We start from the raw sequence: 144,179 nt of genomic DNA, 5'->3' as shown, positions 1-144,179 counted from the left end.
TGAGTATAGGACTTTTAAATTCAAGATCAAGAATGTTAACCTTATTTATATAAGTTTAAAGTATTTTCTATCAAAATTTGAAGAAAATTTAGATTTTTCTACACGTTAACTCCAAACTCGTCATAATAGCCATTGAAAATTGATAATTTTGAAATAGTTTTGATATAAAATAAACTATGTCGAAAAAATTATAAAATTTTATTTCTAGAAATTTAAATACCCAAGATCAGTTTTAACGGTGTGTGGATCGTTGATTTGAACGCCCTAAGATCGAAACCAAACTATAGTACGGAGTCCGCGTACTATAGATAGTATAGTAGCTCGCTCTATATATACAATATATATACATATATGTATATATACATTAATATACATATATATGTATACATATACATATACATATATACATTACATGTACATATACATATATACATATAATATACATATACATATTACATATACATATACATATACATAATATACATATACATATACATATACATATATACATATATAATATATTACATATATATGTATATACATATACATATATACATATATATATATATAATGTATATGTATATACAATATATTATATGTAATATATTATATGTTACATACTATACATATATATATGTATATACACTATACAATATTATATGTATATAATATACTAATATATATGTATATGTATATACATATATATCATGTATATGTATATAATATATATATGTATATATATATATACATAATATATTACTCATTGTTATACATATATATGTATAATATGTATATGTATATATGTACATATATACCATATACATATATACATATATATGTATATATACTATATATACATATATTATACATATGTATATTTATATATATGTTATATTATAATATACAGAGTAGGGCTAGAATACTTTTACAAGTATCACCCAAGTGATACTTGTGTGTTTTTAGCCAATTGATTTACTTTTTTATTACTAATAGTCCTTGGATCAAACACTATTCCACCTACCACCACTACCACCCCTACCACCATCATCTCAACCTACATCTCTCCATCCAATGGCTAAAAACACAAGTATCACATGGGTGATACTTTTACAGTATCACTTGTGTGTTCCAAATCACAACCTCAGCATCTCCATGCTTCCAATAGCCAGTAGCTCTCTCTATATCTCTCTCTCTCTCCTACATATATATATATATATGTATATGTATAATATATACATATATATAATATATACATATATATGTATAATCTATATATACATGTTATATATATATGTACTACATATATACATATATACTTATATGTATACATATATACATATATAACATGTATAATATGTAGTAATATATACATGTATATATGCTAGAGCAGGGCTGCTGTGCTCTCAGGAGCACGGAGGCCTCGCGCTGTCCTAAGCCGTTTTCGATGATGGAATTTCGAATCGACGATCGGCTTCGTTAGACTTGATCTAGCGCATTTGAAGTTTCTAGAAAATAATTTTTGCGATTTTTCGATATCATTTAACTAGTGATCGAAAGGATCAAAATCTATAATTTTTTAATGGTTGATATCTCGCGTGGTTTTCAAGTTTAACGGTGTAGAAGTATTCAAATCAGATGAAATTTTGATAGAAAATTCTTTATACTATCTATAACAAGATTTATATTTCTGATCGAAAATTTTAGTGCTATATCACCACTTTTTATAGGATTTTTATTTTCAGCCGTTAAAAATTATTGATTTTGAATCCTTTCGATTGCTAGGTAAATGATATCGAAAAATCGTAAAAATTATTTTCTAAAAACTTTAAATACGCTAGATCAAGTTTAACGGAGCCGATCGTCGATTCGAAAACTCCATCATCGAAAACGGCTTAGGAGCACGGAGGCCTCCGTGCTCCTGAGAGCACAGCAGCCCTGCTCTACATATATACATGTATATATGTATATATGTAGTACATATATACATGTATATATGTACATATATACATGTATATATGTATATATGTACATATATATGTATATATATACATATACATATATATATATATATGTAGAGAGAGAGAGAGATATAGAGAGAGCTACTGTGCTATTGGAAGCATAGAGGATCTGGTGCTTGGCCCTTACATCAATCCCTTTAATCATTTTTAACCTTTGGCTTAATACATTACCCTGTGGGGACCACTCAACCCTAGGGGTATTACTCAACCCTGGAGGACCGCAATCATCCCAACAGTACAATTCTTGATCCAAGGGTCAAAAAGTCGAAAGCATCAAATCCTCTGTGCTTCCGATAGCATAGTAGCTCTACACTATATATATATATATATATATATATAGAGTCCGGCTACTATACTTTTATGAGTATTAGCTTCCTAATACTCATAAGTTTTCGGCCGTTAGATCATACTATTCAACCAACTAGCCACTCAACCCTAGGGGACCACTATCATTTTAAGTGGGGGCCACCATCATCCTAACCACACATCTCATCAATCAACGGTTAAAAGTTTATGAGTACAAGGGTGTCTATACTCATAAAAGTATAGCATCCCCAACCTATATATATATATATATATATATATATATATATACTTTCGAAAGTATAAAGAAATTAGTGCTTCCGACCTTTTGGTCCTTGGATCTAGGGGTAGAGGATCAGAATAATAGTGGTCCTCCTTAGGATTGAGTGGTCCACCTAGGATTGAGTGGTCCCTCTAAGGTTATAATATTAATCCAAAGGTCAGAAATAGTCAAGAGGATTGATCCAAGGGCCAAAAAGTTGGAAGCACCAATTTTCTTATGCTTCCGAGAGAGCCAGCATCAGACCATTAAAAATTATAGATTTGTGAATCTTTGCGATCACTGGTAAATGATATCGAACAAAATCTGCAACAATTTATTTTCTAGAAACTTCAAAATGCGCTAGAATCAAGTCTACACGAAGCCGATCGTCGATTCGCAAAATCCATCACCGAAACGGCCTTAGGAGGCGACGAGGGCCTCCGTGTCCTGAGAGCACGCAGCCCTGCCTAAGCATATATACATGTATATTATGTACCGACAGTATATACATGTATATATGTCATATATGTAGATCATATATACATGGTTTTATTATGGTATATATGGTGGTGTGTATAGTGAGGTAAGTATCATGTATAGTGACGGTATAACATTATATAGTACATATTATGTATATATGTATATATGTACATATATAATGTATATTATATAGCATATAACATATATATTATATATGTAGAGAGAGAGAGAGATACTCAGAGAGGAGCTACTCGTGGCTATTGGAAGCAAGAGGATGCTGAGGTTGTGCTTTGAGACACCCAAGTGATACTTGTAAAAGTATCCCCCATTGATACTTGTTGTGTTTTAGCCATTGGATGGAGAGATGTGAGGTTGAGCATGATGGTGGTCAGGTGGTGGTAGCTGGTGTAGGTGGAATAGTGTGTTTGATCCAAGACTATTAGTATAAAAAAGTAAATCCAATGGCTAAAACACACAAGTATTCGACTTGGGTCGATTACTTGTAAAGTATTTAAGCCGCCTACTTCTGTATATATATACATATCGATGAGCATATATATATAACATATGTATCTATATATGTATATATATGTATAACATATATATGTATTATGTATATGTATATATGTACAATAGTACATATACATAATATACATATATATGTATACAATATATGACATATATTATATGTAATATTATATACATATAATATAGTATATACATCATACATAATAATATTGTATATACATATACATATATATATGTATATGTATACTACATATATATATCGGTAATGTAAATACATATATATATGTATATTTATATACATATATATATGTATATAACATATACATATATTATATGTTATATAGCTATAACATATATATATAATATATATGTTATAATGTATATGTATATATGTATATGTTATATTGATAATATGTATATTGTATATGTGTATATGTAATATATGTATATTGTATACGTATATGTAATATGTAGTTATGTATATGTATATATGTATAATGTATATGTAATATGTATATGTATATGTATATGTAATAGTATATGATATATGTATATGTATACTATACATATAGATGTATATAATCTACCTTGTATATATATGTAGTAAGCTGAGCTACTACTACTATCTATAGTACGAGCTCCGGTACATAGTATTTGGTTCGATCTTAGCGGCGTTCAAATCAACCGATCCACACCGTTAAAACTGATCTTGGGTATTAAATGTTTCTAGAAATCAAAATTTTATATTTCTTCGACATACGTTTATTAGATCAAAACTATTCAAAATTCAATATTTCAATGGCTATTTACTGACGATTTGGAGTTTAAACGTGTAGAAAAATCTAAATTTCTTCAATTTGATAGCAAAATACTTTAAACATATAAATTAAGAGTTATACATCTGATCTTGAATTATAAAAGTCTCATACCAATTTTAAAGATTATTCAATTTCCAGACCGCGCTCCATTTTGATATAATTTATTTACTAAGTAAACGATATCGAAAAAAACTAAAATTTATTCTTAAAAATTCATATAACCTAGATCATATTTAACCGGTGTGAGATCGTTGATCTTTGAACCCCTAAGATCGAAACAGACACATAGTACCGAGCTCGATACTAATAAATAAGTATTCGTAGCCTTAAATCATGTATATATATATGTTATACATAATATATACATATATATTACATATATTATATATATACATATATATATAAATATATATACACATATAACAATGCATACTATAACAATATATAGTAACATCTAATATACGTATATATATACCTATTCATATATAATGTATATTAATGGTACTTTACTATAAGTATGCGTTTGGTTGCTTATGGAAAGTATGGAGCGCCTCCGTGCTTCCACTTTGTTTTCTTCGTGCACTTTCGAATCGACCGATCGCCACTTGTAGACTTGATCTTAGACTATTTAAATATACTAGAAAATAATTTTGTGCTTTTTTATATCATTTGGCCTGATGATCGAAGTGGCTCAAAATCAACGCTGAAATTAAAATTAGCAAAATATGATGAAATAACATTAGAAATTTAGATCAAGTAATGATTCTTTTATATGGTAGAAAGAATTTTCTATACAAAATTCATGTGACTTTGGATATTCTCAACCACAATTAAACTGCAACTGGCTCAGCACCGCCATTAAAATTATTGATATTTGACCCCTTCGATCACGAGGCAAATGAACATCGAAAATCACACAAATTATTTTTTAGGTATTTCAAATACTCTAGATCAACTCAACCGAGCCGATATCGAAAGTCCGAAGCATCGAAAACAAAGCTGAAGCATCGGAGGGCTCCATGCTTCCCACTAAATACCAGCCTACCTATATATATATAAGAGAGAGAGAGTTGACTGGGCTAACTCATAGTAGCAAAATCTCATTGTTGCTACCAGGAAAAAACTTTGATCAACCTTTTCATTATTTCTAACTTGAATAAATATATAAACCAGTGGGACCACTCAACCCTAGGGGGACCACTCAACTCTAACCCGACTAATACATCTTGACGCCTACACAATTTTTAATCCAAGGTTAAAAACTTGATACAATAAAGAACGTTTTAACTATTAAAGTATCGCAGGCATAATTCTATATATTATACTAACGACTACTACTATGGCTATTAATAGCACCAGTCATTGGTGCTACCAATTTTGGCACATTGGATTAAGAGATGTGGTAGCGATGATGTGCGTCTCCCTACGGGTGAGTGGGTGGTTGGTTGAATATGTATGATCTAACGGTAAAATGATCAAAAGGTAAGCTAACGTCGGCGATAAAACTTGGTAGCACAAGTGCCGACTTATATATATATATATATATAATATATATATATAGTATATATATATATATATAAAGAAAAGCACGTATTTCAAATTTCGTCTGTCGATAGACCCATTTTTTGGTGGAAAAAAAATATTGATTCCTCTGTTCTTTCGTTAAATAAATAACATAATGAAACAACTTTAATTTCTGTTTACCTCTTAAAATAAAAGAAAGATACACTTATCCAATTTTTTTGCTAACCGAAAGATATTTAACGTCGTGAATTCTAATTGGTTCATCTAAAATTTTATTTAACTATTTTTATCTCTAAAATATGAAAAAAAAATTCTTGACTATTCACAAATTTTTGGCCAGAATCATTACTATAAATTATATTTCAATTCAAACTTAAATATAATTAAAATTATAACTTTGGCGGACTATCTATTATTATAATGGGAAATAATTAAAAGAATGGATTGGATTAATAAATTTGTTAAAATCATATTTTTGAATTTAATATAATATTACAAATTTATGATGCAATTTGTTAAAAAAAATTTATTCATACTTATTTATACTTCAATCTTATGAACCGGTTATAATCAACTGGTTAAAAAAGTATGAGAAATACAAATAACTCTTACTTTATCAATGCTGTTAAAAAGTAACACACTTCTCTATCGCTATTAATTTACTAAACATTAAGAGTTGAGTTATACTAAATTGATGAACTTAAAAGTTTAATTTTCTTGATTGTTTCGAATTATGCAAAATCGATAATCACTCCCAGTTTATATTTAAAATTTAAATTTAATATACCTAGCAATCCTTTATCTACTAAATATCAAAACATATGAACATTTAGAAAACACAATTGTAGTCTAAATACTTCTGATATAATATATTGATTTATTTCAATGTTAGTTGAAATTCTACCTCTAAAATAAATCATATAAACTAACATCTGTTAAACCGTGCCATTCTGCACGAAGGCCTCAATACTAGTAGTTATAGTACTATCATATAATATAGTATATATATACTATATAATTGTAACACTATAAAGTATATAGTAGTAATGCCTATAAGTAATATAATAATATATAACTGGTATGCTTATACTATAGTATCTACTAATATATCGTATGAATTATATATAATACAATTATATATATAGTATACCCTACAACTTATACGTATATATATCATACATAGTATACAGTACTAATATATAAGTTATATAATATATACAGGTCACTATATATAGTATACTTATAGTATAGTATATAATATTATACATAATAATACATGTCATATATATATAGCATATAGTTCGGCTACTATACTTTTTATCAGTATTGGCTCCGCTTATACTCATAGGTAGGTGGCCTTGCGTTCGGGAAACAAGGGGGGAATAAGCTCTGTTCCCCGCCTTATGTTCCCACACGCAATGTTGGCTTCCCGGGAACAGCTAGTTTCGCGGAATGCTGAACTGAGCAGGTATACCCGAGCTGAGACTGCTGTGGCCTCCCCCGCCAGGCCGACACCCCCCCCCCGCTTTTCGGAACCAGAGCCTTGTTCCTTGCATGAAACGAAGATTAATTCAAAATCAAATTTAATTGTTAATGGCAGTAAATTATTAAATTAATCTAATTAATATATTTAATCATTATTTTATTATTTAATAATTAAATAATTTAAATAATTTATTATTTATAATTAAATATTAAAATTACATAATTATTATGTATTAATTTATTATTTATAATTCATTAATAAATAATTAATAATATTTCTTTATTTTTTCTATTAATAATTATTAATAATATTATTCTTATGACAATCGATATATATTATTAACTTATTATTATAATTAATTTTATAATTAATAACTTATGTTTATTTATTATTAATTATTAATACTTTTTATTCTTAATAATTAATAATCGATATTTATTATAATTATTATTTATAATTAATAAGTAATAATTAATATAATTATCTATTTATTGATAATTAATAATAATCTTATTCTTAATAATTAGAAAAATGGATATATTATTCATTTATTATTTTTATCAATTAAATTATTATTCATATTATTATTAAATAAATATTAATATGAATTAAATATTAATAATAGATAATCCATATATTATTATTTATTATTTATAATAATTAATAAGAATAATCTAATAATAATATTATTTATTAATAATAATAATTATTAGATATATTAATTAGATAATGCCATATATTAATTTATTATTTATAATTAATTATTAATAATATATTATTATTGTATAATAATATTAATAATTATATTTCTAATTTATTTTTTAAGTAATATTTTTATTACGTATATTAGCATAATATAATTTTAATTTCAAATTATAACCTTCTTCCTCTTGTTTCAATCTAACGCATCCAAACACTATTTAGCTTATTCCTAAGGAAACCCAATTTTCATCCAAACGCAAAATTGGTGCTAGTTGCCTGCTTATCACCTGCACTTGTACCTATCCCTAAGAACAAAGCAGTTCTATACTTATACGCCGAACAACGCAGCCATAAGTTTCGATCCCTGTTAGATTATTCTATCATCCATTCTTCACGCCGTTCGATCATACTATCCAGCCAACTACCCCTCAACCCTAGGAAAACACTATCATTCTAAGTGGGACATCATCAATCGCCACCTTAGCAACCCCATCCATCAATCAACGGTTTAACAAATTTATGAGTACAAGTGGTTCTAACTCCATAAGATTATTTAGCGCCAGCCTATAACATATACTGTATATACATATATATATATATATATATAATATATATATCATATATATATATCTATAATATATATTATAATGTATGTTTATTATGCGTAATAGAGTCCGGCTACTATACTGATTATGAGTACGACCGCTCCTTCGGTATCATAAGTTATTTCGTGATAAGAGTTTCCCGACTCGAAGATCCCCACCGTTAAATGTTATCTAGAGCATTTGAAACATCTAGAAATCAAATTTCATAATTTTTCGATATCATTTACCTTACGATCACAAAATTGACAATTTTTAACGGCTGGTATGGAATACTTGCTAGTTTAACGGTGCAAAAGAATCCGAATAGGTTGAATTTTTGATAGAAAATTCTATTCACTACCTAGATAAAGATCAATAACTCCGATCTTAAATTAAAGGATCCGATCATCCACTTTTAAGACATTGTTCGATTTTGACCATTCATTTTATGCCCGCTTGATGGACTTTATTATGATTTCGAAAAGTTACGAAATTTATTTTTTAGAAGTTTCAAATACTCTAGATCATATTTAACGGAGTGGATCGTCGATTCGGAAGCTCCATCATCGAAAACAACTTATGAGTACGAATGACGCAATACTCATAATAGTATCATAGCCCTACTCTGTATGTATATATACATATATATATATCTTTCATAGGCTGTATATCTTTCTTAGAATAAAATAAAATTACGATAATACTTCTACTTCAAATTTTGATAGCTCGGATTTGACTGTTTTACCCTCGTAGTTAACTTTTAAATATTTAAAATTGTAGATTAATTTCTTACAAATAAATCCCTTAATATCGTGCACTTTTTATGTACTAATTATATAAAATTTATAAAATATAATTTATAGAACTATCATAAGAATTAGATAGTTACCAATATATGACATGCATAAAAAGTAAAGGTTTTATCTGTGAAGTAACTTTCATATGTGAAGTTCAAAATTACATAATTCTTTTATTAGAATATTATCTTCTAATAGTAAAGTGCGGATTATTCTCTTGTACTTTTTAGGAGAGGATATAATTTGGAATATGAAAAATATCTAATTTGTCTATAAAAATATGAACCAACAACTCTAAAAAGTGATTGTATAACATGTAGCATCAAAACTAAAATTTATATCATTCAAAAATTAATATGCATTAATATCTTGCAAGTAGCACTTGTATAAGCATCAAGAAACAAATACACAGTGCGTATATGTATGTACATAGGTACAATATACAAATTACTACATTTTTCCTCCTTTTTTTTTTTTTTTTTTTTTTTTTTTTTTTTTCTTTTGTATATGGTTTATGCGAGGGATTTCTCAGCTAATTTCTTAGCTTGGTATAGTAGTACAATTAAGTGGCATTATGTATCACATCAAAAGATAATTAATGCACTTGAATTTCACATGTTACTCGATTAATCAATTATTTATTTATTTTTATAGGTGACACGATTTCAAGGCGATGGATATGCTATTGGAATCAGCTGTAGCCTCCTCTTAGCTGACCCTTTGTTTTTAATCGAATTCCTCAAATCATGGGCTGAAATCCAAACCCAAATGCTAGCCCAAGGCCTCCTTACGAAAACCTCAATTTTCCACTTGGGCTATTTCCAGACGCCCACCCATCCCAAGCACGTCAAATCTATCCCCTTTGATTCCGCTGCTGAAAATACCGCCACTATTTTATTCAATATATCTTACAATAAAGGCCGAGACGAATTGCCCTACAAGGCGATCGCCTCTGCTTGCCTGAAGGAAGCTGCAGGGAGAGTCAACAGTAAAGTAGTGGACAAATTCTGTCTCATGATCAACTACGGCAATAGTATTCCCAAGGACTTGAGGATAGAATCATGCAGAAGGGCGGAGGTACCGTCACCACCTGTCGATCTTCGATTGGACAGCTCGATTAAGGTGGCGCAGTGGGACCAGTTGGGGATTGAGGAGTTGGTACTAACACAAGGAAATAAGCCGGTTCATGTGTCATACCATATGGTATCTCCTTCCTCCTTTTCTTCTAATAATGAAGGGTTGGTGGTGATCATGTCACCCTACAAGGAGATCAAAGGTGTGTTTGAGATGATGATAAGTGTGACAATCCCTAAGAAGTAGAAATTGCTAGTCCCCATGTTGCTATTATTGGTGTTTGTTAATTGGATTAAATGTGCTTAGAGAATTGATTTGTAATAAAGGATGTTTGTTGTTACTTGCAGACCATAATAAATGTTTGGTACTATTCTTTCTTTGGCTTTGTAAAGATGGCTGTGAAGGGCAGTGTCCTAATTTTTTGAGTCTTACTATGTTAGCAATTAATGAATATTTAGAAGTGTAGGCAAAGCTGCTATAAAACCTTATACTTGTCGTAGCTTCAGCAGAAGAACTTATCAGATTGTCGTACTCGTCTTATAGCATCCTCGATCTACGACGACCTTCTGGATCTTCGATCGAACGTCGTGTCTAAATCTCCCTTAAAATATCCTAATTCTCACAAAGAGATAAAGATAAGAATAGATATCCTGATTCTCATATAGAGATAAGGATAAAAATATCAATTAGGATATTAGAAGATCATTTCTTAATAAATAAGAAACATATAATTTATTCATATCTTTAACTTATTAGTATAAATAATAATCCATATCTCATTTGGATAGGGATGAAACATAACCGACCAATATGGACATATCACATGGCGACAATCCCCCACTTGGCTATATTGACCAATTTTCTCTTATACATTTTACTCATCATAAAGGTAATGAGGCATGCGACTTGACGAAAAAGCGTAATATAGGAGTGCTATATTATTTCAACATCCAACAAATGTAACACATCATTGACTAAATTCCTCTATGTCCTAGATATCTCAATACACACCGGATCAAGCATCACAAATCCGTCTCCAGTAACGATAGAGCTCGATCCCACAATCATTTCTCCTATTCATAATTATCTCAAGCAACACAACTGAGATAATTAACCACCCGAGCAATGAGTTACAAGACTTATATGTGTGCTATCCAAATATCTTCCGCAACTTGTCACATTAATTTATGTCGGTCTAAGCATTTTACTAGACTTGCTCCGTGAGATCGTATTCTCATGACCTTGAGATATATGTTATGTTAGTTACATCAGACCTCTACTTCATAATGCAGTTCTAAGTCGAGAGCAAAAAAGGTTTATTGCTCACACAATGACATAGAGGGGAGAACTTGTATCATTGTACTAACTAATCGACAAGTGTATACAGAATGATATATATGTTATGGCGGAGCTCCCACTCCATGGGCCGTACAAGCCTAGATCAAAGTACCACTTAGGCGCTTAATCTAACTGAAAGAAGGGCTAAAGTGCATGCCCTCTTGAGTTGTATTAACGAATATATAGTACAAGAGATTGTCTTACTATAGTAACAATGACTACTATAGTAAGAGTATAACTAGGATTACATACTATATAATCCTACTCTATAAAAGGCAATGATACTACTCTATATAAGGCAATAATGCACAATATCCTAATATAGCTAAAATATATCGTAACATCCTAATATAGATAAAATATATCGTAACATCCCCCCGCAAGCTAAGCATTCGGTGGTCGGATGTGAAGATTGAGCCGCAATATCGAAAACCGAGAGGATGACAGGGGCTTGGTGAAAATGTCGGCAAGTTGCTTGTCAGAAGGGATATAAATTAAGGCCAAATCACCAGACTGAACTTTTTCCTGCAAAAATTGATGATCAAGTTCAATGTGCTTCGTGCGAGCATGGAGAACAGGATTGGCCACAAGATAGGTGGTGCTGAGATTATCGCAATAAATACTGATAGAGCGCCATAAGAAAACACGAAGGTCACGAGGAGACGACGAATCCAGACTGTCTCAGCAAGTGTGTAGGCTACAGCACCATATTCTGCTTCAGAACTAGAACGACAAATGGTGGGTTATTTCTTAGCGGACCAGGAGATAAGATTTGGCCCAAGAAAAATGCAATATCCAGAAGTAGAGCGACATGTATCTGGGCAACCAGCCCAATCAGCATCAGCGAAGGCCACAAGAGAAGGACTGTCGCAGTGAGAGATAGGAAGGCCATAAGTCAGCGCCCCCCGAATATAACGCAGAATACATTTGACTGCTTGCATGTGTGGTTCATGAGGTGCATGAAGATACTGGGCAACAGAGTTGACGGCATATGAAACGTCCGGCCTGGTGAAAGTGAGATACTGGAGAGCACCAACGATCTGACGATAAGTGTATGGATCCTCAAGAAGATGCCCTTCATGGGAAGAAAGACGAGATGTTGGCGAAAGAGGAGTAGAAACGGGCTTACTATCAAGAAAACCATGTCGCTGAAGCAATTGATGCGCATATTTTTGTTGAGATAGATGAAGACCAGAGGGAGAAAGATGAACCTCAATACCCAAAAAATAATGCAGCGGTCCGAGATCCTTCATGGCAAATTCGCGTTGTAAAGTAATGATAAGAGCATCGAGAAGAGATGAGGAACTACCGGTGACAATAATATCATCAACATTCAAGAGGAGAACAAGAGTGCCAGAGGAAGAATGACAAACAAACATTGAGGGATCAGCAGTGCTGTGTAAGGACCGAGATTTTGGCAGTGTAGCTAAACTCTCAGTTGACGATGTTTTGTGTGTAATTTAATAACAAAAGAACTCGTCAAGTTTCAGGAGAAATCGAGTTAGAACGGAGATTTTACGCGATCTCCAAGTTTCACTTAAAGTGAATAGTAACTCAGTTTTCCGGAGAAGCCACGGTGCGAAGTTGGCTTCTGGCGCGTATCGGACTTCGTTCATAGCAGTCCAATAGCTCGTTTCGAACGGTTTGGTTATTCTAGAACCGATGGAGCTGACGGATTTTGAGTTTGACGCACGAATTTCGAGAAAATCCGAAAATACGTGTTTGTGCGTAGTTCTTCTGTTGGAGAGATGGATCGGATTTCGTCGCGAATCCGTGAAGGATCGAGGCGAAATGAAATTGTGAATTTGTTGTCTCCATCGTGCTGATCGCATTGGTGCGATCCGTTCGCAAATCTGACGGACGGATCTGCGGAGATCGTGCGTTGATGAGAAGAGGTCGGTGAGGGCAAAACGGTATTTTCGCGAAAGTCGCGACATTTTATGTACCGTTTTGCGTGAGATCGTACGTGGAGGGGTATTCGCGTGTTTTACACGCGCTGTGAGGGACTCAGTATTAAATACTGAAGTTTGATGGGCTTTTCCGCAATTTGCACCTTATATATATAGTGTACCTAGGGTTGTCTACCTTGGAACCTAACCCTAGCCATCCCTAGCTAACCCTAGTCGCCCCAGCCACCTTCACCTCGCTCCCCTGCCCTAGCCGCACGCCCCCGGCCGTGGGCGGCTGAGCCCCGGTCGCCGCCGAGCCATTGTCTTCCTCCCTCTCCATCTCTCTCTCCTTCAACCTTTCTTTATCTCAGGTTAGGGGCAAGCCCGAGGTTGCTCTCCTCTCTAGTGCTTCCCCTGGAGCCCCGGCGACTATCCCCGGCCGACCGCCGCCGCCCCTGCGGGCCGCCGCCGCCGCCGCGGCCATCCTACAGCCGCCCCAGGTCTGCTCGGGCCGAGCAGACCTGGTAGCTTCACCCCCGCGCCGCAGCCGCCCTTGTCCACCCCTGCGATCTCCATCACGGCCTCCGGCACCCCCTCCCCCGGCCGGAAGGGTCACCGCCGCCGCCACGCGCCTTGGGCGCTGCCGCCCAGGGCTGAAGACTGAGCCAAGCTCGGCGCGGTTGCGCCCGAGCCGCGGGCTGCCGCCGCCGTCGCCCACCGCCTCCTCCTCCCCCTCTGGCCTCTGGGGACCCGCCGCCGACGTCCCCGACCTGCCCGTGGCCGCAGCAGCCCCTGGACCCGTGTCCTAGCTCGTGTGGGCTTGCCTTTTTCCACCGCCGCCGCCGCTGCTTCCAGCCGCCACCCGAGGTGAGCTTGGTACTCCTCACCTCCCCCGCAACCTTCCCTGGCCCGCGCGCAACCCTCCGTGCCGCCGGTGGCCGGCCGGAGCAAGCTTGCTCCGGCCAAGCCCGAAATAGGGCTTAGTCGAGTAGGTTTGCTGGTCCGAGCTACCCGAGGCTCCCCGACCTCTGAGGAAGGGAGCACGGTGATCGTGGCAACTTTCTGATCATCGTGCTCACCTTATATTTTGTCGGGGAGACTCCGTTTCGCTGTTTCGGCGGTGTCGACCCTATTAAGCCTTTTCGGCTGCTATTCCGTGCTTGCGTGCATTTTTTCGGTGATTCGAGGCTATTCCGATGCCTCCGGAGGTGAGCACGGTGATCGTTGGTCAGTGCTGATCATAGTGCTCACCTTACTTTGGATCAGCGGATGTCATATCGGCCTGTTCGGTGCGATTTCCCCCGACTGCGCGCTATTCACTGAACATTCGGGTTGCTCCCGCGCTTCCCACAGTGAGCCGTTGCCCTCCGGATTGTGAGCACGGCCTCCGGCATGTCGATACCTGTCAGTACGTGCCTCGGCGGAACTTAGAAGTTCTTGGTTTGTGAGAACGAGCCATAGAAGTCGCCCGATTTACATAAAATGATGGATTTTATGTAAACATAGGGACTTTTATGCATTTGTACACCTTGTGGCTACTGTGGGCAGTGCATTGGTGTGTGTGGTGACCTTCGGACTGATTGTCCATGATCTGATAGCTTTTGCGAAAATTGAAAAGTCGATTCCGGCGCATTTTTCGGCGAAATTCGCCGAAAGAACGCGGTTTCGGTTCGGATTTCTTCCGACGTGGTTTGGTTATCCTGTAAATTATTGCTGAGCCTTGTTGGCTGGTCACCATCATCATTTTGTGGGTTCGGTGATGATGGGTGAGCGACGGTGGGTTTCGGTGTCGAAATAGACACTTTCGGGAGCCCGGATTCGTACAATTATCCGGCAATAATTGTGTAGCGGTGTTATCTTGTGTTTGCTGCCAAGACATCCAAACAGGAGTGTTTTGTGGCAGCGGGTGACTCGTGGTACGCTCGGCAAGTTTCGGGACACTTAGTGGGTCCCGACGGCGTCCCAGTGTAGTTTTCAGGACTTCCGGTGAGTTACGGTGATTGGTTTTGGGAAACCGATTACAGGGATCTTTTGTGGAGGTTGTGAGTCTCGTGCTTTGGGTTAGTGGGCTAGATACTGACCTGGTGGATCTTCGTAGGTCCGGTTGACTTGTGCATACCCAGTGTTCCGACGCGACAGTGACAGGTGGATACTTCGATCCGACGTCGGTACAGTGGTGCACGCTCGGTGATAGTTTCTTACCCTTACTCTGCTATTGTTACTATTGCATAGTACATATTGAGCGTTGCACCCATATTATTCCATTATACTCTGCTCATTGTTTGCATGCTTAGTATCCTGAGTAGGAGTAGAGTAATTCTATCTATATGCATATCTGTTGACCTGGTTGGTCGGTTGTTGCATTCTATATCTGTTGACCTGGTTGGTCGGTTCTTGTTCTTCGTATCAGTGACCTTGCTGGTCGGTTGGACTTTGTGGACTTTGGGTCCAAGTAACACATCGACTCTCTCGTCATGTGTTTCGATCTGGTTGATCGAGGTTCGGCGTTGTACGCCCTGGTTTCTGGCTTCAGCCTAGGCACCGGCTTTAGCCGGGTTTCGTTTGAGCATATCAGCATGATCTAGTCACAGCACTGTGTATTCTAGACACCAGGTTGGTTTGGCCTCCAACCAAGGGGTGTACGTATCCGGATAGGTTGTCGGTGACGCATGAATAAGCTCGCAGTGTCTGCTCTATGACAGGCAACGCTTGAGGTCTGCAGACCAATATAGCAGCATCAGATTGGGTATATTTGGACTTATCGTCTGGTTGACGCATATAACTATAGTAGCNTTATAATTTAAAATTTAAAAATTTTAAATTTTTACATTTAAATTTTAAAATCTAAAATGTCAGATTTTAAATTTTATCTGAAATTTGAAATTTGAAATTTGAAAATCTAAAATTTGAGATTTGAAATTTAAAATTTAAAATTTAAAATTTGAAATCTATTTTTCAAAATTTAAAATTTAAAATTTAAAATTTAAAAATTCAAAAATGAATATGAAATTTAAAAATTAAAATTAAATTTAAATTTAAATATTGAAATTAAAATAAAAATAAAAATTTAAAGTTTAAATCTAAAATCAGAATCAGATTTCAAGAAACAGCTTTTTACTGCTTCTGATTCTGGAGTCTTCAAAATGAGTTTTCTGATTCTAAAAAGTAGAATCAGATTTTAAAAGTGAGTTGCCAAATAATTTATTGAGCCGGAAATCACTTTTCAGCCCAAAAGCGCTTTTTAAAAGCTAGGCCATACACCCCCTAATCCGATCCCTCATTAGTCGAATCACTTGATTCGACAGTGGGCGTAAGTTTCGAAAGTCATCATTCATAGCCACTCCACCTCCTCGCGCACTTTCCGAAAGGAGGGTTTCGACCGAGTCAGCGGTCAAAAAAATCAGCTCGCAGCCGATGCCAAACAGCGCATTATGGGGGCTAGTGCAGTTTGGCCTGACTTTGCATCGTTGGCAGTGCAGTTTGGCCGCCCCAAACAGTGCCGGGCCAAACAGCTACTTTTTCTAACTGGAAAGCAATCACACTCCATCTTTACAAACTACAAAGGATGAGATATTGATGACGATTTCTAACCTAATCAAAATAAACCAAAGAAAAAAAAAAAAAGTTCAGACGTTGGATTCAACACTAATCAAAGTAAAATAATAGGAATCTATCTATTGCCGATCCCCAATCAATACGAAGATAGAAAAAAAGGAAAAGAAAAAGAAAAAGAAAATAATTTGATGTTAGTTCTCAATCCAGAGAAGAAAAAGTAAATTGAAACTCCAACATTCTCTATCAAATAGGGTCAATCCCTGTTTAATCAAAAAAATAAAAATAAAAAAAAACTCCAACATTAAGCCCAAATAAAAAAAAAAAGAAATAAAAGATATTCAAATTTCATATCAAGCACCAAATCTTCAACAACATCCAACTCTAGTCCAAACACAGAGAATAACTCTTAAATTCGATCATCACGAGAGTTCTAAAAGATCTTGAAGGAGATCCAAAAATCTTAACAGATATCAAAGAAAAGAGAGTCCTTAGAAGATATATGACCCAAAAATATATAGAAGATAATAGAGAAGGAATTGAAGAAAAAATCGATTAAACTGTTTTTTTTTTTTTTTTTTTTTTTTTTTTTTTTTTCTGCTGACTGAAAATTAGCCAACGGAGAAGTCTGAATGAAAACTCTGAACAGTCGCAATAATTACTAGATAGATTTTAATAGACATGGCGTGACTTAAACTGCATCTAATTAAGAGCGGGAATGACTCTCATATGATCATCAGTTGAATAGTAACAAGAGGAATCAACTAATAATAATTATAGAGGCTCAGAATTAGGGTTAATTGCTTGGTTCTAAAAATCATAGAAACAACCAGTACGTACAACTTTTATGAGTTGTAAAAATAAATTATGTATTATTAAAAACTTTAGAAGCCTCGTAATTTTTATTTTTTACTTTTTTGGTACAATTAAAGGTCCCCAATCCTTGACTTAATGCCTACATTGTCGATGGTGTGGTNCATCGGACCTAAGCCCACACATATTTAAGAAAATGACATGTCAAATAAAATTCATCAATACGATGTCAAAGCTTAAATGTAATAGCTATGAATCCATTTATTTATATATAATAAGTCTCATTCTCTTATTAATTATCTCATGCAGTCTAAGTTGTGCCATAAATTCAATATAAATAAATATACAACGGTAGCAGTGACCGCGACGGACGAGTGCGAAGCAGACGGTGCCGTGCACGTATATATTTTTAACCCAATAAATGAAACCAAATGAAAATAAATCAAGAAATTCTTTTTTTTTTTTTTTTTAAAAAGGCTCTAATTATTAATTGGACACCTGGTTCAAATTAATTAGCGAGGAAGATACCACGCAGGCTGGTGGGAGGTGGATCAGCTTATTAATTGCCCCAATTGTGACCACTGCACGACCAATCTCAGCCGCCCGATGAGCCTACCTCAGCCAGCCACCGTTGGATCTGTCCTCCTTGACATCGCCATCGCCCGTCAATCAATCCAACCAAAACGAGCCGCTTTCTTGCGGCATTCATTCACAGTCCACCGGGCACCACCAGCCCACCCCAACTTATTATTAATGCTGAGCAAAACGTAGGTGACTCCTGTTCTGTACCTCAGTTTGAAAATGCTTCACCTTCACTCAACTTTTCCAACAAGGTAAACTGTGTTTTTGATCCTCAAACTACCGTTAGCGCGACACTTCAGTTTTCGAAATTTAACTCGTCGCAATTTTTGGCTCGCACAACGAGACATATGACGCTTTAGTCCTTAAATTTTAATTAGTTGTAATTTCTGGTTCAAACTATAAGGTGTGTGTGATACTTTAATTCTCAAAGTTTTTTAGTTATTATAGTTAATTCTCACAATTCAAATTTTTTTTGAATAAGTATTGACGAATTATTGATATCGAAGTGATGTAATATCTTAATTATTATTGTATTATCAATTACGATATTACTTTAGTTTATAAAGTTTGGTGACTAAAATATTACGTACCTCATAATTTAAGCCAGACTTATTAAAATTTAAGAACTAAAATGTCACGTGACTCATATGTTGATAACCAAAAATGTACATAACTAGTTTTTAGAATATGTTTGATTCATGATTAGAATGTGTATAGAAAATTAAATTAAAATGCATTAGAATAGAAAGTAGAATACGAATGATCCATAAATATTTTATTTATTATTGGATTGGAATGAACATTTGGGTCATTTAGGATTTGAGAGAATGTTTTGATCAAATGAGAACAGAATGATGACGGAACATGAGAGGAAAATATTTGTGAGAGAGTTTTGAGTAGTTTAGTCTTGAATGCGTCAATTCAGAGTTCAAAGTCAAATTGAGCTACTAATAGAGCGGATCATTTTCATTTCAGAATGGAATGAGAATTAAAATTCGATTTCTGTAAAATAGACAATGTACAGCTATCCGAGTTTGCGAATTTTATTTAGATATCAGAGTTTAAAATAGATGAACCAAATAATCCCTTATTGTTTTGATTTATACCTTTTATCAACTTGTTTTAGGTATGCTCCTGCACCAATAAGATAATTAGAAAATATTTTTACGTACCGACCGTCTCTAGAGCAAGTGGCAAAGGGCTTGGTGATTGGTATCCGAGACCTAAGTTCGAATCCTAGTTGATTTACATTTCCAGCTAAGTTTATTTCTAAATGAAATAAATGAAGCGGGTAGCATGCTACCTATCTGTCAAAAAAAAAAAAAAAAGAGAAAAAAAATATATTTTTACGTCTTAATAATCGATGAATGTGTAAAACCTATGTAAAGCAGGAAAGTAATTGAGACAACACAATGTTGTCGTGAGAAGGAGCTGAACTTTCATTTATATCTGAAGTCTATTGCCATTATTGTTTTTTATTGTTGCCGCTGTTGTTTTAAATCTCAGCTGCTCCTGTGTCTCTCGTTACTCTATATAGTTATTGATAATTGAGATCGAACATAAAAAGTTTCTAACTTTTTTACTGGAAGAGAAGTCTAATTAAGACAATTAATTGGATAGTACGGTGTATAAATGAAATAAGTAGAAGTTGAAGGGGCAATTTTAAACTCGACCATAGTCCTCTTAAACTGCAGCACTTTTTGCAATTAAACCCCTCAACATTTAGTTTTTGGCAATAAAACCCTCTAAAGTTTATTGAATATATAGGTCAATTGGTACCTTCCCTCAAGTAAATTTACAAATCGAACGGCCATTTGAATCACGTGTTTTGCAGATGCATAATCTTCCATTTTCATTACTTTTATCACATGTTAGAAGAGAAGAAAATCTTATTTCAGATTTTCAAACGAGCGACCAAAATAACTTAGTTATTAGTAACTTCAATTTAGGAAAGAAATCTATTTTAAATTATTTAATAAACTTTAAACAGTATAATTGACAAAATTACAAGTTTATATATCTATTTGCACAAATGTTAAAGTTTAGAGGGTTCTTCTATATTTTAATCCATTGGTAAGGATGGCCCAACCTCTTATCAATAATCATCAATAATTAATTTTGATATCAATAATCAATAATCAACAAAGAGATATGAATTGGGAGTTTAGAATTGTGTATGTGTCCATTAGCCATGATCCGAGCGTTCCGCCTCCCACCAATATTGATATTACAATTTGGTTGTCTTTTAGTTTTTGAATAATGTTATATTTACAATAAATTTACAAACTAGTATAGTGACACTATTTAATTGGTAAAAAAGTGTAAATCACGAGAAGATTAGTATTATTTATAATTTCAAGATTAAAATTCAGCCATTGAATTGTATAGTTTTTGTAAAATATTATGAAAATTTTTTATAAAATTCACATAAATTTCATATATTTTAATATAATTATCTCTGAATCTGATTTCGGTTTGTTTTACGAATTCTTCAATGCGCCTAAATTCGTTTCCATCGTTTAGTACTTATTTTTTTAATTAGCCAAAGACTAAATTGTAATACATGACAACGATTAGAAAATAAATTTAGTATTGGCCATTTTAATATTGGCCATTTGAAATGGACCTCTTAATTTCGTGCTGTATTTTACTCATTCTGCATCAGCTTCTATCTTTTTATTTAAATTTCTATTCTCACTTAATTCAAAATTTCCTCAAATTTAATAGCTCTCTAGCTAGTGAAGTAGTAGTTGTTGAAGCAACGCTTTTCATACATCATTTTTGGGTGTATGATATACATCTCATCCATCTAATGATTGAGGTTATTTTATTAGTCACATCATGTGACAAGTAAATAAACCTCACCCATTAGATGGTTAAAGTGTACATCATACATCCCAAGGTAGTATTTTTTTCGTACTTGTTGACTTGTAAAGTTTTATTTACTAAAATGTGAAAGTATATAAACTTATTTGAAAAATGAGCAATCTTGATTTGGTTACTCAATATTTCGAAATTTTGATTTTACTATCTAACCTTTTAATTTGTTTAATTTGAATATGTGACGCATCGCTTCCCATGATGGTCACCGATCCTATAACCACTCTAATTCTAGCACGCTTAACCCTTGTTACTCTTTGGCCTAGCCACCACTCAAAATATTATAGCCGGGTTAAAAAGCTTATCCTTATTATATCTAATATATAAGATTATTCCTAATCCTAGGGGTATTATATTTCTTTCCCCCTTTAAATTCTAACGTCCTTATTAGGCTAAAACACGCTTACAAACACCAGACGATGTGAGATTTGTCTCAGTAGGCTTAGTTGACTTTATGGGGAGCGGTGCTCTACCCATAACACTAGGGAGAGCCATATTCTACACACTATACGACTCTAATTAAGCTGAGGCTTATATCATACTTTTGGCTAGTGATTGGCTTCAATACCAGCTGTGATGCCCCGTCTCCCAAAAAAGTAATGTAATATATCGAAACCTCGATAGAGTATATCGGATTTTAGTCAAATTGATTAAAGTGTGCGAAACGAATAGTTGGACAAGGTCCATTTAACATTCTAACGATATTGGAAAGGTTAAAGTTGAATTCTAAAAGAGTTAAAAAGGTTTTAGCATTGCTCGGCGCGAAACGGAGTCGAATTAATGCAATAATCAAGTCTGGAGCATTGTTGAACCGGTGACAGCCCAGGGGAGTCACCGGTACACTACAGAAACCGAAAGCAGAATTGCTCTCGGGTTAGCCTCTGTCAAGCTGTTAAACCGGTGACAAATTTAATTGATACCGGTACCGACTGCTGACCGAGAGAAGCAGCTCTCGGGTTGGCCTCTGCGTAATTGTGTAACCGGTGACACTTCTGAGTAGAACTGTACGCAATGCCCTAAACTGCAGCTGCAGTCTGCTGCAAATATGAAAAGAATGAGGGTCTATTTGCTATTATAGCAACTTATATAAGACCCGAACCCCTCTTTTCTCTTGTTCCCAGCTGAGAACACCCCTTCTCTCTCATTTCTCTCCATCTCCCTCTTTAGAAGCTCTCCCCTAAGGTGGCAAGGAGGAGATTAGAGAGGATTTTGGAGGAGATTTGGAGCTTTTGAAGGTTTAGGTCTCTCCTACAAGGTGGACATTGGAGAGCTAGTGGGTTAAGGTAAGGTTTCTTGTAAGATTGACCTTAGGGCTTGGTTTTATACCCAAGATCTTTGGTTTTGATCTACTTACAAGTGTAAAAATCTAGTAGAGGCCATGGAACACATGAAAATCATGTTTTTTTCATATGCTCTCATGATGGATTTCTAGAGTTCGGTTTATATGCCCTAGGGATGGTTTGAATGACCTAGAAATGGTTCTAGATGAGTTCCTAGAGGTTCAACAAGCTTGCATTTGCTAGTTTTAGATATCAAACCAAGGTATTGGAGAAATGACATTGTTAGGGTACGAAAATTAGGGCTTTTGTTCTGGGTTGGTTTTAAGGCAAATTGACCTTATAAAAATCAAATTGGGAGTATTTCTAATTCGTTTATGGACTCGGTTCGCCGATCCGAAGAGTCTATGCAAAGTTATGAGCAAAAAGCCTAAGTCGGCTTCGTTTTGCCGCAGGCGAGAAAATAGGAGCCCAAAAATTTCGAGATTTGAACCGTAGAACCTTTACAACCATACAAGGTGGGTGGTGCCTTCCGAAATCATTGAATTTTTTTTTATGTCTAAAGTGTCATTTTTAAGCTTATGTATGTATACTTTATTCATGCATTGTAGGGTGAGTAGAATGTATATAATTGCATGCTTTGAGTATAAGATGCCTTTGAGATATTATGAGCTATTGATAACATGTGAAACCCTATGTATGCATGAATGGTGATAAAGACCTAGATGAGGTAAAGAACAAAATGACATTGTGACATATGGATTGTGTGGCATTAGTAAACAATAAATGCTAGAGTTGAATACTTAGTGTGTGTGGCATTAATGAATGCACATAAATGAGTATAAAGAACAAGTAGTGTAAATGACACTAATGTAAGTTAAAGAGTGCAAGTAAAGAGAGATAGTTGACATTATGACATAGGAACCTTAAAATTAAGGGTCATATGAGCATAGCATGCTCATAGCGAAGGATGGGATTGAATTTGGTATCCTTAAAGTTAAGGATTGATCATACTCACCTATAAGTCTTGGCTCGGTGGGTGGTAGCTCTCCCATGAGCAATGAGTTCTGGAGTAGTCATCACTGGGTTGTAGCGAGTATCTCCCCAGAGGACGGTCCCGTCGGGTTGTAGCGAGTATCTCCCGGATACCAGGGATTTGGGTTGGCAAGTGGTTGGTTGAGGCAAAATCTACGGGTTGACCAAAAGTACCGAGAATTGAAATACTTGATGATTGAGGTGAAATCTACTAGTTAGCCAAAAGTACCGAAAATTAGAAAGTAATCCTTGCATTCATTATGAGCATTCTATTGAGCATAATCATTTATTATATTGTTCAGGCATATTAGCTGCATTTGTTAATTGGTTACTATCTATCTATCTTTCTATTATGCCTGATTTAAACCTAGTTGGAAAGTCGGCGAGGTCGGCGGTCGAATCCACTAGGAACTTTGTTGTAGTTCTCACCCCACTATTTCCACAGAGCCAGGGCCGAGTGAGCCGGCCGACGATCGCGGTAAAGGTATCGCGCCATAGACAGAGACCACCCGAGCGGGTTCTATTTTGAGTAGTTACATACCTTTTTTATATATATCATCTTTTGTATTTTGATGATTAGAGTTATATGAGTGATGCAAATGTATTAAAGATGTTAAATGTAAAGGCCTATTTTGGGGATACGTGATGTAAAAGAAATGATGAAAAGTAAATATAACTTGTGGTTGAATGTTTGTATGCGGTTAAAAGTTAATCATTGTACTTGTATATGATTTAGTTTAGTACTTTCACTTTTGGCTATTGCTTACCCTTGTGCAAGCAAAGTATAATTATGTTTCCGTTATGCAATTTATATACTTGCTCGGTATTTGTTGTTGAGCCTTGGGCGAACATGGGAGGTGCTGTCTGTTCGGCGTCTGTTCGACGTGACAGATATAATAGTATCAGAGCCTAAAAGTAAAAGTATAGGATGGACCTAGAGACCCTTAGGAATGAGAACCTTAAGGATCTAGGAAACGTGAGTGACGTGGGATCAAAATATAGTGAAAGCTTGTGATTGGGTTAATGTTAGTGTGTCTCTAATGTGGTTAGGGGCTAAATTCAAGTTGATATTTGTTTTCTATTCCTTGTGTTGTGATCGGCGGCCGACGATATAATGCTTTGGAAGGAAAATAAATACACTTGTTTGTTTTCGCGGTATTGGGTATATTTGAGTTTATCGGTTGAGTAACTAATGTGAGTTATAATGTTTCAGGAAGCAATGCCTCGTGGTCGACCCCGAACGAGATCTATGCCCGAGGAATCGAGTGCGGCTCCTGCGCAACCTGGAGCAAGTGGCGACGGGGAGCTTCGAGAGCAAATGGCCGCGCTTATTGGAGTAGTGCAACAGCAAGCGGAGTCTATGCAGCGCCAAGGGGAGCAAATCCAAAGGCTTCAAGAGGCCTTAAAGCGGCAACAGGCGACGGCGGCGCAAGTGGGCGCCGAGCATCCTGCGCCCCCTGCAGTGGTGCCGATGGTGGTCGAGGGAGTAGCGGCGATGGCGACGCCGGTCGCGGCCGTACCAGTGACGGCGATACCGGCCGGATCGGGAACCTCAAATTCCGATAGTGCGGCCGTAGAGGCGGAGCGGGATCGTGCACTTGCGGCTCTTAGCCTACCTACGTTTGACAGGAAAAAGGTAGAGCCGTCAATGGTGGAGTCATGGATCGACTCGATAGAGTCGCTCTTCGATGACATATATACTTCGGAAAAAGACAAGGTGCACCTTGCCACTCATTGTTTAGAGAAGGCGGCGAAAGTGTGGTGGAAATGAGTAAAGCGGGATCGGTCTTCCGATCTTCCGCCTATATTGTGGGAGGAGTTCAAGAGGGTGATGTTCGCGAACTACTTCCCGGACACGGTGAAGCGGGAGGTACAAGAAAAATTCTGCAAGCTAAGGCAAGGTGATCGATCGGTGGCGGCTTACGAGTAGGAGTTCTCCGACATCATTGATTGCGTCCCGGAGGTTGTTCGAGATGACCGGGACCGGGCCGACTGGTTCTTGCGAGGACTTAGGCTTGGGGTTTATAGGGCCGTGCAGCTGTTCAAGCTCACGACCTTTGTTGAAGTCTTTGATCGAGTATTGTGGGCGGAGCATGGCGATGCCCACGTGCGAGAGGAGCGCGAGTCCATGGCCGAGTAGAGGGACAAAGAAAAGAAGCGGTCTGCAGGTGGTAGCGAGGGTCGGGCGAATTCTAAGAAGCTCCCCCGTTATTCATGGCAGCAGTCGAGGAGTTGGGGGCCGACTCAGTGTGTTATTTGTGGCGGTGATCATAGACCACCGAGTTGCCCGCAACGCGAAGGAAAGTGCTATAAGTATGGCCAAGCAGGGCATGTTGCTCGGGATTGCCAGAGATGGGCACCGTCTGCACCGTCGGTGGCATCAGTTCCTTCTACCCTGAGACAGTTTGCAGGATTACCACCGGCTATATCTGCTGGACGCTTATCAGCACCGCGTTAGCCGGAGGGATCTAGAGCACCGAGTGGACGAATTTTTGCCACTTAGGTGGAGGAGCAGCCTGCGGTTCCTGAGATGTCGTGGCAGGTATTATCTTGATCAATGGCACTAGAGCTAGAGCTTTATTCGACACAGGTGCATCTCATTCATTCATTGGTGCATCATTTGCAAAAACTCATGGCAAAGAGATCATACATAACCCAGATTATTGGTGGGTCAATGCACCTGAGCATTCATTTAGGGTGCATGAGCAGTGCTTGGCTTGTCCAGTTCAGATAGGCGATTGGATTATGCCAATAGATTTGTTGGTGCTAAACCAAATATGGGGATTCGATGTAATCTTGGGGATCAAATATGGGGATTCGATGTAATCTTGGGGATCAATTGGCTCTCCAAGTATTATGCAGTTATCGATTGTGAAAGCAAGGTGATCACATTTCGTGTGCCTAATCAAGAGGAAATGGTATACCGTGCATGCAAAAACTCGCGCTTCGCGGCGACCGAATCGGCGGCGAGGGCGAGGGCGAGGAAAATGATCAAAGGTGGATATATGGCCTACTTGGCAACAATGGTAGATACTCAAAAGGAGCACCCGGAACTTGGGAATATCCGAGTAGCTTGTGAATTTTCGAATATGTTTCCGGCGGAGTTACCGGGATTGCCACCGGACCGGGAGATCGAGCTCGTCATTGATTTGATTCCCGGGGTAGCGCCAATTTTGAAGGCTCCGTATAAAATAGCACTGGTGGAGCTAGTGGAGTTAAAGGCCAAATTGCAAGACTTGCTCGATAAAGGCTTTGTGAGGCCAAGCATGTCACCGTGGGGAGCTCCGGCGCTATTTGTAAAGAAAAAGGATGGCACACTGCGACTCTGCGTAGATTATCGCGAGTTGAACAAAGTGACGATCAAGAACAAGTATCCATTGCCGAGGATTGATGATCTATTCGATTAGTTGTAAGGGTCGAAGGTATATTCAAAGATTGATCTTCAATCGAGGTATCATCAGTTAAAGATCCGGCCGAAAGATGTGCACAAAACGGCATACCGTACGCGGTATGGCCATTATAAGTTCACGGTAATGCCGTTTGGGCTTACTAATGCCCCGGCAGTATTTATGGACTTGGTAAATCGAGTCTTTCAACCGTTGTTGGATCAATGCATCGTGGTGTTCATTGACGACGCGTTGGTTTATTTACGGAGCGAGGAAAAACACGAGGAACATTTAAGGACCATGTTGGAAATACTCCGAAAAATTAGCTTTATGCTAAGCTAAAGGAATGTGACTTTTGGCTTTCGGAGGTCACTTTCTTAGGCCACGTGTTATCGGGTGATGGCATCTCGATGGATCCGAAGAAAGTGGAGGCAATTAAAGATTGGCCTCGCCCGACAAATGAAGCGGAGGTCCGCAGTTTTCTTGGACTAGCGGGCTACTACCGGCGGTTTGTAGAGGGGTTCGCCAAAATAACCACTCCACTAACGCGTCTCACGCACAAAGGAGTGAAGTATGTTTGGAGTGACGATTGCGATCGGAACTTTGAGGAATTGAAGGAAAGATTGACATCGACCCCGGTGCTTGCTTTGCCGACGCCGGGGGAGACCTTTGTAGTGTACAGTGATGTCTCATATATTGGCCTCGGATGTGTTTTGATGCAAAATGGGCGAGTCATTGTATATGCTTCGCGCCAATTGAAGAGTGATGAAAAGAACTACCCGATTCACGATCTTGAGCTAGCCGCGGTGATATTCGTGCTAAAGTTATGGAGACATTACTTGTACGGTGAGCATTGTGAGATTTATACGGATCACAAGAGTTTCAAATACTTGTTCACCCAAAAGGTATTTAATATGCGACAGCGGCGATGGTTAGAGTTGCTAAAGGACTACGATGTTACTATTCTATATCACCCCGGAAAAGCAAATGTCGTGGTCGATGCTCTAAGTAGAAAATCGGTGGAAACTTGGCTTCGCCAATTACACCCCAACCATCATTGCAAAAAGAGATGCAACGGTTTGATCTTGAAGTAGTAGCGTCGGAAGTGCCGACAACACTTGCCGCTTTGGTTGTGCAACCTTGTTGGAGAAGATTAGGGATCTACAAGCTTCCGATCCTTATCTCCAAAAGGTGTGGGGTGAAGTTGAGAGCCGTTGTGCCGATAATTTGGCATTGGGACCGATCGTGCACTTCGATTCAGAAATCGTTGGTGTGTGCCGAAAGATGAAGACATTCGGAGGGTAATCATGCAAGAAGCGCATCAATCTCCCTATAGCATACACTCGGGCAGCACCAAGATGTATCAAGATTTGAAAGTGTACTATTGGTTGCCGGGCATTAAGAAAGATATTGGGGAGTTCGTGGCGCAGTGTCTCACGTGCCAACAAGTAAAAGCGGAGCGCCAGTTTTCGGCGGAAAAGTTGCAAAGCTTATCTATACCCATTTGGAAATGAAAAAATATCGCGATAGATTTTGTCACCGGTTTGCCTAAATCTCAAGCCGGGCATGATGCGATTTGGGCGGTTATGGACCAGTTGACAAAATCGGCACACTTTTTGCCGATCCATACCACGTGGTCGGGAGACAAGTTAGCTCAAGTGTATATCGACGAGATTGTGAGACTTCATGGGGTTCCGGTGTCAATTGTATCGGATCGAGACCCTAGGTTCACATCTCATTTTTGGAAGAGCTTGCAAGACGCTTTGGACACACGGCTCGACTTTAGCACGACATTTCATCCTCAAAGTGATGGTCAATCGAAAAGAACAATACAAAGTCTTGAGAATATGTTTCGGTCGTGTGTACTTGATTATAAGGGCGGATGGCATGATCGTTTATCGATGGAGGAGTTCGCGTACAATAATAGTTACCAAGAGAGTATCGCGATGGCGCCATTCGAGGCCCTTTATGGAAAGAAGTATCGCTCTCCTATCCATTGGAGAGATGTGGGCGAGAGAGTTGCTCTTGGCCCCGATGTGGTGCGGGAGGCGAAGGAAAAAGTTCGCCTTGCCCGCCAACTACTTGCGACGGCGCAATCTCGGCAAAAGAAATATGTCGACAAGCGGAGAAAGGATATAGAGTTCGCGGTTGGAGACCGCATATTTTTGAAAGTATTGCCAATGCGAGGAGTAAAATGATTTGGAGTCCGTGGAAAGTTAAGTCCCCGGTATGTTGGACCATATGAGATATTGGAATGGGTCGGTGCGGTGGCTTACAAGCTTGCATTACCACCGAGGCTTGCGGGAGTTCACAATATGTTCCATGTGTCTAATCTCTGCAAGTATGTTCACGATCCTGAGCATATTCTCTCGTATAAACCGTTTGAGCTTCAAGAGAATATGACTTATGAGGAGTTCCTGGCATATATCGTCGCTCAAGAGGTGAGAAAATTACGGAACCGTGAAATTTCGTATGTTAAAGTCCATTAGTGCAACCACGACGATCGAGAAGACACTTGGGAGCTTGAGGACGTGATGAGAGAGCGTCATCCTCATCTCTTTGAAGAGTTGAATTGAGGTATGGAATTAGATTTTGATTAAGTTAGTTTCACGGACGAAACTAATCTTAAGGGGTGGAGAATGTAATATACCGAAACCTCGGTATAGTGTATCGAACTTTAGACAAATTGATTAAAGTGTGCGAAAGGAATAGTTGGACAAGGTCCATTTAACATTCCAACAATGTTGGAAGGATTAAAGTTGAATTCCAAAAGAGTTAAAAACGTTTTTAGCATTGCTCAGCGCGAAACGGAATCGAATCAATGCAATAATCAAGTCTGGAGCATTGTTAAACCGGTGACAGCCCAGGGGCGTCACCGGTACACTACAGAAACCGAGAGCAGAATTGCTGTCGGGTTAGCCTCTGTCAAGCTGTTAAACCGGTGACAAATCTAATTGGTATCGGTACTAGACTGCTGACCGAGAGAAGCAGCTCTCGAGTTGGCCTCTGTGTAATCGTGTAACCGGTGACACTTCCGGGTAGTACCAATACGCATGCCCCGAACTGCAACTGCAGTCTTCTGCAAATATGAAAAGAATGAGGGTCTATTTGCTATTGTAGCAACCTATATAAGACTCCAACCCCTCTTTTCTCTTGTTCCCAGCTGAGAACACCCCTCCTCTCTTATTTCTCTCTCTCTTTCTCTCTAGAAGCTCTTCCCCAAGGAGGCAATGAGGAGATTAAAGAGGATTTTGGAGGAGATTTGGAGCTTTTGAAGGTTTAGGTCTCTCCTACAAGGTGGACATTGGAGAGCTAGTGGGTTAAGGTAAGGTTTCTTATAAGATTGAGCTTAGGAATGTGTTTTATACCCTAAATCTTTTGTTTTTATCTTCTTACAAGTGTAAAAACCTAGTAGAGGCCATGGAACACATGAAAACCATGTTTTCTTCATGTGCACACATGGTGGATTTCTAGAGTTCGGTTTATATGCCCTAGGAATGGTTTGAATGACCTAGAAATGGTTCTAGATGAGTTCCTAGAGGTTCAACAAGCTTGCATTTACTTGTTTTAGAGATCAAACCAAGGTATTGGGGAAATGACATTGTTAGAGCACCAAAATTAGGGCTTTTGCCCTAGGTTGGTTTTAAGGCAAATTGATCTAGTAGAAATCAAATTGGGGGTATTTATAATTCGTTTATGGACTCGGTTTGCCGATCCCACGAGTCTACGCAAAGTTATTAGCAAAAAGCCTAAGTCGGCTTCGTTTTGCCGCAGGCGAGAGAATAGGAGCCCAAAATTTTCGAGATTTGAACCGTAGCACCTTTACAACCATACAAGGTGGGTGGTGCCTTCCGAAATCATTGAATTTTCTTTTATGTCTAAAGTGTCATTTTTGAGCATATATATGTATACTTTGTTCATGCATTGCAGGGTGAGTAGAATGTATATAATTGCATGCTTTGAGTATAAGATGCATTTGAAATATTATGAGCTATTGATAACATGTGAAACCCTATGTATGCATAAATGGTGACAAAGACCTAGATGAGATAAAGAACAAAATGACATTATGACATATGGATTATGTGGCATTAGTAAACAATAAATGCTAGAGTTGAACACTTAGTGTGTGTGGCATTAATAAATGCATATGAATGAGTATAAAAACAAGTAGTATAAATGACACTAATGTAAGTTAAAGAGTGCAAGTAAAGAGAGATAGTTGACATTCTGATATAGCAACCTTAAAGTTAAGGGTCATATGAGCATAGCATCTCCATAGCGAAGGATTGGATTGAACTTGATATCCTTAAAGTTAAGGATTGATCATACTCATCTATAAGTCTTGGCTTGGTGGGTGGTAGCTCCCCCACGAGCGATGAGCTCCGGAGTAATCATCACTGGGTTGTAGCAAGTATCTCCCCAGAGGACGGTCCCGTCGGGTTGTAGCGAGTATCTTCCCGATACCAAGGATTTGGGTTGGTGAATGGTTGGCTGAGGCGAAACCTACGGGTTAGCCAATAGTTCTGAGAATTGGAATATTTGATGGTTGAGGTGAAACCTACGGGTTAGCCAAAAGTACCGAAAATTAGAAAGTAATCCTTGCATTCATCATGAACATTCTATTGAGCATAATCATTGATTATATTGTTCAGACATATTAGCTGCATTTGTTAGTTGGTTACTATCTATCTATCTTTCTATTATGCCTGATTTAGACCTAGTTGGAAAGTCGGCGAGGTCAGCGGCCGAACCCACTGCAAACTTTGTTGTAGTTCTCACCCCACTATTCCACAGAGCCGGAGCTGAGTGAGCCGGCCGACTATCGCTGTAAAGGTATCGCGCCATAGACAGAGACCACCCGAGCTGGTTCTATTTTGAGTAGTTACATTCACTTTTTATATATATCATCTTTTATATTTTGATGATTAGAGTTATATGAGTGATGCAAATGTATTAAAGATGTTAAATGTAAAAGCCTATTTTGGGGAATATATGATGTAAAAGAAATGATGAAAAGTAAATGTAACTTGTGGTTGAATGCTTGTATGTGGTTAAAAGTTAATCATTGTACTTGTATATGGTTTAGTTTAGTACTTTCACTTTTGGTTATTGCTTACCCTCGTCCAAGCCAAGTATAATTATGTTTCCGCTATGCAACTTATATACTTGCTCTGAACTTGTTGTTGAGCCTTGGGCGGATAGGGGAGGTGCTGTCCGTTCAGCGTCTGTTCGACGTACTCGAACCGGCCAAATAGGACCGGACTCGGGGCGTGACAGGTAACTTATCCTAGAATTACTCTAGCTCTAGTACTCTTAACCTTCTTTACTTCTTAGGCCTCATTACCGCCCAAAATACTATAGTTGGGTTAAGAGGTTTAACCCTATTATATCTAATATATGAGACTACTCCAAATTCTTTAGTTGTTATATTTATCGCCACTTTAAGCCCTGACGTTCTCGTAAGACTCAAGTACACTCACAAGAACTAGTCGACGTGAGACATCTCGCTAAAATTAGCTGACTTTAGTCGTGCTCTACCCACAACGATCGTCAACTGGAGAGCCGTACTCTATCCGCTATATTACCCTAACTCAGCGGAGACTCATCTCATACTTTTGGTTGGCGATTGACTCTGATATCACTGTGATGCCCCACTTCCCAAGAGGTCGCCCATTATAAAACTATTCTAGCTCTACCTGTTAGTTGTATACCCAAAAGCCAATCTGACGACACTAGTTTAAGGGTATTTGTGCTTAATTATTTATAATTCATAATATAAAGAGCAGGCATTCTATTCATATCTATTGTCTAACAGTGCAATATTGACATGAATCGTCCATAGGGTCTTTATCTAAGAAGACATTCGTAAGAGTTAGAAATTTGAGACACATACCCTTTTATACATGACTCTTTAAATGCACCTAGCCAGAGGAATATTACAGAGGCGGTGGTATTCCGGATAGGCTGGTGGATGCTGTGTTTTTAATTAGAGTGACGAATCTCAAGTCATTAGTGTAGAGACACTAGGGCAAGCATTCAAGCACGGCCATTTAGTTGAACAGTCACATCTATACTCTCCTGTGACTAGTTCTTTACTATAGTTGTGTGAAATACTCCTCGGACCTGAGGCATCATAGTTGCTTCATGTATAGGTTGCTACCATTTGACAGTACTTATACTTTGGCTCTACTTACGGATTTATGTTCAAATACTGATTGGCTGTAGTATTATTGTTTATACGGGGAGGCATGTGAATGTGCAACAAAGAATCCAACACTCTCAATGATGAGGGAGAATATCCTATGCAGTCTATCAAACTCGACTAGAAAAACCCCTAGCTAGGGTACATGATTTGTGGTGAGTTTCCAACCGTGTTATCATATTGAGTTGATTTAACTATTATAGTCATACGGTCAAATAATAAAGTTTGGCGAGTAACGATGACCTTAATTCGATTGGGACATTGTATGTTGGAAGGAATTAATTAAACAGCAATTGTAACTGAAGAGTTTATTTTTCATCACCATTCTGGATTGCCGTGATATATTACTAGTATCACTCATGAACAATGAGAGAACATGAATGATTCGGATTGAATTATTCTTATTTATCAATTTGAAGAATTTTAATTCAATATTAAATAGTTTGATGTTAAGCACCACTGTCGAATGGTAATGAATCTATGCAGTCACACACATTAGAAATTATGTGCATCTAAATTGTATAGATGAGAGTAGTTCACTAAAAAGTTTAGTGTAAGCGATAAAAATTAGATGCTGATTAATTAATTTAAATTTAGTTATTCAAGTTAGTTATTATTGATAGTCCTAATTGGATTAGAATCTCATAATCAGTTTAAAAGGTATGCGCGAGATTTAAATTTATCCCTTATTAGATTAGTGAATAATATTTAAATAAAGGATATTTAAATGAGATTTAAATATTTTAGTAATCTTATTGGATAAGATTAAAATTAGATAAGATTTAAGTAAATATGGAGAGATTATTAGTTATTTTTAATTGGATTAGAGAATAATTAAATATTTATAATATTTTATGAGATAAGATTTTAACTTAATTTGATTTAGTTGGATAAGTATATGTAGTGTCCCTGGTGTTTAGCGGTCTGTGTGATTTCAGTATCTGTGGCTTGTCGTCACGTCTGGTGAGTGTCGGGACAAATCAGAGTCATTTTGGCGCGAAATAGACGCAAAAACGGACTCAGCGCAGTATGAGAGCGGAGTTCTGACACTGAAATCTGCAACATATAGGATTTCAGTTTTGAATACCAATACCAGAGAAGAGTACCGGTACCCCCGCATGATTTCAGAACTAGGTTGCTCTCTGGTTTGCGTATAACTGATACTGAGTACCAATACCTATTGTTGAGTACCGGTATCGAGCTCGGGTACCGGTACTGCATCGGGCTGGTAGCGGTACCCAGCGTGCGAGACTGCAGGTTGAGAGGCCAAGTACCGGTATTCAAGTTAGGTACCGGTACTCCAGCTGGAAAAGTGAGTTGGTAAGTGATATTTTTGTCCTTTTGAAGTGTCGTTCTGTCACGCCCCGAGACCCAGCGGAAGCCTGCTCGGCACGTGCCCAAACCCGCCATATGTCTGAAACATACAAGGCGTCTAATACAAAGCTATAAATAAGGCAATAGAAGAAGAACATCTAAGAGTATCAGAGCAAAGTATATCTAGAGGCTACAATAAGGGAAAAGAACATAAGCCAAATCCACTAAATGAAACCATAAAGTAATACAATAGGAGTCCCAAATACAAGAGCTAAACAAGATACATAGGTGGTCTCTATACATGGTACAAAATCTCTCTCACACAAAAACACAAAAAAAAGGGTAACCACCTAGGAGCAAAAGCGAGCTCCGCTATCTATAAAGCTAGGCAACACCCTTGCCGCGATCCCGTGCCTCCGCCGGTGCCAAAGGCTCTGAAATAAAACCTTAAAACAGAGGGCGTGAGAACTATTAAATAATAGTTCCCAGTGGGCAATTACTAACTTCAGTGAAATGCGCCACTACGCCCAAAAGCTACAAAAAGGGGTCAGTAAACAAGTATAAGTAAGAGCGATAAGTACAACGAGTAAATACATAAGAATACTTGCTACCACAAGATATCTCTACTTAGCATGATTTTGCTAAAGTAATAAAAGGCTACACTGGCATGAATGTACCAAAGTATCATTAGTATGATGTCCACAAGCTAAATAGTAAAGATGTCACTATTTACTATTCTAGTCAATGTCCACATAGTATGTTAACTACTTAAAGTTAAATCTCATGAGACCCGCCCGAAGGCTGTCTATCCTGAAGACCCACCCGTAGGCTGTCTGGCCGATGCCGAGCCTAATGGCCCCGTGGTAGTCAACATCCCCACTCTATGAATGAGCCTTTCCCACGGCAATCCACTTCGGCGCCCAATCCCGCATGGCGAATATGTATCGCGACGGCCATCTTCGGAGTGCCGGCTTGTAGGAGGCGACCCTCACAAGCATGTGCGAATGAGCACAATGGCAAGTAGCGTAAGATCCGTCTCAAGTACCAAGTCCTCATGTCTAACAACATGAAAGGTATCGAATGTCTCAAGGCCTATCTCTATGTCATCATGGCGATATTTCAATATAATAGCTTCATAGTCTACCAAATCAAGTGCCCCTTTATGACACTTTGTTCACCAAGTCCAATCATAGTGTATTGTTTACAATTACACAATTATGAGTTAACTTAACATAAGAGACATGATTCTTATTGCTATCTCGAACACTTCTCACATGCATGAAGATTACCCAGAATGTGCTACTATATAGAGTGAAATTTATCTTACACATAGCACATGCATTTTAAGTATTCTAAAATTTACATAAATCCTATCTAACATAGATTTACATTCAAAAAGACTTTACGATAAGTATAGAGAGCATAGGGGCCATTTTGCCCCATTTTCATGAGTCAAACCCACCGAAAAATGAAACTCTTCGTTTAGCCGAACGGAGGTGTCCACTAGTCTCCTAGCACCCTAAAGATGTAGGAACAAGAGTTACACAAATAAAACGAACATCGAAAAGTTCAATCTTAACCATCTCAAGCTAAGGTGGAGAAAAACTCACCTCCCGTAGAAATCTCTTCTCAAGCTTCAAAAAAGAGCAAAAACCCTTCCAATCCAACCTAAAAAAAGGTTCTAAACCAATCAATTGGGTCCCAAAGCCCTCCAATCAAAAATCCCCAAAATAAACCCCAAAATCCAAATCTAGAGTTTCATCTAGTTTAAAGCTACAAAACTAGGATCTAGAGGAAGGAAGCTAGTCACTTACCTCTAGGATGCTCCAAACCAAGCTAAAAATCCTCAAGGGTTGAAGATTGGTTCTCCACAAAGCTCCAAGTCCAAGCTCCAAGCCTCCAATGGTGAGAGGAGAGGTTAAGGAAGAAGTCCCAAGTAAACAAAGCAAGCTCTCCTTCTTCTCCTTCTCCTTCTCCTCTCATTTCTCCTTCTTCTTCTCTTTCTAGAGAGCGTGAGAGAGTGAGAAGTAAGGGAAAGAGAGAGAGGAAATGGCCTAAAAGCCTTCTCATGTAACAAAATCCACTTAGGTCCCTCAAAAAACCAATCTGTGCATCAGCCTGAACTGGGCAATTTTCGCCCAGAGGGATCGGTCTCTCCTAGCTGGGACCGGTCCCTCAGGACCCTCCCGCTGAACATGCTCTCGGGAACCGGTCTCTCACTGCTAGGGATCGGTTGCCTCAAGTCTATCGCAACACTATTCCGGGGGGATCGGTCTCTCCCACCATGGACCGGTCCTCGAGAGTGAAAATTCTCAGGACTTAGCCAAAATCCAGAAATTCGATCTTTTGAGTCGGAATACAGTCTACGACCTTCCACCAAGTGTGGAAAATCTCGGAATCCAAGTCAAGCACTCGAACATCGCAATTTGCACAGGTCCAGTGTGTTACACGTTCAACCCAACCGACCCTAGCCTATATATATTATGGTAGAAGCTTTGTGACCTAGTAGCTTCTTCTTTTCCCTTTCTCTCTCTAGTTGGTGAACGCCCTTCGTTGGGGAGTCGCGGATCGAGCTCATTCTTATTTATCGCTTCTCCGGAGGACCGTTCGTGCACGTGGGTGTCTCGGTTGAGCCGTGGGAGGTCAAGCGAACGCGTGGGATTCCTTCTGTCAATTCCTTGCCGACGTTGGACGAGCGCTCGAGGTGGGTTGATGTTTACCTAAATCGTCGGATTTCCTCCTAAGTTGGAGTTTTGTCAGCACGTATGGTTTTATGTATAGTATCATATTTAGTAGCTCAATTCATTGATTTGCATAGCTTTCATGAAATCTGAATTTGGAGCCTTAATTTTAGAATCTTTTTATATGTTGAACTGAAAATTGACTTAGAAGAAAACACGTTAAACCTACATTGTTATTTTTTGAAAAATTACCAGATTTAGCTTTAGGAGCTGTAATTCTTTTGTATCCTCGCTGTTAGTGCGTACTGGATACTCAGATTAGTGTAGAATGAGTCTACGCTCGTGTTCGAAGGTCGTGCTCGTTTTACAGTAGAGTATAGACTGTTCCATACTGTTGGTTGCCGTCGTGGTTGACGGTGGATCCAGATTTCTATATTTTGCATCAGATTGTGTCAAGAGCACGTAAGCTTTGGTTCTTAGACCAGTTAGACCCATTTGCATTGACTACAGCCTGTGAGAGCCTGATTGAGCTCGGCAGAGATACGTTTGCACACTCTGTTGGGTTGCGTCCACGAGTGCCGCTCCAGAGTGAGGATTTTACTTGCGTTGATGTCGCAGCCGTCCTGTTTTGGACTGTTTACTTAGACCGACCATCCCCGTGGGTGGTGTATGGTATAGTTTGGTTACAGGCAGGATGAGTTCGTTTGGGCAGCCCTAGTGAGATTGGGTTAGTATGATGCATATTTTTATCTACAATTAAATTGTGTTGGTTAGCGATAGTTTAGTGGCATGTAGCTGTAGAGTTCTTTCCAGCTTTCTTTACTATCCTTTGCACATATTTTTGTAGACTTAGTGGGTAGACCGTTTGTCACGCCCCGAATTACTCGTTTCCCCGGGCTCGCTAATAAACCAGCCGTATACATATGTATTTTCTCTGTATACGAAGCGAAAAGTAAAAGTACCTGTAATCATACAATACTACAGACAAAAGTATAAAGCAGCTAGGAGAAAAGAATAAAACATGCAAATATAAACTGTGGTTCTATACATACATAAGATCCAAGATACAAAAGCACTCGCACTTGCGAGAGTACAACATCTGTATGTATAAACCAAAACTACACTACCTGCAGCGGTCCTCCACTAGCTCAGCACCTCGAATGGAAGGGCTCTAACTCGCGACGCCCTTGCCACGATTAAGATCAGCGACAGCAGCAGCCGAAGACGATGGCTCTGCAAAACAGATGGGAACAAACTGGGCATGAGAACTACTACAAAAAGAAGTAGTCCTCAGTGGGTACCGCCCTCAACTCATCGGTCCACCTACTAAGTCTACAGGGGTAAGCAAGAAATAGTAAGGAAAGCTGGAACATATCTACAGCTATCTGCCTCTATACTATCATGCTCTAATCTAACGAACTGTAGAGCAGTGTCAACTCAGACCCAATCTCGAATAGGGACTGTAATCATACCCATCCTTGGGACTGTGAACACACCCATCCCGCAAGGTTGCAACTAACCAGCTACCTCCACACTAACAAGTCCGTGGAGAGCAAATCCAACCTGCACGAACGACACCAACGCAAAAGCACTAAGCCAAAGTCCGGAGTGGCACTCGTGGGCGCTACCCAACCGAGTATGCAAACGTATCTCTGTCGAGCTTAATCAGACTCTAACAAGCCAAAGACAAGTAGTTAGGGTCAAAACAGGTCTAGAAACCGAACCCACATGCCCTCGGCACAATCTGAGACCAAAAACAGGAATCTGGGTCCACCGTCCACCCCGACGGCACCCGACAATCCGAAACAGCCTAGACTCTGCTGTAAAAATCAGCTCGGCATCCCAGCACGAGCGTAAATGTATTCTAAACTATCCCAGGTATCCACCGCGCTGAAACAGCGGTGATATAATCAAACCACGGCTCCTAGAGCTAAATCAGGTAGTAGAATCATATGACGGGTCAAAACGCGGGTTTTCTCCTAAGTCTAATTCCAAGTCCAACATGCATATTTATCGAATTATTAATCATGCTCTCAATTTTGATTTCATACATGATCTAATCAAAGAAATTGAGCTAACACATGATCTACCAAAAGCTGAAATCACACATGTCGACTAATACGGGCTTAGGAGTAAAACCGATGTAAACCCACCTCAAGAGCTAATCCCTGGCAGAAAAGAACTCTCTCTTAGCTGCGAAAAACCTGATGGATCAACCGAAACACCCTCAAGTCCAGCAACAAAGCTACATCGAGGTTCAAGCACCAAAAATACCAAAATCCATCAATTCACCAAAATTTCAGCACTTAAGCTTAATTATCTCAACTCTAATGTCAAAACTCACCTAATAATCTCCAATTCAGGTGAGACAAGTTCCAAATCCAGTGAATAAGGATGGAGTACAAATCTCAGGTCCAAAACCCCTGTTCCATCCAAGAATTGCATTGAAAAACCACTAAAACTCAAATTCAGCTTCAAAGTAACAGCAGTCCAGAAAAACATGGAATCGACCAAGATAACCTCAACCAAAATCTGCAATTCAGGGCTTCTGGATTCCTCTGGAAGTCTAGAATCCAGCAAACCAAGTTTCACCGCGATCCGACTTTCTTACATCGCGTACGAGCCAAAACACTGGAGATCATCGCTGAAGAACTGCAGAATCAGCACCTATCAAGCTTGGAGTTGTGGATCTTGAAGCAATTTGAGTAGATTTGAGGGTTGGAAATGCAATTTAAGGGTTCAGTGTGAAAATTGGACGAAAAGGCTTCACTGAGGTCAAGCTCCCCCTATTTATAGAGTGCTGGAAGGATAAAATAAGCCCCAGGTTCCAAAGCTGCTAACCTAGTGTCCCTGCAGAAACGGGCATTTCTGGATGCCCGAAACCCAATCCTGGGCACCCGAAACCTCTAGGCTGCACAAATCTTCCTCCTCGGACTCTTCGCTCGTGGTGTGTTGCACCCGTAAACGTCTCCGGCGGATCTCATCTACCACCAGCTACGTGTCAACACAAACGATATTAACGATGTAAAATTTTCGGACCCACTTTTGGGCGCCCGAAATATAGGATCCGAATTGGCTTCCAGTTTCAGTTAAATTCAGCACTCAATTCTGGGCGACCTAAACCGTGTTCTGGGCGCCCGAATCTGGCAAAACTCCAGTTTTACTTAATTGAGTGCGCCGAGTCAATTTCTGCATCCAATTCGTACAGAAACGACTACGACTCAGTCCGACACTCTCCAGATGTGTCGACCAGTCACTAATATCAAAGCCAATCCTATCCAAAGCTCAGAAACACTACACTGTTGAGGTCGGTGGCGGTACCCACTAAGGACTACTCTGTTTTGCAGTAATTCTCACATCCAGTTGTTGACCCCTTTTTGCAGAGTTTTTGTTTGCGGCTGCTGCTGTTACTGATTCTGACAGTGGGAAGGGAGTCGCGAGCTAGATCTCTACCAGTCTGGTCGCCGTGCTAGAGGAGTAGCATACAGAGGTAGTTTCGAGGCTTTCTATGTACATATTGTTATGTTATCATTGTACTCGTTGGAGCGAGATGGGTCGTGGACTTTTGTATGTATAGTAACCCCCTTTATGTATATATATATATATATATATATATATATATATATATATATATATATATATATATAATATATATATATATATATTCATGTTTCAGTTTAGCAGCTCGATACACTTGGTTGTAGCTATAATTTGTTTATAGGTACAGCTATCGCTTCGTATATATGAAGATTTCTATGTATACGACAGGTCTGTTGGTGTGCCTGGGGATACGTGGTAATCCGGGGCGTGACAGTATAAATATTTAATTATAAAATTTTATTGAAGAGAGCAAATTTTAGTAGATAAGATTTTACTAAATAGATTTATATTTATGTAGGTATACATATGTAGAACTAGGCTGTAATACTATCAATAGCACCAAGCTATTGGTGCTATTAGTTTCCTAGCCATTAGATTGAGGAATGTGTGGTTAGGATGATGTGGGTCCCCTAGGGTTGAGTGAGTAGTTGGTTAAATAGCATGATCTAACGAATAAAAATAATCAAAGGATTAAATCTAACAGTGGAAAACTCGATAGCACCAATCCCTTGGTACTATCGATAGTATCCCAGCCGGACTCTACATATGTATACCTATGGATGTGAAATAAAAATTAATTAAAAAACAAATCATACGGCACTTAATTTCGTATTATTAGAAAATAAAGTTTCTATATTTGATGGAGAGAATGATGGAGATTTGTCTAACAATTTTGGACCAAAATTGTCTTGCCAATTCAGCTGGTTTTTTTTTTTTTTTTTTATTTGAGAGAGAGATAGATAGCACGCTACCCGCTTCGTTTATTTCTAAAACGTTTATTTCATTTAGAAATAAACTTAGCTCGAAATGCATGTGTGAACCAATTAGGATTCGAACTTGGGATCTCGGATACCAACCACCAAGTCCTTTGCCACTTGTTTTAGGAACCGTCGGTTTCAGCTGGTTTTTTTAAATAGATTTAATGATGGCAAATAGAAGGCAATAATGGATTTAATGACTGCTCATATAAGGCAATAATATTTTGTATTATTTTTTCCTTTCTCGATTAATTCATGATGTAAATCTTATACATACTATCAAATTTTAGTAAAGTGAGACGAATGTCTATCATTCCAATTTGAATTTTTTACTCTTTTCCACTTAATCATTTTTCACATGCATGGTATCAGAGAATTGGAAGTTCTGTACCTAGTAATTTTTTTTTTATGGCAAAAGAAGATGCTATGGCGAAAGAAGTTGCTAATAATTTTACATCCGAAATCGATGTTTATTCTCCATATTATATTCACCCATCTGACAATCCAGGAGCTATGCTTGTTACTTAACCTCTTTTGGGAGATAACTACTCCATATACATCAAACTTTCTCCGAAGTTTTCTCCTGAACTCGTATTACTCTCCGATCAACTTCTTTACTCTTCATTGATTGGTGAATCATGAAGAGAGTATTGACACCATCCGTATGGTATGCGACTCATTCGATTCGTGAGACAAAAATCGATCGGGTTGTAAGGACTGAGATTTTTACAGTGCAAATAAACTCTCTGTTGATGATGTTTATGTGTGTAATTTAGTTACATAAGCACTCGTCAAGTTTCAGGAGAATATGAACTAGAATGGAGAAGTTACGCGATTATTAGTTTTCACTTAAAGTGAATAGTAACCCGGTTTTTCAGTGAAGCCACGGAGTAGAGTTGGCTTTCGCCGCGTATCGAACTCCGTTCATAGCGATCCAATAGCTCGTTTCAATCGGGTCAGCTATTCTGGAACCAGTGGCACTGACGGATTTCAGATCCGATGCACGATTTTCGAGAAAAAGGAGTTTTAACAAAAGGAGGGTTTTCGCTCTTTGCTATTCGTGCATTTTAAAACTCCTCGTGCTTTGTACAAGTGATCTGGAGATGGGTGAGAGATGTTTCAAGTACCTACGGGTGGTAGGGAATTCAAATACGAGTTTGAATTAAAGGATTTCGGTTTTCCACCAAAGCCTATGTGTGATATATGGATTAGTTGGAGAAAGGTCAGATTTTGTCGCAAATCGGCAAGCAAATCAGATGAAACGAAATCGTAGTTTCGATGCCCCCGTCGTGCTGAACGCGATGGCGCTGTCGGATCGAAAATCCGACGGACGGATTTTCGGAAAACGCAAAATGTTCGCTGAGGAGTCGAATTGGCAAAACCGATAATTTTGCAAAAGTCTTAATATTTTATGTACCAAATTGCGAGAGATCGGTCGTGGAGGGGTGTACGTGCATATTACACGCGTGATGAGGGACTGGACCGATATTAGAAGGTTTCGGAGGATTAAAATGCATTTTTGCCATGCTATATAAAACTAACTTAGGGTTTCTCCATGGAAACCCTAACCCTAATGGTTGCTCTAGCCCTTGCTGCGCCCCAGTAGAGTCCATCACCCCTTCGGCACCCTGCTATTCCTACCCTGGCCGCCGTCGACCTCCTCCGTCCGCCGGAGAGGGCCTCTATTGCCTTCTCCCTCCAATTTGCCTCGACCAACTCTGCCACACCCTTGGAGAACCACCACAATCATCTAGTCCTGTTCCCTCTGGCTGAGGTCGACCACCGGCATCATCCCCGCCGCCCGCAAGCGCCGCCGGAACCAAACCTGCCCCGCTTGGTCAGCCCAGACCCGGTTGGGACCAAGCTCGGCCCAGTTTGATGGTCGCGCACTACCACCGCCCTCAATCGGGCGCGTCGACCTCCTAGGTCTCCTGAGACCCTCTGCGTGCCATCGCCGCCGTCCCCGTGGCCGCCGGCCGCCGCTCCCACTCCCTGTGGCCGCGCAGGGTCTGTGCAGGCCGAGCCACACCCAGCACCGCCGCCGCCGCCTTCCGCCGCCGGCCGGCGTGAGCATCGGCTCCGCCTGGACGGCCGCACCCGTGCGCCACCGGCTACCCCGCCGTCGGAGCACCCTGTCAACCGGGATGAGCCCGAGCTCTCCATAGGTTGTGCGGCTAGGGCATCATCGTTCGCCGCCTCCGCCGCCTCCCGTTGTCGGCCGACGCGCGCCCTAGCCTCCCCGCACTGGCCGCACCTTCCCGTGGCTGGCTAGCCCACCGTCCGGCCGCCGCCGGCCGTCCCGTGCCTTACCTTGCTCCGGTGAGTTACTTAATAGCTTTCTGCACCTTGTCTTAGGGTTCCGGTCACTGTTCCGGTGAACGGAGGCCACCCCAAGTCTTCTGAAGGTGAGCACGATGATCCTGGTTCAGTGCTGATCATTGTGGCCACCTTCATTGGAGTCTGAGAGCCTCTGATTTGCGAGGTAAGCATGTTCTTTATGCTGTGCGCGCAGTCCGCTGAAGTTCATCTCGCTCCCGCGCTCGCCTCAGTGGCCGAAATTGCTCCGAAAGGTGAGCACGGCCTCCGGTACGTCGAAACCTGCCAGTGGGCATCTTGGCTCGGCTGATTGACCTCTGGTTTGCGTGGACGGACCATAAAAGCGCCGAAATCGCATGAAATAATGCGATTTCGGGTATTCGGAAGGGCTTTTATGCAACTTTGTTCATCGCGGATGCTGTTGGCAGCATGTTTGGGCTGAGGATAACCTCTGGACTGATCATCCAAGGCCCCAAGCCCTTGCGGAAATCGAAAAGTGATTTTCGGAGCATTTTTCGGCAAAATCCGCCGATAGAACGCGTTTTCGATTCGGAATTCATCCGACGGTGCCTCGTGATTGACTGTAACGTCGCTGAGCCTTGTTGGCTGGTCACTCGCGTCGTTTCGAGAGTTCAGAAATTACGGGTGAGCGACGGTGGGTTCCGGTGTCGAAATAGACACTTCCGGGAACCCGGATCGGAACGATTATCCGACGATAATCGTTTTGGAGTAAGGTAAGGTCTATGCTGCCAAGTCACACGTAAATTTGTATTTAGGGGCAGCGGGTGACTCGTGGTACGAGTCGGTGCCTTCCGGGATAGTCCGTGGGTCCCTGCAGAGTCTCGGTGCGATTACGGGATTTCCGGCGTATTACGACGATCGGTTTGGGAAACCGATTCTTGTGGGTTTATTTATGGGGTTATACTCTTAGGGTTTCTTAGTTGTGGGTTAGACACTAACCCAGTGGACCCTCCTTAGGTCCCGTTGACGTTCTTTTGCAGTCAGGAGACAGGCGTGACAGTTGTACAGGTGGGTACTTCGATCCGACGTTGGTACAGTGGTGCACGCTCGGTGATGGTTTCTTACCCTTGCTCTTTTGTTATTATCCATGCTTATATTATATGTTGAGCTTTGCACCTCTATTGTTTACATTACACCCACGTTGTTTGATTATACTCTACTCAGATGTTTCCATGCTTAGTATCATGTGTAGGAGTATAGTCTATCTGTATGTGATACCATGTTTCCTTGTTGCTCTACTTAGCTATTCTGCATATCCTGTTTCATATTTATAGTAGAGCGATTCCGTGATTATCTGTGAGATTAGCGATCTAGTCGGTCGATTCTAATATTCAGTATTTGTGACCTATTCGGTGAGTTCCTCGACCTTTGTTGTCTGATGACCGTTGAGATCGGTATACCCTGAGGTGTGGGATTGTCGGTTAGTTGCCGACGAATGATTATACTTTACTCATATCCTATACTTGTGACATGATTGGTCGAGTCTCATATCCTATACTTGTGACATGATTGGTCGAGTCTCATATCCTATACTTGTGACATGATTGGTCGAGTTTCATATCCTATACTTGTGACATGATTGGTCGAGTTTCATATCCTATACTTGTGACGTGATTGGTCGAGTTTCATATCCTATACTTGTGACATGATTGGTCGAGTTTCATATCCTGTACTTGTGACGTGATTGGTCGAGTTTCATATCCTAGTTGATCTGAGTGGTCAGTCCTTGTGGTTCATTGAGCAGTATTTGCATATGTTTGAGAGGATGTCGATGTTGTCCCATCCTAGTTGACCTAAGTGGTCGGTTCTTGTGCTTCTTTACAGTTGACGACCTATGCGGTCGATGGGCCCTGGGGGGCAGGATTGTCGGCTGGTTGCCGACGGTTGATCATTGAGCATATTGCATTGATCGCCCGATACCCGTCACATTTCACGAACACTGGCGGTCTGATCTACCGCAAGGAGTGTTCTTTTCCGAAAAAGTGGTTGAATGGTGACAACCCGTGATCCCTAGAGGGGTTATATGCACTGGAGAATAGTAGTGGCATTGGCTTGAGGTTTGCGGTGCTGACCAAGAGAGCATTGGTTTCAGATTGGCTACTTTTGGACTTCTTAACCGGTTGACGCATATGTCTATCGTAGCAGTCGTTCCATGCATATTTGCAGTTCATACGTTATAGTTGTCTTGCTACTATAGTAGACATTCATGTATGCTTTCGGTTCCAGTTACAGTAGCGGTAGCCGTTATTCAGTCTAGTTCTTACTTTCTTTCAGTTTATTGCTACTGTATTCGTTATATCTGCTCATTACCTTACATATCTCTTTCGTTATTATTGTTGCTACTATATTTTCACTGACCCGTGTTGTTATATAGCTCCTCCTGATCCGGTGAGTACTCCACGCCCTCTTCGGCTTGCGGTACCCACTGGGAGGGAAGACATGTTTACATGTTCTCACCTCCCCCACCATTTTTCAGGTATCGCGGGCGATGAGTAGTGGGACGAGACGTGAGGTACGTGTGTAGCGGTCGATAGAGCTTCCGACCCAGGTTATTTCGGTATAGTTATTACCCTTATTATTTCAGTTGTTATAGCTTAGATAGTTATATGGTTCAGTACTTTTATTACATTTGAAAATATGGATTTTTGTGAATGTAATAAACGGATTTCTGGATTTTGTAAAATAAAAGGTTTTCTACCCCTCGTGGTAGCGTTTTTAAAGAATAAAGGTTTCCGTGTAGGAAACAGTTTTCAAAAGGTTTTCTGTGAATTTTGCATCTTAGTATTTCAAAACCTATTTCTGTGGTTGGAAATATTTTAACTGATAGATGTGGATTTATATTTAAATATCGAATATATAAATGTGAACCTGTGATGTGAGTGGTGTATGAATATATAATTGTTGGTTATTTGTATATTCATTTGGTTGTGGTTGTACCTGGGTTACTTCTTATACTTGTGTGACGCCGTGCAAATACAGGGGAGATTCTGTCCGTGTGAACAGTGGATTCCCTGTGTTTGTGGAGGATCTGTCATACTCTGGGGTCAGACTTTTCAAAAAAAAAAAAAAAAATTTCAGACGCTTTTCCGCTATGTTTTAAACTAAAAGGGACCCCGGGGCGTGACACGGGTATGCGCCGATTCCGTATGGATACACGTAGAGAACGGACACGCACGTGACTATACCAGAATCTCGGAGTAATAATTGAAGCATACAATACCAACCATTCCGTAAATTAAGAGACCTTAACTAGTACATGATAAGAGCTCTAAGCATAAAGAGTTTTTCTTAGATTAAATTTTTACATAGTAAAATGAGAATGATCCGCCGACAGTGGATTAATTTCTTAATTTTTAGTTTTTATATGTAATATATTTTTGGCTTCTGAAAATGTTTTAAAATGCAAAAAATCTTTTCGCTGCGTTTTGTTTTTCCGCTAATTTCTAATACTAGCATACTTAACCTTCTTAATCTCTTATTAGGCCTTTCCATTGACCAAAATGCTATAATATACCGACTGACTGTTGGAGAAAAAATCCAAAATTTCCTAATTATTATTATTTTATTTATTAACTCTTTTATTCTCATTTATTAGCTTTTATTATTATTATTTACTATTCCAATTAATAAGTTGGAACGTACGGAACAAAGGAGTGGAACGTTAGGCCTCTAACGTTTCCTTCACATGTCCCTTTATAATGCCTCTTGCACTGTTCATATGATATGAACATTGGAGAGAGAGAAGAAAAAAGAGAGAAGTATTTTTATTTTCTATTGTATTCAATTTCTTAATCATTTTAGTCATCGGGTGTTGAAAGAGTCTTCGTTAACCTCCTTCACGATCGTGCTCGCAGGAGGAGGAATTCCGATCGTACCTTAGGGTGTTATTTCCGATTAATCCCGCACGTAAGGACGGGAATTAGGGGTGGAAACGAGCCGAGCTCGAGCGAGCTTACCTCGGCTCAAATTCGGATTGAAATTAATTTCGAGCCTAAATTTAAGCTCAAGCTTTGATTGAAATTAATTCGAGCCGAGCTCGAGTGAGCCTAATTTCGAGCCAAGCGAGCTCGAGCCCTAAACGAGCTGCTTGAAATTCTCAAAATCATACAATCAATAGTTTAATTTGTATATAACATTATCTATAATTTGATACAAAAATATGTCTAATAGTTCAAAGTACAAAATAATTATATGAAATATAGTATTATAATATGAAGAAAAATAATTTATGAGTTGAATATCTAATTTTTTCATTCTCACATGTTTTCTCTTCCGCCTTCAATTTCCATATTATTCATTTTCATTTATACGGTAAAAAATAAATAAATTATATAAATAAATATTAGATTAAACTATCCAATCATATATAACTAAAATTAAAATTTTATATGACTAATAATTTTTTATTTTAAAAATATTCTGTATATTTTCTCAAGCATACAATTAATAGCAAGGTAGGCAATGGCGGGCATATACTGTTACTTGTTAACTTGGAGGGCTTGCGGCTTGGCTACTTAGGGTGAGAGACAGAAAAAGAAAAAGAGAAAAACATATTGAAAATTTAGAGATATGTGAAAGAAAGAAAGGAAGGAAAAATGTATAAATTTAGTTAAAAATTTTACTTTTTTTTTTTATTTGTCTATTGGATTTGTTTTTATCGACAACAACATTGGCCCAATTTTAACTAAACTGAGATTATTCACGCGGCCTATATATAATTAAATATATTATATTCATATATTTTATATTATATATATATATATATATATATATATATATATATATATATATATATATATATATAGTGTAGAACTACTATGCTATTGAAAATATAGAGGATTCGATGTTTTCTAATTTTTGACTTTTTGTTAAGAATTGTATGGTTGGTTGATTGAGGTTCTTCCTAGGATTAAATATACCCCTAGGATTGAGTGGTCCCTAAAAGGTAATAATAGTATTAATCCAAAGATAAGAAATGATTAAAGGGATTGATCTAAGAATCAAAAAATCGAAAGCACCAGATCTTCTATATTTTCGATAGTAGTTCTACTATATATATATATATATATATATATTAGAATTAGGCTGGAATACTATTAGTAGTAAAACACTCTTTTTACTATCAAGTTTTTAACCCTTGGAGAAAAATTGTAGTTAGGATGATATTAGTCAGTTAGAGTTGAGTGGTCCCCCTAGGGTTGAGTGGTCCCACATCGGTTATAGTATTTAATCCAATGTTAGAAATGATGAAAAGAGTTGATCCAATGGCTAAAAAACTGGTAGAACAATAGAAGTTTGCTACTAATAGTAGCCCAGTCCAACTCTATATATATATATATATATAGTAGGGCTACTGTGCTATTAGGAGCACAGCAGCTCTTGTGCTCCTAAATTTTAACTACCCATCAAGTTTGATGGGTGGTTAGAATAAGAGGAGGGAGAAATATTGAAGAGAATTTTAAGAAAAGATAATTGAGACATTCAATTTCTCTCCAATATCTCATCCCTCTTTCATTTAACACCCATCAAACTTGATGAGTGGTTAGAAAGTTAGGAGCACAAGGCGTGCTAGCTCCTAATAGCACAATAGCCTCTAATATATATAATATATATATATATTAATATATATATATATTATATATATATATATATATATATATATATATATATATATATATATATATTCGAGCTGTTTCGAGCTTTTCGAGCCTAATTCGAACGAGCCGAGTAATGCTCAAGCTCGGCTTGAAATGAATTTCGAGCCTTTTTTTTTTGTTCAAGCTCGGCTCATTTAATTTCGAGTCGAGCTCGAGCGAGCCAAATATCGAGTCGAACGCGAGTCGAACGCGAGCCGGCTCGCTCATTTGCCAGCCCTAACGGGAATATACCTTAGGGCAGTGCCTTGCACGCTTCCGGATCAATTAAGTATTTATTTGGATTTAGCGACCATCTGTAAGTTGATTTATTTATTTTCATCACAAAATTTAGTTAAATCACAATCAGATTTTTTGTGCGGTAATTGTTCTAACAATCTAAGGCATATTTTGATTTGATTGTGATTGAAATCTAACGAGTGCTAATCCGTATTAAATTAATTTTATATGTATATAATTTGTTTGTTAATTTGTTTATATAATTGACATTCAAACATAAATTTTTCGGAGATTAGCATTTTAACATGTAATTGTATATTATTTAATTTACTGTTGAAATTATAATTTATTTGGTGATTATTTGTTTAAAAAAATTCATTTTGCTTTTACTGTAGCTCTTTAAAAGAAAATTTGCTACAGCAAAATTAATTTTAAATAATTTTGCTACAGTAAAAATAATTTTATTAGTGTGCGATTTTAGAGTTTTGCTACAATAAAATTCTTTGGTAATATATATATATGTGCTACAATATTTTAAAGACTGGTTGTACGGATATTGGTTTTTTTAAAAAAAATATTTGCTACAGGCCTTGAAATAAAATAAAAAGATTTGACTGGGACTCAAAACTACAGTCTGGTTGCTCTATTTTTTTTTTTTTTTAAGATGCAAACCCTAACCAGTAAAGCTCAAATTTATTTTTTGTCTTTATTATTGTTTTAGCATTACTTATACTCTGTTTGCAGCATCAAATAATAATTTGATTGCATTTGTCATTTGCTCAAAAATATCTAATTGAGATAAAATTTTAAAATTATTTGGGTCATCTATTTACTGTTAAAGCGAATTTACACTTTTATCTGTTAATAAATTTTGATATTATAATTGCTCTTGTGATTTTATCCTAGCGTTCATCTTGGAAACGAATTTTGCAAATTCTAAGATTGGCAGGTAAATTATTTTGAGACATAAATTTATTAGATGGTTATTTTCATGATATTACTTATTTGATTTTTATCAGATCTGAACAGAATTTTACAGATTATTTGACGAACGGCCTGAATAGGACTAAAGTCCTAGAGTCATTGAGGGGGATGAGACTTTGCCCATAAAGGGTCTTCCTGCAGTGGGAACCCAACCTTTGTGATAGGAGATCCCTTGAAGAAGGTTCAATGTGGTAAAAACAAGCTGTCGGGTTGGCCAAAGAGCACTTTCTACAGTTTATATAGAGGAGCTTTAACTCCAATCCCTTCCCTATGGTGAGTAGTGTTCTGTGTAGTAGATTAGGTTGAGCTGATAGCTCTTAATGGGATCCGAGGCGGTAATTTCCGCGAGATGTGACTCTACACACATCCTTGGAGGAAACTACCTATATAAGAGTATCCTATGTGGCCGCGGCTATGTGATGTGGGCTACACATTTTATGAAAAATCAAGGTACTGTGCATTGCCATTAACACACAGACCCGCGACGGAGAATTCTATACTGTGTGTGTGGTAGTTGAAGTCAGGGTTAAAGAAACGTAGTTCAAGACCTAATTCACTCTGATTCCTTCTGATGAAAACTATTTGCACTAAGTGAGGTTAAGTCTCTTAAAGACACCTTACCTACTGCATAGTATAAACACCCGGTGATTTATTCATTTATTTATTTTGTTTTTTGAGTTTAATTCTTTTTTCGAAATTTTGAATTTTTTGTGGGGATTGTTGGAGAAAAAATCCAAAATTTTCTAATTATTATTATTTTATTTATTAACTCTTTTATTCTCATTTATTAGCTTTTATTATTATTATTTACTATTCCAATTAATAAGTTGGAACGTACGGAACAAATTGTGGAACGTTAGACCTCTAACGTTTCCTTCACAAGTCCCTTTATAATGCCTCTTGCACTATTCATATGATATGAACATTGGAGAGAGAGAGAAGGAAAAAGAGAAAGAAGTAATTTTAATTTCTATTTTATTCAATTTCTTAATTTTTTTAGTCATCGGGTGTTGAAAGAGTCTTCGTCAACCTCCTTCACGATCGTGCTCGCAGGAGAGGAATTCCGGTCGTACCTTGGAGTGTTATTTCCGATTAATCCCGTACGTAAGGACGGGAATACGCCTTAGGATAATGCCTCGCACGCTTCCGGATCAATTAAGTATTTATTTGGATTTAGCGACCATCTGTAAGTTGATTTATTTATTTTCATCACAAAATTTAGTTATTTAAATCACAATCAGATTTTTTGTGCAGTAATTGTTCTAACACTGACGCTCCGCTTCCTAGGAGGTCATCCATCCTAAAACTACTCTAGTTCTATCACGTTTAATCTTTTAACCTTTCAGGCATAGCAACAGCTAGACCTTGCAATCTCGACGGATACCCATATGTATCCGCGGGTTACCCATAAATTTGTAGGTATGAGTACTAACTTTTCTTACTCAAAAAATTATGGATAAAACAGGTGGTTACCGATTAAGTTGCAGGCATTTAAGATAACCTGCGGATACCCATAAATACCTGCATATATATTTTTAAATTAAAAAATATATATTTTTAATTATTTTTGTTTACGTATCCTAAAAACCTTAATCTTAATCTCTTATTGCGTGTGTTTTACATTATAAAATTTATTCGCTTTAAGACTTGTGATATGTTAAATTATTTTAATATATTTTTTTAATTTAAAAATATTTTTTTTGTTTACCTATCCTAAAAACCTTAACACTAATCTTTTATTGTGTGTTTTTTATATTATGAAATTTATTCGCTTTAGGACTTTAAACATTTTATTGTATGTTGTGATATTTTAAGCAATGAGTTATGTTACGCTTTTAAAAATTATATATATGTGTTTTGCATTTAGAAAGCATAGGAGCAAAAAAGAAAAAAAAAATGGGATAGCCGGCAACACCCGCCCACCCGTGGGCAGGTATGAGTAAAAATGTTGGCTACCTAAAAGTTTGTGGATAAATGTTACCTATGCCCATATAACCCGCAGGTATAATGACCCGCCCACGGGTTACCCAATCCGTCCGTTTGCCAAGTCTACTCTTTTTATTGTTTATCATATCTTCAATTTGCTACTTTGCGATTTGAAATATTTCACTATTTTCTTTTTTAAGGACTTGCTATGAAGTAGGATCCTATGCTAGCTGTTATAAAATTTATAAACTGTAAGATAAAAAAGTAATACACTTTACAGAGTCCGGCTACTATACTATCTATAGCACCAAACGCTTGGTGCTATCAAGTTTTTCACCGTTAGGTCTACCCCTTTGACCATTTCCACCGATTAGATCATATTATTCAACTAACCATCTACTCAATCCTAGAGGACCACTATCATTCTAACCGCACATCTCTTTTCATCCAAAGATTGAAAATCTAATAGCACCAATGACTTGGTGCTATTAATAATATAGTAGCCTAGTTCCACTTTACAAACCATAGAGTGGCTATGTCAAAATATAGGTTGAGAAAAATACTAAAATTTACCACATTGTAATTTGTGAAATATATCATGTCATTATTGTTGATTGCAATTTCAGTCATTTGATAAACATAACTAATGAGAGGCTTTAGTCGTCTAATGAGTGAATTTTTTTGGAAAGAGATATACAATTTAGTATTTTCGAGATTTGACCGTGATTATCAATTTTAGTTATCATGCAGGATTCAACCGAAATTATCGAGATTTAGTTTTCAAATAAGTTTCGATCTTTTTAGGAAAGTTGACTTCTGATTCGAATTGTGGAGGCTATCAATACTACGCAGACGACGAAGGACCCCTCTCTTCAACATAAAAACATTTGCCAAATTACTAAAATGATTTTAAAGCAAAAGTAACTTCGGTAGCTTTTAATAGTAGTTTTGGCAATTGCTAATAGTAATAGTTATTGTAAGTTCAGTAACTCTTAGTAGTAGTTTTAGTGGTGTAGATGACATGCCTTGAACTTTAGCATTTTTTTTTTTTTTGAGCGAGATAGGTAGCACAGTACCCGCTTCTTTTATTTAATTTAGAAATAAACTTAGCTAGGAATGTGAATCAACTAGGATTCAAACTTGGGACCTCGGGTACCAACCACCAAGCCCTTTGCCACTTGCTCTAGGGACGATCAGTAACTTTAGCAAATTTGATCAAATGGGGGGAGGGGGGGTTGGTGTTTGGAATTAGTTGCTATTATTGCAAACTTATAAAAGGAGATACTTATTATTTACTCTCATCTAATAGGAGTCGTCTCTCCACTCCATCTCTTACTCTATCCTTTCTCTTTTTCACCCTCCAAAGAAGAACCACCATTGTTGGGGCAGCTTCCAAGCTCAGGTTTAATCTCATCCGAAAATTAGGGATGGTAACGAGCTTCAAGAGGAAGATCTAAGAGGAAGAAAAAAAAATTCTCTGTCAAAAGAGAAAGGTGAGTTGGAATTTTTAGGAATTTTAGTTTTAGGTTATCAAATAGGGATATTTGGATTTCTAATGGTTTTAGAACCATTTTTTGGGTTATTCTTAGTGCTCCAAGAGATCAAGCCCACCCCATTAGTAGAGAGTTCGGCTAAGGTGGGGAATATCACCGAAAATGGGTGATCTCTTTTTCTGTCCACAATTTCTTGTTTATTCAGCATGTGAAAGTAAAATTTAATCTATGAAATAACTCAATTCTGATTCGAAGATCGTGATAAAACAGGATCAAACCAAACCACTCGCTCCAACGGATCAAATGCAAGATCACAATATGGAAATTGCACTAGTTTCCACAACTCAAATGTCAAATCCTCCAAGAAAAGAGTAAACTTTAGGAATATGAGTGATGGGGAGAGAAATCTTCTTTTCTTTTTTTTTTGAAGAAGAAGAATNCAAAATTTAAAATTTAAAATTTAAAATTTCAAACTTCAAATTTAAGATCAAATTTAAATTTGAAAAATATAAAATATAAAATTTTAAATGTTAAATTTTAAATTTTAAATTTTGAAAATAAAAATAGGGGCGGGAACAATTAATAAAAATAATTTATTATAATAAATTTATAAATTTGATAATAATAAAATTTTTAATAAATTTATAAATTTTTTATTATTAATAAATTAATAATTTTTCAAAATTCTACTTAAACTTAAATTTAATAAAAATAATATTTTATAATATTTAAATATAATTTAATATAAAATTTATTATAATATTTAATAAATATAAATAATATGTATTAATATAGTACAATTAATAATTTTATAATAAAAATAATATATTATAATATATAACATATTTTATTTGTATAATTTAGTTTTAATTTAATTTATAATTTTAATAAAGTTTGAAATTAAATGTTGGAATAGCACTATTCCATCAAAATGGTGGAATAGTAAATCCCTTGCTATTCTAGAATAGCCGGGAATAGCAAGATTTGATCGGGATAAAATATTCCGGCCAAAAATTATTTCGTTTAGCGGAATAGCGGGGATAACTTTCGTTATCCCCGCTTATACCGGCCTTCATTTTTAATGTTTTCAGATGTGTCCATCTAATTTATTACTGTTAGAGAACAATTAGAAAACTATTTATATTTTCAATTTTGCCATCACAAATATGTTCCTCAAAATATATAACAGTATAATATAAGAGTGGTAAAAATGTCAAAAATTAATTAGGGTAAAATATTTAACTTATGGTTAACAAAACTTTTTTAATGGATTCTAATGGAAGGGATATATCTGAAAACATTAGTATCGTTTGGTTCGGGAATAAAGAAAAAGTGACTATTCTAAGGATAGGTATAAATTAAGGTATAAGCGGGGATTAGATCAATTTTGCGTTTGGATGAAAATTGAGTTATTCCTAAAAATAAAAAAAAGCAGCGTTTTGTTGGGTAAGATGTAATAAAAAAGATAATGGGTTTTATAAATAAAAGTAATGATATTATTCTCTTATTATATTTGAATTTGAATTTTTAAAATTTTAAATTTATATTTTTAAATTTAAAAGTTTTACTTTGAAATTTTAAAATTTAAAATTTAAAATCTCAAATTTCAAATTTCAAATTTCAAATTTCAAATTTAAATTTGAAAAATATAAAATATCAAATTTTAAATTGAAAATTTTAAAATTATAAACTTTAATTTTGAGATTATAATTATAAATTTAAAAAATTTAAATTTTAATTTTTAAAATTTTAAAATAAGAATAAGGGTGAACAATTAATAAAAATAATTTATATAATAAATTATAATTTTTTTAAAAAATTCTACTTAAACTTAAAATTTTAAAAAAAAGAATTAATTATAAATTAATATAATTTATAATAAATTTTATATAATATTTAAATATAATAATTGTGTTATATATAAGTACAATTAATAATTTTATGTAATTAAAATAATTATTATAATATCTAACATATTATATTTATATATATTTTAGTTTTAATTTAATTTTATAATTTAATTAAGTTTGAAATTTAAACATTGGAATAACAACTATTCCACCAAAATGGTAGAAAGCAAATCCCTTACTATTCGGTATAATCGGAAATAGCAAGATTTTGACCGAATAAAATATTCTTGCCAAATTTCATACCCGTTTGGAAGAATAGCAGGATAACTTTCGTATCCCATTTATCCCACCGAACCAAATGGGGCCCACTTTGAGAGAATAACTTTACATGAATATATTATAATTCACATATATTACATAAATCTATGCAATTTAATTCTAAAAAAAATGTTAAAAGGGAGGTGATTTCGAAATCGTCTACAATGAGAGTCTTACGCATTTCTACCGAAACATTAGGAAGATCATAAGTGTTCGACAATAATACGAAGACTATTCAAAACGTATAAGCATTAGCTTCACTGCACGAACACAACCCATAACCCCCACAGCGTTTTTTTTTTTTTTTTTTTTTAATTACTCCTGCCTGGCTCCTCCACTACTCCCTCGCCCCTTATTAGTTCCTCCAAAAAGAGTAAAATCAAATAGCTAAAAAGCCAAAAAAAAAAAAAAAAGACAAAGAAAAAAAAAAAGAACACAATCATCATATACAGTTGCAATTGTGTGTTCTAATTAATGGCTGGTCGAATTCTCCCGAAAGAGCTCCACATCGAGGCGATGCAAACGGCGATGCCGTGCCGAGTGACCGAGCCCGGGCGGCGTCCCCGCCGCATCGCCGCAGCCGCCGCCTACGCCGCCCCGCTGTTTCAGAGCCGGTTCCGGATCATACTTTACTACAGAAGCGCCGGGAAGGAGGAGTCGGCGTGGACGGTGGCGGCGTGGATGAAGGAGTCGCTGAGCGCGGCGCTGGCGGAGAGGCCGGAGCTGGCGGGGCGGCTTCGGAGGGCTGCTGTCGGGGAGGGAGAAGGAGGGTGGGAGGTGAAGCTGAACGATGCCGGGGTTCGACTCCTGCAGGCGGCCGTGGCCGAGGTCAGCATGGCGGAATTCTTGGAGGCCGCCGCCGCCACAGGGACGGCTGCTGCGGCAGAGAAAGAAGCGCCGCTGGCGTTCTGGGTGGACGTAGATGCAGAGAATCCTGAGTTCTCTGCTTTGTTTTACGTGCAGGTGAGTGTATTAAAAATACTGTTTAGTTCAAATTTTACAGTACTTTGCTTTTATTTCATTTTCTCCTGCTTAATTTATGTCTCCGCAAATAAACAGTTGTTTCACGCTCTCCTTTACTCTAGTGCATGCATTGTTGACCAATGGAATTGGTGCAATTAATTCGGTTGTTCATCATGAATAGACCTGAAAAATATCGCATATATTGTACTGTGCTAGAGTTTGGATCATCTGAAAATAATTATCTAATTTTTAAAAATTTTAATTTTACTTGCTAACCATTCAAATAGTTTGATTTGCTTTTCCAAAAAATATAGTTGTCTGCACCTGATGTATCAAGATATATAAAGTTGTGTGCAATATATTTTTTAAAAAAATACATCTTATATTATTTATTCAATTACTTATTTCTTAACTAGAAGAAACTAGCTACAACTCATTGAACCATAGAAGAAGAACAATTAGATGAAATAAATGATTGATAAAATGGTAGCATACTAATGTAAGAATTCACTAGGGGCACACAATAATTTTAATTTTAAATAAATCCAAAAGAAGGGTTACAATCCAACAACAATTGAATGAGAAATTGTAGGGATTAATATTTTTGGATTGTAGATTTAGCATTTCATTTGGACATAAGACATATAATTGTTGTATGCTTTGGATGCAATAGCAGTTGAGTTTTCTCATGATTGATGGTTGCTAGGCCTAATTATTGGAGAAGTTTCCAGCAAAGTAATTAACTGCTACTTGAGTAGGCTTATTCTTGTGAAGACCTATTAATGTACATATATCTATTACAATTTTTCTGGTAACTTCACATTTGCATGCCATTTAGACAATTCTTGGTTAAGTTTTCTCAGGTTTATGAGATTGCAGATATAAATTTTACATGATGTAGTTTTTATTAATTTGATCTCTGTGGTAGAGGAACTAAGGCTAATCTTAAGCAGTTGATTCTTTTTCTTTATTCTTAAAATAGAAGCAAAAGTTTAACTCAACAATTGTAGGGGTTAATTCCTTATCTCATTTTGGCTTCCTTTTTTGCTTTTTAAGGTTTCCAAAATCAAATTTGCAGCCTTCTCTATCGAGAGGCTCTAGATATACTGGTTGTTAAATGTTTGCTTTAAAAATTCAGCATGCATGGTCTTCTTTATCTAGAAGCTCTAAACATATTTGTTGTGAAATATTTGCTTTGCAAAAAGGAGTAGGTTGATACCCTTTCATGATTTGGTTACTTCCAAAACAATTTGACACATAGACTTTCGTCGACATAAAAAATAAACTGAAATAAATTTCTGAGCTGCCTCAGACAAAGAAATACTTTTTGAGATTTTACATGCCTTGTAGTGGCCAAACTTTAAGTAATTGACATGTTTGAGAAATCCATATCATGCTTGTTATAATGAGCAAGCCCTATTAGTTCCTGGGTAGTTGGGGTTTGGTTTACCTGTATCTATGTCTATATATAGTAGAAAATCCATATACAGCTGTATGTAAATGATGCTTATCTCCTTATCCTACTGACTCAGAAATTATTTACAATTAGAAAGGCAAAAACCCAAGTATATATCAGCACTCCATTCCCTCATCCACATTTATTATTTTATTTTATTTTTGAACATATATAATAGAAAAAAAAAATGAATGAGGAGGACTTCGTTCTCCTTTATTGGGCCTTCTACAAATTTGCAGTCTTAATATGGTGTTGAGATTCAAACAAAAACTTTCTATGTTGAAAAGATTTTGTTTAAGATTTGAATGTTAGGTGATTCACCAAATTATCTCGATAAAATTTCATTAAGTGACTCCTTAAATGTCGCGCTACATATAATGATAATTTTGTTTCTATATATTATTGGATTGCTCTATATATAATTCATTTTTTGAGCAATGTTCACCACCTATCTAATGGCGACCTCACCGTACCAAAAATATATATATATATTTTATATTAAGTGCGTAGAATTAATTAAATAAAAGTATAACAATACTTCTACTTCAAATTTTGACGACTCTGATTTGTCTGTTTTATCTTTCTAGATAACTTGTAAATATTTAAATTGTAGATTAATTTCTTACAAATAAATCCCTTAATATCGAATGCACTTTTTATTTAAAAAATATATAAAATTTCTAAAATATAATTTATAGAATTATCATAAGAATTAGATATTTACCCATATATATATGACACGGATAAAAAGTAAAGTTTTTATCTGTAAAGTTTACTTTGATATGTAAAGTTCATAATTATATAATTATTTTTTGTAGGATTTTATCTTCTAGTAGTAGTGAAGTGCGGATTATCCTCTTGTACCTTTTAGGAGAGGATATAATTTGGTATATGAAAAATATCTAATGTATTCACAAGAATACTAACCAAATGTGCCAAATAGTGATGGTACAATATGTAGCAAGCAAAACAGAAATTTATAATCATTCTAAACTTCGCATTAATATCTTGCAAATAGCCCTTGTATAACCATCAAGAAACAAATACATGATGCATAAAATGCGTGCCTTACATAAATTCTTTTGAGTACATAGTGCATATACATATGTACATAGGTACAATACATATTGCTGTATTTTTTTTTATTATTTTGTACATGTGGTCCATGCGAGAAATTTCTCACATAATTTCTTAGCTTAGTATATTAGTACAATTAAGTGGCATTCATGTATCACATCAACCATGATCAATGCACTTGAATTTCTCATTTATGTTGCTCATTTAATCATTCATTTATTTGTTTTTTAGGTGACACAATTTCAAGGCGATGGATATGCTATTGGGATATGCTGCAGCCTCCTTTTAGCTGATCCTTTGTTCTTAATCCAATTCCTCAAGTCATGGGCGGAAACCCAAACCCAAATGCTAGCGCAAGGCCTCCTTACGAAAACCCCGATTTTCCACTTGGGTCACTTCCAAAGACCCACCCACCCTAAGCACCTTAAATCTATCCCCTTCGATTCCTCTACTGCAAGTACTGTCACTGTTTTGTTCAAAATATCTTACAATGGAGGCCGAGACGAATTACCCTACAAGGCGATCGCCTTTGCTTGTTTGAAGGAAGCTGCAGAGAGAGTCAAAGGTAAAGTAGTAGACAAATTCTGCCTCATGATCAACTACGGCGATGGTGTTCCCAAGGACTTGAGGATCGAATCATGCACGAGACCAGAGGTGCCATCACCGCCAGTTGATCTTCAATTGGACGGCACGATTAAAATGGTGCAGTGGGGCCAGTTTGGGATTGAGGAGTTGACACTAACACAAGAGAATAAGCCGGTTCATGTGACATACCAAATGATATCTCCTTCCTCCTTCTCTTCTAATGATGAAGGGTTGGTGGTGATCATGTCACCCTACGAGGAGATCAAAGGTGTGTCTGAAATGATGATGAGTATAACAATCCCTAAGAAGTAGAAGTTGCTTATCTCCACGTTGTTGTTATTGGTGTGTATTTATTCAGTTAGATGTGCTTGGTGAATTGGTTTGTAATGAAAGGATGTGTGTTGTTACTTATAAACAATAATAAATGCTTGGTACTAGTTTTTCTTTGGTATTGTAAAGATGGTTTTAGATGGCAGGAATGCTGTGGTTTGCCTATATATAAGAATCTAAACTGGATTATATTTTCTCGTCCTTGCTATGTAGCCTTAGCTGTTCTTATTTTTACAAGCGGCACTATATTGAATCTAATGGTACGTAAGGGTGTTTGATCATTTGTTGGAGTTCACGTACATTCTCATGCAATAAGGTGATCTCTTGGAGGTTCACGTTTAATTACTCTTCGACTCCTACATATATAATGCTAGCAGGCAGCATTTCTTTGTGACTAATGTATATGGACTGCTCTCTTAGGAAGGGAAGATGTTTTCTATTCTAAATTGGCTTCTCTTAAAAAGGACTGCAAAGGGAAATGGGTAGTATACGGTGACTTCAATTTCACTAGAAACTAAGTGGAACGTAGGACAGAACGTAATGGTAGGGGTTGGAGCCATAATGTGATAAATATGTTCAACAACCTCATCCGAGAGCTAGCACTTATAGACTTGCTGATGAAAAAACAAGCTTTTGCATGATCCAATATGTAAAAGAACCCAACCTTAGCGAGACTAGACCATTTCCTGGTATCGACCGAGTGGGATTTGGCTCTCCCACTTTCTGCAGTTAAAGCACTTCCTAGAATAACATCGAACTACTGCTCTATCCTTCTATCTATCGGGTGTGGGCTAAAGGCAAACCCTGTAGATTTGAAGAAGTGTGGCTAAAAGGGAAGAGTTCTTATTCTTAGTACCAAGTGGTGGAGCGAAATTTGCAGTAAAGAAATTGTGATACTTATTTTCATCTCAAGCTGAGATATTGTCCTAACGAATAAAAAAAAATAGTGTTCCACACTTTTATAGCATCCTAAGAATGTACAGTGCGATATAATAACAGACATCCAGAATATATATAGATAAATGGAGGAGCACTAGGATCTGACGAAAAAATTAGTTGATAAAAGAGAGGAGCTGAAAACTAGATTTAAGCAAGTGGTAATCGATAAAGATGTTTTATTGAGAACCTAAGCAAAACAACAGTGGCGGAATAACATAGTTGGCTTGATTAAGGATAACAGGCAGACCTTCTACATGGAAAAAAAAAGATTTATCATTTTTGGGATAAATTTAAAAAGTTATTCGCCCCAATTGAGGCAAACACAACCTCTTTAGGGGATTGGACTAAGCTATTCAAGACAAGACGACTTGATAACCCAAACCTCTTGACATCTCCTTTCAATATGAAAGAGATCAGGAAAGCTACTTTCTAGTTAGGTTACCCCATAAGTTTTTACCAAACTTTCTAGGAGTCAATAAAAGAAGATATAGCGAACATTTTATAGGAAATATATGATAATAGACTCTTCACAAGACCCATTGATTGCTCTTTCATATGTCTGATCCCATCCGCGAGTATTTTTTCTTCAAATATAACAATTTTTTTATATAGATTTGAGTGATTTGGCGAGAATTAGCAACATTTTGAGATTAATTAGAATTTTTTTGGTTCAATTTGAGCGATTTGGCATGAATAGGTGACATTTTGACGTTAACTACGGCTTTTTTTTTGTTCAATTTGCAAGATTTGGTATTAGTGATATTTTGACGTTAATTATAGTATGGATTAAATTTAAGCGATTTGGCATGACTAATTAGAGCATTTTTTTGGATTTAATTTGAGTTATTTCGCATACATTGCCGACATTTAGTGTTGGGATTAATTAGTTTTTTTTTTTGTTTTTCCCTTGCAGAGAATAGTAGTATTGTTGAGGAGGTGACGAATTTTGTGAGTATTTATTTATTTATTCTTTTTTTTTAATAATAGAGTTAAAATTTGATTTTTTTTTAATTAACTTTTGTTAAAAACTAGGGCCAAAAAAATTGAGAATGAATTCCTCATTTAGGTGTATTTTTATGCGTCTTTTTCTTTTTTCACATTTTTAAAGATATTTTTACATAATTAATTGTTAAGTTTGTTTTGATTCATGAGTTGAATAGTAATATTAAAAAGCCAATTAGGATTATTTACTCTAAAAATATGAGCACTTTCCTACCAATTTGTAGGAACAAAAGAAGTGTGCAATGTTTAATTTATTTCACTTTCGTTGGCGATAGACAATCAATTAAGAAGACAAACAGTTTGCATTCATTGGTTTGAAATTTTGCTCTTACAAAATTTTGTGTTAAACAATTCTAACATGTCACGCCCCGGATTACTACGTTTTTCTGGGCATGCCAACAGACCGCCGTCTACAAAAGAATTTCTTTTATATACGAAGCGATAGCTGTACCTGTATCTGTAATCATACAAAACTACAACTAGTAGTATAGAGCTGCTAAACTGAACTGTATATAAATAAACATTAAGTTCACTATACATACAAAGTCACCCAGATACATCATCCCTCGCTCCAGCGAGTAACTAGCAAAAGTATGTACATGAACCAAAACTAAAACTACCTGTAGCTGGTACTCCTCTAGAACCGCAACCAGGGAAAGGATCTAGCTCGCGACTCTCTTTCCACGATCAGTATCAGCGACAGTAGCAGCCGCAGAACAAGGCTCTGCAAAAAGGGGTCAACAACTAAGTGTGAGAACTACTGCAAAAAGAAGTAGTCCTCAGTGGGTACCGCTACCGACCTCAACGGCTCACCCACTAAGTCTACAGAATGGTATGTAAGAGATAGTAAGGAAAGCTGAAAACCCTACAACTATATGCTCCTATATTATCACTAACCAACTCTAGCTACCTGTAGATATGCATCCCCTGCAACAACGACTATACTGTTAAGGGACTGCCAACAAGCCTGTCCCGCCTGCGTTCGAGCTATACCGCACACCACCTCTGAGGTGGCCGGTCCTAAAGCACCGAGCTATACCGCACACCACCACTGAGGTGGCCGGTCCTAAAGCACCATCCAAACAGGACTGCTGCGACAACAAAGCAAAAGCACAAAACCCGACTCCGGAGTGGCACTCGTGGGCGCTACCCAACCGAGTATGCAAGCGTATCTCTGCTGAGCTCAATCAGGCTCTCACAGGCTATAATCAAAGCAAATAGGTCTAACAACCAAAGCTCACGTGCCCTTGGCACAATCTGATGCAAATACAGAAATCTCGGTCCACCGTCAACCGCGACGACTCCCGACAGTTCGAAACAGTCTATACACTACTGTAAAATAAACTCGGCATCCCAGCACGAGCGTAAACCAATTCCTACACCAATCTGGGTATCTACCGCATACAAACTGCAGCAATACAAACAAACCACAGCACCTAATGCTAAATCTGGTAGTTTTCAGAAAATGACAGTGTAAGATTTATAATTTTCTCCTAAGTCAATTCCAAGTCCAACATGTAAAATTATACTACTACTACTTAACTCTAAATTCAGATTTTAAGCCTAATCCATGAATTCGAGTACTAGCAAGAAAATAAACACATAATACATGTTGACGATATAAAAACTTTTGAGGTATTTCGGCGATTTCGGTAAACTTCAACCCACCTCGAAAAGCTAGTCCAACTACGGCGAGAAGTCGAGAGAAGGGAAAACACGCGCTCGCCCGGCCTCCAACTGCGCAACCGTGACGTCCACGTGCTCAAACGGCTCCCCGGTGCAACGTCAACGTCGATCCAAGCTCAAGCCGTAGCCTCCACCAAGCACACAATTAAAACTAGAGAGAGAGAGGAAAAGGATAATTACCCTTTCTCAGCAGATAGAGTGGATAAATATAAAGAAGGAGTAGGTGGCATGCTAATCCACCAACCAAAAAGACCATAATGCCTCTTTACCAACTCTACATCCCAGCTGGAGTACCGGTACCAGTCCGATGCCATACCGGTACTCAGCATCAATTATCGCAACCCGAGAGCAGCAGTTCAAAAAATACACTGGGGTACCGGTACTCCCCTGCATGGTACCGGTACTCAATACTGAAATCTGCACTTTGCAGATTTCAATATCAAACTCTGCTCTCGCGTCGCACTGAGTCCGTTTTGCATCCATTTCGCGCAAAACGACTCCGACTTGTCCCGACACTCTTCAAATATTTCGACAAGCCTCAAATACTGAAATCTCACGGGCAACCAACACCAGGGATACTACATAACATATATAAGAATAGTTAGTATTTTGGATTTTTTAGTAATGATGCCATAAAGTGATTGATTAGTTATATTAACTTAGATTTTCAAAGGTTATTTATTTCTGCAGAATCTATTTGTGCCTGATACTCTTTCCAACTTAAAGATGATTCGTATAAATAATCTTCTTCTTAAAGATGTTGGATTATGATTCAAAAATTATTTTAAATTCATCTTCATTTATTTTCGAATGTTGTATAGGACACTAAAAGTTAGGTCTCTACAGCAAAATTGATGACCAAAGCTATTCTCCGTTATGATACATGATATGTTTACAAAATTTGCAAGTAAATTTATATTTATTTAAATTTAGCCAAGAATTATTTTTGCATCACTTTAAATTTTATTGAAATTAAACTTCTTGGCAGGAGAGTAAGAATCTACAACTCTTACAAGGAATGTGAAGAGAATATTACAATCATAAATTAATTGGGTGGTGCTACCCATACATTCAATATTGCTAACTTTAAAATTGAAGAAATACTTAATATTTTTATAAGTGTATATATTTATTCTTTCTTATAATCTTATTATTCTCTTGACTGAACTATTAAGTTTAATTACACAGATTGTTTAGTTAATAAGTATAAAAAGATCACTTTAATAGTTTTTCACCAATTTTTGCAGACCATTTAAACTAATATTCTTTATTTTATAGAAATAATGATTGTTTTGATAGTATCTGCCCACTGCATTGCGCGGGTAACTATACTAGTATAGAATTATATGTAGATAACAAGTTTTTTTAAAAAAAATTGAGTCATACGGCACAAGGTATCGTACGGATTAGGGGCATCTTAATTAAGGTGCCACGCACCTTAATTAACTAGATGCATTATAGCTTTGGTCAATATACATATAGATATTAATGTCTTTTTGATTTCTCTCCCCGTGCACGTGTTTCTCTCCGATCAACTTCTTTACTCTTCATCGACTAGTGGATCACGAAGGGATTGCTAGCACCGTCCAAATGGTCTGTGTAACATACTGAACTTTTGCAAATTGCAAGGTTCTAGTGTAAGAATAGTATTTTAATATATTCGGGATGTTTTAAGGGTTGCCTGTATGGTACCTGCCAGTTTCTAGAGCTTATTGGATGCGAGAAAAGGTTTTCGGCCTCGAAATCTGCAAACTACAAATTTTAGAGCTTGAGTACTGGTACGACATCGGCCGAGTACCGGTACGTCGTAGTGTGAGGCTTGACCGAGGCTCGGGTTGAGCAGAATTTTGTGCAGGGTAACGGTACTCCTCCCCGACTACCGGTACGCAGTGCAGAAAAACTGCAATTCATGCAGTTTTTAATTTTTGGATTTTGAGGGGCTTGAATGGATATTGTCACAATGTGTTTATATACCCCTTTACCACATTTGTTCCTCAGCTGGCTGAGGCTTGAGAGGGGGAATAGAGGTGGGTTCTTCTCTCATTCTCTTTAGATTTTCTCATCTAAATTCTTATATTTTTTAGGATTGATCCCTTTTTCTTCCTCTCCTCCATGGTTGCTTGCATCTTGGAGCTTAGAGGTGATGAGAGGAGCTTGTGGATGGATCAAACTTCAATCCTAGCCCATGATGGCTCAAGTTGAAGCTTGTTTTGAGGATAGAAACCTTCTCTTAACCTCTATTTGAAATATTTGCATGAGATTTGGGATAAAACCTAGTTTTTAGAAAACTAGGATTTATTTTGGAGTTTTTCAAGTGTGAGCTTTTGGGATGGAATTGATGAGTGTAGAACACTCTTATAGGTTAGATTTGAAGCTTCCTAGCCTCGATTTGGGCTTTGATCAAGTTCTTCTTGACCTAAGGTATTTTTCACTTTTTACATGTGTAATTTTCGAAGATTTTCGAAGTAGCTTTTTGGAAGCTTTTAACCCTTTAGAATTTTTCTTAGGGTACTAGAAACTTGGTGGACAACTTCGTTCGGAGGAACGAAAGCGTTCGGATGTGATCCGGTGGGTTTGACCTCACCGAAATAGGTAAACTCCCTCTATATCTCCTATGATTTTATAGGACTTAATTGTTGCATAATCATGATATTTATGCCATGATAGAATTTTAGGGTGCTTGAAAAATACATGTTATGTATAACATTTTGTATGCTCCATGTAGTAGAGAACAATTGATGAAATTATGCAAGTTGTACCTATGAAATTAAAGTACGATGACATGTTCCTTTTGTGCATTGTAGGAATGCATAATAGAGATGAATTCTAGGTCATTTGAGACTCTAGAGAGCTAATGGAACTAGTGGACTTTGCAACTAATTTACTTGCTAGATAAAGATGAGCATGATGTACGACATGTTAACCATTTGAAGTAGAGCCCTTGAGTTGATAAATAAGATTCTGTGTTTTAGATACGATGATTGATGTAGTTCGAATACTTGATATCCATATGATATATAAGATGGTTGATATACTCTCTGTAATAAAGCATGTTGTAGTACATGTTGCATGAGTAAAAGAAAGCTAATCATTGCATGATAATTTGTATACTCTATGTAGAGGAGGCTCATATAGAGAGGTATATACATACTTGAAAACACTATGGTTTACCCGACCTATGAGTTGATAGATGAAACCTTGTGCTTTAGGCATGTAGGAGTTTCATGTGTTGGAATATGTAAATGATATGTAAATGTCATGTAAACAACATGTAAATGACAAAATACATGCTTGAATAGTTTAATAAGAACCAAACATTTGCATGGCTTTGTATGTGTATATATATATATATACTCCATGATGTGGAGGCCTCATGTAGAAAGGCATATGCAGAACATATACTATGACTTGATAGATACCCGTGAAGTTCATTGAATATGACAATAGAAAACTATTCCTTTTGCATATATTATAATGGAAATATCCTAGGTTGGCATACGGGTGAAGCCCGTTAGGTTCTTGAATGAGTCATAGAACCACCCTTAATAGAATGAATGAAATATGGACCTTAATGTACTTGGGACATGTGCAAGACATAGAGAATATTAATGTCATAAAGTGGCATTTGACTTAGTAAACGGTTTAACCTTTACACTATAACATAGAGATGAATTTTGGGTCGTTTGTGCTTATTCCATATTTTGGACATGGTGACCAAGAACTGGATGCTTATGATCATGCTTGCTTGCCATTGTGCTCATGCGCACAAGCTTATGAGGGTCGCTCCTATAAGCCGGCACTCCGGAGTTGGCCTATGCGACAGATGCTCGCCCGTGCGGAATTGAACTCCTACTGGGTCGCCGTGGGACAGTCACATTCCAAGAGGAAAAATACTGGACTACCCGGGGTCATTAAGCGGCACAAGCCGAACTACACTTGTGTAGGTCCTGAAGAATTGAACTATGTTAACCACGAGTTAATTAAACTTGACATTATGTTGGACATACAAGTGAGTTGATACCCTTTGATACTAGTGAATGCATAACTAATAAATGGTCATACCAGTGGTTGGTTACCCTATGTTGGGATTTGATGCATTCATAATAGAGGGATATTTTCGTGGGACATTGTTACATTGACACCTTTAGTCGTAGTAACCTACACTGGTGATGTTAATTATTGAAAGATAGCTCAATGATGACTATAACAATTTAATGTCAATGACAATGTGAAACTTGTACCGTAATAGTTGTGCATGGTTACATATGAATTAGTACTTTACTGTTGTATACACCTTTGCTTATGCATGTAACTACAGAGGGTAAATTGCATTGTTACCCCCTGAACTTTTGGCGAAGTTTCACTTTACCCCTCGAACTCCTAAAATGGACATCTAACCCTCTAAACTTTAATATTTCATTCATGTTACCCCTTCCGTCAGTTTTCCGTCAAGCTCCGTTAATCGGAAATTGATGGAAGGGGTAAAATGAATGAAATATTAGAGTTTAGGGTGTTAGATGTCTATTTTAGGAGTTTGGAAGGTTAAGTGAAACTCGCCAAAAGTTCACGAGGTAGCAGTGCAATTTACCCTGTAGGACTCTTGACTATAAATTATTTTATTATAATATGTTACTTATGGATTGACTACTAACTCTCAAGTTAGTGATCATGCTTGATTTTGAATTTATATATATTTTTTATTCTAAAATAAATCATACCATAATTTATCCTATATTTTATTGTAATAAAATAAAAACGAAAGAAATGAATTAGAGTAGCTTAAAGATAAGAAAAGAGCAATACTAACTACCTACGATGCTCGAACACTCTACTGTCCTAGTGTACTCGCTAATATGGTTGATTTATAATAGGTGTCCTCACTAGGATATAGAGATTTTAATTCTCAGTTAATTTTCTGTAGTACTCGTTTGTCCATTTTATCTTTAAAAGCATTGTTATAGAAAATGCACTTATTTTCTATAAAACTATGCAATGTAATTTTATTGTAGCCTAAAATAAAATTTGTGTACATCATTTCAGCCAATTAAAAAATTTTAATATAAAAATATAAAATAATATTTTATTAGAAAATGCACTTATTTCTTATGAAACTATACAATGTAATTTTATTGTAGGCTAAAATAAAATTTTTGTACTTTATTTCAGCCAATTAAAGATTTTTAATATAAAAATATAAAATAATATGTTATAATATTTTAGAACAATACTTCTAAAGATAAAAGAAACAAACGAGTACTACAGAAAATTAACTGAGAATTAAAATCTCTATATCCGAATGAGAACACCTATTGTAAATCAATCATATTAGCGAGTACACCAGAACAGTAAAGTGTTCGAGTATTGTAGGTAGTTAGTATCGCTCTTTTCTTATCTTTAAGCCACTCTAACTAATTTCTTTCGCTTTTATTTTATTACAATAAAATATAGAATAAATTATTGTATGATTTATTTTAGGATAAAAAATATATATAAATTCAAAATCAAGCATGATCACTAACTTGCGGGTTAGTAGTCAATCTATAAATAACATATTATTATAAAATAATTTACAGTCAAGAGTCCTAGAAGTAAATTGCACTGCTACCTCCTGAACTTTTGGCGAGTTTCACTTAACTCCCCAAACTCCTAAAATAGACATTTAATACCCTAAACTCTAATATTTCATTCGTTTTACCCCTTCCATCAGTTTTCAGTTAACGGAGCTTGACGGAAAATTGACGGAAGGGGTAACATGAATGAAATATTAGAGTTTAGGGGGTTAAATGTCCATTTTAGGAGTTCAAGGGGTAAAGTGAAACTTCGCCAAAAGTTCAGGGGGTAACAATGTAATTTACCCTAACTACATGTATGAAATTCATATACATGTTAGAGACATTTCTTGTAGAGGCATGATATAGTAGAAATTGTTTTATTATCTATCGCATTTACATTTCTTACTTCCTATATCATATCTACGCCTCAGTTGACCTAGTGGTATATTTCGCCACTCTCGGCGGCTTACCCACTGGGAACTATGTTTAATATTTCTCACCCCCGTTGGTTGGTTGTTTTTGTTTCAGAGCCTTCCGCAGCGGGAAAGGCTAGGGATCGTGGCAAGGGAGGCAACGACTAGTTAGAGCCTCACGATGTGTGAAAGATGAACCCGCAGATTACTTATTTGGCTTAGTTCAGTGGAATCTATTGTACTCTATTTGAGATCATTCGGATTATGTTGTACTCTTGATTGGGTTGTTGTAGTCTTGAGATATTAATTACAGAATTTGTGTAGCTAGCTGTTATATGTTCTCCCTCTGATTACCATATTTAGGTTGGATTACTATTGCTCTCTGTGATTGTTGTAGACGCCTTGTGTACATTGTGGTTTTTGGTGTGCACGGCGGGTCTGGGTACGCGCCCGGCGAGCTTTCGCTGTAGCCCGGGGCGTGACAGTCTGTGACTCCTCTATTTTCATGGGATGAAGATCGATCGGATATGTGCCGATTTTGTGTGGGTACGCATAGAGGTCGGGCACATGCGCAGCTATACTAGAACCTCATAGCAAAGATTGAAACTTATAATATCAACAGTACTGTAGATCAAGAGACCTTAACTGGTCCACGATAAGATCACTGAATATAAGAGTTTTGCTTACATTAAATTTTTGTATAGTAATATGAGAATGATCTGCCGGCAATAGATTGATTCATTGATTTTGTGATATGCATTTGGCTACCGAAAAAGTTTTAAAATGCAAAACTATCTTCCATTGCGTTTTTTTTTTGCCGGTTAATCTCTAACATTTAGTGCTCCGAGTTTGTTTTCACATTTATTTTGCTTTAAAACGACTCCAGCTTGTCTCGACACTGTATAGATGTGTCGACTAGCCGATGCTACTGTAGTAAATTTGACAGCTAACCCTTAGGGACACTATATTGAGTCACATTGTTGAACTCAGTGCTCACAAATTTACCCTTACACTTTCTCACAAACATTAAAGCGCAGAGACGGGTAGAAAAACATATTGAGGCACTACGGTGGGACTTCCCTGGAAAGGAGGGTCGACTACAAAATGTAAAGGGTACCTAATGGCCTATAGGAGCATATGCAAAAGCCAAAAAGAAGGGAGTCTAGGAGTAATAGATATGGCTATTATGAACGGTGCCCTACTAACTAATTGGTGGTGGAGACTATTCACCGAACCAGAACTACAATGGAACAAATTGCTAAGAGCGCTTTACTACAATCAAATAAAAGCTTTTAAGAAGGGAAACACATATAGACCGGCTTCCCCGTGATGGAGGAATTTACTCAAACATAAAGAGATTTTTAAATATGGTGTGAGCTACATGCTGGGTAAATATGGTGTGAGCTACATGCTGGGAGATGGGAGGTTGATAGATCTTGGGATAGATAGGTGGAACAAAAGATCTCATTACAATCTAAATTTCTGAAAATCTACAATAAAATAGTGACAAAGGATATCAAAGTTAGTCAGTGCTTCTCTAATGGAGGTTGGCGGTGGAGGAGGATACTGAGAGGGTCTGTAGCAAGGGAACAGGGGCTTGAAACTAAATATATGGAAATTTAAGAAAATGCTGACTAGTGACCAAATCGGGAACAAACCAGATGAAATTTGGTGGCGGTGGACTGTGAGTTTGTGATCCATGTGGTCTCGATCAAATCGACCTATTCAATGCTCAGAGATGGGGAAATAAGGAATGCACAGTCATGAAGGATGTAGAGCCTTAAAATACCGATAAAAGTACAAATCTTTCTTTGGTTTGTCCTCAAAATAGATCTCCTACAACAAATAACCTTGTTGCGAGAGGATGGATCGAAGATTCAACGTGTGTGTTATGCAAGGATGCCATTGAGATTGTAAATCATGTCTTTACAAAAGAGTGTTCTCAATAGGTTCTTAATGGTGATGACTCTTGAAGGACTGCAAGAAAGTGATTCCGGAGATAATGTCGGAGAGATTTGGGAAAAAGTGATTGAGATGAGAGGCTTGCAAGAAGGTACAAGGAGTTTGCGTGTTCTAACAGTGAACTCGTGGGCAATCTGGATAGAAAGGAATACGTGATCTTGAGGAAACTAAAGTCGGATCCTTTGATGGCTGCTAACAAGGTTAGGACCCTAGTGAGACAGTGGGAGGAATTTTGTTCCCGACAAGTGTTCAACTCACAACTGATTCCTTCTGCATGTTTCTGCTATTCAGGTTCCCTAGCACTCCACTTTTTGTTCTTTCTTTTCGTATTTTTTCACGTTTTTGTCTCTTTTCTTTTTTTTTTTTAGTTTCTTTCTTTGGTTGTTTTTTCTTTCTTTTATGGAGGCCCTGCTGCCTCACCTCTGTAGTTTAGTTTATCTTACGTATCCAAATAATAAAGCAGATAGTGCTCACTACGACAAAACTAAGCTATAGCGACACTTTTAAGTGTCCCTAAAACCTAAAAATTGTGCTGCTGGCAAAAATACCGACACTAATAATAGTGTTGCTATATGTGCAGTCCCTAGGGTATATAGCGACACATTACAAAGTGTTGGTATATCCCAAAATAAGTGCTGCAGTTTAGTGACACTTTTTTTTTGCTTTTAATGACACACATAAGCCTACCTATTTTTTTTTAAAAAAAAAAGCAATATTTTTTTATATAGTGACATTTTATATGTGTCTCATTGTCATTCAAAGTATAATATTTTATTTAAACATGTAGTATTAAACTTTAGTTAAGCTAATCTCATTTACATTAAATCGATGAGACTAAAAGAAAGCAATCAACAAAGTTTCTTAAATTCTTGTTAAAATGATAAAAATAAAACCAAATATCCATACGTCACAACAATAATATCCACTCATATATTGTAGTAATTATAATAAATCAAACTTTCTAACTGAAAAAAATACAAAAAATCAAAATTTGTATAATAACAAAATCAAAAAGTGCATAAACGAATTCTGATCGGCTCCGCGAATATATACTTGAGCCTGCACATTGAATAACATCTGAATTAGTTCAAATTTGTGTAATATCCTTGATTTGCTAGAGCATTAAAAAAGAAAAGTGTACTGCCTATGTTTCATAACAACAAAATACAACAGAATTCTGTAAAAATTAAACTAATCATTTTTCGTCGAAATTAGTACCAAAACATTAATAATCCAATTCGAAACTGCCGGATGAAATTGACACAAGAAACACTGCACAAAATAATTAAGTTACACCATTTATAGTTCTTCGACTATCAAATGAATAATGTTGAACTATTTTAAATTAGTGCATATCAATCCACAAATACCAATAAAGCACTCTGTAGTCTACAGGACTTTTACATTAATTCTTTTTATCTATAATTTTTCTTAATTTTAAATTCTAGCATTGTAAATACAAGTTACATTCTCTCTACCAAGATATGTTGTCGACTCACAAGACAACAAGATACAATGTACATGGTTAAGCTAATATTTAAAAAGACCACTCGACCATTAAAGATCTATTGAGATAGAAATAGTAGTTTCAAGAGAAAATAATTACAAAATTCAACCCCACAATAATATTATTTGCCTACTGCCACATGTGCTCGGCACATAAAAACTATGTAAACTTTATAGGAGTAATAAAGGTGCAATAAATATCATAGTCAGACATAAAACTATTCAAAGTATTTATAACTTACCTTAAAGCCATCTTTTGATAAAAGCACTTTTCTTCTTTACAAGCCCAACACATGCATGTCATCAACAGAACCTTTTTTAGTTGTATTTTAGTAGAATAGCTTCCTTCAAAAGAAACTTACCAACCTGCATTACAACACCGATTAGTATTTAATGAAAGATGAAGCAAAAACCTCATTGATAGTGTGCTTTATCAAAAATGTGCATGTAAAACAACTGTTTAAAGTGTCTTATGCAATTAGCCAAAAGATAAAGCAAAAAATCTCTACCTTTTACTAGAAAAATGCTCTAGAATTTCTATAGTGTGCATGAAAATACCTCATTGATTTCCAACATAAAATTGCAGGAGATGTAGAAATGAAAGAAAAATGATGTTTCTTCAAGTATTTGTGTACTAAATGATGAATGAATGCCACACTCCATCATAGCATCCTTTGATATTTAATGAAAGACCAAACTTATCTTCAGCATTTAGGTCTAGAAGGCCTAGAGAACAATTATAGTTCTATTCTATCCATTTATCCAGTAACATTACAAAATATGATCTAGAATATTACCTTTTATTTCAGCAAGAAAAAGGTCATATCTGAATGGTGAAACAACCAAAATATGGTAAAATCATCTGAACAGTACAAAATTAAAAGAAAATAAAAGCACACAACTAATGCTTTAAACTATTAGGAATACTTATAATTGCCACAAAGTCATACATGTATTTAATGTCTATAACATTATCAGTAAACACGTATTTCATACCTTCATACTATATCTGCACATTGAATAATATTTGAATTAATTATTGATCAGTGAATAAGTTTTGAACATACAATAAGACTAAGATGATTAAATTTACCTAATGAACAATAAGCCCAGGGATGAACATCATAGATGAAAAACGGAAGCATCTGAAATCTAAGAGAGTAAATATACTACAATTAGTGTTAAAGAAAGCTAATTTAAATAGTCAATTTAGCACATAACTTTGAGAAAAGAAATGGATTGGAACTAACAATTTTTTTACGGTATATAGATTTTTTGCACTTTGAGCTGCCATTATGATGAACTGAATTTGAAGCATTTCTCGCAGAACATTCTTCAACTTCATTCGCTCTTCCAATAGAGGGTTCAACAAGTTGGCCACACTGTTAAAAAGAAAAGCAAGTTGCTTGCAACAGTCAAAAGTATATAAACTATTGAAAAGTAGGCAAATGTTCTTTTGCCATTCAAAGTTACCTCTATTGCTCGGCCAGTTGCTAAGCATTGTAACATATGTTTTAATTCTATGATAGTATTGTTTTGCTCTTGTACCACATGTTCAAAGAAAAGGTAAAACATACGTTCTAACTTTTCTTTGAAAAAAAAATTCTATTAATTGTCATCAAGACATTGTCTTACATGTTTGGTTTGATTAGAATTTCTATATAGATGTTATTTTAATATTAACTTTTTAAATATAGCAATTGAATTTTTATTAAAATTCTTCTAATGGTTTCTCATCACAGAAGATATTAGCAGAAGTTTAAACATGAAATTTCTATATGGCTAGTCCCAAGTGATCAGGAAATTCTGAAGTAGGCGTGTAGAGGTCAGTTCTAAAACAAATGCGAAGTTTGAAAGTTCTCTTTATTATCTTACTTTGTCTCTAAGTTTCAAATAATAGAAAATACTTTAGGTTCTTCGAAATGTTGCCGTCTATATATCATGATGTGTTGATAATTATATATAGTACTCTTAAAATACGTGAATCAATAAATCAAATCGCTCCGCATCTTAATCTCAATACATCACAACTAGGAGTGGAATTACTAAACAAAGCCCGGCACAATAGGTCGTGTATGGGCCGGGCTTCGGATATCAAAATTATAACTTTAGATCTAAGTCAGGCTTAAAAATTTAGACCTGAAAAAGTTTTGGATCTATTTGGACATGTCCAAGCCCAACCCAGACCCGACCCGAAAGCCCGATAAATTAGTTACCAAAATAAGATATTTAGTGTATATATATATATATATATATATATATAGAGAGAGAGAGAGAGAGAGAGAGAGAGAGAGAGAGAGAGAGAGAGAGTTGAGCTAGAATACTATCGATAGCAAACGGGCTTCGTTGCCACCTATTTGTTTTCGATGATAGAGCCTCCAAATCGACAATCGGCACCGTTGAATATGATCTATACCACTTGAAGTGTTTAGAAATTAAATTTGAAATCTTTTCGACATCATTTGCCTAATGATTAAAAGGTTTCAAAATTTGTAATTTTAATGGTCAATATGAGGCGTTTTCTCGTTTAACGGCGTAAAGATATCCAAATCAATTGAATGTTTGTTAGAAAATTCTTTAAACTATTTAAAACAAGATCTATACTCTTGATCTTGATTACAAGACTCCTATCATCATTTTTTAAAGAATATTCATTTTCAGCCGTTCATTTTTGTGTCCACTCGATGGATAAGAGAACAATGTTGAAACTGTATGAAATTTGATTTCTAAACACTTCAAGTGGTATAGATCATGTTCAGCGGTGCCGATCGTCGATTTGGAGGCTCCATCATCGAAAACAAATGGGTGGCAACGGAACCCGTTTGCTATCGATAGTATTCTAGCTCAACTCTATATATATATACTATTATTATATATATATTATATTATATATAAAAAGAGAGAGACGAGAGAGAGAGAGAGAGAGAGAGAGAGAGTTGAGCTAAAATACTATCAGTAGTAAACGAGCCGTTTTACTACCTATTTGTTTTCGATGATAGAGCTTCCAAATTGACGATCGGCTCCGTTAAATATGATCTAAACCATTTAAACTACCTAGAAATACAATTTCACACACTTTCAATATTGTTCTTTTATCCATCAAGTGAACAGAAAAATGAATGGCTGAAAATGAATATTCTTTAAAAATGATGATAGGAATCTTATAAATCAAGATCAAGAGTATAGATCTTGTTTTAAATAGTTTAAAGATATTTTCTAACAAAAATTCAATTGATTTGGATATTTTACGCCGTTAAACGAGAAAACGCCTCTTATCAACCATTAAAATTACAAATTTTGAAACCCTTTGATCATTAGGCAAATTATGTCGAAAAGATTTGAAATTTGATTTGTAAACACTTCAAGTGGTATAGATCATGTTCAACGAGCCGATCGTCATTTGGAAGCTCTATCATCGAAAATAAATAGGTAGTAAAATGGCTCGTTTACTACTGATTAGTATTCTAGCAAAACTCATATATATATATATATATATATATATATATATATATATATATATATATATATAATATATATAGGAGAGCGAGAGAGAGTCCGGCTGGGATACTATCAATAGCACCAAGCGCTTGGTGCTACCGAGTTTTCTGCCGTTAGATTTAACACTTTGACTATTTTCACCCATTAGATTATATTATTCAACCAACAACTTATTCTCCAAAACTTAAGTTAATAGAAAACAGTATTTTTAATATTTTATATTTAACACTTGTTCTCACGTTTAGGCTTACATTTAGACTCGAGACTTTTGATAGGCCTAAGACATGGGCTATATGTGAGAAAAGTAATTATGCTAGGAGCCTGTTGAAATTCAAACTTAGAACCTTCTATTTTGATACCATATTAAATTATACTTTAATATTATGTTAAATAAATTATAAGAATAGTGTTTTTTAAGATTTTATATTCAACACTTAGCCCCCATAATTTGTAGAAGTTAATGTCAGCACGCATTCGTATGATTAGTTTCTCTTTGATTTACTCCTATTATTACTCGTCCTAGTTTGTTGCATATTAGGTGGTGGGTAGGCAAAAAAGATCAGAGTTAACCAACTTTCAAGGCATTAGGTGAACCAAAGATGGGGAGCTGGTAGCATTTAGTGAATCATGAGTGACCCTTTCAAAGTACATAACAAACCCTAACCAAATATCATCATTAAAAAAGGAAAACAAAAAAAAAAAATATATATATATATATATAGGGTTGGTTAAGGAGGGGAGCCCACCTGTGGTCACCCCCCAAATTATCATATTCCTAAAGTGGTTACATAATTGGCTATATATATAACATCACATAGCTCTCTGCATGCCACCGCTTCACTTCATTGTCCTAGAATTATTATACGTTGGTTTTCAAGGGCAAGTGCAGAAAATTAATTAACTTAGGCTCATGGCTAGAGTGGCAGTTCTTTTGATGGTTCTTGTGGCCGTCAGTCCGGCGGTGGCGACAGACTATACGGTGGGGGACTCTCAGGGCTGGGCGAGCGGCGTCGACTACAGCACCTGGGTGGCTGGCAAGACATTCAACGTCGGCGACACCCTTCGTGAGCACGCTACCTTCTCTCCTTCTGGTTTCTAGTTATTTATTTGATGGATCAAGTCAATTATTCAGTAATGTAATGTGTCACATTTCCTTCGGGTCTTTGTTCATGTTTCATTTATGGTAAGACTAAATGGTCCTTTGTAATATTGGTCGTTCCCCAGTGGAGATACAACCAATTGGGCCGGGTCATATTTGGGACCGCATAGATTGGTTTCGGGTCATAAATATTAGCATGTCTCACCCGAATGGCCCAAACAATATGATCCTATTCTTATCATACTTTGGGTTGGCCCGCCAACCCAACATGCCGGCCCGACCCATCAACATCTATTGTTTTCTTCATTTTAATCGCTAAATAATCACCACCATTTCCTATGAGCCTGTTTGGTATTGAGAGTCATTTAATACTATGAACCGAATAGAGTGGAGACAAAATCATATAAAAATATTCTTCTCAATTTCTGCTAGAACTGTAAAATTTATATTTTAATTAATTAATTCACGACGGTATGCACAACATGCTATTACGGGTAAATTCACCAACAACTTTGTGAAAAATCTCAGCATTCCTCTTATGAAATTGCTTGAACTATAATAAGTTATTATATCTTGGACTTAGTTAGGCAGGAAAATTTATCAAGCAATTTTCCACCATGTATATATATTTGGGTCTAGATCCCACAATTTAGCTTTCAACTCTAAATAGGAGTTTTCAAAGTTTTTGTTTGTCTAACACACTATTTTCACTTTCTCCAAAGCCTAAAAAAAAACTTCGGTGGAGTGCTTCCGGACGATACCTTATTAAGAAGCTCTGATCCATTATCATACGTCGGTTTTGTCTGATTTTAATGTTAAAAAATATAAAAATTATTTTAGATTTTAGTGTTAAAAAACATTCAACGCACTCTTACGGATGTAAAATTAAACAGTGGCAGCGGATCGAGGGCTACCCCAAGAGGCATCATTGGAGAGCCATCGCATGCCTAATATATATTTGGTCAGTTGGACCATTTCTTCTTAACAAGTACTATTTGTAAATTTGAGGTGCTTAACAACATATCCAATTGAAGACCATACAAAAGCTTTTCATTGTAGCAGAAGCAAAAACCTCAAATTAAAGGCAGCTTTAATAGAGGCTGATTTTTACTCTTCTTTTTCTCTGTAGCAAAATCTCTGTATTTTTTTTTATTTGTTAAACTTCGACTGCTGATTAAAATTATCAAAATAAGTATAAACCTTACAAAAATAAAATACAAAATAAAGAAAAAAAATATTGCTAAATCTATAAATCAAAATAGACTCTAATTTTTCTTTTCTCTAACCATCCCATTCAACATTTATTTTTCTTTTATAATTCTTTTATTACTCCCCTCCCGGCCTCTCCCCCTATTTTCTTGGTACTAAAAGCTATAAAAAGGGTCGATAAACTGTCGAACCCTAAAACGAGCAGTTGTAGAATTAATTATAATCCTTAATTTCTCATAAAAATGAGCAACCACATTTTAATTGTAATAAAAATAATAATCTTATAATTGATCTATGCAATGGTCTAAGTTTCTTCACACAAGTCACATCATTTTGTATTTTATTTACCGCTAAAGTTCAAAAAAAGAAAAAAATTTGTATAAATTAATCCTGTGAGGGAGGATTAATCGTAGCCCTAATCAGACTAAAGGCTATAATTGTACGGACTGCAGTGTTCCAGTACAGCTTCATGCACGACGTGGCGGAGGTGAGCAAGTCGGACTACGACGGCTGCTCGGCATCCAACTCCCTCCAGTCTTACAGCGACCAGAACACCAAGATCCTCCTCTCCAAGCCCGGCAGCCGCTACTTCATCTGCGGCACCCCCGGCCACTGCTCCAGCGGCATGAAGCTCGCCGTCACCGTCGCCGCCGCCTCCCCCTCCACGACCCCCGCCGGAGGCTCCACGCCGTCTTCGACCACCCCGACAACGCCGACTACGACTTCTCCGTCTTCCACCGCCACTCCCGCATCCGCCAAACCGCCGTCCACATCGAAGTCGTCGACGACCACCAGCGGCGCTGCGGCACGCGGCGGCGGGAGCGGGATCTACGGCGCCCTGGTGCTCGTGCTGGGCTTCCTCGTGGGGAATATTGCGGTGGCGATGGGCTAAGAGTGGAGAGGCGCAGGCGAGAGGCAGTGCTACATATATACTATTATTATTATTATTATTATTATTCATTATTTGCTGTTGTTTATTGAAACTGATGATGATGTGTTTGTATGGGGGCTGCGTAGGGTTCATGCGTTTTGATGAGTTTGGCTGTGTACTCAGTTGGTAGTGTCGTAGCTATTTCCACGGCTCTTTATAATTTTACTTTTACGTACTTTTATTTTTACTTTTTATATCACTGCCCGTTTGTGCCTTGTTCTGCACTGGCTAAAAAAATCCGCGCGATAAATATATTATTAATTATAATTAATCGTTACATCTTATAGATTAATCTTTAGATTTTAATATTAAAATTTATATCAAAAAATAATAAATAATTAATACATAATTATTGAGAAATACAAACTCACTTATTATTTATAATTTTTGTTAATTATGAGCAATACTATTTTTATCTCGCTGTTAAATAATTAAAAATTAAAAAATAAAACTATAGTATCTTTCTTTCTGAAAATATCTAAACTAAATAATGAAAATGAATAAGCTAATAAAAAAAAAAGAAGAAGAAGAAGAAAAGTTTATTGTAATATTAAGAGAGATAAGTAATGCTTATTTTATTATTGTCGGTATAGAATTTACAAATAAAAAAATATAAAAAACTTAATTGGAGTGAAAGCACTACTTTTTTAGCCTTGATGTTAGCTACACCATTGTCGTCGTTGAGATGAAAGGAAGCTCTCGTTAACTTTGATCGCTACAAATACAGCTATTAAATTACTTGATTCCTAAATTATCAAAAACACCAAAATAAGACTAATAAAAAAGCATTTAAAAATTATAATGAATTTTTTTATATACTGCTAAAAGGTACAACTACTAAAATAAAGAGAGCAATGCTACGTATACACCCTAATTGGGGTATATATTCTACATCCCACCCATCCAATGGGTGTGGGATGTCTTTACTAGTCACTTGATGTGCAACTAGTAGTTCACCCCCAAACATTAGATAGGTGGGGTGTAACTTATACACTTCAATTGGAATGTATAAGTAGTATTTTCTAAATAAATATTCTAATATTATATATTAGAAAAAAAAAACTAATATCAGAATGTCATATGAGAAAAAGAAATCCAAAAGTTTAATTCTCTCATTTCAAGACACCAATTTGTTAATTTTAAAAGAAATTAAAAATAGAAAAAAAAAACTTTGTTTATATTATTAATCAAGCACCATGAATCAATAGTCGAATAATTTAATATGCCAAACATAATTATATTGCTAAAGACCTTATTATAATTCTTATTAAAAGTAGAAAAAAAATATGTATTAAATGTAGCTTGCTAATTAATAGCCCATTATTATATGTATCCTCTTCTGGAGCAAAGCGTCTAAGATATTTTCTAAAAAAATAAATTAATTTGATAGCTCAAAAATAGTTGTTGTAATTTGTCAACTGACTCTGTCATTTGAATTTTGCGCACTTCTTCAGTTAATTAATCAACTTTGCTAATTGTTCATCGAACCTAAAGTTTCAAGGGTCCTAATTAACACCACATACATGAATGGGTAATTCATCAAACACATGAATGGCAATATAGTTTTTGTAGAAATTTCACAAAATAGATATTACCGTAATAAGCATGTTAAAATTAAGAGAGAGATCCTTCAAACTTTAGACCAATGACCACGCATTTCTTACCTTGAATTAACAAAAAATTTCAAAACACATCAAATACTAACAACACAACAATATGACAAAAAACTGCACTACAAAACAGTGATTTTGAGCAGGCTCACCTTTTTGAGATTTTTTTTCTTGACATTGGATTATCAATTCATAAAGATTTAGTGAAATAATCAAAGATTATATATAGTTAATAGGTTAAAGATATTTTACATATTATGCACAATGAACTTAGCTCCTAAACTTTTACCTGGCGTGCACACTAACCACATAAATTGAGGAAAAAAAACTACTTGTACATCAAATAAAGAATATCTCTTCATAAATTATATATTGTAAGAAATCAAGAAAGAGATAGCCAACTCCGCTGTTTGATCCAACAAATCATAAATATTAGAAGACGTACATAACATAGCAAAATGATAATTAATATGCAAAAAACTATACCCTTTACCATCATCAAGATGCTCGCTAACCTAAAGCTAATTAAATTCTTATACAACCACCAAAAGCCAAGCACCAGGAAACAATAACCAATAATCTAAATGTTTTTCTATGATATAATAATAACACAATTCGATAATTATCACCGATGCCAAGCGACCATTGTTTAAGTACCCTGCACATTAAAAACATATAGGAATCAATGATTTTTCCATCAAAACAAGACAAACGCACCAACTGTCCCTAACGCAAGTGACAAAGGGCTTACTGGTTGGTACCCGAGGTCTCAAGTTCGAATTTTAATTGAATCACATTTCCAGCTAAGTTTACTTATAAAAGAAATAAACGAAATGAGTAGCATGCTGCCTTCCTCTCAAAAAAAAAAAAAAATGACGAACGCATCGTTTTAAATTCTTTATATAAAAACTTACCAAGAGCTTTCTTTTAAGTTTATTTATAAAAGAAATAAACGAAATGAGTAGCATGCTGCCTTCCTCTCAAAAAAAAAAAAAAAAATGACGAACACATCGTTCTAAATTTTTTATATAAAAACTTACCAAGAGCTTTCTTTTATATAACTATTATAGCGAAATAGGAGCACATGAAAATTCAATAAAAGAATAGAAATTGTTATAGTTGCCAAGTTAGGACAAAAAGTGCGGTTCTCACTGTTCGAATTCTATCATTTCGGTGGATTCGATATGGTGATACAGTTATCGAAAAAGAAAATTAATTTAGCTAATGAAAAACAATATACTACAAGAAACTCTTAGGCTAAGGATGCATTTTCAATGATGTTTTACTCAAGCGTCGTTATTATATAATAAATGCCGATGCTTTGTAAAGCGTTGTTATTGAAATTGTCAAGATTTTTTTATTATTTAATTTTTATTGTATCTAACACATTTAGTTCTCTTGCTCTTTTCACTATAGGAAATTAATTAAAAGACTGTTTTCATTTAGCGCCTTTTTGAATTGGGCCGGCCAAAAATAGTCGCCCAAACTATATTAAAATTTTAAATTTTAAAATTTAAAATTTGATATTTAAAATTTAAAATTTAAAATTTTTTAATTAAAATTTTAATATTTTAAATTTAATATTTAAAATTTTAAATTTTAAAATTTAAAATTTGATATTTAAAATTTAAAATTTAAAATTTTTTAATTAAAATTTTAATATTTTAAATTTAATATTTAAAATTTTAAATTTTAAATTTAATATCTTAATTTTAAATTTAAAATTTATCAGTTAATATTTAGAATTTAAAAATTCAAATATAAATGAAAAAAAATTTAAAGAGTGATGCCATGCGAACCAAAAACTCCCCAATAAAAATTTAAAAATTGTGATTTCGATTAGGAAACCCAAAAACAAAAAAAAAAAAAAAACACTGGATGTGTTTGGTTACTCGTAAAAATGGCCAAAAAATGTTTTTTAGCCTGAAAAACTTTTTGTCGGTTGTTTGGATTGTGGTAAAATGATTTTCCACGAAAACTCTTTTTTACAGATTTGAATGGAAACATAGCTTTTCGTTTTCCGCCACTTTTACGCGGAAAACGAAAACTCTTTACAAAAGGTGTGGCTCATAGCAGCGGGAACAGATGCGGTCCACGAGAATAGCTTGTTCTCATGGACCGCCTGAGAGGTCCCACCATGGACCTCTCTTTCTATGTGTGTGTATAAATATATGTATAATATTTTATTTTTTTATAAATTTACTAGTATATGTTAGGATTTGGTTAGATTTGTAGTTGAATCCTATTTGGATAAGAATTAATATTTAAATCTGTTGGAGATAAATTAAAATTTAAATATGAATTAGAGGATAAATCTAACTAGATTAGGATTAATATTTAAATCTATTAGAGATTAATTAAGATAGATTTAGATATTAATTAAAGTTGAAATCCTAATAATACTAGGATTTGGATTACACTTTATGTGGATATATATAATCAGCCTCGAGATGGTACGGCCAGTTAATTAAGGCTGGTGCTTCAGGATATATAGTAGGCAGAGCCTTGTGGGGTGCCGTACCGGAGAGAGCAAAAGAGAGTGTTAATGAGTTGAGTGCACTTTGTGCACGATTGCACGTGGAGAGGTCTTCTTTGTGGGTTTAGAGAAGACGACGAGAGAAGGGTAGAAGAGATTCAAGAAATAGGGCTCGGATTGTAGCTACTCTGTGCAGAAGAGGAGTCAGGTGTAATCTTCTCTTATTTAATGAATCTTATTTTATCTGCATATTTTTCTCGCTGAGGAGATGGATTTATGGTAAAATCCTGATTTGATGCTTCCGTTGCGGAATCCCAACAATCGATACCGGATCCACAGCAGTCGGTATCGGAGCAGGTTGCGGATTCACAAGATCCGGTACCAGAACGAGTACCGGATTCCCAACAGTATATAATATTTTATTTAAAAATATATAATAATTTATTTTATAGTATTTAAATATATATATATAATTATATATTACATTACATATTTACTGTGTAATATATTTTATATATATTTTATTAATAAATATAAATTATAATAATTATATATGTAGTATGATAATTATTTTATATCAATAATATATATATATATATACATACATATATATATATATATACATACATACATATATATATATATAGAGCAGGACTGCTGTGCTGTCAGGAACACGGAGGTCTCCGTGCTCCTGAGCCGTTTTCGATGATGAAATTTTCGAATCGACGATCGGCTCCGTTAAACTTGATCTAGCGTATTTGAAGTTTCTAGAAAATAATTTTTGCGATTTTTCGATATCATTTACCTAGTGATCGAAAGGATTCAAAATCCATAATTTTTAATGGTTGATATCTGCCGTTTTCAAGTTTAACGGTGTAGAAGTATTCAAATCAGATGAAATTTTGATAGAAAATTCTTTATACTATCTACAACAAGATCTATATTTCTGATCGAAAATTTTAGTGCTATATCACCACTTTTTATAGGATTTTTATTTTCAGCCGTTAAAAATTATTGATTTTGAATCCTTTCGATTGCTAGGTAAATGATATCGAAAAATCGCAAAAATTATTTTCTAGAAACTTCAAATGCGCTAGATCAAGTCTAACGGAGCCGATCGTCGATTCGAAAATTCCATCATCGAAAACGGCTCAGGAGCACGGAGGCCTCCGTGCTCCTGAGAGCACAGCAGCCCTGCTCATATATATATATATATATATATATATATATGTATATATATATACATATATATGTATATATATATACATATATATATATATATATGATAAAATACATATAATAGTTTTCTATTTATTTTTTCTTTCTTTTCTTTTCATCCAAACAACCGTAATCGAAAATTACTTTTCTTTTCCTACAAACCAAACGCTAAAGAGCGTAAAATTTATTTTCCTCAGAAAATTTTTTTTCCGTCAAAAACTACTTTTCACAGTTTTACATGTAACCAAACAACCCCTAAAATGCATTTTAACTTATTCAATAATATTCAAAACCGACTGTCCCTAGCGCAAGTGGCAAAAGGGCTTGATGGTTGATACTCGAGACCCAAGTTCGAATCCTAGCTGATTCACATTTCCAGCTAAGTTTATTTCTAAATGAAATAAATGAAGCGAGTAGCGTGCTACCTTTCTCTCTCAAAAAAAAAAAAAAACTATTCAAATATCAAACTATTTTTCTGGGCCTAGTCATAAGTAATTACCTATCTTCTTCCCTTTCTCTCTCTCTCTCTCTCTCTCTAGGCCCAAAATACTCATCTCTCTCTTTCTCTCTCTTTCTCTCGCTCTCTCCCTCTTTCCCTCTCCTATACAGACCCAAAAGGATTTTTTTATAAAACAATAAGGCGATGAACGATTTACCGCCTTCTTTATTTTCCACAAAGACGGTGAATGATTCACCGCCTTTCGCTTATTTACTATTTCTTTTTATACCCCATATATAATCTTAACAACCATATAAAAATTTTAACAAATCACATATAATCTTAACAAATTAAAAATCCTAATAATTTATCCATACAATTTCATATAGCCTTAACAAAATCCTAATAGTCTATTCATATAATTTCATATAATCTTAACAGCTTGAAAATTCTAATAATCTATCCATACAATTTCATATAATCTTAATGGCCTGAAAATCTTAATAATCTTCCATACAATCTTAACAATCAAATAAAAATTCTAATGATCCACATATAATCCTAACAACCTCACTTTTTTTTTTATTTCCTATATAATCCATGCACAATGTTAATAAATTCGGCGATTCACCGCCTTTAAAAAAAATGGAAGAAAGCAGTGAACGATTCACCACCTTTAAAAGAAATTGAAGAATGTGGAGAACGATTCACTGCATTTAAAAGACATGGTAGAACGCAGTGAACGATTCACTGCTTTTCAACAATAATCCTACGTGGCTCTTACGTGACGAAAAGAGGGTTAGTTTGCCAAATATAAATTTGGCAGGATTATTTCGCAAATTATAAAATTTTAGAGGGTTATTTTATAAAAAAATCCGACCCAAAACCTATATGTACATCTATGCTACTATCCTATATGTTCGATTTTACGACACTTTGATTATCATATAAACCATTATCAAAATTTATGAAATTTAGTTTCTAGATATTTCAAATACTCTATATCAACTTCAACGGTTCCGATCATCGATTTGGAATCTCGATCATCAAGAACAACTTGATAGGACAAGTGCTCCTATCCTATTAATAGGATAGTAGCATTAGCCTATATATATTATCATATAATATAATACATATATATAATATAATATAATATATATAATATATATATATATATAATAGTAATATATACTATATATATATAATAAAATATATATATCATTGTTTGAGAAGGATTTAAGTGAAATTGTTATTTTTTTGTATAATCATAATAATTATTTGACAAAGTCAGCCAAAGATGTATGGCGAGTGAAGTGGCTAGATTTGTATTGGAGTTTTCCTAATTTGAAGAAATTAAATTTATTTTGAGTATATTAAATCATGAATGACAAAAGTTTCAAAGAAAATAAAAATTCAACTATTTTGCGTCCAATTTATACAAGATCACTTTTGACAAAGTGCAAGAAAAAATAAAATTTGAAAGTATTTGAGAAGAATTTTTAGAGTTTTTGATGGATGAGAAGTGAGTTAGGGCATAAACGGCGTGAAAACAAAGTTTTAGAATGAGAAAAAACTAAGCCCTCCAACAAATATTAATTTTTTCCTTTAATTAAGTTTTGCATTTGGTTTTTAACTTTGTGAGCTTTAAAAAACTGAAAAACTAGACTAGATTTATAACATCACTCCTTGCAGGAGGAAGCTCCGTGTGCTCCATAAGTGTTATAATTATATTTTCTTTTGTTGCTTTTATAGGTTATTTATATATATTCAAAGTTATAATTCTTAATGATGGATAAAAGTTGGATTAATATGCCAAGAAATACCAAGGATTATCTCGATGGAGTTGCTAATTTTGTTAAATCGGCAAATGAGAAGGCCTCTATTAATGGAAAGATTTATTGTCCATGTTGAAAATGCTTTAACCGTTCCTTATTTGTTTTAGAAATTGTTGAGGAACATTTGGTGTGGAATGGGTTTTTTTTAGGCTACATTGAGTGGGTCCTTCATGAGGAGTCATTGTCTGGGACATCATATGAAGCTCATCATAGCCAAGACATCCAATCTAATTTAGGATCCACTAATGTGCAAGACATCCAATCTGATTTAGGATCCACTAATGTGCCAGACCCTATAGGACAATGCTATGAGAGAATTGGTTTAAGATGTTTTTGGATTTAATTCTGAAAATTTAGAGCAATCAAGTGATAATGATGACATCAAATATTTGGGTGAATCTAGTGAAGGGCAACAACAAACAGTGCATTCGATAAGTCCATGCCTTCATCTGATAAAGACATAACTCGGTATCGCAACTTGTTATAAGATTGTGATAAAGAACTTTACCCAGATTGTAAAAGTTACTCAAAAATATCTTTTCTTGTCCACCTATTTCATCTCAAATGCTTGTATGGGTGGTCCGGAAAGTCTTTCTCTATGTTGCTTGAACTATTAAAAGATGCATTTCCGAAAGGCACTTTTTGCCATTATCCACTTATGAAGCTAAAAAACTGATAAAAGAATTGGGTCTTGGGTATGAGAAGATTCATGCTTGTGACAATGATTGCATGTTGTATTGGGGTGAAAGGGCGAATCAAGACTCTTGTCATATATATAGTTCTTCATGATGGGTCAAAAATAAAGATTGTGAAACTAACTCATTGAGTAAAAAGGATAATATGCTCGCAAAAAAAAGGCAGTCAAGGTATTGCGCTATTTTCCTCTTATTCCACGATTAAAACAATTTTACATGTCATCAAAGACCGCTGCCTCTATGAGATGGCATGTTGAGGGCTGCACAAAAGATGGAAACTTACGACACCCAACAGATGGCTTAGTATGGAAATCATTTGACTCTCGTTATCCAGATTTTGCTTTCGATTCTCGCAGTGTTAGGCTCGGTCTCGCTAGCGATGGATTTAATTCATTTTGAACAATGAATTCCACTTATAACACTTGTCCAGTTCTGTTGATTTCATATAATTGACCATCATGGTTGTGCATGAAACGATCATTATTTATCTTCTGTATAGTAATTCCTAGTGAAAAAGGTCCTGATAATGATATTGATATTTATTTGCAACATCTAATAAAAGAATTAAAATAGTTATGGGAAGGTGTTGTAGCTTTTAATGCTTTTAGCAAGCAAAATTTCAATTTGCGAGGAGCTTTTCTTTGGACTATTAGCAATTTCCCAGCATATGCCAACCTATCTGGTTGGAGCACTAAAAGGTGTGTTGCTTGCCCTTGTTGTGGAAATTCAACTCATTCACGTCAGTTAATGTAACGCCCCCAATAGTCCCACATCGGATAGAATACTGATTCCGATCAGTTTATATGAGACCTACACGCTAGTAATAATAATTGGGCTTAAGCATTTTGGGCCGGTGGTTTGGCCCAACGAGTTATTATTGCTAGCGGGTCGGGTTGTTACAATTGGTATCAGAGCCAAATACCAGCCGGAAGTGTGAGAGCTAAGTGCTATGCGGGACAAAGTGCTACACCAATAGATTTGGTGGGAGCCACCTCTTGAACCCGTAAGAGCCACCTCTAGAATCTCACATCGCCTAGTAATTCTGGTCCTGGTCTGTCTATCTGTGATCTGTATATGAGGTCTCGTACGCTAGTAATAATAATTGGGCTTAAGCATTTTGGGCTGGTAGTTAGGCCCAACGAGTTATTATTGCTGGCGGGTCAGGTCGTTGTAATAGGTATCAGAGCCGAATACCAGACGGAAGTGTGAGAGCTAAGTGCTGTACGAGACAAAGTGCTACACCAACGGATTTGGTGGGAGTCACCTCTTAAACCCGTAGGAGCCACCTCTTGAATCTCACATCGCCTGGTAATGGTCCTGGTCTGTCTGTCTGTGATCTGGTTCGGGCCCGACGAGGACGTCAGGATCTAAATAGGGGGAGTTTGTAATGCCCCCAATAGTCCCACATCGGATGGGATGCTGATTCCGATCAGTTTATATGAGACCTACACGCTAATAATAATAACTGGGCTTAAGCATTTTGGGCCCACCAACGAATTTGGTGGGAGCCACCTCTTGAACTCGTAGGAGCCACCTCTAGAATCTCACATCGCCTGGTAATGGTCTTGGTCTGTCTGTTTGTGATCTGGTTTGGACCCAACGAGCACGTCAGGGTGTAAACACTAGTCCCACATCGGGTGGGATACTGATTTCGATCGATTTATATGAGGCCTATACGCTAGTAATAATAACTGGGCTTAAGCATTTTGGGCCGGTGATTTGGGCCCAACGAGTTATTGTTGCTAGCGGGTCGAATCGTTGCATTGGTATCAGAGCCGAATACCAGCCGAAAGTGTGAGAACTAAGTGCTATGCGGGACAAAGTGCTACACCAACGGGTTTGGTGGGAGCCACCTCTTGAACCCTTAGGAGCTACCTCTTGAACCCTTAGGAGCCACCTCTAGAATCTCACATCGCCTGGTAATGGTCCTGGTCTGTCTGTTTGTGATCTGGTTTGGACCCGACGAGGACGTCAGGGTCTAAACAGAGGGAGTTTGTAATGCCCCCAATAGTCCCACATCGGATGGAATACTGATTCCGATCAGTTTATATGAGACCTACACGCTAGTAATAATAACTGGGCTTAAGTATTTTGGGCCGGTGGTTTGGCCCAACGAGTTATTATTGCTAGCGGGTCAGGTCGTTACAATTGGTATCAATACCAGCCGAAAGTGTGAGAGCTAAGTGTTATGCGGGACAAAGTGCTACACCAACGGATTTGGTGGGAACCACCGTAGGAGCCACCTCTAGAATCTCACATCGCCTAGTAATTCTAGTCCTTGTCTGTCTATCTGTGATCTGTATATGAGATCTCGTACGCTAGTAATAATAACTGGGCTTAAGCATTTTGGTCCGGTGGTTGGGCCCAACGAGTTATTATAGCTGGCGGGTCGGGTCGTTGTAGTTAAAGCACAGGGGAAAGTTTTGTTACATAGGTCACCGCCAATGGTTGGATCCAAACCATCCTTTTATATTTCAGAAGGATCAGTTTGATGGAACTATAGAGTTGCAATATTCCCCAGTTCCTCTATCGGGAGCTGATATTTTAAAACAACTAGAGGGCATTAGCTTTATGTATGGAAAAAAATCAAAATCGTCTAAAAAGAGAGCAATCAACAACCCTATATATAAAAGAGTAGTGGAAGAGAAGGTCAATACTTAATATCAAGCAATGTTGTTTGAGAATATAGATGATTTCATAGAGGATGCTCATCACCTTGAGGAGGTTGAGAATGATGATGGAACATAAAAGCTAGCAACACTTGGTGTAGTACAATAGGCGTGGAAAAAAAGAAGCATCTTCTTCAATCTACCATATCGGGAGCATAATCTTATTCGGCATAATCTTAATTTGATGCATGTTGAGAAGAATGTTTGTGATAATCATTGGAACTATATTGAATTTCAATGCGAGGACGAAAGACAATCTCAGATCACGTCTTGACTTAAAGGATATGGATATAAGACATGATTTGCATCCGAAAATTCTTCCGAACAACAAAACTCAGCTTCATGTAGCATGCTACACCATGTCCATGGAGGAAAAAGTTATCGAAAAATCGCAAAATTTACTTTCTAGATACTTCAAATATGGTAGATCAAGTCTAACGAAGCCAATCGTCGATTCGGAAGCACCATCATCGAAAATGGTGCAAAACCGGGCCACTTTTTTCGTTTTTGCAGATTCGGTCCGCTTTTTCAGCAAACTGACCAAAATACCCTTTTTACTTTTTCTCTTTCCTCTTTCTCTCTCTTCTTCGTTTCTCTCGTTCTTTTTTTTTTCTCGCCGGCAGAGCGGAGGCGGAAACGGTCCGTCTGGCCTCTCACCCTCATGCTCTCGCCCTCGCCCTTGCCCTCGTCCATGCACCCCCCACCTTCCTCGCCTCCGACCCCGCCAAGGCCGCGCCGCGACTTTTTCTTTTCTGCTTTTTTCTTTTCTTTTCTTTTCCGACTCTTCTTCACCGTCTCCGACGACGACGCCTCTCTCGCCCTTCCCCGCCCTTCTCATCTCTCCCTCTCGCTCATTTTCTGCCGCCTCCGACGATGATTTATCTTCGCCGGCGCCGACGTCGACACCGCAGAGGTCACTGCGGCGCTACAGCCTCGGAGCGGGGGGTCCTTAGCGGCGTCATCACCGGCGCCATAGCTGTTGGCAGAGAAGGTGACAAAAAAAAATTATAGAAAAAAGAGAAAAAAAAAAGATAAAAAATTATATAAAAAGAAGGATGAAGATGAAATTGCATCGTTAATTATAAAAAAAAATTATAAGTTGCACTATTTAAGATGTAAATTGCTGCTTTAAGATAAAAATTATACTCTTTGAACGAAAATTACGCTCTTTGGGAGATGTTTACACTGTTTCTATTCTTATTGCACTCTTTCAGATATAAACTGTAATCATTAAGATGAAAATTGCACTCTTTAAATGAAAGTTGCACTGTTTTCCTCTTATTATACTATTTTTTATCTTAAACTGTATCCTTTTAAGTGATATTTATACTGTTTCTCCTCTTGTTGCACTGTTTCTCCTCTTGTTTCACTATTTCTCCTCTTGTTTACACAGAAATGGTGCAACAAGAGGAGAAACAGTGCAACAAGAGGAGAAACAGTATAAATATCTCTTAAAAGGGTGCAGTTTCTCCTCTTATTGTATTATTTTTTCTCTTGTTGCACTATTTCTCCTATTGTTTATACATAAATGGTGCAACAAGAGGAGAAATAGTGCAACAAGAAAAGAAACAGTATATGTATCTCTTAAAATAGTGCAGTTTCTCCTCTTGTTGCACTATTTCTCCTCTTGTTTACACAAAAATGGTGCAACAAAAGAAGAAACAGTATATATCCTCTTGTTTACACAGAAATTGTGCAACAAGAGGAGAAACAGTGCAACAAGAGAAAAAACAGTATAATATCTCTTAAAAGGGTGCAATTTCTTCCCTTATTGCTCTGTTTCTCTTTTTGTTGCACTATTTCTCCTATTGTTTACACAGAAATGATGTAACAAGAGGAGAAACAGTGCAACAAGAGAAGAAACAGTAAATACATCTCTTAAAACAATGCAGTTTCTCCTCTTGTTGCACTATTTCTCTTCTTGTTTACACAGAAATGGTGCAACAAGAGGAGAAACAGTGCAACAAGAGGAGAAACAGTATAAATATCTCTTAAAATGGTGCAGTTTAAGATAAAAAATAGTGTAACAAGAGGAGAAATGGTGCAACAAGAGGAAAACAGTGCAACTTTCGTTTAAAGAGTATAATTTTTATTTTAATGAATGCAGTTTATATCTGAAAAAATGCAATAAGAATAGAAACAGTGTAAATATTACCGAAAAGGTGTAATTTTAGTTCAAAGAGTATAATTTTCATCTTAAAACAGCAGTTTACATCTTAAGTAGTGTAATTTATAATTTTTTTGTAATTAACGATGCAATTTCATCTTCATCCTTCTTTTTATATAATTTTTTAACTTTATTTTTTTTCTGTTTTTTCTATAATTTTTTTTGTCACCCTCTCTGCCAACAGCCACGGTGCCGGCGACGACGCTGCTAAGGACCCCTGCTCCTAGCCTGTAGCGCCGCAGTGACCTCCACGGTGTCGACGTCGGCGAAGATGCATCGTCGTCGGAGGCGGCAGAGAATGAGGGAGAGGGAGAAATGAGAAGAGCGGGGAAGGACGAGAGAGACGTTGTCGTCGGAGACGGTGGAGAAGAGTCGGAGAAAAAAACAAGAGAAACGAAGAGGAGAGAGAAAGAGGAAAGAGAAAAGGTAAAAAGAGTATTTTGGTCAGTTTGCTGAAAAAGCGGACCGAATCTGCAAAAACGAAAAATATGGCCCGATTTTGCAAAAGCCCAAAATAAGTGGATTTTTTATGCAAATTGGCCAAAAAAGAAATAAAAAAATAAGATAGGTTTTAATTCAGCAAGCATACCCAGTGCATTCCTTGTGCAACATCAACAAAGCATACTCCACAATGTGTAATCCTCAAAGAAACATCATTCAACAATTTTTCGTAATTTCTAGCAACAATTAGTAATTAGTGGTTCTTCCAATCAAAAAGCTTGCATAAGACAAACTCTCAATTCTAAATTTCTATTAAAAAAAGTTTGAAATTCAAAAATACCTATGAGAACTTCAGTGGATCCTGAAGAATTCCTAGTTTATGCTTTGCCTTGATATAGCTAGTAGGACTATTAAACACAGTTGCTTGCTCACCGACTATTTCTTAATTCAATTGAAGGCTTTGAATGATGAGAAGCGGATACCAATGCTGCCAAGCCCAAATACCAAGATTCGGCTTGCTTCTTGTCTTCACAGATCTAAGCCCCTACACAATTGCAAAGAAGAAAAGGCACGTAATAGGTTAGTAAAGATGAATGCTAGCTTCGCAATTGCAAAAACAAAATTGTGAAGATAAAAAAAAATCGAAGAATGAAAATACCAAGTCAAGCGAGCGTTCACGCATTTGATGAGCTCCGGAGAATGGAATTGCATGATCGAAGTAGTAATGATAATAATAATACCTAATTTTTTTTGGACCACCTAGAGAAGAGAGAGAAAGACAGAGAAGAACAGAGCTAGAGGGAGAGAGAAGATGAGGGAATCGAGCTGGGAGAACCACGAGCGATGCAACCGCCACTCGATGCTCTACTGTGATAGCCATAAAGGTCGGCGGTAGCGAAACGGTGGAGGCGATGGCAACCAACTGAGAGGCTGAGGAGGGAGAGGGCTGGAAGGAGGAGGAGGAGGTGGTGCTGGTGGGGGGTTAGGGTTAAGATGAGGGTAAAAGAGTGGGGGGGAGGCATATGAAAAGAAAAAAAAGTTGTATAGACGATATGGGAAAGGAGAAGGACGGTTGGGGAGGGAGAAGGTAGTTAACAACTACATTAAGGTGACAGAAATGCTATATAAGCATTAATGTGAACGGCGGGCCCACAACCCGAAAACACGGAGAAGCTTTCTTTTAGGTTCACAATTCATGTATTCTATTGAATTGAATTGATGATTGATTGATGTGGAAAACTCTATAGTCAAAAATGAAAAATCGATCTTGACTATTAAATATATTAAATATTAAATTAAATTATTAGTATATATTAATTACTAAAATAGATATTTTAAAAATTATATTATATACATATAGGCAGTTTCACATTCTGCACATCGTAATGAGTCGATTACAATATATTTTCTACAGCTCCACGAAAAATAAAAAAAAAATATTTCTACATAAGTTCACTCAAACTTTGATATGCATATCGTAATAAGTTGATTATGACATATTTTCTGCAGTCCCACCAGAAAATAGAAAAGCATATCTTTACGTGATTTCGCTCGAACTTTGTTTTGCCTGCTACTTTGAGATGAGATTCAATCCCGAATGGGTCCTTAGCATTTGAGAAGGCTAGAGGATCAAACTCCACGTATTTATATGTGTGAATAGGAATGTTAACCATCGGCATAAGAGCCGTTTTTACAAAACCCAAAACCAAACCCAAATAAAAAGAAAAATCAAAACTCATAACTTTACCCGAACCCAATTGGGAATAAAAATTCAAACACAAAACCAAACCTACATAAAAAATTTAAAACTCGTATTTGAAATCGAAACACCGAACTTGATTATTAACTATACTAAATATTAAATTAAATCATTAGCAAATATTAAGTATAAAAATAAACATCTAAAAAATTATATTATATACATGTAATACATGATATGCATCCGCACAATATGCATAAATAATTCACAAGTTGTGTTTTTGCAAAATGGGCTCTTTTTATTTTTGCAAATTTGAATTTATGTTTTTCAATCTAACCAAAATGCCTTTCCGATATCTATATCTATATCTATATCTATATCTAAATCTATATCTATATATACTCTAATTAAACCCCGTAATCTTAATCCAGGTGGCAAGTTTTCCTCAACTTTAGCCTGTGGGTCCCACCACCATTATATTTCTCTCTCATTTTTTTTTCCTACGCGGTTGCCCGACTTCCCCTTCCGCTTTCTCGAGCGTTTCCTCTCTCTCGCACGCACGTTTTTACCGGTTTTTTTTTTTTTTTTTTTTTTTTTTTTTTTTCACACGTTTTTTTTTTAAGGCCTTTTGCTGCTCTTTTTCTTCAATGCCGCCTCTTGCTCCCCTCCCTATCGCGCCGCTTCCTTACCTCTCTACTTTTTCCATCCATCTACACCCCATCCTTCGATCCTGCTCCGTCTCTTCGATTCCGATCTACAATCCCATTCTATGGCCTCTCATGCCTCTTGCATCAATTCCCCATCCCTTCGATCTCGGCCCCGTCCCTCGATCCCTTCTGTTGCCGTCTGTATTGCTTCTGTTTCCGCCTCGATTTTGCGACCATAGTACTTAGAACGGTTTCTTTCATGCGTTTGCATATAACTGTCGAATTATATAATAAAGGCGCGTGGCATGGTTTCTTTCTATGCTGCGAAATTATTCTCCTGTAAGCGAAAAATTTAGCGGGCCTCTTTAATCTTAACAATTACACTGGTGGCGATTGAATCATTGGCGTTTTCTCGTCCAATGGTTTTTCCTTTATATTTCTGGTTTTCCTATAGATTCCATATTTCTGCAGTTACTTTTCAATTTTATGCATTTTTTCGCTACACAAGTTTTTTTATTTTTGTTGATTGCAGGTCTAACATGCTTTTTAGTTTTGCGACCTTTACGAATTTGAAACTGTAAGCTTTCCTAATAGATTTTTTTTTATTGTATATATTTGATTTTATTATATGTTTATTCACAGTGTATTCTTTAGGAATCATGTTAATTTATAAAAAAATTCTCTAATCATCTAATACAAAGACTTTTGCCTGAGTTTATAGAATCAAAAGGCAGATAACAGATAAATGCTTAAAAATCAAACTTCTAACTTTTTTCCTCTTTGTGCAATGATTGAAGATTGTGCTATGTGATGCAATATGGATCACCAAAGATCGAAGTATCTACGAACACTTTCGTTTTGCTTTATTTAAACTCAACCTGATCAATTAAAAAAGCTGGAATAGATTTAGGACAAAAAAAAATCAAGCCAAATAACACATTCTCTTTTCATTATGTGAAAGTAACAACATTAATAGAGCTACAACTAACGTGAAAAAATGAATGTGCAAACTATATCTAGAGGAAATTTCACTGGAGACGAAAATTGTTTGAATCCTTTGAAACCATTCTATAATCTTTTAAGGTTGGTTTCGTAATTCCAGACTCAAATATATTGTTGATTTTGAAATAGATATTCTATATATTTCTTTCTATGTGGATGATTAACTAAACATTTAAATGCATAATCAAAAGACGCAATTGGTACTTGCATTTAGATAGAGACAATGAGTTTTTCCTTTAACAATAATATCTAATAGTTGTTAAGTGCCTAATCCGATGTTTAGAATCTTTGTGGTCTTCTTATTACTTCTTTTTTCTATTTTTTGTAGTCGTGATTTGTGGTGCGACGTTTTTGCCTTTTGGCGGGCAAATGATATTTTAAGAGTTGTATGTTAATTTAGTAGGTTTAAGCTGTAGTTATTAATTTGTAGAGTAAAATGATGATATGAATCATGCCATTAAATTCTTTCTAAGGTATTCTGTAGGCAATTTGATTGTAAACTCATCTGTAGATGTAATCTTGGTGTGGCATCATAGGCGTTCATGAATTGGGAGTAGACTCACTATGCAATCTCTTAATTTCTCTCAAGATCACACAATGTCGAAACTTCGTAACTACACAATCAGGATGCAATATTATATATCCTTTTTTCTATATAGGTTTGGCTAACCCGTATATATATGTTGTCAACATTCTTCCTATATTTTATTTTTTTTGTGTTTGTTTTGTTCGTATTTTGCATGATTAGATTTTTTGGTGCTTCCCTAATTTTATTTTTTGACTCTAATGACAGTTTGATTCATGAGACTTGCGGCATCTTCTTATGGGGCATAGCTCATATTACATTGCCGAAAGATATGTTTTGCTTCCTTCTTTACTGCTTTCTTCTGTCTAAACAGGAAAAGGATTCCATTCACTTTTGGGGACACGATATTTTACGGGTTAGTGCAGTAACTTCTTTCTATTTATATTAGATCTATTTTAGGTAAGAAGCACTTAAATGATAGTATTAATGATAGAATATTATTGATTCTATTACTATGATTGATTCTATGCTTAAAATTATATTTGATATGATGATTTGTATGTTTCCAAGCAAGTTGGTACATACTTTTAATGTAGGTTCTATTTTATGAGCAAAGAGATATAAATGGTGTACTCAAATATATATTACTGTGCGTATTTAATGATTTGAGAGTTTAGATAAATTTTTTAATATCTAATCTTATCTACTGATAAGATCATGGGGTATATTTGACTATTAATTTTTTGCACTTTCACTATGCCTTCCCATATTAAGTATTTAATTACCAGGAATGTGCATGTATGTAAAGATAGTGGGTGCAGTAGATCGAACTCTGATGTTGGTAGGGAGGGGTGACAGCGCCAGTTTCGAATTTTTAATGTGAAAAAGATCAATTATCCTGTACCTTTTCATAGAATGTTGCACTTTAGAGAATATGTTTTTAGTGTCTATTGCAGTAATTTAAAATAGTGTTGGTCCAATTTAAAATCTGAAAATCTAAATATGAAATCTAGTATTAACAATGTGTTATTTTTGCTTGAAAAGCTCAATTTTGAGAATTCATAATTTGAATGTATCTTTTTCTCTAGAGAAGAGATTGAAGGCCCCCCAAAATTCGAGCATAAAAGATGTGAAAAGATACAGAAAAATTTTTTTTAAATTTTAAACCCGATTTGGTGGCCAATTTAAAAAAAACTTGAAGACAAATTGCACTTTTGAATGAACTTAAAGTCAATTAAACAGCGGTTAAACAGAGACGCTGTCTGATTGGTGCTATAGAGTAGAAGGTTAGCAAGTGTAGTCGTGGTGTCAAGCGGGTAGATCGAATTATTTATGATCCGCATACAATTATAAATATGCAGAAATGCGAAAGCCGAGACCAAATTGCTAATTCCATTGTAGCACAATGAACTTGAGCCCCACATTTTAGCATTTGTGTGTTTATTTCTAGTGTTGATCCGAAACGTAGTGAAAATCGAACCGAAAATCCAGTTTTTCTACAAACCGCGTTCAGTTTACTTTCATTAACATATACAATCTAGGATGCAGAACGGATTCGGCGTCGTTGTGGAGCTCCCCACTCGATCCGTTTCCGACGGGTGCCAGTAGAATGAGAAAGAAGAAATAAACGGATTCGGGGCGAGAATGCGGGGTAAATTTTACGATCGAGACGGATTCGGGGCAGGAAAGGGAAAATTTTTGACCCGTCCCAAGATCGCCCCGAATCCGCCCCACCATGACCGCTCGGCGAATCTGTCCCGGAAATTATTTATATTTAAAAAGTATTCTAAAAAATATATATTACAATAAAATGTTCAAAATACAATTAACTTAATTGACTATTTTTTATTTTATAATTATATTATTTAAATTATTATATATATTTAAATTATTTAATTTATAGTTACAAAATTGATTAATAATATGACTAATTTTATAAAAAATATTATTGCCGGGGCGATTCGGGGCCGGCGGGAGGCGGGTTACGAGGCGGCGCGGATTATGGATGTATTTTTAACCCGTTACGATTCGGAGCCGGGAGCGCGGGGCGGAATTTGCTAGTCAGTAAGTTGGAACGGCGGGCCGAGGATGTTGTCAGTCGAACGGGAGGCGGGGCGAGAATTTTGCTTAGTCCGGGCGGCGAGCGGGCGGGCCGGCTCCCGCCCCCAGATGCGGCCCCATTTGCATCCCTAATACATCCGATTTTGTTAACATTATACCTATAGATATAGATCTCCGATTCCTACCAATTTTTATTTCCGGTCCGGGAGTGACGGGCGAAGTAAGGATGTCAATGGTATGATATTCAAAATTTTATCTGAACCCAAATCCCGAAATGAAACTGATATATGTGATACTAAATGGTTATGAATCAGATACTGTATTCAAAAATAGTGAAGACCCGACGAGTTATAGAGCTTCGGATATGGATTTTGACTGTGACCCGATCCGAACGCAAATTTATTTATATATATATAATATAAATATATATATATATATATATATATATATAAATATATATTATATTTATATATATATATACTAGTTATAGTGCACGTGCAATGCACGTAATATTTAATTAAATTAAAAATTATATTTATATTTAAATTTAAATAATTATTGGATGGTATAAAATTTATTTATCAGTTTAATTTTTTTCTAAAATTAATTTTTTTAATATGTATCAAGTTTTTAAAATTTAAAGTAATTCTAAATTTAATAATAAATTCATATTTAATTTATGAATAAAACTCAAAATTTGAAATTAATTTTGAATCCATAATTTGATCATATAATATTATTAAAGACATTAATTATTTATTATCCCATCTATTTTTTAAATTCATATATTTTCAAGTTAAATATTATTTATAATTTGAAATACTGTTTACACACCTACAATATTAATTCACATTTGAATTATGAACCAAATTTAAAATTTAAAGCTGATTTTATAAGCTTATTTAAATTATTTTTTTTCAAATCTAATTTTTTTTAGTAGCTAATTGAGAGATAGTAATACAAAATATTTTCAATGTTTATTGCATAGAATTTTCGTTTTTTTAATAGTATGGAATATTATTTTATATGCGGATGCGTAAATAACTTTTCGGTTGACAAAAATTGGATAAGTATAAATTTTTTTCTATTCTCGCAAATAAAATGCAATATTTTTGTCGGCTAAACAAGGGCGTATGTCTTGTGCAACAATTATTTTAATAATTATCTCAAATCAATATCAATTATGTGAATCATATTTAACAAATTTAAAATTTAAATGTAATTTATATGTTATTTTATTGAAAAATATCTCAGATTTTAAAATTATTAGGTAAATTGGGATAATTTTATATATTCACTTGTAAAAATATATGATTAATATTATATATGTGGAAGTATTATTGTGATTCGGATATTATATAGGTGTCGATATTACATGTGAGAATGAAATATTTAAGAAATGCGAATATTATTTGTGATAAAATATGATATTATGTTGGCGGCGGTTATTAGAAGATATGACCCCATATATAAAAGTGAAATTTGATACGTACTATCTAACGGGCAAATTTAGGTAAAAAAGAGACAGATACTTAATTCCTGTCAGTCATTGGATTAGATCGAATGACTAATGAATAATGATATTTTATGATAATTTAAAAATAAAATAAAATTGTACGGCCTGTGAGTTATTCATTAAAGTTGAATGAATGATATTATTAGTATGTAATTGGAATTATATTAATATAGATCGGCATTTTGGAAAGAAGAAAAACTCAAAACTCACGGTTTTATAAGTAAGCTACAGATATATATATATATATATATATATATATATATATATATATATTTGATATTATATTTGAATTTGTATTTTAAAAATTTAGATTCAATATAATATATTTTAAAATATTGAAAAAAATAATTATTTCCGGTTTAAATTTTTGGATTCAGATTCGGATTCGGATTTCAAATTTTTGGTCAGGTTCGGAGTTGGATATGAATTTTTAAAATTCATCCGTTGGAATCTCTAGCAGCAGCGCCCTTCAATCTAGGGCCTGGAAATCGCGCGCCTCCCTCGCATCTTCTCCTTCCGCTCGCCCCTTCTCCTCTGACAACACCCCCACCAAACCCTCCCTCTCTTCCGGTCTCTCTCGCATCATTTTGCTCATTTTCTCTCTCTAGGGCGTCGAAACTCCAAAACCCCTGCTCCTCTATTGATCCGAGGTACTCCCCATATCTCTCTCTCTCGCCCTCACAGTTCATCACTAAATTGAGATTTCTCACTGCATCGGAAAGGTCAGGACGAAGCCAATCGAGGCTTTGTTTCTACAAAGTTTAGGTTTTTTTTTTTTTTTGTTTCTTGCGATTTATCTATCAATTTGATTGTTTTTAAGTTACAAGAAATGTTGGGCTTCTCTACGATCTACAGTTTGGTGATGTGAGAAATTAGGAAATATAATGGAGTCATTGTTTGGTGTTGGATAATGTTTTTACTAGCTTTTCATGGGAGGAGCCGAACTGTTTGAATGCTCTGTGTCATGCTTTAGAGTCTACGTCACATGGAATGCGACACAGATGCGGCAAAATATTAGAACAGGATATATGTAAAGTATGGTTAAAAAAAATGATATTCTTTTTAATATATGCTATTAGTACTCGTGAAAAAAGTTTTCAAAGTCGAATAAACATCGAGATTTGTGTATGAATCTACAAGACGAAGCGTATCAACATTCATCTAGACTTTTTATCGACTGTGAATATCGGATGGAGTTTCATCCAAATGCATTGTGCGATAATGTATATAATAATAACAAGTTTTTGGATATAGGCTACTTTGATAATGAATACATCCAGAACTAAGCACCTCTCCTTAAGTACCCCTCGAGTATCCGGGTGTTTGACTAATTTTTAAAGTTGTTTGATACTTATTTGATGCATCCGACAGTCCGACACATATGTGATCGATGTGTGAAATTATTATATCTATAAATTGCATTCCATTTATTTTTGGTGGCTCTTGACAAGTTAAAGCTATAATAAAATGCAGCATTTTTTTTTTTTTTGGTTTAGTAACAAAGATTTTGGAAAATGGGACTATTAAGTCGACTATAACCAAAGAAATGTATTTGTTGAGTAACTAAAATATCGGTGAACTTAAAGATCTATGCGCTTGTCGATCATGTGAATGAGCTCAAGTAAATGAGCTATGCTGTAACTTTCCTTGGTGTCAAGCTACATGTTGTGCTTCTCTCTTGCTACCTTGTATTATTCATTTTGTTTTCTTACGAAATTCGAATTTGAACGAAATTGTTTTAGTTTCAGTTGGTGCTGATTGGAAATGCAGGTTTGAAACTGTTCTAAACCGAAAGACTTCAATATCGTTTAGGTTGGATCTAAGAAAGGTTAGTTTTACAATGTCAATCAAAATTGAATGTAATTAGCTCGTAGGATTTAATTTTAATATATTAATTATTTTCTTTATGAATCTTTTATATTGTTTTATTTAATGATTTTCTCTCTATGTTAGATGGTGCTATGAAAGTTAGCTTTCTCAGTTATTGTTTATGCAGTTAAGATTTCTATTGTTCTTCAGAATCATTGTGAAATGTTTGGTGACCTTTTATCAATGCGTAAGTTATCAATCAAAATGTTTCGTTTAGGCGATGGACCTAAACTGCAACCAAGTTTTTGAACCACTAGTTACTATACTGATATTGAAAGTACTACTTACTATTTAGGGACTGCCCACTGCCTTAAATCTCGGGTTTATGGGTAATATAATTCTTTTCTGCTTTCTGTGTGCATAGGAGGCATGTTTGTAAGTAAATTCTTAGTAGGTATTTGACGGTCATCACTTGTTTGGAGAAACTGCTTTGCTCTTAAAACTTGATATTGATAATTATCTATTATGTGTTACTTAGCTATAACAATGTTTTGTGTAGATAAACAATTCTCATTCTTGGTCACTGTAATCCTCATTTATTTTCTTATTTAGTGTATTGGAAGTTTCCTAGCTGTGGTTAGCTACACCTTATTGTTATCTTGATTTGTCAATTTTCAGCCAAAGAAAAACTGTCCCAGCTAAGAATTGATGGCCAATCAAGAGATTTTACCTGGAAGCACGATAAATACGGAATCCACCAAACCTCGGATCCTCCTCGCTGCTTCTGGGAGTGTGGCTGCGATCAAATTTGAGAGCCTTTGTCGGATTTTTTCTGAATGGGCCGAAGTTAGGGCAGTGGCAACCAATTCAGCCTTACATTTCATAGATAAAAAAGCACTTCCAAGCAATGTGATGCTTTTCACTGATGATGATGAATGGTCTAGTTGGAAGAAGATAGGAGATGGAGTACTCCACATTGAGCTGAGGAAATGGGCAGACATTATGATCATTGCCCCACTATCGGCAAATACCCTTGCAAAGGTACTTTTTTGGGGGTTAATTGCAAATTTGTCCCAGAAGTTTGACCCATATTTTAACTTCGTTCTTAAAGTTTCAATTGTACAATTTATTCTCTGAAGGTTGGTTTGATTTCAGTTTTGTCCTCATTTTATTTTTGACAATTTAGTCTTTGAATTTTGATCCCAATTTCCATTTGGTCGTTAGAGTTGCAAATTCCAGAATTAAAAGTCGAGTATCGTAGATGGTATGACTTAATTCTTATGCAGAACAAACTCCATGGACTAAATTGTTAGAATTGAAAATACGAGGATAAAATTGTAGAGAGGGTCTAGCTTCAGGGATTGAAATTGTGATCGACCCACTATTTTTATTAACAAAAGGGTAAAGTGCGCCAGGTTCTCAGGGTTTTCGCTAAGTTCCATTTTGGTGATCAACCTTTTTAGTTTTTGCAATTGGGTTTCTAAATTTTGTATCCTGCGATTGCTGCTCAAAACTTAGCGCACATAGGTTACTCTTTTTCTAAATTTAAATAGACAGAGATGTCTGTTATTGCTTTCTAGCTGCCATGTAAGCAACTATTGTGCATGTAGTTAGGGTTAAGATCATGGACATTGCATTGTGGGTCGATATTTCTATCCTTTTGAAGGGGAATTAAATTAAAGAGCTAAGATTACGTAAATGAAGATGTTAGGGACCGATCCCCAAGGATCAAAAGGTTGAGGATCATGATGAAACTTAATTAAACGCTGAGCACTTTCTGGTAGAATTGTCTCATCGATAAATTTCAGCCATGATAATTATCAGCTGTTCAGCATATATAAATTTTAGTCGTACGTTAAATTGCTCAAGTAGATGGATCATAGATCAGAAAACAAAAAAAGAAAGAAAGGCAGAAAGGAAGATTTAGGATATCAAAATTACTTGAAACAACTTTAGCATCATTGACTATTAAAAATGCCTCGAGCACCCTAAACCCTTTGTATAAACTTTAAACCCTAAACCCCTTGTATAAACACTAAACCGTAAACCTTAAACCACCCAAATTTGGTGGTTTACCTTTACCTATTTACAATTCTTTCTAATGCCGTTTATGAATTTCTTCTCTCCTTCATTTAGATTGCCGGTGGGCTATGCGACAACCTTTTGACGTGCATCGTGCGAGCATGGGATTACAACAAGCCTCTCTACGTGGCGCCAGCGATGAACACCTTCATGTGGAATAATCCATTCACGAAGCGCCACCTGGATACGATCGGCGAGCTCGGTATAACTCAGATCCCTCCGATCGCTAAATGGCTAGCTTGTGGGGATTATGGGACTGGTGCAATGGCCGAGCCTTCGGAGATTTATACCACTATTAGACTCTCTCACAAGCCGCGAGTCGTTGTTGATGAGTGTAGCTGATAATGCACTGAGGTGCTTTTATTTTAATTCTTGTTAGTGCAACATTCTAATTTAGTCTCTGACTGTTGTAAAACTCGGTCGTCTTAGCGCTCTGAAACCCTAAATTCATGGCGGGGTTAACTTTTCAAGGCTTGTAAAGTGTAGCCAAAAGAGAATGTAGTGAAATGTAACAAAAGTATGATTGGTTATATAAAGTTTTATCCTAGTAATATTTATTGCCATGTTGATTTGAAAATAAAAGATGCCAATGAGGATTCTGAAGGAATTAGTATGAAGAAAACTTGGTCAACAACTCAACAGCGAGCAGGAAGTGCAAAGGAAAAGTGTCTATACTTTTGTTGCAGCGGATAGTTGAAATTAGCATTGAGGATCGAACTTTCTTTCGCACCGAGAAGCTGTTTATAAATGTATATTTTTCAAATTCCAAAATTTGTTGCAAAATTTTTTTTTATTTGTATTGTATAAACAAAATTTCATAGTTTGCGTTGTTATGTAGATTGAAAAAGAGGTAGAAGGGTGTTTGTCAGGTGGAAAAGGGCAGCAAAATGAGTGTTTTTTAATGTTTGTTCCCCCTAAAATATCTTTCAATAGGAAACAGTTTTACTTATTCCTAAGAAAGATATTTATTTTGATTTTCAAATTTTTTTCATTAAAACGCAAATTTACCAGTGAAAATATCTCCCTCTCAGAGATAGTTCATATTGTTTTTCAAATTTGCTCAGTGAAAATGCAAATTGATGACTAAAAGTCTCTCTGTCCCTCTATTTTCTTTTCTTGCTAATAATGAGACAATTATGTTTTGAAAGCTGCTAATTTTAATTTATGCAAAATCATATGCTAATACATATAAAAATTCTTCATGAAAAAAACTCTTATAAAATCATTTTTAGCAATTTTACAATTCATGTGAAGCCAACAAGCATCCAAAATATAGATTATATTCTTCTGCCTAATTTTGATATTGTGGTTGGGGGCTCAAAATTACGTTCTTAAAATAGCTTTAACATATTTGGGTTTCGAAAAAAATGTGGCGTTCATACCATGGCTGCGGCCACCACCACCTAACAGCTAAGCGACAAAAAAAATTTACGTGTGTAATGGTGTAAGGTAGTTAATAATTAAACTGGTGGCGTGAACCATTCGTTTGCAGATTTGTGTGATATTATGTATCAACTTGCCGATTTATCAACTAAACTCGGTGACTAAGTAGTTAGATGCCGGCTTCCATAGAACTATGTAATTTCCAGACTGTCGGCGCCGCAAGCATCATGACTGCCGACTTTACCTGTTAAATTCGGCAGCGTGGTGCGTTAAACCGCCGTTTCTAATTCACCCTCTTATTTCTTCGCACCGCACTCACTATTCACACCACTCACTATTCACACCTCACCGCACTCACTATTCACACCCTCTTATTTCTTCGCTGAACATGTCACACGAACTTTAAGACTTTTAAGTGCTATTTATTGGCGTCTAAAATCTCCAACCCCGCGTACAATTACAAAACTCCCGTTGCATTTTATCACCTCCGAACCGATCGCTAATTCCCCGACAAAACCCGAGAGGAAGAAGAGAGCGCGCGCGCCCAGAACTCGGCCATGGCGGCGGCGGCGGAGGAGAAGGTGGCGGCGCCTTCGTCGTCGAGAGGAAGGCTATCGAAGCTTCTTCAAGAGTTCGGTGAGCTTCTTCGCTCACTCGATCTCTTAGTTCTCCTCTACTTCGATTTGTGTGTAGGGTTTTTGAGGTTTTAGTTTCGTGGCGACACGATCGATCGATCGATCGATCGATGGAGCCGATCCATTTCGCAGGTTGGGATCTGATGCTTGGGTCGATCGCGGCGTTCTACGCGTTCATGGTTCCGTACACCAAGGTCGAGGAGAGCTTCAATGTTCAGGCACGAATCATTCCCCTCTCTTTCTCATAAGTACATTTCCTACACCCCACGGGTGAAACCCTAATTTAGAGGTCACAACATCATAATCTAATTTATTAGATGTGCTCTAGGAAATTTAAAAGGCCTATATATAAAAACTAATTAACTTCGGACACCGATTTCTGGCAAATTGACTACCTTCCTGTCTAGTACTCAGGCCTAGTTTGGTAATATGGTGGCTGATAGCACCATTTCTATTCTATGGCTTCATTTGGGATTGCGGGGAGATTGCGTTACGTGCGGTGAAAAGTACAATGGAAAAATACCGTTTGTTTCCGTACGTAATATTGCATTTCGTATATTGCGATTAGTCGGTTATGATATATTTTCTATTGTCCTACCGGAGAACGTAGAAGCATATCCCTGTATACTTTTACCCCAACTCCATTTTATCCGATATACTTTTACCCCAACTCCATTTTATCTAAGCGTCAGATAGGCCTCAATACCAGATTAAGTCTATGAAAGTCCCAAAAATTCTAAAAGCACTTTCGCTTTTTTCCGTCTCTTCTATTATAAAATTGTAGTTGCTAAACATGCTTTTTTGGTGGCGGTTGCAACTGCAATTTTATAGCATTGAAGGAGGAAACATTATAAGTGCTTTTAAATTTTTTGGGCCTTCCATAGTATAAAAATTGTGCTTTTAGCCACTACATTCCCAAACTAGGCCTTAGATGCTTAGGTTATAAATTTTTAAAATTTATATGCTTTTTCATAAATAGGTTATTTAGATGTTTTAGATTACATTTATTGAATTAAATTTTGATTTTAAGACATTTAAATATCTGATGTGGTGTATAAGACATGAAAGTAGACTAGGCACACATGATAGTTCTCCTCTCTCTCTCTCTCTCTCTCTCTCTCACAATGATTGAAGTAACCAACAAACTTATCGCTTTGCCCTAATAGCTTGATCGTACGGGAACTCAAGAATGGAACACTGTAAATTTTGGCTTTAAGAGCTGCTTCTCTGTTGGAGAAGCTGAATTTAGATGTTGGGAGAGAAAAAAAATTGGAGCTTCTGCTGTGATGACTGATGAGAAGCTGAAATGAGCTTTTGACAAATAAATAGTGGAAGTTTTGGTTTAGAACTTTTTCTTATTCCTAGGAACCTTCAGCCTTACTTTGTCTGTTATTGTTGGTTAATTCATCTGATTTTATGAATCAACTTTTATGCTTTTCTTAATTCTGAGTCACTGCTGTTCCTTAGACTTGAAGGTGTGATTTATGTTTCTTACCTAATAATTACCTTCTCATAAATGAACTCATGGAAATTAAAAAATTATAATTTTCCAGGCGATGCATGATATCCTTTACCACCACCATCACATTGAAAAGGCAAGCTCAGATGCTTCATGTTTTATGGCCTTCTTTGCAGTTTAAGTATATTTCCTTGGAGATGGTTTTTATGGGGTTTGAGTAACATTTGGTCTATGCTTTCACAGTACGACCATTTGGACTTTCCTGGTGTTGTGCCTCGAACTTTTATTGGTAAAACTTATGTGCTTTAAAAATGCTTGTGCTTATTTTACTCAACTACCTTGTTCACTTTTAAATTTAGATGTTGGTATATTATTTTGGTTTATGCTCATATTGTTCAAAAAAAAGAAGGATTTTGGTTTCATCTCAAACACATAATTTTCATTTATATATGTGCCTTCAATGTGCACTTCCTATACCGATTTTCTTGTCCAATTCTATTTTTCTGATACATTGGTCCAAAAGCCTTTTGCAGCTTTGCGACCCTTTAAATAATATATATCTATTTTACAGGTGCATTTCTCGTGTCCATTATAGCATCACCAGTAGTTGCAGTAATACATTATCTTCATGTGCCAAAGATTTACAGTCTCTTGGCAGGTAATTGTTTCTTGAATCCTAAGGCAATTGATATCTTCAAAAAATTCAAGTGGTATTTATCATATTTTTGGAACTAATTATCACCAGTTTAGTCACTTTTGTATAAATTGCATTGAGATTTGAGAACTATAAAACTGGCTTGGCTACTTATTCAGTCATATAGACAACTTGGTTCAGTGATTTTACGTGGGGGATGTATGCTCGAAGGATTCGCCTTGATATTGAGTAAAAGGAACTTGATCTTACTTAAAGTATTGAAATACTGTGAATTCTTGTTAGAGTGCAGCAGTACATGTACTGTTATTGCAATCTCTGGAACGCCTTTATTCTGTTTCATTTCCTTGTTCAGGTGACTAACATACTTCAATCTTCAGCTGAGTAAACATATGTTTTATAATCTAGTTATTGCGCTTCGTTGCATTCCACACTAGGTAACACATGTATTTCTCATGGTTTCTCTCCTTACAGAATTTTTTTTTCTTTTTTGCAAATATGTTCTTAAGTTTTTAACTCAAAATTAAAGCTTTAGTTCCTCTTACAAAGATCTTTAGGATGGATTTTTTAAATCTTGTTGTAGTTATTTATAAAATGTAACCATCTCTCTCTTTCCTTCGCCTTTTCAGTTCGCTTGGCATTAGGTTTCATTGTATTGCTGACTTTAAGGCTCTTTCGGCTTCAGGTACTCTCTATTCATTAAATTTGTGTTCCATAAAATGCATATGTTATCTAATTTTTCTTCTTTTCAAGAATTTGGATATAAAACTTTATTGAAATGCCATTCTTTCCTTCAGTATTTTTGGTAATTGTATCATATGGCTTTCTTTTCTTTTTATTTTTCTTTTTTAATTTGTGATTCCAAGATATGCGAATGTTACTCTTCTACTTCTATGATGAGAACATGACATTCTGACATGTCGATTCTCATAGAGTATGGACACAGGATGCGCATTATCTGCTATACTTGATTGCAGAATTATCTATCCTGGCTGAAAATTTTGAATATTTGCTAGTTTATATTTTGTGGGTATGTAAATTTTGGGGTCAACATTTGTCCAATTGGATCTTAGGGTAGTTTAATCTCAGCCATTACATTGAGGGTCCTGTATTATGGCATGAACTGTTTTTGTGATAACTGATGATCAAATAAAAAATTATTCTAGTTTGATTTTCTTGCAGATGCTTTGGTTTCTTTTATCTCTCTTTTTTGTGGAGTTCTCTCATATTGACTCTTGGTTGATTTCTGCAATCAGTTGCATAAATTTACTGCAGCAGTTTTTTCTCCATTTTCCTATATATATAGCTGTTTCAGGAAAAATGAGAATTTCAAATTTGGCCTCCAACTATTGTTCGATTGCATTATTTGGCCTTTTTGTTAGGTTGCATTTTTTTGGTTTTGTGACTGCATCAATCCTGTTGCACATTTTACTGTGCATTCACATTATATCTATTTATTTTCGGCGGCTATCCTATCAAATATGAATTAGACTAATTTTCTTGTTAACAGGTTAGAAGGAAATTCGGGTATCATGTCGAAGCATTCTTTGCAATAATGACAGCTTTGCAATTTCACTTGTTGTTCTATTCAACGCGGCCTCTTCCAAACATTTTAGCTTTTTGTTTAGGTGATTGCCTATTGCTATTCAAGTTTCTACTTATTTTAAATTAATGATGGTTAGCTTTATGAAAATGATTCTTTTGTCCATTACATGATAGCAAGTTTTTGCATGATTATAAAATCTATTTAGTTCCAATATAGACATCTGATACGTCTAGAATTATCTTAAGTTGCTTCATCTGTTAGGTTGCTAATTATACAGTTGGAGACCTAGACTCCCTATTTTACATAAATTATCTGAATCCTTCTGAAGTCTGGAAAGGGATTCAACTGATGTATTTTGTTTTGATGCGCTAGCTTTTGGCGAGGACATATACTTTGGTAAGCATGCTATATATGTCCCTTAAAGACATTAACAGTCACATAGATACTTGTACATTATCTAAGCATAATCTTAATGTTGGGTAACGTTGTTTTGCATATCATACACTGCCATTTCATAATTCCTGATCTTAGGATAAGTAATTTGATAGAAGTTGTGCGGAGGCATTCAAGATGCCTGATTTTCAACATTACTCTTCCTCTTATTTCCACGGGATTCCTGGCCTATTTTCAATGTGATTTACTTATGTGTTTGCTATTTCATATATTTAGATCTACAATACAAGTCAACGCAATCTTCTCTTATACTGTAGAAAATGGAATTTTGTTGACTTAGTTGTTTATCTTTCGAGACCTTGTCACGGATTCATAATATTTGGGGCACTTCTATGGAGAAAATGTCATGTTAAAAGGTAGTTTTCCCTATTGTAGGGTGTAGCGTTTTTAATGAAGTGTTGTCTAAAGTAGTGATATGAGTACTTGCAATATGTTGGGCCCAAACCACCGGCCCAAAATGCGTTAGCCCAATTCGTTAGTGGTAAAGTGCTTGGTGCTTGTACAGCCAAAGAGTCCCTTGTCTGTTCAGTATGGACTATGGGTGCTACGAACCGCTACAGCTTCTTTCTTTGGCAGTATCAGAAGCACCAAATTGGTGCTTCTGCTTTGTACACTCATAATTCTATTTCTGCAGCAGAAGCTCAAGGATTTTTATTTTGCCAAACTCCCTACTGTAGATTGCTATTGCTGAAAGCAGAGGCAAAAAAGGGCAAAATGTTCTTGTGTATGCTGATGATCCTTCTGGTGCTTCTCATCATTCGCTATTGATCTTCATTATTAGCATAACAAGGAGAATACGAGTTAATTAGTTGCAACTATGATATTGCTTTTCTCATGCAGTTAATTTGGCATATTCTTTTTGGTTTAAGGGAGATTCCTCAGCTACTTTGAAATGCCTGGTATGTCTCTTATCTATTTATTTACTCCACTTTTTGCCTGGTTTAGTTGTTCCATTTTTGTGCATTCGTGCATCTTCTCTTGCCATTTCTGTATTAATTGGTTTTCTCATCAATTTTTTTGCGAATTGCAATTTATTGAAGATATTTGGGAATCTCGTACTAACTAAGGATTTTGTTCCCATTATATGTCTTCATACCCTTAATTAAGTACAATGCCTTAGAATCTAATTATTCACCTTTATCATCATGCAGTATGGGAAAAGTTTGATGGTACCCCTGAAATTACTCTATTTATATGTCCAGTCATATTTTCATACTATGCTTGAGAAGTAGGATTGCTTGGCTTCTCATGGGGGGCAGTATCAATTTAGGTGCTCCAATTAAATTTTTGTGTTTCTTGTAATGCTTGCCTTAGGACCTTCTTTATTCAATTTAGTAGGAGCTTTACTTAATTGGCTGAGTTTGCTAGCTTGCTAGTTGCCAAATTACTTGGGTTTAAATTAATCAATGACAGTGCAACGTTCTTGGGGCCTTTTTCTTTTTCCGGCTATTCATGGCCTTACTATTGTCTTGTTTGCACTACAGGATATCCTTTATCAGTTTCACTTTATTCTTCTTTCTGTGAACTGCAAGTGATTACATAATCTAATCTCTGGGGCATCAAATGTGTATGATGAGTTATTTTCTGACCTGCATAATGGACTTATAATGTAACACTTGTATTTCTTGCCAAATAATGTATGGTGTTGCATCTTTACATAGGATTCTCAACATTTTAGAGAGCTCAATGCTAAAAAGAACTCAGCCAAACTGCCATAAGAGAATTTACCTTTAGTATCTTTGTTATCCAAGGCATGCACAATGGACAATGGCAAGAAACTTGATTATCTTGTTATCTCCTAAGAGGATTTTCTTATCATAACACAATTATTCAGATTGTATCTGGGTACTAAATTTGTTCTTGCTGATTGCTCAGTCATTTTCAATATTTAATGAAGTATATAATTTTTATGTCATCACGTTTTTTTTTTTCTTTGGAAGTATCAATAATAGTTGCGCACTTTTACATGCAGACTGTTGCTACAGTTGTATTTCGATGCGATACCATGCTGCTCTTTGGTCCTATTGGCATTGAGTTGTTGTTGGTATGCTTTCATTTCATTTCTTTGAATGTTTTTCCAACAAGTCCTAGGATTATCGAACATGATTAGACATTGGCATCTTTCATCATTTTTATTTTTTGCGCTATTAGAATGTATGCTTTCTGAGATCTTTATTTTTTTATTAATTGAACAATTCATAATTTTATTTCCTTATCCTGTATGTTTGTGGTGCAAATAGATATCCATGCGGCTATATTCTCTTAGTTGCCTTTGTGGCATACTTCTTATTACTCTGATTAGAACGAGCATGGAAACCAAACATTTTTTGTGGACTCGTTCAACAATAACTCCTCTGGCCCTGCTGATCTATTTAAATTTTCTCCTTCATTTATTGCATGCATAGAACTCTCAAACTATGTTGGTTAATTCGCGAATTATTCGCGAATTACTGAAAATCCGAATTAAACGGTCCATTTACGAATTTTTTCCAAAGAGAGAGAATTATTCGCGAATTTTTGGGCTAGCCGAATATTCGCGAATTATTCCCGAATTATTGAAAATATGAATAAAAAACATATAATTTTTATATTTAAATATAGATTATCTTATATTTTATATTTTATACTGAATCCGTCTTTTAAGCCGAATTTTTCAACGAATTTAAAAAATTAGAAAACGAATTTTATGCGTATTATACCCGTACCGAATTTTTGCCGAATCCGAATTAACTAACTATGCTCTCAAATGGATACTCTTATTTCTGAAATCTAACATTCTGCAACAGAGTAAATCTGTTTCACTGCTGGAAGCAATTAAATGCTGCGTGATCACTGCTCTTCTGTGCATAGGTAAGTTGTTTTGCTCGTTGAATTAAATCGTGCTAGATTGAAAACTAATTTGTTTTCATGTGTTTTTCTTCAGGCATTTCTGTGCTGGTTGATTCAATAATGTGGCAAAGAATATTGTGGCCAGAATTGGAAGTTTTCTGGTTTAACTCAGTTCTAAACCGTAGTTCAGAATGGGGTGTATCCTTATGTTATTACTATAGTTTAACTAGTTTTCTTGCTACATAAATTATCGGAAGATAATTTAGTAGGAGAACTTCGTTTCAAGAAGTGAGTAGGATTCAATGATTTATATATGGAAAACTGGATTTTATTTTTCATCATAAACTCTCACTTTTAGAATTCTACTCGTCTCATGTAGAGGGAAAGTAAGTCTTCAACTAGTGAAAACATTGTTTTTTTTGGCTCTAATATCCTCTTTCATGAAACCAGTGCTTAGGGTTACAGGATGTATTCTCTTTGCTTGCCATTTATATTTGTTTTTCTTATTGTTTTCAAAGACCCTTGAAGTTCGAGGGAATATAGGTTTATTTGTCAATGTTATCATCTGAATGGAACAATTCCTTTCGAGTTGTTTGTCTTTGATATAGTTGTGAATTTAGACTCACCCGCTTCATTGGTACTTCACTTCAGCACTTCCACGCTCCATGCTTGTAGGATATCCTCTTTGTATGGTAAGTCAGAAAATATATGTTGATGGAAATTTGGTTATTGTAACTATTATCTGCTGCTTTCTTTCATTTGTAAAGCTTTGGCATTTGTTACTTATGATGTTGTACCTGATTCTGTTCTTGTGATTTACATTTTCCGAAGAATGTGACAAGTTACCAAATATTTATCTGACGTATGTATATTCTTTATCTGCAGATTGGTATGGTTCTTGATAGAAGGATAAGACGATATGTGCTTCCAGTCTTCTTATTTATTTTGTTTTATTCAAAACTTCCGCACAAGGTTTGTTATGCATACCAATACTAACAACTTAATTGACATTTTGAAGTTTTTCCCGCTCATGTCTATCTCTGTATGTACCTTACTGATGTTACAGGAGCTTCGGTTCATACTTGGTTCTATTCCTATTCTAAATGCGTCAGCATCAATAGCAGCTAGCAGAGTGTACGCTCAACCAATCTACTCTTCTTAAAATGCAGTTTATTCATATGTAATCAATAGTCATTACTCTATTTCAATTTCAACATCATCACCAGCTTTCCATCATAATTTCTTATGTTAATTCACACTAGAGTTGCACCAGCCACACTCCAATATGAATTGTAAAATTAACCTTATGTAGGTATTGTTTTGTCCAATGAAGCCAACTTATACAAGGATATATGAACGAGTTGTGTCAGATTGTGTATGACATGCTTTAGATTTGGTTCTCATGTTTTATAGCCCATTACTTTCTAGTGTGGTGGATGGATTACAGCTGTAATGAAGATTGTTCAAGCCCTTTTACTTCTAGAAAATTCTTGTACTAGACATTTATGTTAAACTTACACAGGGGAATAATGCCTATATTGATGTTGGACTGCACACTTCCAATTTTTCCATTGATATTTTAGCGAACAGTTTTAAACTAATTAAATTTACATGATGGAACATTTTAAATTGATTCTCTTCTTATGTATCTAGGCCGCCTCAAAGCAGAAAATTACTTGCGTTGGAGATTCCTTGTGCCTTAATTAACAACAAATAATCAGTTATAGCAGTACAACACAATATTAAAAAGCATCAAAATTTATCAAAATCATGCAAATGATTCTCTCTTTCATCCTCTTTGGATCTGTTAATGTATAGCCTTTATATTCAAATCATAAGTGCAAGTTTTTGGTAAATTCATTTAAAGGGGCTCACTCATTCTTTGTATGTTGATCTTTTGAAGCTGCAGCCCTAATTATAGCCATGATCACTTTTAGTCTTATTTGGTTTCCAACGCAGTTATGGTGGAATGATAAAAGATTTATTGAAGTTGAATTTGTTGTTGGGAAATAACTTCTTTCACATAAAATTCCAATTAATTATTTTTTTTTCTTGCTTTGTGATCTTCCCAGATATAATAATAGGAAGAAGAAAATATGGAGTTGGATCTATGTCATTATGCTCGGATCTTTTATTGTCAGGTTGGATCATCAATTACTTGAGTTAAACAGGATATCTTATCTACTACTTTATGATAATTTTATGGTTTTTTTAGTGTAGGATGCTCTATAGTGACATTCATGGCATCCTATAACAATTATCCAGGTGGTTACGCTTTGAAGGCTCTACATCAAGCTGGTGAAGTACTCCTTACGTTCCTGTATTTTTAAGTCTTAAGAATTTCTCATTAATGATATATGACAGTTTTCAAAAGTGTCATGTTTTTTATTCACTCTTGTTGTGAAAGCGTTAATTTTGTTGTTCTTCACATCATAGACTGATGTGAAGCTCTTATATTTTGTTGTATTCTACAAACAGATTGATGGCTCTTTGCCTTTTAGCATAGCAAGTGGTATTGATCAATCTCAAATGATCGAACCCGCCGGGCGAAGAGTGTCTTTCTTAGCAGATGATCTTGATCAGTGATCCATGTTGAGTCAGTCATCTTCATCATTCAATTTCCACTCTAAAGCAAGTGAACCTCACTTTTTGTCAACAGAAAGCATTCAAAATCTCAGTTGGCTAGAACTCTTAAAATTCTGCAGAAAGTACACTATAATTTTGATTCGTCAAGGCTCCTGGTCAGAGTTGGTCGGCCAACCTGATTCACTTGAAACATCCACAGGCTTTCTTGGTTGATTAATCACCATTCATTGATCTCGCAGAGCAGAACCTCAATATAGTTCCATGACCTTATCCAGCACAAATTTACAGAGTCTATCCTCCTAAACGAGGGTTCGTCTTATCCAGAAGCTCTTGCTGTGTTGGTAGGCTTGAAAGCATCAACATGTCCAGGGTCTTGCCAACACCTAATTTCAATGATTCAATCCAACCAAGTAGAATAGGTTAGCTTTGTCTAATAGCTTTTACATGCTCATGTGAAGGTAACTTTAACTGAAGCTTCACTTGTTGACATTTCTGTTCTAACACCTTTAAAGTCAAGGATTTGACTGAATCTAGTTCCCTGTTAAGGTTATAGTTAACTTTAAATGGGCAGTAGACTAGGTTAGCTTTGTCTAATAGCTTTTACATGCTCATGTGAAGGTAACTTTAACTGAAGCTTCACTTGTTGACATTTCTGTTCTAACACCTTTAAAGTCAAGGATTTGACTGAATCTAGTTCCCTGTTAAGGTTATAGTTAACTTTAAATGGGCAGTAGACTAGGTTAGCTTTGTCTAATAGCTTTTACATGCTCATGTGAAGGTAACTTTAACTGAAGCTTCACTTGTTGACATTTCTGTTCTAACACCTTTAAAGTCAAGGATTTGACTGAATCTAGTTCCCTGTTAAGGTTATAGTTAACTTTAAATGGGCAGTAGACTAGGTTAGCTTTGTCTAATAGCTTTTACATGCTCATGTGAAGGTAACTTTAACTGAAGCTTCACTTGTTGACATTTCTGTTCTAACACCTTTAAAGTCAAGGATTTGACTGAATCTAGTTCCCTGTTAAGGTTATAGTTAACTTTAAATGGGCAGTAGACTAGGTTAGCTTTGTCTAATAGCTTTTACATGCTCATGTGAAGGTAACTTTAACTGAAGCTTCACTTGTTGACATTTCTGTTCTAACACCTTTAAAGTCAAGGATTTGACTGAATCTAGTTCCCTGTTAAGGTTATAGTTAACTTTAAATGGGCAGTAGACTAGATCTTCCTACTAGCGGTCAGCTATATTATTTCAACAATATATCCTATATCAATTCTATAGTCGTCTTCAATTTTTATGATACTATAAAGACTTAATTATAGAATTTACATAATGAATATTTAAGTCATTACAGGTTGCATTTAAGTCGTGTCAGACTGTTTCGCCTACTGCTAAGCACATCATCTTTTGGATTCTCGCCTCTATTAACTTTGATATTTCTGTGTCATGAAGAGAATACCACTGCTGTAGACATTATGTTTTGTGCTTAATGATGTTTATGACCACAGATGCATCAACAAAGGAAAAGTTGGTTCATATAGATGCTTTCACAGCAATGAATGGAGTTTCTCGTTTTTCTGAAAATGAATATCCTTGGAGGTATGATTTTCTTAGCCATTTGGAAAATATAATATATGTTCAACGCCAGAGAAAATTAAGTGTGATTTTCGCCCTTTCATATTTATTCTTTTTTGATCCACAAAGCAATGTTGTTTCCCGTAGATTGATAAATGTTTGCACTTGTAAGCGGAGTAATTCCTAGAAATATGTAAATTACACATTTTATGTCTGATTTTGCTGTAGTTAGTCTTGCATCTAAAAATATAATTGGATCTTTCTTTTTTTTGACTTGTCAAAGTTTGAATTTGAAGAAAAAGGATCAAGATCTGAACAAGATACATAGATACATTACCACACACACTTTTTTGGATAGTTCTGTAGTATCTAATTATAGCTCACTTTCAAGAACCGTAAAAAGCCTGAGTTGATACATCGAACTTGTTAAGGTGCATCGACATCTGTTATCGTGTTTACAAACTAATTTGTTTCAACATGAAACTGCTGCATGGTAGTAGTTTTTCTGTGGCATGACAGGGAGCATTAAAAGTGATCTTTATCACCATTTTTAAGGATGAGACTTTCTTGTCTTCTTTAATACATATATCTGCTTGACTTCGGTTTCCCAACCTATCCTTTTGTTTTCTTTTGTCGTTTTCAGTGAACCTATTTGTAAGTTTGTTCCTGCAGATCTATCTATTTTTAGGATCCGATAACTGATGCTAATAACATCTATTAATCTGTACTCATCTGTTTCTTTAGTTGTGAGGCCTTTCTTTTTATCTAAGCACTCTGTTTCTTTAGTTGTGAGGCCTTTCTTTTATCGAAGCACCTTATCAATATTTTTTAAAATTTATTTTTCATCTAATCTTACAATAATTCTTTTTTTGGTTGAATAGATACTGTAAAGAAGAAGGAATTCCCATCGAACATTTTGGTAACAGAAATTTCACCTACCTGCTGAAGTAAGTTTCATACCTGGATTAATGTCTATGAAAACAATTAAATATTGTCGAATGTCAAGACAAGTGTCATAAACTTGGCACATCCTTATTTTCAGTTTTTCTTGCAAAGCAATTACATCTTTTATGTTAGCCATCTAAATGATATGGTTTTTTAAGTTGCATTTTGATAATTATGTAGCTTAATTCTCTTCCGTTTGTTACTTAATAATCATCTCCTATCATAGTATGCCTTTGTTTTGAATAGAGTACTTTCATTGTGTTATAATTGGCATATTATAGGAAGAATATCATGATAATACTCTGTAAGGGGTGAGGACTGCTCGTGCTGCCTGTGCCGATGCCGTGCTGGCATGTGGTATGGAGCTGAGCCGATCCCGTATTGACTTTTTTGAGTAGTATTTTTTTTTTTTTTTTTGAGGCACAAAGTTTTATAGAAGTTTCTTCATACTTTGTATGTATACATCTTATAACTCTACTAACATTTGGAGTAATTAGTAGTTCTATTACATGATTAGACCAACTTTTGGTTAAAAAATATAAATAAGAAGATTTTTTTGAAATTTTCTATCATTTTAGCTTTAGCGAATTTACCCATGGTGGTGTTTTTCTATAGATTTTTACCCAATTGCGACATTGGTTTGGCTTTCATGCACATATATACATGATCTATTCTTACTATATTGTGTCAGATGTAACATTTAAAGCCTCTTTTTTTAGCTATTATAGATATTAAAACACTCTAAAAAGATAGTTTTTCATGAAAATTTGATAAAAGGAAGAGTCCCATCACTGGTACACCTGTCCCATGGTGCCTTGCCATACTGCTGGTATGAAAGGTTTTGCTTATTGTACTTCTGGCAAATATTACAAATTCTTTTAGGGAGATCTGAACAACTTAATCTCATTCTTACTTTTGGTTTCTGTACAATTATACCATGTAGAACGTAGTGAACATTCACATATGGCGGTAAATTTGACATTAAGCAATAGCTCTCCTTGCATTATGTAGAAACAGTCAAAAGCAGTGGCTCGTCTTACATTAAATAGGAAGAGCCAAAAGCTAATTCCAGTTTTGTTGAAAAATTGACATTATGAGTTTATTTATTCTTCGCTTGATTTTTTTATTTAAGATTCCTTGCTTATTTCCTTACTGCACTGTGGTTGGAGAAAGATCATGTAATATTCCTCTAATTTTACTTTAGAGTGATCTTAAATTAGTCTGAATGAATAAATTCATGACTACATGCTAGCACACAGATATAGTGAGATATTCACAATGAAGCCACATTTCAATTGGTGAATTCAGAAAAAATGTATTGTTATTTTTTGTATTTGTCTGTTGGTTGGCTTTACTTATCTTCTTTTTCTTTTTCTCCTTGGGCGTGTTTGTCATGAAACAGCGAGCATCATTCCATCAATGGCTACAAATGCTTGTTTGCCATAAATGGATTTTCTGGCCTTCGTTTCCGAAGGCATTTTCCGCCATTAGCTCTGGTATGACTGTTAATTTCGAGAGAACTATAATTTTCAGACGAATGTTTTAATACTATTGTACGCTTAGTTGTCTGAATTGTTTGATTTTACTTGAAACTTTAAGCCCTTGTTAGTTTGTGCTTATGTTTTTGTTAACTTCAAATTCCATCTTATGGAATGCGGTTGCTGAGTTTTTTCAATCTATAAATACCTACATAATTTCTTTGGCAAAAAATGAAAGAAAAAAGAATATTTAGCAATAACTTTGTTTTTGCTTTTTCCCCCTTTTTTAAAAAAAAGAAAAGACGAGTTTACATCTGCAGAATTTCTTTGGCAAAAAAACGAAAGAAAAAAGAATATTTGCCAGTAACTTTTTTTTTGCTTTTTCCCCCTTTTTTTTTTGAAAGGAAAGACGAGTTTATATCTGCAGAATTTCTTTGGCAAAAAACGATAGAAAAAAGTATTTACCAATAACTTTGTTTTTTGCTTTTTCCCCCTCTTTTTTTTAAGAAAAAGGAAAAGAAAAGACAAGTTTACAAGTAAGTTGACAAAGTTACATTATAGAGAAGTCCATATGGTGCCACATTCAACCTCATAGAGTTTGGGGTTAAAAAGAAAGGAATAAGAAAAAATAATAATAACAAAAGACAGCCAAGGAAGACATTGGATATTGAGCTTAATTAGTACTTGTTTTATCCGGCTTCTGAAACAGACAGGCATTCGGCATACAAAAAGTGTGGAGCTTTTCGTGTGACACAAGATGTTTATGAAACTCCTGCTTCTGCCGTAGTGGAAAGCAGTTTAGGATTATTTTAGAAAAAAATTCTGTATAGTCAGTTTAGGATTATTTTAGATAAAAATTCTATATAGTTTTTCTTTGCATGGCTCTTTTTGAACAACACTTTTGCGAAAGCTCTAAGTTGGAGCGTCTAGTTTTGGCGCTCCAAAGCTTAGTTTTGCTTCTCAGCACAGCAAAAGCTTGGTATTTTTTGTTTGCAAATACCTAGCTGTTGCTTCTTAAAGTTGCTGTGCAGTAGGCAATGCGCCAATCTGACAAGTGCATATATTTCTAGTCGGCTCACCATATGTACAAACGTAGTTCTTAATCGTCGCTAAATATGTTAACACAAGCTGATCACATTTTGTTGGCAATTGCAGTTGAAAGAGCCAAAGGTATTCATACATGGGAACATAGAAGACAAGGACATTGTCTCTTCAGATTAATCAGGGTGCCCATAGAGATCAAAAGAAAGCATCATGTCTTTCCAAGGAGTCGCTAATTTATGCACTAAAAATGATTGAGAAGCAAAATAGTTCTCTCATAACTAAGTTTGGTAGTTTGGACTTGTACATCACAATCTTTTTTTTTTCTTTTTCTTTCTTGGCTTCCCAGCTGAATTAGGCCTATGTGCTCCTCATTGTTGATTTTTATCGGCGTATATGCATACAATGTATAATGTAAGAAAAAAATTGGGTTATTAAGACCAAACCTCTTATTGCTTCAGCAAATGTAATGCTTTCTCAAGTTTCTGATCTTGCTGTACTTTTATTTTTCCTTTTTTTTTATTTTTGTTCATTTTTTCTCTTTTTTCTTTGTATCTATGCACGCTGCGTACATAGATGCGTCGATAAATGGATTGGGATAGAGATGGCTGAGTGGTTCATATCTCCGGTCTTGAAAACCAGTATAGCTAGTGTGAAGCTTTGTACTTGTAGGTCGGTTGGTTATATTCTATCCTCTCATGAATCGCAAGATAAATCTGATTCCTTGGGGAAGCACCAATCATCAATTGCTTTGCTATTTGTGCTTTTGAACGCAGCTTCTGTTTGTCCTATGGTGGTCCAAACTTAAAAAAGTATCAGCTTTTAAGTTCTGCTTTCACTTAAATGATTCTTGCTTGCACTTAAATGATTTTTATATCTTACTCCCGCCAGCGCGTTTTCGTGTTTTTAAGGTCGGTTTGTTTTTTTGGATCAGAAAGCGGGCGCATATGCGTGGACATAAATTAAATTAAAATATGGATTATCATAATAAGCCTAGACAATATGTATAATATGTATAAATGAACTAAAAAAAAGCATATGAAACAAGAGAGAAGAATAAATAAAGTACGAAACTTTTAATGGTTTTTAGATCAACTCTTTTGACATTTTTAACTATTGGATTAATATTATTACACTATGGGGATCACTCAATTTTAGGAGTATTTTTCAACCCCCGCAATCATCCCAACCGTACAATTCTTGATCTAAGGGTCAAAATATAAAAAGCTTCAGATTCTCTATATTTTCGATAACATAGTAGCTGTACATTATGTAATAATATACATATAATACTATATAATAAAAATATGTAATATTTATAAATAAAAATATAAAATATATATATAATAACTTTTCACCCTCTATCTCATTACACACAAGAGAGAGAGAGAAGAGTAGTGCGTGAGTGGTCCAGTGTGGACCACGCACGCGGTCCACGAGCTCTCACTTAAGCTCGTGGACCGTGATGCAGAAGAAGCCATGCGCCGCGTGTTTTGGTCGAGTTTTCATTTGCCGCCTCATCTCGGCGGAAAACAAAAAGCCGCTCTTTCCGTAGAATCTGTTAAAAAAAAATTCCTGGAAAATTATTTTACACGGAAACAAACGCTAGAAAAATTATTTTCGGACCCAAAATAAAATTTGCAGCTGCTTTTACGTCAAACCAAACACACACTTATAGGGTTGCTAGTTGCCGTAAAATGTACCAAAAGTTACTCTTCAGCTTGAAAATTTATTTTTCTGATATTTTCTTAACTAAATTTTTGTTAGGAAAACTAATTTTACAGATCTAAGGAAAATAGAGGGATTTTTTTTGCATTTGGCACTCTCAAAAAATTTATTTTTACAAATAATCCAACTAAATTTATAATTATAATTTTGGCCCTGTCTCTGCCACTTAGACGCCACGTAAGCGCCATGCGAGTAAGGGTGGAGGTGCTGAAATAAGCTGAACACGGTAATTCATTCACCATATCTAAACACGGTGAAAGAAAAATATAAGTACGAAATACGGTGAATGATTCATCGTGTTTAAAATACGGTAAACGGTTCACCGTGTTCAACTTAAGACGCCTCCCCAGCCAACTTGCGTGGCGCTGATGTGGCGCCTGGGTGGCCGGGACAGGGCCAAAATTATAATTATAAATTTGATGGGTTATTTGTGAAAAAAAAATTTTTGAGGGGTCCAAATGCAAAAAAGGTCTGAAAATAGAGCTTTTTGTTTTCCGCCAATTTTCAACGACAAACAAAAACTCAAGCCATGTAAAACTTTTTTAATTAATTCTTTTTACCAAACCAAATAAATGTGAATTTTTTCCTTTCAACCAACAAATGTTGATGGAAATTTTTTTTTTTCTTACAAATCAAACATTACGAAACATAAAACTTTTTTCCACCAAAATTTTTTTCCACAGAAAACTATTTTTTATGATTTTACATCCAACCAAACACTTCCTTTTAGGTATTATTTTTAAAAAAATCGATTATTCTATTTAACATGCTTATTATTATTTTTACTTAATTATTTTTCTGAGAGTATTACATTTATATTAGAATAAATATTGTGATTTTATGTTTGAATATAAAATTTTACGTTTTCTTGTGATATGTACCCGCTACTAAGCATGAACTCCTTCACTAGTTTCTCCCAAATAAGATGGTTCATGAACACGTCATTTATTTATCATGTTGTATAACCAATTATTAAATACCAAGGAAAAGAAAAGTTTTAAAAAAATTATTTGATTGAATTACCTATGTGCCATAATTTCTATTCTAGTTATTTTCTCTGCGCAGTTTTTTATTAATTCTGTTCGTGTTTATAATACCCTTTGCGTTTTCATTTGTTAATATTGCTGCATACTATATTGTTTGTTAGTCCTTACTCTCCTACACAAATGATCTAAATTGCAAATTCAATTATCACCGGTGAAGGTACCCATAGTTTGTGGTGGGTCGATTCCATAGAAGCAAATAAATACAAAAAATTGAAAAAAAGTAGTATAAGCATAAGAAAAATAAAATAAGTTAAATAATAAAAAAAGAATAAAGTAGAAGCTGAAGAAGATGTATCGGCATGTCAAGGATTTAAGCAAAATTGCTTATCAAGCCCATGTGGCATTTGCCTTCTTTTGCAAAGTGAGCAAGCTTGTCTCTCCACTTGCTAGCCTGGATTTACTTGTCCTACGATTAAGTAGAAGAGATAGAGTTTGGAAGTATGTAATATTCTTTTACTTGAGAGTGAAAAAAGTACATCTGACTCATCCTAAAAGGGTAGAGGCCACAAGGATGTATAAATCACTTGCCGCCCAAGAGAGCAAATAGAGAGGCACTAGGTGGCACAAAACTCCAAGCCAAAACAGGAGACTACGAGCTTTCAACAACTTATATTTATTACATCTCCTAGAAACCCTAAGGGACACTTGACTTCTCGGCTTCCGCATCCGCAACCTCAGTTCCATAGATGCTTCTAGAAATTTGTGACAAAACCTTTGCCAATAATCTCCTTTGAAGTTTGGACGGTTATAAAGGAGAGAATGTGTGAAAAATTCTATCATTGACAACCTATCTACCTAATCCATAGATGCCCTCATTGCGCACTGGTGTTGAAACTCAATTAGGGTTTGGTACTTCCAAAGGGTGTCAACTTTCTCCCAGCTTGTCTCGCCATGCAAGAGATTCTTCCACTTGACTAGGTAATCGATAGTCGGCAGAACTCCATGACAACGACTAGTTCCAGTGTCCAGAGTGCTTCGACCTCCTTGTTAATAGATGGAGTCAGTAGAGGGAGCGCGCTACAACACACCCAGGCTTGAATCCTCCGCATCCTCATTGTACAGCCTCAAGTAGCTAGCATTAAATATCGAGTGAATTTGCAGGTTAGTAGGCAGCTACAATTTGTAGGCCATCTTGCCCGCCGTCTTCACGGTGAACGGCCCTTCGTACTTCTGCAATAGCCCACAATGTACTTCCAAAGGGTGTCAGTTTGTTTAAGGCTTCATCACCCTCAATGAACTCCAAGGATCGCCGCTTTGCATTAGCCTACTTCTTCATTCGACGAGCCACCTTCTCCAAACAGTTCAAAGTGAATTGGAAGGCCATGGATTGCGGCCCTATTTGCCCTTTGTCCTTCTTATTTGGCTTTTGTCGCTTAAACTCATCCTGTTGGCACACAATACAAGTCCACACGTACGCCTCCACATCTTCATGCACTCGAGGCCTATAGTACATGGCCTTGAGTAGTGTTGAAGTCCAGTTTTGCCCCGAATGTCCTACCTACTTGGAGTTATAGCACTCCTTAATGAACTCTCCACAGAGATTGCCCACGTTCTATTCATTTATTCAAACAAGTAAACAAGCAGAGAAAAAAACAAAACTTAATTTTCCCGACTCAGCGATCACATAAATATCATGGCAATGTTAGTATACATTTTCAATAGAACAGGCTTTACACCGGCGTGCTCTTCTCAGTTCCTCAAGAGAAGAATGAAAAAACGAAGAATAAGATAATAGGAGAAAATCAGATAGGTTTCATCTTAAAATCTCCACATTATACTCTGGGTCACAAGGACTTGTATTGCTCAATCAGACGTGATGCATGAAGGCGTGAAGTAGGGACTACAGTGCACCCCAAATTCCTTAGATATGCAATCTGCAGGAACAAAATAGTAAATTGTGTTCAATTTGAGAGGGTTGAATGAAGCGGGTAGCTTGCTACCTATTTTCTCAAAAAAAATTTGAGGGTTGAGTAACCATTTCAATTTTCAATTCTCTCAATATAAGTTGCATTCTTAACCATAACGCAGTAATTGGATGATTTTTTGTTTTAATCTTGGAACTAAAACCAAGGTGTAGTAGTAGAGAAAAAGCAAAAGCATATTTTTTCATGTAATCAAGTAATACTACTCTTTTGCAACTACTTGATTTGGGGAACCAAAAAAGATAGAACAAAAAAAGACTAAAAGAAACTTCAATCCAAATTTCAAGCCATGAAAAGCAGATAACTTAAGATGCAGAGGTGCAACAAAAATAATTTTGATTAGTTAAATATTAATGCGAACAAGGAATAATAAAGACATTGCAGCTATAAATAGAGACTGCTGACGGACAACACATAGAGGTTGATTTGTTTGCTACAAGATTGTTTTGCACTAGTTATTGAACACTATAATGTATATGCATCCATTTGGCCTTATGTAGTTAAAACGAGATTTGATAATATTCATATTTTTCATGGAAACAAAACATGAAATGTGCTTTCACTTTTCTTCTATAACTACAGTAAGCTATGCTCGCTACAAGTGAAGCATAAGAGCATATCTCAAAATCCCCAAAAGAAAACACTACTAATTCTTAAATTAACAATTATTCATGAATGTTGTGGAAAAACAAAAGTAAAAGAATAGGAGAACATTTACCATAGGTAACCAAAAAAAAAGACAACAAAAATGACGCCAGCAATGAATAGATGACCTGTTTAGATGTAGCTTCTGACGAACCCATCGAGTTCTCTATTCTCTGTTTTTGGAAATGTTCCTGTAAGTTAATCAATGTAGTGTCACTAAGTGAAGCCATACAAACATCTTAATTGCGTTACAAGAAGTGGAAGATTAACATTTAATCCATCAATAAAAATTTAGAAGACTCAAACCACAATCAAATAGAAACTGAAATAAAGCATTTGGAGAAAATAAAGTCTGGGGAAAAAAAAATTTAAAGCTGAATCCAGCAGATAAAAATGTTAAAGAGCTAAGAAGACCAAAACATTAGAATTGACCTGTCTCTCTCTCATCAAATGAACACGTTTATCAAGAGGAATCTGCTCCCACTTGATAACCTGAAATAGGAATTAAGCAAGTCAATAATATACATCTGAGAAATTTTCAGAATTACTAGGAACACTTACATATTGGGCATACTGAGAGGCTTCATCACCACTTAATGATGATTTTAGTTTACATAGAACATCCTGTAAGTAAAATTTCCAGAGTAAATTTTTAAAGTAGCAGGAATACGAGTAATAGGACCAAAAAATATTAACTAAATAGCATAGTAATTGAGCTCATAAAAGAATGGTAAGAGTGAAACCTTCCGCTTGTAAGCTTTGCTTCTTAAACGCTCATCAATGACAAAGCTGATCTGCAAGAGCAGAGAGAGAAAATAAATAAATAAATAACATGATTTACATACTAAAAAGAAAAAAATTACCAACATACTCTTTACCATGTTTAGATGTTGTTCATGGAAAGTATGTAATGTCCATGAATATGTTATGTTCATGAGAAACCCTTGCACCACTTGTGCATGATTGAGTCAATGTCAGGAATGTGCATAAAGTTTCTCTCGCAACACTTACTAAACAGACATGTGGGAAAAAAAAATTACCTTGTCAAGCAACCGTTTTGGATGTTGAAATGCCTGCTTTTTTGCCCAATGGTGGAATAAACAAGAAACAGTTGATCTATCATCTATATCAAACCTGTTTAGTACAAAGAATGTATAATTGTTGCAGAAACAAGGCTTACATGAAAACATGAAAAAAAGGGGGGAAAAAGTCTTTTGTATTACCTCTTTAAAAAATCATTACTAAGGCACATGTGAGCAAATTCTACTGGGAAATTTGAGCTCTCATTAATACCAGAGTTATGATTTCTGGGTAATAATTCAGATCCACATTTATTGAAAGGAATACTTCCTGTATTCTGTCGTTCCACTTTTAAAGTATCCTCACCCTACAGAAGGCAAAAAATAAGTGAAAAGCAAAGATTATGAAAAATTCAAGTGGATATTGATAGATAGGTGAAAGAATAAGTCCAACAGAAGCAAACTGATCTATAACAATATCAATTTTTGAATTTTAAAAACAAAAATCAACTTTGAGATATATTCACTTGTATCTAAATAATGGTATACATCTTGAAGTAACTGTTCTTCTATCTAATAGGCATGAAGAAATTGTAAACAATGGTAGCATTTGGTATTATTGCTACTTTCTCTTTTCTCTTTAAATACAAATACTATGTGATTGGATTTGTTCGCGAAGGACAGACTGCTCGATTCTTGTCAATATTGGTTAGCTTGTGATGCCACCTTAGCTGAATGAGAAATGGTATCTTCCAAAGAAAAAGGAAATAAAAATAAAAGAAAAGAAGAAAAAATAAGTTACTACTGAATTATTGTTTTTTTATTGCCAAATAAACCATGTATATGTATAAATTGCAAGGAATCCAACATCTACCTGCACATTCCATTGCGTAGATGTGATTATTTCTTTTTAATAGTTTATGGCAACAGCACCAAGCAATGCCAATGATGTTCGGTAAAGGCAGTTATTGAACACTGTATTATATATATTGTCAAAGTATCTGTCGTCATCCCCACTTTGTCATAATCCAAGCATTTTACCAGTAATGCAGGGTGGGGTAAAGAACAACAACTTGAAAAGGCTCAGAAGAGAATTTAGACCGTTAACTTAAGTCAAGCAAACAATTGCTAATAAGGATAATTACATATACATCCTTGAGCGTTTGCTACTCATTGTAAAGTTCATTTTTCTCATATTTATGATCCTAAATTTCAAAAATTATACATTTATTGACCTGTTTGTTTGTCACGAATTCATCATAAAAGGTTGATTATTCTCTATATAGATAGCTGCCATTTGTAAATTGATCTTGATAAACTATTAAAAAAATAATTACTGGACAAGAAACATGCAAGAAAAGAAAATTTTAATTTGGATTGAAATCTTCTTGTGTTTTAAATATGTGATAAAAAAAAAAGCACTCTAGATTAGAAACTTCTGTAACAAAAGCAAATGATTCTAGCGCACACCTGGATCTCAAGAAGGTGAGCTGGGATTTCATGTAGAAAGCGTGAAGGTTGCAGTAACTACATATAAGTAAGCTTAGTCAGAAATATTGAAGCAAAGAAGAAATTTAGATCACACCAGAAAAGTCTGTACCTGCCAATCGCAATCCACAGTGATATACAAAATGTACAACTTTTTCCGAGCACGAGTAATTGCAACATACAGCAGCCTCCTTTCCTCCTGAAGTCACAATTATAAAAATTCAAATGCAGAATATAAACAAAATTATTGAGCAGGAAGCAGGAAAAGCTGTGAAATAGTTCAAGTATACCTCCAACGTTGCCCCACCCTTTACAATGCCATTATACTCATGCAACAAAGGGATCTCAGAATCATTTGCCTGTAAAAGACTTAATTATTACCTTTATGTGAATAATAACCTGTAATCAGATAGAGATTAAGGTACATCAATGTGAAAAGTAAGAAAGCTTTTACAAAAGCTATACCTTAACAATGAAAACGTTATCCCATTCTAAGCCTTTTGCCTGCAAAAGCAGAAATTTTGACGTAGGATTATTAGCAATGTAAAGATCTGTTTCAACTGCTGGGGCTTCTATAAAAGTATTTTTTGAGTAGAGATGATTGAAAAAGCGCTAGCAGCTTCTTAAAACTCTAACCAACAACTTTTGCTGTAGTACAAGGAAAAGATCCAAAATGGACCTCCAGCTTTTGGAGTCGCAGAAAACATGATACTTCTGGGAGTTGATAATCTGTTCTACAAAATGCTTCAATAATAACCTGATGAATGGTAGTTACTGTAACAGAATTCTGATTTTCCCTCCTTCGAGACTGAAAATTTTCCGACTCCCTCAGAGTTATATAGTCTATAAAGGCCTTAAGTGTATGTGCGCATCCTTTCTCTTCAATCTTTCTTGCCTCTGGATCAGCAAAATGTGTTGACAGAAAATCAGAAACATCATCCATTAGATACTGAAGGACCTGCAAAGCAATTTTATACAAATTACAAGTCTACTATCATTGGCACCTAACAACAATAGTCACTTACAAGGAAGGATGAGATTTGAAAAGGAAAAAACTCATTAATGCCATCGTTCCAAAAATTTTCATAACAAAGCCCTTTTAGTTGACCGTCATGCAAGCACATCATCACACAGTTATGTTAGCTTTAGAATTTTGAGGACTAAATTGAATGAGGTCAAACTCAAAGTTTAAGGATTAAATTTTTACAATCGGAAATCTACAGAAAAATTTGAAATCTAGGTCAAACTTCATGGACTAAATTTGTAAACAATCCAAGAAGGTAACACAACTTCCAACAATCAGTATCTACCGAATTAATTCAGTTATTCAACAAAATTGTATTATTATAGCTTGAACTTACTGATCTTAAGTCATTATCTTCATTCAACAATTTTCCACCTTCTGCATCAACTACTGCACGCTGTTCTAGTAGGAACTTCTACAGAGAGAAAGGTTTATCCAATTTCAGTTAACAAATAAATGACTGGAAAGAATGTATGCAGAGCAATAATTGAAGGAAAATAGGAAAGAGTTCCTTAATAACACAGGAATTGCTCCGACGAAGTATGTATGATCATTGCAATCAACACAGTCTATTTAGCCAGTTATACAATTAAAGGTACAAACAATATGATAACAGTTCAGTTTGGCAAAGCTGCTTGCTCTTGACCTATGCATAGGCTCTGTAGTAGGGTAATCATGTTATCAAATGCAAGTATACTGTTAGAAAGTAGCACCATGGCGCTAAACAAATTTATCACAACTCATATATACATATTATTAAGCAAAAATTCTTGAAAACTTCAAGTAGTAAATTTGCTCAATTACACAAGACGTTCTCTTAATAGAAGTTAATAACACTACTAGATAAACCATGTAAACTAACGTTAGCAGTGACACTGCTATCAGAATTGTAATTTTGTAACTTGAGCACATGTTGTTCAAAACAATGTCATCTTTGGATGATTAGACACAAAAAAACCCATGCATTAATCAAAGTGAATCATGTTTTTCAATATATTAGCTGCTGACTCACTGCATTAAAAATTAACAATATGTAGATAATGGAGAAAAGGGATAAGTAGTATTTGCATATGTAACACCTGCAAGTCAGCCTGTTAGATGAAGTATATTGTAGATGAATGATTGTTCTCACTTTCATCATAAAACACACTACAACTATTTTCTTGCACTCAAGTCTTGTATGATAAAGAATATCAAATATCTTTGACAAAGCTGCCATAATGGTGTTGACTAATTAAAGTAGATGCGTCTGGATAAATGATAGTTCAACATATCATCTATTTTGCGGCAAGTGATGAAAGAACAAAAGAAAATGAAAAAAAGAGAGAGTGAAACCAAAGTTTATTGGCTATATAATTCAAATTTTTTTATAAATAATCCTATCGATTTTTATAATTGTAAAAATAGTTTTTGTAAATAAATAATTATAAAAATATATCTCTAAATGCGGTGAATGATCCACCGCATTCATAACTTCTCATTAGAAGTAGAAAAAGAATAAAAGCGGTGAACCATTCACCGCTTTTGTAATCGTAGAAATATAGAAAGAAGTGAGAAAAAGAAAGAAAGCGGTGAATGGTTCACCGCTTTTAAAAGCGGTAAACGATTCACCGCTTTTATAGGACTATATTTACAAATAAAAATTTAACAGATCTATTTTTAGAATAAAATTTTAGAAGAAGGCTATTGCCTAAAAAAACCCATATAATTCTGACACTAAACCTGAGGTAACACATCTGCTGCTGAAGAGATAACTACTGAAATTGACTGTTCCTGCAAGCACCAAAAAAATGCAGCGCTTATTTGGAGGTACGAAAATCCTTCAAATGATTTATATATGCAACATAAAAAATTTGTTGGATTAAGACTGGTTTAAGTTGAGTATTCTATTTAGTTAGCAATTGTTTTGAAGGAACCTACTAAAGTAATTTAACTGAGCATAGGATACAGAAAAAGAGAATTCAGTACCATTCATTTCTTACCTTCTGTACAAGTTTTGACATTGTATCTAGAGTTGATAAAACTTTACGTCCTTGAGTAAGTTGACTCCTACATTTATCAATATCAGCACATGTTCAGGACAAAAATGGAGAAGCTCGCTTGCTTCATAATTTGGGGGAAGTACAACTTTGTTAGTATGAACTTTCTAACTTGAGAAAAGGTGAAGCGTAAAGTGGAGAATGATTTGAGGTACTTTCACATAATAACAAGAATGGAGAGACTCAGATGCAATATCCAGAGATCCAAGGGATTAATATGCAAACACATTCTACTTACCCGCAATCATCATGAAGACCTATGATGTGACCATATGCATGATAAAGATTGGAATAGACATAACTTCAAAGAAAATTGTGTATGACTAGGTTTAAAAACTTAAATCTAGAAGTGCTGTTCAAAGGATTCCGGATTCCACACAAATCCAAGTTTTGAATTCAACCTCCAAACAGAATGAGCATTAGAGAGAGATCAAAAAATTTTTCTTACCCTAACAAGGTATCAATGACACGTGCAGTTAGTATGATAAGTTATCTTCATTGATATGAACAAGAATTTCGCAAACATGAATCAGAGGGTTCAAAATAATGCTTTGTTATAGCTGCAATGAGATTTTGAGAAGACATTAATACTGCTTATTACATAGAAATCAAAGATGGTTTATACGCAAAATATTTGTCACAAGTTATTCAACTTAAAAAAAAAGTGCAATATCACAAAAGAAAATGGCAGAAGTACCTGTAGACTGATTTTATATTCTACATTTCCTAGTAATGAATGTACCTGCTGAAAGAAATTGCCAAAAATGACAACAAACCTTTTGAAGGTACCTGAGATCTTCGCACTGAAGATGTCTTTGGCTGCTGATAGAAAGCTACAATTCCTTGCTAAGGATATCTTTTCAACATATTCAATGAACTACAAGAATTCAATCCACACAAAGGAAAGGGCACAGTAATGTAAAGAGAGGAGAAGAAATTGCATCAAACAGAAAAGAAAATGAGAAAATGAAAATCACCTTTTTCTTTTCATCCTTCTCACATGGCAGAAGTGCCTTGAAGGCTTGACGAGATGGCCCATCATCACGCTCTGGCAATGTTGTCTTAAGTATCGCCATAATGGCCTTGATTACCTGTTCAAATAGCTCTAATAAACTCACTTTGTTGGCAGCAGGTACATCATATAGAACAGCAAACTGATACAGGCATTTTGCAAAAAGAAAAAGGTTGAAAACAAAACAGAATTTGGGTAAAGCATATCCTAAACAAGCCGTCGATGCAACCTTATGTATCCAAAATCTCATAAACCTTTGGATGAAAATTATACTAGATAAAACATAATGAATTAACTATTAAAAGAAACATGAGAAAAGTCTAAAACCTTTTTCCTATAGAAGGCCACACCATGAACATTAAAAGGGATTTTCCTGTTGCGGAAGGCGGTCTGGAAAGCTTTACCAGACATCTGCATGTAATTACATCACAGCATATTGTATAGCATACACAAATTGAAAAATATGTGGTGTTATCTGTAAATATATTTACCTGCCTCCTATAAAGAACAGCTATATTTCCAAAGGTGCAGCTGGGAGTTGAACTATCAGACGTGATTTCAATAATTTTATCGACAACAAATGCACATTGTGCATCTTCATTATGACACTCCTTAACAGTGATCTAAACATTGTTAAAGAATTAAACAAGCTGCTGAGGAATGATAATATGCAACCAAAAGATAGGTCTTTCCTTAAGTATTTTAATTAGGATACTTTACACCCAGTAGGATTATCAGTCTCGACTTGTTTTAGATGGCACCGCTTAATGTTGTTGTGAATAAGAGCTGATGCAGCCTCAACAATCAAGCGTGTAGAGCGATAGTTCTTAATTAACCTAACCTTTAATCAGATACACAGATATTATGATCTTTAAAGATAAAGATATATAAGGAACACATAAATAAACAAGTCGCAAAATAACGAAAAGTCACATACCTCCTTGTGATTAGGAAAATCTCGACGGAAGGATTCAAATCCGGAAACATCAGCACCATTAAAGCTGAATATGGACTAAGACAAATAATTGAAAAGTAGACAGTTTAGTATAGCAAACTCATAATTAAGAGCATAAATAACTACATAGCATTCATACACTAACAAAAACATAATTTTTTAGAACTTGTCGGACCTGATCTTCATCACCTACTATGGTGACATGATTATGAGAAGTGAGAATTCTTAAAAGTCGATATTGCATGGAACTTGTATCCTGAAACTCATCTACAACGATGGCCCTCCATTTATCTAGACACTCTTGGTACACTGAAGAATTTACAAAGATAAGTTGCAGGAAAAAGATAAAAAGTGTTTGATATAATAACACACACACACACATAGAGAGAGAGTTGAGCTACTATACTATTGATGGTATGGGAATAGTATTTACCATCAAGATTTCCACCCTTCGGTTATTACTATTCTACCAACCCCCACTAAACTCTAGACATTCAATAATCAAAAAGTTGATAGTAAAAACTATTCCCATACTATCAATAATATTCTAGCTCTACTATACATATATGTCTATATATTTATACATATATACGTGTATATATGTATACATATATATATGTGTGTGTATATACACTCATAAAAGATTATACAACCTTCTGGAAAATCAGTGAGCAACTTTGTGGATGAGCTAATGAAGTCATGGTAGTCCAGAGCATCACAGGATTTCAGAATATCATTATAATGTCTAAGAATCAAAGCCTGAATCAGATCACAAAAGCAACAAGTCTAAACATTTGACAGAAAATTTATACCATAGGACAACATTGCAAACTGTCTGCTTACTCCAATCTCATCGCCCATTTTCTCGCATTCATCAGGTGTTCTCCCAGAAGCCTTAGCCTAGCAAAGACATGTCTTCAGCATACATTTCAATATATTAATTCAATTGTTATAGACTTGTTATATTTTTCACAAGTCATTTATGATCTGAATTAGTATAGAAAAATTTACTAGGTTCTTACATATTATGGATATTAGCAAACGTATGAAAATAATCAACCGAAAATACTAAAAATGAACCTGGGTCACAAACTTCTGCCACTTCTTTGATTTCTCTTTAAATGATCTTGCAATATCACCACCAGAAAATTTGTCAAGCTGGTAATCTGCACTTTCTTGCCCGCTTCTTTTTGCATTTTCTGCCAAGCGCAATGCCTCAATAACTGCTCGTCTCTGCTGTCCATGCCCGTATATCAGGAACTCAGCTGTCCGGCTCAACCTTCAGCACAAGAGGAGGTTAATACTTAAAAAGAAAAGGCACATATCATGGTATAGCAATATATGACAAGAATTTTAAAAAAAGCATATAAGAAGCACATATGAGGAGCACAACAAATTTGATAAACAAGTTAAATGCAGTGATTTGTTACAATGGTTGTCATACATTAAGTAGACTCAAAGCTAATGTCCTCGCACTAACTTTCCCAAATTTAAGTCGCTATTGGGGTTCCGCACATGTAAATGGTCCAATCGACCACTCAGATGCCACCTACTCAAGTTTTGTCTTCCTAATTTCTTAATGAACCAATTCACTACCACTAAATTAATTCTCTATCTCAAAAGAAAATTTTGTTTTGATTTGTGTAGAATCCGCCACATATGTGATCATAAAACCATAAAAATGAGAGGGGGAATCATTGCAAATTCAGAAGATGATTCACATACGTAATTCATCAACAACTAAATAAGTGAAGAGAAAATAGATTATATTGGATAGTTAAGAGATGAAATGCATATCTTGTTCATATAAAAATAGACAAAATTTCCATGGAATGCTAACAGTAGAAATAGATTACTTTATTCTAGAGTGCTCTTTTTGTATCCTAAGCGACAACAAACAAATGCAAGCTTCTATTTTTCTGCAAGTTGCTTATTCCACCACGGTGTGTCCTGTATACCAGACTAGATCTTATGGATTAACTTTAGCTAAAATAGTAAAAGGGTGGATAAAAGTTGGCTACAGTAATGGGTTTATAACATAGCACCAAACTAATCAGCTACATCACTACTCAGAGCACCCAAAATCCTTTTAAGTCACGCAACTTATCCTAGACCACCTAAGGATTTGAGAAGATATATTGTGATAAAATCGAAAGAAAAATGGCATTGCTAAACATGAAAATAGGTCATAGCCTTCTATGATGCTTTGTGTGATGCTTAGTCATGGTCATCCGCTATCTCTTTGTCCGGTGATCTTAGCATGTCAAAGAAAATACTACATAATCAAATTCCGTACAATTCTCTATGAACAAGGCTGATTTATTCCATAGAGGAGGTCTAGATATTTAAGGTTATAATCATAGTGAGGAAGTTCCCGTGAAGAACAACAGTAAGCTCTCGAAATCGACATACTTATCGGCGTGAGATCTACAGAGCTGTAGACAGAAAGAGTGGAACGTGCTGATCGACAGCTCCTTAGCGACGGCTTTCCCAACCACTGCACCTATTCTATCCCGCATCTCTGATGCAGCCGCAGTCGTGAAGGTCATTGCGAGTATATTTGAGGGACCAATCCCCTAAGAGATGTGAAAAAGAAAAAAAAAAAAAAAAAAAAAAAAAGGAAAAGCTAAATTATCAAAAAATAAAAGCAGAAAAAGTCTTCAAGCAGCTACATATAGATGATACAATCTTTACCTCTTTGAGTAGAGTCAGCACCCGCCCAACCATAGTCGAAGTCTTAGAAGTGCGGCATTACATGAAGAAAATTTCAGGAATGACAAAAACAAAGTTAGAGGTCTATTTATTCTAAGGAATGTTTGGTTCACCTATGTTAGACTATGAAATCAAAATAGGATTCATTGATTCCGATAGCTGTTGTGTTTTACCGGAATCGGATTCAGATTCCTATTCCACTCCGAATGGGAATGGCTCATTCCAAAGTAAACTACTCAAAATTCTCTCACACAAACACCTCCAACTCCTCTTCCTTCATTGCTCTCCTCTTTTTTAATCAAACCCTCTGTTAACATTCTCGATTCCCATCCGATTTCCATTCAAATAGTGAACCAAATATTTTTGGATGATTCATCCTTCCATTTTCCATTCCAAACATGAACCAAACATGCCCTAATTTCAATAGATAATTGTGAATAATTACCTTTCCGCTTCCGGGACCAGCGATGATCATCAAAGGAACTGCAGTGTCGCAGCAAGCAGCTTCCCTCTGCGCGTCATTCAGCGACCGCAGATACTCGCGGTACTTCTGCGGCACGGAATCATCACTCGACGGCCCTTCCGATCGCAGATCCTCTCCGCCAGCTTCTGAATCACGAGAGTTTATGCCTTCCTCGACAGCCGGCTTCTCCTTCCTCGCGGCTGACCGCTCTTCGCATAGAGCGTCCACTTGTTGAAGGAACGCCTCGTCGAGGTCCTCATCGAGAACGCCGTGATCAGAATTTGAAGATTTGGGGGTCTTCGCCGGAGTGGAGCACTCGACGGCTTCTGCTTCGTGGGGGGTGTTGTTAAGCTCATTCGAAAAGCTGTAGAATGGGAAGGTAAAGCAGAGATGTTTATGTATGAATCAAGAATCGAGAAGGGGATGGGAAACCAAATTGAAAATTTAGCGAGAAAGAGAGAGAGGAGATGCGAACTTGGGGAGGGATTGGCGCGGCCTTTTGCAAGGGAGAAAAGGTTTTGTGGAGTGGAAATGGTGGACGATTCGGGAACCGAGGGGAGGGGCGTTCTCCTCATTCATGTATGGAGAGAGTGAGACGAGAGAGAGGGAGAGAGAAACCCTAGAGAGGGCTGGTGTAGGACGGGGCGAGGGGTAGCTGAGGTTGGGCGGAAGGAGAGAGAGTGTTGGAAAAAAAAAAAAAAATGAGAACTGAGCGGGACGTTCCAAATTCGAATCCACACTATTCATATCGTGTAGCTTCCAAAAATAAACAACAACTAATATGAGTACGAGGGAGATCATACTCATATATAGAGCGGGGCTGCTGTGCTCTCAGACGGTGGCCTTCATGCTCCTAAATCGTTTTCGATGATAGAGTTTTCGAATCGACAATCGGCTTTGTTAAATTTGATATAGCGTATTTGAAGTTTCTAGAAAATATTTTTTGTAATTTTTTGATATCATTTACCTAGCAATCAAAAGATTCAAAATTAATAATTTTTAACGGCTGAAAATAAAAATCCTATAAAAAGTGGTGATATAGCACTAAAATTTTCGATCAGAAATATTAATTTTATTGTAGATAGTATAAAAAATTTTGTATCAAAATTTTATCTAATTTGAATACTTCTACACTGTTAAACTTAAAAACGGCAGATATCAACCATTAAAAATTATGGATTTTTAATCCTTTCGATCACTAGATAAATGATATCAAAAAATCGCAAAAATTATTTTTCTAGAAACTTCAAATGCGATAGATTAAGTCTAACAGAGCCGATCGTCGATTCAAAAATTCTATCATCGAAAACGTGCTCCTGAGAGCACAGCAGCCTTGCTCCTCATATATATATATATATAGAGTTGAGCTAGAATACTCTCAAAAGCACCATAGGTGTGGTGCTTTTGAGTTTTTAGCCATTGGATGGAGAGATGTGAAGTTGAGATAATGGTAGTAGGTGGTGATAGGTGATGGTAGGTGGAATAGTGTTTGATCCAAGGGCTATTAGTAATCAAGGAGTAGATCCAATGGCTAAAAATCTAATAGCACCATGGGGGTGATACTTCTAAAAGTATTCTAGCTCAATTATATATATATATATATATATAGAGAGAGAGAGAGAGAGAGAGAGAGAGAGAGAGAGTGTGAGATTATTATGCTATCGGAAGTACGGAGCCTTCCGTGCTTCCAGCTCGTTTTCGATGTTGCGACTTTTGAATCGTCGATCGGCTCCGTTAAACTTGATCTAGAGTATTTGAAGTACCTATAAAATAAATTTTATGATTTTACGATATCATTTGCCTAGTGAACGAATGGGCTCAAAATCAACGGCTGAAAATAAAAATCTTATAAAATGTAATAATATGACATTAAAATTTTAAATCAAAGATATTGATCTTGTTTTATATAGTATAAAGAATCTTCTATCAAAATTTTACGTGATTTGGATATTTCTACACCGTTAAACTTGCAAACGGCTCACTACGGCCATTGAAATTTGTTGATTTTGAGCCCATTCGATCACTAGGCAAATGATATCGAAAAATAATAAAATTTATTTTTTAGGTACTTCAAATACTCTAGATCAAGTTTAACGGAGCCGATCGACGATTCGAAAGTCGTAACATCGAAAACGAACTGAAAGCACGAAAGGCTCCGTACTTCCGATAGCATAGTAGCCTTACTCTATATATATATATACTAGTTGAGTGTACGTACGAATGCACGTAATAATTATTTTAATTTATTTTAAATCAATAAAATTTGTTAATCATATTTATTCAAAAATTTAGAATAAAATATTTTGTAAAATTATATGTAATATTTTATTAGAAAATATCTACAATATCAAATTTAAATTTTAATGCAAAATAGATGGATAGATTTGTTATCAAAAATCAAAAAATAAATTTAATTCACGATTTAAATTTAAATTTAAATTTTAATGTAAAATAGATGGATAGATTTGTTATCAAAAATCAAAAATTAAATTTAATTCACGATTTAAACTTAAATTTAAATTTTAATGTAAAATAGATGGATAGAAGTGCTATTTTTTAACAAATTTATCATAACCGTTCATTTTTATTTAAAATATTTTTAATCAATTGATCGTAACTATTCGTAAAATTAAATTTATAGATGTGTATAAATATTTTTTTTAATAAATTGATCATAATCATTTGTTCTTATTTGAGATAATTTTGTACAAATTGATCATAAATTTGTACATTATATTAATTCAAAAATATGATTTATAAATTTATCAACCAATCTATTTTTTTAATTATTTCCGTTGTAATATGTTGATAATCCCAAAATTTTAAATTTTAAATTTTAATTGAAATACAAATTTACAATAGATATTCTGATAAAAATTTGGATAAGCATGAATTTTTTTTTCTATTTTAGAGAAAAAAAATTAAACAATTTCGAATTTAAATTTAAATTCACAGTAGATATCTTTCGGTTGGTAAAAAATTGGATAAATATATTTTTTTCTATTGTAGAGATAAAGAGAAATTAAAAGTTTATTTCATACGTTATTTATTTTACGTAACGAAAGAGGAATCAATTTTTTTCCCGCCAAAAAATGGGTCTGTGGACAGACCGAAATTTAAAATACCTGCTTTTATATATATATATATATATATATATATATAGAGTTGTGCTGGTATGCTTATGGAAGCACGGAGGCCTCCGTGCTTCCAAATCGTTTTTGATGTTCAGACTTTCGAATCGACGATCGGCTTCATTAGAGTTGATCTAGAGTATTTGAAGTACCTAGAAAATAAATTTTACGATTTTTCGATATCATTTGCCTAGTGATCGAAGGGGCTCAAAATCAATAATTGTAACGGCCGTGGTGAGCCGGTTGTAAGTTTAACGATGTAGAAATATCCAAATCACATGAAATTTTTGTAGAAAATTCTTTATACCATATAAAACAAGATAAATAACTTTGATCTAAAATTTTAATGTCATATCATCATATTTTGTAAGATTTTTATTTTCAGCCGTTGATTTTGAGCCACTGTGATCACTAGGCAAATGATACTGAAAAATCGCAAAATTTACTTTCTAAATACTTCAAATACTCTAGATCAAGTCTAACGGAGCCGATCGTCAATCGCAAAATTTATTTTTTAGATACTTCAAATACTCTAGATCAAGTCTAACGGAGCCGATCGTCAATTCGAAAGTCCGAACATCGAAAATAAAGTGGAAGCACGGAGCCCTCCGTGCTCTCATAAGTATTCTAGCCGCACTCTATATGTATAGAGCTAGTCTAATATACTATTTATAGTACCGGGTGTCACGGACATAACTTTTTTCTTCGTAAAGCTCGTGCGGCGCCCCCTTCCTGCTCGAAGATGGGCAAGCCTTCCCCAAGTCCTAACGAGTCCCAACGATTGACCCATGACACGGGGCTCCGGTACTATAGTCTTGTTTTTGATCTTAGGGTGTTCAAATCAACGATCCACACCATTAAAACTGATCTACGGTATTTAAAGTTTTTACAAATAAAATTTTATATTTTTTCAACATAGTTTACTTTATAATTAAACCATTTCAAAATTGTCAATTTTCAATGGTTACTATGGTGAGTTTGGAGTTTAACGGTGTAGAAAAATCTAAATTTCTTCAAATTTTGATAGAAAATACTTTAAACTATCTAGATTAAGGTTAACATTCTTGATCTTGAATTTAAAAGTCCTATACTCAAATTTTAAAGATTATTCAATTTCCACCGTCTATTTTGACATAGTTTATTTACTAAGTAAACGATGTCGAATAAAACTGAAATTTTATTCCTAAGAACATCATATACCCTAGATCATATTTAACGGTGTGGATCGTTAATTTAAACACCTTAAAATCGAAAATAAGACTATAGTACCGAAGTTCCGGTACTATAGATAGTATAGTAGCCTAATTCTATATNATTGATAGTTTTTGAAGACTTATACGAGCCGTTTTCTTATTTAATAATGTAGAACAATTCAAATCGCTCGAATTTTTCGATCCTTTGATCACTATATAAATAATTTTTAAAAATTATAAAATTTGGTTTCTAAATATACTTTAAATACTCTAAATAATTTTAATTGTTCCAATCATCGATTGAAAATCCCTCAAAAATAACTTGATTGGATAAAGGACTCCATAATCCTAAAAAGATAGTAGCTAGATTTACATATACATATATATACAAAGTACGTCTCCTGTGCTTTCGAAAGTATACATATATGGAGGCTTTCGTACTTGTAAGTTGTTTTCGATGATAGAATATTCGATTCGGTAATCAGCTCTGTTAACCATAATCTACGTTATTGGAACTATTTAAAAATCAATTTTCATAATTTTTTTACATTATTTACTGAGTGATAAAAAAGTCTCAAAAATCACTATTTTAATGGTCGATGTGGCACATTTTAAGTTTAACAATGTAAAACAATCCAAATTATATGAAACTTTAATAAAAAAATTTACTTAACATTAAAGCAAGATTAATACTTCTGATTTTAAATTTGAGTCTTTTATCATTATTTTTTATGTGATTTTTATTTTCAGCCGTTGATTTTGAGCCACTTCGATCACTAGGCAAATGATATCGAAAAATCGCAAATTTTATTTTCTAGATACTTCAAATACTCTAGATCAAGTCTAGAAATTAATTTAGAGTATTTATATCGTCTAGAAATTAAATTTCATAAATTTTAAAATTCGCCAACAAATGAACCGTGGAAACCGAATAATCTTGTGAAAATGAATATTAGGCTTTTTTTAATTCATGATGGGAGTTATCCAGTGTTATCTAAATAGTATAAAAGTTTTTTTTATCAAAAATTCAAGCTGTTTGAATTGTTTTACACCGTTAAACAAGCAAACAGTTCATATAGGTCGTCAAGAACTATTGATTTTGTGATCCTTTGATCACTACGTAAATAATTTTTAAAATTTATGAAATTTTGTTTCTAGATATTTTAATCAATTTTAATAGTTCTGATCATCAATTCAAAATCCTTATCATCTAAAATAACTTGGAGGATAAAGGTCTCCGTCCTCCTAAAAAGATAGTAGCTCGATTACACACACATATATATAGTCCTGTTGGAATACTATCGATAACACCAAGAATTTAGTGCTATCGAGTTTTCCACCATTAGATTTAACCCTTTGATTATTTTTACTCGTTAGATTATACTATTCAACCAACCACTCACTCAACCCTAAGGGCCTACATCATCCTAACCACACATTTCTCAATCCAAGGGT

At 35.6% G+C, this 144,179-nt stretch overlaps 7 protein-coding genes and 1 long non-coding RNA gene across 14 annotated transcripts in view; 6 read left to right on the top strand and 2 right to left on the bottom strand.

Moving 5' to 3' along the window:
* The window catches only part of LOC109715031 (protein ECERIFERUM 26-like), a 38,132-nt gene extending 27,165 nt beyond the window's left edge, over positions 1–10,967 (top strand). Inside the window, exon 2 of the mRNA XM_020239817.1 lies at positions 10,157–10,967. Coding sequence (XP_020095406.1) covers positions 10,157–10,822 — 666 coding nt within the window. The 3' untranslated portion in view covers positions 10,823–10,967. The remainder of the gene's footprint in view (positions 1–10,156) is intronic.
* LOC109714767 (uncharacterized mitochondrial protein AtMg00810-like) lies at positions 12,299–14,143 on the bottom strand. The gene is made up of 3 exons (XM_020239479.1): positions 14,033–14,143; positions 12,674–13,062; positions 12,299–12,515 (listed from the first exon to the last, which is right to left on the bottom strand). The coding sequence occupies exons 1-3, from the start codon at positions 14,141–14,143 to the stop codon at positions 12,299–12,301; spliced, it is 717 nt and encodes a 238-aa protein (XP_020095068.1).
* Positions 57,071–61,279, top strand: LOC109714976. The gene is made up of 2 exons (XM_020239747.1): positions 57,071–57,630; positions 60,395–61,279. The coding sequence occupies exons 1-2, from the start codon at positions 57,142–57,144 to the stop codon at positions 61,058–61,060; spliced, it is 1,155 nt and encodes a 384-aa protein (XP_020095336.1). The 5' UTR covers positions 57,071–57,141; the 3' UTR covers positions 61,061–61,279.
* LOC109714927 lies at positions 66,730–70,949 on the top strand. Its single transcript, XR_002217463.1, has 3 exons — positions 66,730–67,126; positions 67,213–67,297; positions 70,786–70,949. It is a non-coding gene; the product is annotated as an uncharacterized LOC109714927 (long non-coding RNA).
* LOC109715005 (uclacyanin-3-like) lies at positions 78,445–81,069 on the top strand. Its single transcript, XM_020239782.1, has 2 exons — positions 78,445–78,700; positions 80,397–81,069. Exons 1-2 carry the CDS (start codon positions 78,547–78,549, stop codon positions 80,834–80,836), a joined length of 594 nt encoding a protein of 197 aa, XP_020095371.1. The 5' UTR covers positions 78,445–78,546; the 3' UTR covers positions 80,837–81,069.
* Positions 97,331–106,349, top strand: LOC109715889 (phosphopantothenoylcysteine decarboxylase-like). 5 transcript variants are annotated; one of them, XM_020241113.1, is made up of 4 exons: positions 97,331–97,348; positions 103,647–103,704; positions 104,364–104,726; positions 105,822–106,349. In XM_020241113.1, exons 3-4 carry the CDS (start codon positions 104,394–104,396, stop codon positions 106,107–106,109), a joined length of 621 nt encoding a protein of 206 aa, XP_020096702.1. In that variant the 5' UTR covers positions 97,331–97,348; positions 103,647–103,704; positions 104,364–104,393; the 3' UTR covers positions 106,110–106,349. The 5 variants fall into 5 exon arrangements, with proteins under 5 accessions (XP_020096702.1, XP_020096701.1, XP_020096700.1 ...); XM_020241112.1 differs by lacking the exon at positions 97,331–97,348 and adding an exon at positions 102,349–102,526; XM_020241111.1 differs by lacking the exon at positions 97,331–97,348 and adding an exon at positions 102,349–102,526 and having other exon boundaries at positions 103,625–103,704.
* On the top strand, positions 107,602–122,836 carry LOC109715275 (dol-P-Man:Man(7)GlcNAc(2)-PP-Dol alpha-1,6-mannosyltransferase). Of its 2 annotated transcripts, XM_020240208.1 has the most exons (20): positions 107,602–107,786; positions 107,918–108,003; positions 109,339–109,380; positions 109,488–109,533; positions 109,816–109,902; positions 110,526–110,581; positions 111,407–111,524; positions 112,736–112,794; positions 113,868–113,939; positions 114,682–114,745; positions 114,819–114,922; positions 115,345–115,416; positions 115,610–115,696; positions 115,791–115,858; positions 116,797–116,865; positions 116,940–117,022; positions 118,817–118,907; positions 119,765–119,830; positions 121,231–121,324; positions 122,462–122,836. In XM_020240208.1, exons 1-20 carry the CDS (start codon positions 107,708–107,710, stop codon positions 122,525–122,527), a joined length of 1,509 nt encoding a protein of 502 aa, XP_020095797.1. In that variant the 5' UTR covers positions 107,602–107,707; the 3' UTR covers positions 122,528–122,836. The 2 variants fall into 2 exon arrangements, with proteins under 2 accessions (XP_020095797.1, XP_020095798.1); XM_020240209.1 differs by lacking the exon at positions 109,816–109,902.
* LOC109715063 (ATP-dependent DNA helicase SRS2-like protein At4g25120) lies at positions 126,721–139,054 on the bottom strand. 2 transcript variants are annotated; one of them, XM_020239850.1, is made up of 29 exons: positions 138,876–139,054; positions 138,383–138,764; positions 137,920–137,961; positions 137,638–137,801; positions 136,306–136,504; positions 136,069–136,125; positions 135,879–135,984; positions 135,401–135,534; positions 135,208–135,282; positions 134,986–135,111; positions 134,762–134,893; positions 134,598–134,681; positions 134,236–134,349; positions 134,035–134,135; positions 133,202–133,268; positions 132,942–132,992; positions 131,557–131,634; positions 130,953–131,153; positions 130,661–130,699; positions 130,486–130,554; positions 130,308–130,394; positions 130,178–130,234; positions 128,912–129,075; positions 128,729–128,822; positions 128,432–128,482; positions 128,250–128,312; positions 128,121–128,180; positions 127,817–127,879; positions 126,721–126,995 (listed from the first exon to the last, which is right to left on the bottom strand). In XM_020239850.1, exons 1-29 carry the CDS (start codon positions 138,977–138,979, stop codon positions 126,906–126,908), a joined length of 3,054 nt encoding a protein of 1,017 aa, XP_020095439.1. In that variant the 5' UTR covers positions 138,980–139,054; the 3' UTR covers positions 126,721–126,905. The 2 variants fall into 2 exon arrangements, with proteins under 2 accessions (XP_020095439.1, XP_020095441.1); XM_020239852.1 differs by lacking the exon at positions 132,942–132,992.

This window comes from Ananas comosus, linkage group 9 (genome assembly GCF_001540865.1).
Source record: "Ananas comosus cultivar F153 linkage group 9, ASM154086v1, whole genome shotgun sequence".
Lineage (NCBI taxonomy): Eukaryota > Viridiplantae > Streptophyta > Magnoliopsida > Poales > Bromeliaceae > Ananas > Ananas comosus.
The sequence above is the reverse complement of the archived record's forward strand: the minus strand, read 5'-3'. Positions and strand labels throughout refer to the sequence as shown.

Coding starts and splice junctions, on each gene's coding strand:
- LOC109714767 (XM_020239479.1), bottom strand. CDS start 14,143: ATGGAGAGGGAGGAAGACAATGGCTCGGCGGCGACCGGGGCTCAGCCG. Junction 13,063..14,032: donor AGGTGGCTGGGGCGACTAGG/GTTAGCTAGGGA, acceptor CAATTGCTTCAG/CGACATGGTTTTCTTGATAG. Junction 12,516..12,673: donor GGGCCAAATCTTATCTCCTG/GTCCGCTAAGAA, acceptor CGATAATCTCAG/CACCACCTATCTTGTGGCCA.
- LOC109714976 (XM_020239747.1), top strand. CDS start 57,142: ATGGCTGGTCGAATTCTCCCGAAAGAGCTCCACATCGAGGCGATGCAA. Junction 57,631..60,394: donor CTGCTTTGTTTTACGTGCAG/GTGAGTGTATTA, acceptor TTTGTTTTTTAG/GTGACACAATTTCAAGGCGA.
- LOC109715005 (XM_020239782.1), top strand. CDS start 78,547: ATGGCTAGAGTGGCAGTTCTTTTGATGGTTCTTGTGGCCGTCAGTCCG. Junction 78,701..80,396: donor CAACGTCGGCGACACCCTTC/GTGAGCACGCTA, acceptor TACGGACTGCAG/TGTTCCAGTACAGCTTCATG.
- LOC109715889 (XM_020241113.1), top strand. CDS start 104,394: ATGGCCAATCAAGAGATTTTACCTGGAAGCACGATAAATACGGAATCC. Junction 104,727..105,821: donor CGGCAAATACCCTTGCAAAG/GTACTTTTTTGG, acceptor TCCTTCATTTAG/ATTGCCGGTGGGCTATGCGA.
- LOC109715275 (XM_020240208.1), top strand. CDS start 107,708: ATGGCGGCGGCGGCGGAGGAGAAGGTGGCGGCGCCTTCGTCGTCGAGA. Junction 114,923..115,344: donor ACCGTAGTTCAGAATGGGGT/GTATCCTTATGT, acceptor TTGTGAATTTAG/ACTCACCCGCTTCATTGGTA. Junction 119,831..121,230: donor AATTTCACCTACCTGCTGAA/GTAAGTTTCATA, acceptor GTCATGAAACAG/CGAGCATCATTCCATCAATG.
- LOC109715063 (XM_020239850.1), bottom strand. CDS start 138,979: ATGAATGAGGAGAACGCCCCTCCCCTCGGTTCCCGAATCGTCCACCAT. Junction 134,350..134,597: donor TGGCCTTCTATAGGAAAAAG/GTTTTAGACTTT, acceptor CTATTTGAACAG/GTAATCAAGGCCATTATGGC. Junction 129,076..130,177: donor CTCACCTTCTTGAGATCCAG/GTGTGCGCTAGA, acceptor TGCCTTCTGTAG/GGTGAGGATACTTTAAAAGT.